Here is a 133,950-nt window from a genome sequence, read left to right on the forward strand (position 1 = left end):
ATTAAAATTTGCTAGAAGATCAAGTCTTATCAATCCATGCCCCCTTTGCATTTCCATTGTCACTCCTCTAGTTCACACCTTCATTACCTCTCACCTGGACCTTCACTCAGTAAGTGTTTATTAAATCATCTACTGTGCACAGGACATGGTGGAAAATACAAACATGAGTAACACCTCAAAATACTCAAAATACTTACAATCTGGTGGTGGGGTGGGGAAATAGACATTTAGACAGTTAACTAGACTGCAGGTTAAATGAAACAGGATAGAGCATATAGGAGGGTTTCACACATATGTGACTCAACAACAACAAAAATAAGATATATAAGAAAGTTTCACAGAGGCCTTGCCCCTTGAGTGAAACTTGAACAATGAATAAAAAAAGACAAAAAGACATGTCGGTCTAAGAAAACAGCATGAGCAAACGCAAGGAGAGAAAGATGTGTTGTACAGTGGGACTAGTTAACTGTCTGTCTAAGTTTTGTATTAATGGCAAATCTACACTGTACCTTTCCATTTGACTCATGCCAGATCTAGCTGCACTGTTATTACACATTGTAGCCATTTATCAGACAGGAGTGGTTCTGTTGCTTCAAACTATATATCTAATCTGATAGGTAGAGTCCTGTATCTCTAAGGTTAGCCAATGTTTTTATAGGACCTGTCCAACACTTAGGAAGCACCCACTGAATATTTTGTACGAATACCACTGGTTCATTCAACAAATTGTTGAATATTTTACAATCATTAAGAGCAGCAGAGTGGTATTATATAATCTCTACCTTCAAGGAATTTCTAGTCTATTAGAAAAGACATGAAAAGATAACTTATAATGGATCTTATCTAAAGCAATACATTTAATGTGCCAAATGAGCGGCATAAAATATAAATGACAATACCCTTGATTATTACTATTTTACCTGTGTTTCCCACTATGCTGAGTCCCCTGAGGATATATTATTTTGTAACCTTGGCATCTACTTTTCAAGAGGCATCTGATTTTTAACAAGTTTCTCAGGCAATCCTGATGTACAAAGAAGTTTAAGAATCACTACTGGAGACAACAGGAAGGGATTGAGGCCCAGAAAATGTCATGATAGAGATGTTTGATGAAGATTCATCTAGTAGAGTACAAGATGGAGCAGAACATGCAGAAACCGGAGATCAAGGGATACAGAACAAAACCTGCTGCATTTTTCCATGCATAAAACATTAAGAATAGCATGAAGGGAAAGGAAGGGGTGGGCATGGAAAACTGAGCAAGAGGAATCACCAAACTTGTTGACTGTTTGCTAGGGAAGAAGACGGTAAGTGAAAATAACTTCAATACTTCAAACTTAAGGAACTGGATCTTAAGAGCTAACGTGTATAATCACTTTGGCCTGGCTACCTCAACAACCATGCCCAACCCTCTTCTTTTTGCTCATTTTCCATTACCGAAGTTAGAAAACTGGACACTTTGTCAGCCTCTTTCACACACAAGGTTGGACAGGTGACTTAGTCTTGGCAATCAGATGTAGGGAGAATTCCTTTGAGAGGCTCTGGATGAAAGGGACAGCTGGTGCTGGCCCTGCTCATCTCCCTTTTTCCTGCCTTGAATGTGGATGTGATCCCTGGGGCTGCAATAGCCTGGTGACCATAATGTGATAGCCGTGAAGATGAAAAACAAACATGCTAAACATGGCAGAGGGGAAAGACAGAAAGAAATGGGGTCTCTGGTGGCACCACTGAACACTGCTTCACCAAATCTAGAACTACTCACTCCAGAATTTTAGTCATGTAAGATAATTACATGTGTTTACAGCCCACCTTACTGCTAACTGGTGTTCTGTTACTTGCAGACTAATACAACCAAACTGATAGGAACACTGACTACATGCCAGGCACTGGTCTAATCACTTTAACTCAATGCTTACAACAACTTGATGAGGGTGTGTTATTATCCCCATTATACAGATGAGGTAATTAAGGCACCAAACAGTCAAATAACTTCCCCAAGGCCACATACATAGTAAGTAGCACAGCAGAGATTTGAAACCAGGCAGTCAGCCTCCCAAGCCCTTGCTGTTTTGTTTTTTTTTAATCCTCACTCAAGGATATTTTTTCTATTGCTATTCAGAGTTGAAGGGGAAGAGAGAAACATCAACGTGAGAGAGACACATCTATTGGTTACCTCCCACACGTACCCTGACCAGGGCAGGGATCAAGCCTGCAACCGAGGTATATACCTTTGGCCAGAGTCAAACCCAGGACCCTTACAGTCCATGGGCCAGCTCTCTAACCACTGAGCCAAACCGGAGAGGGCCCAAGTCCTCACTCTCAACCACTACACATTCAGTCTCTGAATAACAGTGATGGTGATAGCAGAAACAGAAACAAGGAGGTCTGGAACAGATATTAATAGCTGGAAATCCAAGTGGAAATGTCCATCAGGCAGTTAGAAATGCCAAGTCTGAAGCTCAAGAATATAAAGGATATTATTTAGAACAAGGAGCCATCCGCATTGAAATAAGAGTTAAGCCCTGGTCCGTGCACCTAGTGGTTAGAGTGCGGGAGGCAACTAGTTTTTATGTCTCTCACATTGATGTTTCTCTCTCTCTCCCCCTCCCTTCCTCCTTCCCACTCTCTCTGAAAAGCAACGGAAAAATGTCCTCAGGGGAGGGAAGGAGGGAGGGAGGGAGGGAGGGAGGGAGGGAGGGAGGGAGGGAGGGAGGGAGGGAGGGAGGGAGGGAGGGAGGGAGGGGAAAGAAGAGTTGACTTAGAAACTATAAAAGTTCCAAATTATTCTCATCTATCAGGGTGAGCTGAACTGAAGTATTTATGTAGCAACCCCAGCTTGGCCTGAATACTACTACTTTGTTGACAGAATGCTTTGGACTATCCCAAAGCTGGCTCCCTTGTCAGTGCAGCATTTAAGTTCTGGCTATGAGTGCATCGTTTAAAGGAATGTTGTGAAGTGGGTGCAGGGCTGCTCTTCACTCCTTACTGCCAGGGAAGATTGTTGGCTCTGCATAGCAATTCCCGTGTAGGCCAGTGCAGAACATGACCTCAATCTTCCAGGCAGCTGCCAGTTTGCAAGGCTATGCTGATCCAGCAAAATTACCCAGAATCTGGCGTAAGGCTTCCAGGGCTTGCTGTGTCCTATAACCTTCAACATCAGGGCAGCCCGTCCTCAGAAAAGAGAATAAATGTTTACCTTAATACCACTGAGGTTCAGAGTAAAAGACGCTCATGAGGACCAAAGTGAGAGAAGGGTGAGATAGGTGTCATTCATTCCAAATAATAACAATAATGGTAATAAGACCATGCATTTATTGAGCACTGGCCCTGTGCTGAGTGCCTTTTAATGCTTTCACACATTATCTCACTTGAAGTCAGTTTCTGGTCTGCTTTTATTTGACCAAAATCTCAGTGTCTAAAAAAAAATTGTTAATCACTGAAGGTACCTTTGCACATGCCAATTTTTGTTTTGTTTTTGTTTTCCATCTTTTATCAAAGGCCTAACAAAGGTCAGCTGGAGCATTCTACTGATATCCATGACACTGCAACAATTCTCATGCAAGGCTGATAACCAGGACAATGGAGCAGAGCTGTAGAAAGCAGACTGGCCTGCCTGGGAGAATGGAGAGTGCACATATATGAAAAAGATGCATCTATGAACTTCCTGTCGCCAACTTTGAAAGGTTGGTATTTATATGGTCCTAAAAATTGGAGACAACCTAATTCTTACTGATCCAACATTAGATTATAAATGCTCTGCTGCATTGGAAAATGTCTATTATACAACCCAGGTATTGGTCAGAATGTTTCGTCTTTTCCCTGGTTATGAACTTCAGTTAACCCAGTTCTGATCTGGACATGCTACTCTCCATCACAACTCACAGATGACACTGGAACAATTTCACTGTCATTTAGTGCTCAAATGATGTCTACCATCCCTTAAGCAACTAGAGTACACATATTAACATCTTAATTTATAATCCTTTTGCCAAAGCACTTCTCTTAGAATTGAGTTTAATATTTCTCTAGTCTCACACTCCCAAGTTCAGTAATTACAGTTAATTCCAATCTCCCTAATCAAGGACGCATGTCTTTAGTCTCCCTAAAAGTAATGGGGATTGTAAATGGATGGATTTCATTACTGTTCATGATTGTGGTCAGCTGTTCTCTGGTCCTCAGTCTAGGACCATCTCCCTCTGGGAGGTATTTGAAAGCTAAACAACCCTACATTTAGCTGCTAACAACAACAAAAAAAGACAAGTACATACACACATCAGTCTTATTACAGATATAAGAACGAGACAGGCTGAATCACCACTGAAGGGGTTGGCAGGCCAAGACCACATGCCTCATGATTGGCAGCTGCAAGAGGGCCAGGGGTCAGAATATCTGCACGCTGCCTTGGAGAAGTGACTCACCCAGCACTAGTGGCTAAGCCCAACTGACTGGAATAACACCTGCAGGCAGGATCTGGTATATTTAAAAGAACACAGAGACAGGGAAGTAGCTAGTGAGTCCTCTCACAATTCTGTAAAAGTTGATTTTCTGTCCCAAAAGAGAATGAAAGAGGTGAATTCCCTCCTAGATCTCAAACTCCTTGAGAATACAAACCTAGTGGAGTACCTGGCATACAACAGATTATTTGTTGGAGCTGAAATTAACTGACATGTCCTATCATTGAATGTACATAACTACCTGACAAAGTAGATACTGCTGTTCCAGCCCTGGTAAACGCTGCTGTGACTTACTTGAAGGCGCACTGGCCCAATTTTGGCACTATTGTCAGAGTTGAGCTAGTTTCTCCAACCTTTGCTGAGGTCCCCAAAGCTATTCGAGCTGTAGTAAGTACTTGCTCAAACAAGTAGTTTCAAACAGCTCAGTTAAGTAAGCTGTGCTGGTTTGGTGGCCACTGAGGTGTGGATGTAGTTTTATATCTGCCAGATCAAAGGCAAGCACGGCATCATTGGCTATGTTTAAAAGGTAGTTTAAAAACCGGTCTTTTCAGAACTATAAATTGGCAGTTACAAAATAGTCACAGGGATGTAAAGTACAGCATAAATAATAGTCAATAATATTGTAATGTCTAGGTATGATGCCAGATGGATAGTGGAAATATCAGGGGGAGCATTTTATAAAGTATATAATTGTCTAACCACTGTGCTGCACACCTGAAATTAATAAAAAATAATATTGAATGTAAACTGTAATTGAAAAATAAAATTAAAAAAAAAACTCTCACACATTGCTCACGGGAATGTAAAACAATACTATCACTTTGGGAAACTGTTCAGGAGTTCCTTATAAAATTAAGCATACACCTATGATATGATCCTGACACTCTACTTGTTAAGTGTACAACCAAGGAAATGAAAGTGTATGTTAACACAAAACTTGTGACAAATGTTCAAGGCAGCTTTTAATAATAGCCAAAAACTGAAAACAATTCAAATATCCATCAACAGGCGAGTGAATAAAAAAATTGTGCACACCCACATAATGCACTACTACTCAGCAACAAAAAGATTGGAATATTGATATATGAATGGATACACAGCATGGATAAACCTCAAAATCATTATGCTGAGTAAAAGAAGTACACATTACACATTATACAAAGAGTATACATTATATCATGCCATTTATATAAAATGGAAGAGAATGCAATCTAATTTATAGTGACCAAAAAAAAGATTAATGATTGCCTAAGGCCAGGAGCAGGAAGGATAGGCTACAGCATGGCACAAGGAAATTGGGGGGGAGGGGAGGGGAGGGAGGTAATAATAGAAATGTTCTGTATCATGATTATGGTGGTGGTTTCACAGGTATACAGTGGGACAAAAGTAGGTGAAACAGAGTTTATTCTTGTTATTATTTAATTATTGTCTTATTTTCCATACAAACAAAAGTAAATCTACTTTTGCCCACCCTGTATATAACTATCAAAGGTGATGTCAGCATCTTGGCAGCATAAGTCATTCCTCTTCTCTCCCCTTTTTCTAACTAATTAAACATCCATAACCAAACAGAAGTGCTTCTGCACATTACACCAAGGTTTCCAGACCACTTGTATACCAGAAAACAAACAAAATAACTATCAGCCCACCTATACACCAGAAAATAAACAAGATAACTACCAAAGATCTCATCAAACTGTACCATTTAAATGAATGCATCTTGTTTTACATACATTATGCTTCAACAATTTTTTTTAAAGCTTATAGGAGCTTATGTCTTAAAAAATATACATGTCTATTACAGTAATTTCTTCCCTAATTTCTATATAAAGGAAATCTAGGTCACCAAATTGGTTTTAAACTTAATAATTTATTAAGAACAACAACTGCAGCTAAAATTGATAATACCGGTGGGCGTGCAAGTTAGCAGAGAAATTCATGAAACACTTCAATAAGCACCTATATCTTAAGCTGAGTTGGAAATATGAATGAATTTGGGAGTTAAGGGGATGAGCGAACATGGTCACTTTGAGCTTCAGTATGTATATTTCCCTAAGTGTTTAGGGGACTACAAATAATTTGGTCTGACTAAAATTTACTTATGTATTTATTTTAAATATGTTTTTATTGATTTTAGAGAGAGGGGATAGATAGAATCATTGATCAGCTGCCTCCTGCACGCCCCCTACTGGGGATCGAGCCCGAAACCCGGACATGTGCTCCAACCAGGAATCAAACCAGCGACCTCCTGAAGCACGGGAAGAAGCTCAACCACTGAGCCACTCCAGCTCGGCAGGTCTGACTAAAGTTTAGGGGCAGATTAGGTAAGAGGAGAATAATGGGGGAATATGAGGCTGAAAGGAACAGCGAAGACGGGATCACAAAAGACCTTACATACTATGAAGAGTTTGGACTTCACCCTTGTAAATAAGGGGACAGGAGAAGGTTGATGTTAAAGGTCAACAAAGAGAAAAATAGAAAAAAATGTAACCCTAAGATCATTCAAACAGAATTATGGGGAAAGGCTTGAGGGCAAAATAAGGCAACAACCAATTAGTAAACCTACTGGAATAATCCAGGCCAGAAAAGACCAGAGCCAGAATCAAAGCACCAATAAAGGATAAATTAATATGGTAAAGTATTATACCCAGTCTTTAGTGACTATGAAGAGAAAATAAGGTCTAATCCCAACTTTCAAGCACTACTCACAGAGATAGAGTACGATAGAAGAACTTAAAGAAGATAATGCCATCTCATTAAAATCTCTTGTAGTACAAGAATGGAAGTCTACAAAAGAGATTACCATTAGGGCATACATCAATGAAATCCATGTTGTTACTTGAACTCTGATTATCACCTTTCAAACAACAACAAAAGATTTTTAAAATATCTTTCTAATATGTCTATATCATATTTTTATATATGTATTTATCATACTTCTAGATACTTTTCTGTTTTAATTAAAGAAAAACACATCTTAATTTTATTATTTAAGTATTTGTTTAATGTTTTAAAATTCAAGACACTTAAAAAATTTTAAAGGCAAAGATTAATAAAATAACCTTACCATTCAAATGTGACTTTTTAACAGTAAAATGGAAAAGTGGTAAACAATCTCCCTTAAAAAAAAGTCAGCACTTCCAAAAACAAAACAAAACAAAACAAAACGAGAGAGGCTTACATATAGAGCTAATTGAGAAAGGGGATAATACCTTATTTTAATCCAAAAAAAATGAAATACTAGACGTTAATAATGAAATTTTCAATGTCAGTTAAAGTAATTCTTGAAAATAAGGTTTTTTAACCTTTAAATATATTCTCTGAAATGGTATCTTGTTATCATATTTGATTTAAATATATCAAACCTTTAAAATCAGCAAATAAAAACCAGCAAAACAATTTACATCCGAAAGCCTGACATACTGATTTACTAGTTTATGTTTTCCTAAGTATAATAATAAACAAATCTTTTGAGTAGTCAACATATTAGAACTACAACTACCTATTTAAAATAGTCATCTTTCAATATGACACATCAGTAAACAATACAATACCTTAGTAATCATCTTATATGGAGTAAGTGGAAAACAAATTTCTCAGTAACAGTGAGTCATCAAGTTCCTTCATCTAATAAAAAAAATTATTTAAAAAACAAACACGCAAACATGATTAAACACTTTTAAATTGGAATAGGCTATACAACTCCCTTTTTCCCTTTTACAAAGAGTTTCAAAAATAAAAGGACAAATATAATTCTAAATATTTCATTGTTTTCCAATATCATTTTAGTAAATTATTTATTCAATCGCTTCTTTAGGCTCTCAAGGTGTTCCACATTAACATCTTCTAATGCCAGCACCACTGCTTTAGACAAGGAGGGATTAAATGAAATGGTCATCAGACAGCACAAATCTATTAGATCTCGCTGACATTTCTGCAAACCTTCCAGGAACTTCTGGTATTGAAGAGGATCCTTTTTTAACTTTTTCATCTCTGGTACTGAAAACCCTATCAGACTAGTAAGTATTTCATCTACAAAGTCTACATCTAGATATGTAGTTCCATCAGAAATCTTTGCTGTTATACTCCAAATGCCACCAGAACTTGAGAGATTTCCAGTCAAGGTTACAATAAAGGCTTTGACTTTCACTGTTAAAACTTCCTTTGGTTTGGTGGCCATTAGAACAGACAAATAGATAAAGGGTGGAGAATACAAATCCATGATGACAGAAAGATTAGTGCTATTCTCTGATGATCTTAAAGAACAATCCTGCAAATGGTGATCATTTTCATTAGAAATTTGTGAAGTCCTTTTGGGTAAATAACTGACCAGTTCTCCATTTAGTACTTTATTATTTAAGGAATGTACATCTGAACTGATGGTTTGTTTCACTTTATTATCTGCCTCTAAGTTCTTATCTTTATTTGAAAAACCGTGGGGTAAGGGTACATTATGATGAACTGAAAAAACACTACTGTTGTGGTCTCTGGCAGATAGACAACTAAAGGATTTGTCTTCATTAGTCATTTGTTCACATAATTTTTTTTCATTATAATTATTTCCATTTTTGTGAATCAAAGAAAAATTATTTAGAGTATTAGGCTTCTGTGAAGATCTCGCTATATTTTCATCTGTGATTCTGTTCAAAGTCAATGGCTCCAATTCTTTAGTCTCCATTTGTTCTTTCTGGACAGCTTCTTCTAAAAGCAAGGCCTCCTCCAATGAAAAGTCATCTAGTTCCCCATCAGTGAAATGCACAGATTGATTTGGTGGTTTCTCCTTTGGTCTTGGAGAAATAACAAGTCCTGTTTCAAAGCTTGACTCTCTTGTGGGAATATTATTTAAGGAACTACCGGTGCTGAAACATCTTCTTTCCAATGAGGTGTCATTATTTGCTACAAGCTCATCATTTTCATCAAGACTTGCCAAGAGTTCTTCATCAGAAGGTCCTAACACAAGCTCTAGATCATCTGTATTTCTGGGGATGTTTTGGTTAGAATTACTTGGTATGACTGAAACTATGGGATCAAGTTCCCCAATTAATCTTCCAAGTACTTTTTCTTGGGCATATTCCTCTAAAAGAGCATCTACTTCTCCTCCCAACACCTTCACATTTTCTGGTTTCAATAAGAGAACACCAAGACGGAAAGAAATTATTCCATAAATTAAAATTTTTGTACCTGGAGGAAGGTGACTATGAAGAGCTGGAATAGGCTGATATTCCATTCCCTGCACTTGTACAATTCCGTCAGTTAGCTGTAGCATCAACATTCGTGAAGGCTTGGCTTCCCAAGGCTTTTGGGTTACTTGTGTTTCAGCTGTAATTAGCTCATTCATAGTATTTTTTCCTCTTAACTTTTGCATCTGGGAATATGCAGGCTGACTTACATCAACCAATGAATTAATCTGCAGAGCAAAAAACCCATTCAGTTCTCCTTTTGGAACTTCTAAAATGTCATCAGGTAGAAGAGGATGCTCCAAATCTTTCAGATCAGTAAGGAGCCATTGCTCAAAAACTTGTTTATTCATTTGTGCCTGACTCAAATGAACATTATCATTTTCTTCTTGGATCCAGTTAATACAAGCTTCCAGCCACACTAGAGGTACTTTAACATGCCATGTAGCTAAAAGCCAGGTTTCAACTCTTAATGCAATACTAGTTACACTCATTTCTTTTAAATAAAACAAATATTACACATCTGTTACCTAAAAACAAAAAAACAAAAGAATTATAATTCAGTACTCTTAAATGTTGTCTAATTCTGTACAATGCACAAACAGGCATAACCACACCCTTTTGATTTTTCTCACTTTCAGCATCTTAAAATTCTTTTACTTTCTACATATCCAAAATTCAAATACCACAAGTAATCAGATGGTATAATGAGAAAAGCAAAAGGTTCGAAAGCTAGCTCAGCCAAATTAGTTCTCTGACCTAATATAAATTTTTTAACTTTTCTAACCCAGTTTTTTCATCTGTAAAATATCAACCATCTATCTTACAGGGTTGTTGTGAAGATTACAGGTTTAACGTTTATAAAGCATAATGTCAGAACTATGAAAGACACAGTAAATAGTAATAATTATATTAATATAATAATCATATTTTAATAATTTGAATTTTAGTTAAACAATGTCTGAGTTTGGGTCTCAGAATATTCTAAACTCTAATAAAAGCAGCCTCCTAACTACTGAGGCAATAGAAAAAAAACACCAGTATTCACTAAGGTTATTTTCATAGCTTTAATTTACGCTCTATTAAAGCATACCACTGTGTTTGACCATATAGCACTTAAATATGTGGTCTAAGAATAAAGTTATAACAAATAACAATAAATTCTGAGCTGATATAAAGCATCTTATTTGTTTAGCTAAATAATTTCAATAGTCCTATTAGGTAAATATTCTTCTTCTAATTTTTCTCAGTATGATAAAACAGTATTAGCAAAACAGTAAAGACTAATGAACCCTGTGTTCAAAAAAGTACATTTTTTCCCCTTCTACAGATAAAGATATCCAAGAGTTAGAATTTATAAAAGTTTTAATACATCCATAAGAAAACTTACCATTTGGAACAGGAGCATAGCATTTGATGACAGGACTTAGAACTGGTTGTTCAGTGGAGTACTTGTAACCTCTGCCACTCAGAAATACTCCCTGGGAGCTAAGACAACAAGTAATAAGGGTTATAAGAGGAAACTGCAAAAAGAATCACTAGCCTGTTTTCGTGAGTACAAGAGTTTGATGGTATGGTTTTTCAGGTTCCTGTTATCAATCAGGGTAGAGGCAATAAAGAATTTTAAAAATGAAGTTTGGAGTGAGATGCACAAAAGCAAGTACCATGAGAAACTCACTCCAAGCTTGCTTCCTTGTCTATATAGTACTTACTTCATGGGCTACTATGAAAATTAAAGGAGATCGGAGCAGGCAGAGGGCAGAGTACTAACCAGCCTAGGCACAGATTCCCCCCAAAAATGAAAAATGGAACTACCATATAACCCAGCAATCCCACTTCTGGGTATATATCCAATAGAATTGAGAACAGAATCACCAAGAGATTCTGCACATCCATGTTCATTGCATTATTCACAATACACAACATTTGGGAGCAACAGATGAATGTATAAAGAAAATGTGCTCTCTATATATTTATATACATACATACATATATATATATATATATATATATATATATATATGAATATTAATTCAGCCTTAAAAATAAAAAAGGAAATCCTGTCATATGCTACAACAAGGATGAATCTTAAGGACATTATGCTAAGTGAAATACGCTAATTACAAAAAGACACTGCATGATTCCACTTACATGAGGTATCTAAGGTACTCAAACTCATAAAATATAAAGCAGAATTGTGGTTGCCAGAGGCTGAGAGGAGGAAGAAACGAGGAGTTATTGTTCAATGGATATAGAATTTTATTCATGCAAGATGAGTAAGTTCTAGAGATCTGTTGTACAATACCGTAATGTACACTTAAAAACTGCTAAGAAGGTAAATTTATGTTATTTGGTTGTTTTTACTACAATAAAAGAAGGGAAATCAAAAGGGAAGAGGGGAATAAAAAGGAAAAAATAAATCACCCCTATTTGCAGATGACAGGAATGTTTATGAAGAAAATGCCAATAAATCTACAAAAAAGCTCCATCACCTACTAAACGAGTTAGCCAGATCCAAGTGTTTACGTCGTGCTCTATTTAGTATCACATAGTTCACACTTTTGTGTTTTGTTTTGTTATTGTTTGTTTTTTATGATTTCACTGTTTCAAATGGCCCCTTAGCATAGTACTAAAGTGCTGTTTAGGGCCCTGATCAGGTGGCTCAGTTGGTAAGAGCGTCGTCCCAATGCACCAAGATTGCAGGTTCCATCCCCAGTCAGGGCACACACAGGAAGCAACTGATGCATGCATAGATGCATAGATAAGTAGAACAACAAATTGATGCTCCTCTCTCTCTCTAAAAATCAATAAATTAAACAAATTAAATAGTGCTGTTTAGTGTTCCTAAGTACAAGAGAGATGTGATGTATCATATGGAAAAACAACTGTGTTAGATTAAGCTTCATTTAGGCATGAGTTATAGTGCTGTGCTATTGATCATAAATTCAATGTTAATCAACATATATTGAATAAAGTATCTTTAAACAGAAATACACATAAAACAAGATTATGTACTCATCGGCTGATATAAATGTCATGACCAGAGGCTCATGTAACCTAACCCTATATTTCCCCTAGGATCAATGGTTCAGTATTTCCTAATTTATTGTTCACAGCAACTTTATAGAATATAACTATCACAAAAAACAAGGCTCAACTGTACTAGCAATCAATAAAACAGTGCATTTTACAATAGTACCAAAAATTTAAATCTAACAAAATACGTGGAGGAATGTATATAATGAAAACCACAAATTACTGATGAAAGAAATCAAAAAACAACCTAAACTAAGCAAGCAAAGAGGTATGTCTTTTTTTTTTTATAATTTTTTTTTAATATCTTTATTGATTTCAGAGAGAGGAAAGGAGAGGGAGAGAGAGAGATAGAAACATCAATGATGAGAGAGTCATTGATCAAGCCCACAACCTGGGCATGTGCCCTGACCAGGAATCAAAACCCGATCGTCTGGATCCCAGGTTGACGCTCAACCACTGAGCCACGCCTGGCAGGGCAAGAGATATCAGGTCTCCCCAAATTGATCTATAGATTCAATGCAATTCCACTCAAAATCCCAGCAGGTTTTTTAATAAAAAATAACAAGCTGATTCTAAAATTTATATGGAAAGGCAAAGAACCTGGAATAGCCAAGGTAATTTTGAAAAAGAAAAAACAAAATCAGAGGACTCATTCTATGAAGTCAAGATTTATTATAAAACTACAGTAATCAAGACAGTGAGGTATTAGCAAAAGGATTAACATATAAGTCAAGGGGAAGAGAAGACAGTCTAGAAAGAGACCCGCATATATGGTCAATTGATTTTCTACAAAGTTGCAAAGGCAATTCAATAAAAACAGGAGAGTCTTAAACAAATGGTGCTGAAACAATTGGACATTTATATGCAAAAATAGGAGCCTCAATCAATACCTCACACCATATATAAAAATTAACTCTTAGGGATCATAGACCTAAATATGAAAACTCAAACTATAGAAACATCTATAGGAAAAGTTAGGAGAAAAACCAAGCTCATACATACAGAGAATAGGTTGATAGCTGGCAGAGGTGGGAGTTGGGGGTGGTCAAAATGAGTAAAAAGGGTCAAAAAGGTACAAATTTCCAGTTATAGAAAGACATGGGGATGTAATATACAGCATGAAGGCTACAGTTAGTAATACTATACTGCATATTTGAAGTTGCTTAGAGAGTAGATCTTAAAAGTTCTCATCATAAGAAAAAAAATTTTTGTAACCATGAGTGATGATGGATGTTAACTAGATTTATTGTGGTGATCACTTCCCAATGTATACAAATAGCAAATCATTTTGTTCTATATCTGAAACAAATGTAATGTTATGTTAATTATAACTCATTTTTTAAAAATTAGGAGAAAAGTCTTTGTGTTTCTTAAAAGTTTTCTTAGATACAACACCAAAAGCATAATACATAAAAGAAAAAAACTAATAAATTGGACTTCAAAATTTTTAAATTCTGTTGTGTGAAAAGACATTGTCAAAAGTATAAAAACAAGCCAGACTGGGATAAACACATAATTGAAAAAGAAGACTTGTATCCAGAATACATACAGAATTCTAAAATTCAATAAAAACAAAACACCACACATATACACAAATTTTAAAATGAGTGAAATATTTGAATAGACATTTCACCAAAGGTATGCAGATGGCAAGTAAACACATTAAAAGATGCTCAATATGATTAGATATTAGAAAAATGAAAAATCCAAATCATAATGCAAACTACACATCTATTAGCATAGTTAAAATAAAAAATAACTGAAAATACCAAGTACTGGAATTCTCATATTTACTGGTGGGAATACAAAATGGCACAGCCACTTTGGAAAACAATTTAGCAGTTTCTTAGAAAAACAGATAGCATTTTCTTAGAAAGTTAAATATACACCTATACCATACAACCCAATAATTATATTACTAGGTATTTACTCAAGAGAAATAAAAACTTACACTCTATATTAAACACCTGTATTTGAATGTTTATAGCAGCTTTATTCATAATCACCAAACGAGGAAACAACCTATATGTCTTTCAACTGGTGAATGGATAAACAAATTGTGGTACAGAATTACAATGGAATACTATTCATAATTGAAATGAACTATGAATAGACACAATAGCATGGATGAATGTTGCTATAGACTGTGTTCCCCTCCAAAATTCAGGTTGAAATCCTAATGCCCAATGTGATGGTATTAAGAGGTAGGGCTTTTGGGGCATAATTAGGTCATGAGGATGCAGCCCTCATGAAAGAAATATAAACTCTCATAAAAAGAGAGAACCACCATCAACCCCTAACAGAACTACCTTGTCCTTTCCACCATGGGAGGTTACAGTAAAAATCCATGAACCAGAAAAAGTGTCCTCACCAGACACCTACCAAATCTGCCACTGCCTCAGTCTTGGACTTCCCAACCTCCAGAGAAACTTCCGTTGTTTATAAGCCACCCAGTTTATGGTATTTTGTTATAACAGCCCAAACAGACTAAGACAAATGTCAAATGTGGTATGCTAAGTGAAAGCAGCCAGACAAAGACTATATAATTCCATTTATATGACATTCTGAAAAAAGCAACACTATAGAAACAGAAAACAATTTGGTGATTGCCAAAGGCTTGGGATGTGAAGGAGTTGACTACAAGGAGCACAAGGAAATTATGGGGGTGATGAAACCACATATTCTATAAGATGATGTGGCGGTGGCCGTGACGGTGATGTGACAAACCTCATAAAACAGCCCTCGCTGGTGTGGCTCAATTGGTTGGAGCGTTGTCCCATACACCATCGATTCCCAGTCAGGGCAGATAGCCAGGTTTCAGATTTGATCCCCAGTTCATGCACATGAGGGAGGCAACCAATCAATGTTTCTCTCTCACATCAATGTTCTTTTCTTTCTCTCTTTGTCTGTCTCTCTCTCCCTTCCTCTCTCCAAAAAAAATTTAAAAAAACCCACAAACTCATAGAAAAAGACCATGAATTTTAATGAATATAAATTACGCCCAGTAAAAACTAAACATAAACACCAAAAAATAGAAATATAGTAACTACCTTTCAAACTTGCTAAGGAAAAGAGAGAATAAAGAAAACAATCCAAGAGAGGCACAATAAGAGCAGGCAAGCATGATATAGAGAAACTATAAATAAGATGGTAGGAATAAGTCTAAATATGTTAGCAATTATAATGAACATAGACTTACCTGTTAAAAGATATTCTCAAATTGAATAAACCAAATCCAGTTGTATCTTTAAAAGGCAGCCCTAAAACAAAATAAGATCAAAATATGAAATTAATTAAAATAAAGGCATGTTAAAACCTCCAAGAACGATTCTATGAAGCCACAGTCTTAGATTCCAAAGTGCTACTTTTTCTTTTTAACCTCAAAAATTATACCAGATCCATGGCTCTTAGGTGAGCTCATTCAGTAAGTTACCTATTTCCTCTAATATAATTTCCAAAGGTGTAGTAATGTAATGACAGTCAATAAGTAACCTGAAATGAAGACAAAGTGTACTTTAGTGGTTATATGTTGTTTAAGTGAATGACCAAGTATAAATGCCACAATAACAATTCAGTTGTTTGCAAAATGTTTTGTGCTATAACTTGGGTATTTATAGTATATGCCCCTAAATTATTACATGTAGCCAGATAACACCAATGCTATTTTCTACCTGAATCTGTTAAATACTAGGAGATAATAATGATACTTCTAGGAGGGAAGAAACAGTAAGAAAGGAAAAAAGACTGACTGGTTGTGAACTGAAAAGGTCAAGGCTAGACAGGAAATGAAATGAACAAGGATGAATTTCAAATATTAATCCTATAATCCCAGCAGGTACAGCTCTATAAACACAGAATTAAACACATGAATTTGCTGAAAATAAAAACTAAAACCTCTTATTCTTAAGATATTAAACTTTTTGCAAAATACTTTTACATCTGCAGTATTACCTAAATTTCAAAATAACTTATGGTAAGTAGGTATTGTCATCTATTTGAGAGAGCATGAAACTGAGGCATGAAGATAAGGGTAGGTATTGTCATCTACTTGAGAGAGAATGAAACTTGAGGCATGAAGATAAGGGTAGGTATTGTCATCTGTTTGAGAGAATGAAATTGAGGCATGAAGATTAAGATATAAAGATCATCCTAGTAGCAAATCTATAAATGGAACATAAATTCTGCTCATCTCCATTCTTATGCTTTTTGCTAGACCCTATTAACTTAAGTACATAGAAAATATAGTAGTTTAGCCAGTCCCTTTTTACGTATAAAACCCACTTACATATAAAACTTACTCATAAATGGCTATTCTATGAGAGCACTGCACTATTAAAAGAACAGACTTCTCAGATCTCATTTAAATAACAAGCTCACCTAGTGCATTCTAAATTATTTCATTTACAAAATCAAGTTAAAGAAGAACTCAACATCATCTATTGCATCTATCTTTATGACAGCTTCAAAATAACATTATGGTTCAGTAATTTTCCTTTGTTATATAACTCTACAAAAACACCACATAATTTTAAATTTTCAAAAATATAACACACTGATATTTTAAGGCTTATGTATGCATTTATTTTTTTAATTTTTTTTATTTCAAACATGCACTTGTTTGTGTTGTTGAACGTGACAAGTAACAAAACTTTCAAAAGACAGCTAGGGCAAATTCTGAGAAACACTGCTCAACTAAACCAAAACTAAATTGTTCTAATATGGGGCAGTACTAATTAATAATTCTCTCCAAGTACTAGCCTCTAGGATTTGAATCTCTACTTCTGGAACTGACATCCTATAATTTTATACTACTATCAAAGAAAAAATTCCAGTGACTAAAATCCCAAAAGATAACCAAGACCTTTTAAAACAAATGTGTTAAGAGATATTTAGCATTGTTCAACCAAATACAGCTAATATCAAATATTTCACCAAAAGGTCATGAACTGTGAGGGAAAAACTGCTAAATGCCCATTTGTTACACAGAATTCTTGATTTAACAGCAAAGAAAGTGGAAGGTATATCGATCTGAACATTGACATAGTCCCCACAACTGCGTGTTATAATAAATGTAATGAAAAAAATAATTCTACGTATAATAGGATTGTTTTTCCTACAGGTTACAAAGAAAAGTTTATTAAAATTTTTAATCAAATGAAAAAAGTATTATCATGTGGGATCGGTATTATAATGTTTAGACTGAATTTCAATAACCAAGCCCCTTAATAATTTAGTAAATCCTATTACTTGCATCTTCTCCAGAGAATTCCTAAGGTTTTCATTTCTCCCTTTTTCAAGAAATTGAGTAACCATAGTTACTACAGGTAGAAGCAGCTCAGAGGAAAGATGTTAGCTAGAGCAGTACAGCTTCCCATCTGCTCATATACAAAAAACTGCCCTTAATCTTCAAAGGTATATGTTTTTTAAATTGTACATTAAGAAATGTTCATACCATATAATCCACTTCTTTTACTTTCCAAAATTCATCTTAAGAAAACAATCAGGAATGAAGACAAAGATTTATGTGCCAGAGTGTGTATCCTTGTATTTTTGTAGTGTGAGGGGAAAAACCCCAGAAACAATCTATGAAATGGAAGGTAATACCATCTTTAAAAAACATTTTTAAGGACTATTTAATGACACGCTCATATTTTATTTTGTTAGGGAAAAGGCCAGATATAAAACTACATCTACCTTAATCCCCACTAATTTCATGATCATGAAAAATTGTTTAACAAATGGATTGATGTTTTATGCATGCTAAACTTGGCTGACCCCAATAATCTACATTCTAGATATTGACTGCAGGAACTGAGCAGAAAGAGAATAGCATAGGAAAATGCTATCATTCACCACTAATACCTAAGCATATTTGATTTATAAATTAATTTTCAGTTAGCTTCACATATTTCAATTTTTTAAAAGATAGAAAAAGAGGAGGAAGTACCTTCCTCCTCTGTATAGTACCTTGAGCACTGTATATGACATTCAACCAATAGCAGAAAGACTTAAAAGCAGTAACAAATATTTAAATTATAATCATTCAATGTTTCCCCTATCTTCATCTAAAAAAATAAAGGTAATCTGTGTTTTAACTCATTTGGGATGACATCAAAGTAATCCCAGAATTTTGAGAAGGTACTTTCTAAAAATTAGGGGGGAAAATTATGTAATGACTGAAATCAGAATCAGTGGGGCTACTTGTGGATCTTCCATAACCTAATGTAAGGAAAAAACAGAAAGCCAATAGGTTTAGCGGTTTGAATCCCAACTGTGCTATGTGACCTCAGACATGTTCTTTAACTTCTCTTAATTTCCTCATCCATAAAACAAAGATAACCACAACTTATCCACAGAACTGTAATAATCATTAAACTGCCAGCACAAGGTCTGGCACACAGTGGGGAATTCAGGAAATGTTAACTATAATATTTTAAATAATCATTCAGACTGTACAATTTCAATTAAATTAGCTTATCTAAAGTAAATCTGGTGTGGCTCAATTGGTCGAGCGTCAAACGGTGCACCAAAAGGTTGCTGGTGGGATTCCTGGTCCGAGCACAAACCCAGGTTGTGTGGGTGCAATCCTTAGTTGGGCATTAGCAGGAGGCAACCAAAATGTTTCTCTGTCTCTTTCTCTCTCTAAAATCAATAAAAACATATTTTTAAAAAAGAATAAAGTAAATCCCACACCTAAGTAATACTAGTTCTGATTTCAACTGGGAGTCCAAAATGATCATACAATTAATTATACAAAACAGGAGCCACTGAATGTATCAATTGATTTGGCAAGTCCCTGAATAAGCATAATATAGTTTGGCTGAAAAAAACAAGAGGATGCAAGGATAGTGAAACGGCAGAGAAATACCTGTAATTTAAAAGGTAAATCTAAAAAGTAAATTATAAGAGGTAAGAAAGAAAACAAGTGTAAAAAGGAAAAGAAAAAAATGCCATCTGATAATGGCATCTAGAAAAGTTAACAGCTTTCACCAATTAGGATCTAGTCAGAAGACAGTGAAATTGGGAGGAAGAAGTTCCTGGATAGGGCTGCTTTATTTTGCATTCCTGTTCATTACTCATCAGTACTTATCAAGGCAGAAAATGATGGCTACAACAAAAATAATAGTTTGAAAGAAAACATCATTAGTACAGTGTCCCTATATGTACCTATTAGTGTTAGTGAAATGTCCCAGATTTTAAATGACAGATTCAATTAAATGTTGCAAATCCTAACTGGCTGATTAAATGTCTGCAATTCCCAGCCCCCACATACACTCATCAATTCTTGAACACTTAATAAAAATCTGAACTATGTACCATAGAACCAAAATGTGAGTTAAGTTTTACCTGTCAACAACTTATAATACACTCTTCATGATGGGGACCATTAGAAAAACTATATTACCACTTTACGAGACCTTTTATAAACTCCACGACCCCAGAAACTATGCTCTAACGGTATTTGTTAACTATTTTCCGAGCCAATAAATGGTGCATCATGAAGTCCTCAGTTCCCTCTGAGTTTTCTTCCTAATTAGGCAAGTAAAAGAGAAAGGACAGACGAAATTAGAGCCATTTTAAAATAGATGCTGGTTACATCTGCTTTGCAAATTATTCAAGAGGGAATTCAAGTTACTATGTAATGAGTCAGCAGAAATTTATCATTACAAGCATATACATATATAAACATACTCCACTAATAGTGGATTTAGCTTCTATGTGTAAATTACACTTTTAAACTGTGAGTTCGGGGTTATGGAGGAGGGCTGGAGGGTTAAGGAGTCGTGATGCTAAAACTGGGTACTACCACGCCTGGCGACTTCCCGGGACCTCTCGGGTTTGTCCGGATAAGAAGCGACCTTAAGAGAGATCATTCAAAGCTTTGCGCTGGGCCTTAGATAAAGTAACCGGACACAAAGCAAGAACGTACTAGTGCAAACTGGATACACTCAACTGGTAACGTTGGAGGGCGAGTTTTTGTTTTGATCGCCGCCGAATACCCCGACACGCGGTAGGCTCCTGCGAACTGAACGCGGATGTCTAAACGTATTTGATGCTTGCATTCATTTCGGAGGAATGCAATACTACTTCCAGAAACTTTTCACACATAAAATGCAGCGACGACGTTACAAAAGACTCGCATCACAGGCCCCATTGACAAAAAGAAAAAAAGAGATAAAAGATGGAAAGAATGAAAGGTCGCTTCATGAAGGAGAGCCCTGTAGAGATGCCTGGACGTCCCCGGGCGTGCTGGATTAAGGTCGGAAACGAAGGGACAAGTTTTCCAAGATCCCGAGGCTCGCCGCCACAACCCCGCGAACCGCCCGCGTGGCCGGGATCCCGCCCGAGCTGGCCGCCCGGGGCGAACAGCCAGCTGCACCCCCACCCGGGCTTCGCCTGACGGGGAACTGCGGCCAGGTACAAACAGCGGGTTTCCGTGGCGAGGGCCGGCCGGCGGTCAGGCAGACTGCACTTACCGACCCGCAGCTCGCCCCGCAGCCGGGCAGCCCGAGCGGGAGGGAAAGTGCGGAGAGAGGGCGACGTGAGTGTGGGCTGTGGAAAGTGGCATTCGTCTGGGCCTACCACCGACCTGGGAGTCCCGCCTTCCCCTCGCGCAACAGCAGTTCCCGGGCCGCGCGACCCAGACAACACGAGCCGAAACGGCGCGCGCCCTAAACCCTATTTTGCCTCTTCCCGCCCGATTTGCAGCACGCTCACGCCCCTCCTCCAAACCCAAAAGATTTCTTCAGCCCGAAAACGCCCCCTCCCTATACTCGTGGACGAGGCAGCCTTTAGTTCTCGCGAGAAGTTCTTCCCCTCCCCCAGCTAGTGAGTGCGCGAACGAGAAAGGAGGAGGGTGCTCCAGGCGAAAGCTGCAGACGCCATTATCCTGTTTCTCTGCTGCACCAACCTCTACGTCTTGCTTACGTCCCTCTTGTTTACGGCCTATAGGTAATTGGGGTTATTGGGGCTTCGGTATTAAGGACTCAGCAGGGTATTGGCCTCCCTAAAGGCTGTGTTGAGTTTTTCCAAGTCCGGTTTTTCTCCGGCCCTTAGCGGCCTCACAGCCTGAAGGGAGGCGCCGGCGGGAGGCGGGGGTGTCGCGCCTTAATTGACGCGACCTTAGACCAATCGCTTCGCCCTGGCGCCACCGCCGAAGCCCCAGCAGCCAATCAGACACGGCGGCGGGGTAGGAGAGCGCGGGAGGCGGGGAGAGCGGCCGGGCCCTGCGTTCGTTTTCTGTCTAGCTGTGACCGGTTGAGGCGGCGCGGCGGCATAGGGACGACGGCCTCGCGCGGTGAGGAGCGGGGCTGGGCAAACGGCGCGTGAGGGCGAAAGTCGGAGACAAATTTTGCCGCTTGAGGGAGGCGTTTGGGTACCGCTTGGTGGTTGGCGGATTCTCAGCAAGGGAACGTTGCCCGATTCCCCTCCCCCCCTCCGCCATTTCCCTGAGCGTCTATCCGCAGTCCGCGTTGTGGTACTAGAGGCTTCGGGGCATTACGAGGCCTGTACCAACAGGATGAGCTGCAGTTTCGTAGTCTTGGGGACTAGTAGGCTTCTTGTTTGGCAAGAAGGGGCCGGCGGGCGGGACCCCAGGGCGATAGAGATCGCCGCTGTCTTTTGTGTGGGTCCCACCGCACTTAGGCTCTCCCGGCCTGGGCTTGGGGCTGGAGCCGGGAGGTCGAATGGTCAGGGTTGCCTCGGTTGCTTTGTCTCTCCCGCGGTGGGGGGAGGGTACGGGGGCTGAGATCTCGGGGCCGCGTGGTGGGTGGGGGAGGGGGGTCGGCGCTCGACTCCTCCTAGTAGCACGTAGTCGCCATTACAAGGGCGGCCATTTCCTGTCGGATCGGGGAGAGACGTGCGGCGCTTCTGCTCTCGCCTCTGGCTTTCTCAACTCCTGTTACTCGGCTCTTGCCGATCCCGGTATCGGGAGCTGGGAGGGGAGTGCATGTTTGCCTCGTCTGGTCACGCGCATACTTTGCGATTTTTGCCGCACGAGGAATGGTGATTGAAGGACCGCGTCAACGTCTTATTCTTATAGAAAGACCCTGCTGGTTGTCTTTAAACGCCTTCATCCAAGTCTTCCGTTACCTCTCAGTATTTAACTGATGGGCCCGAAGGAGAGTTTCAGTTATTCGTTACCAGAGTGATCGACAAATGTTGTGGAAGGCTTAAATATTGACTTTTTTTTTTTTTTTTGTAAGCACTAGGCTGCCTTTTTTTATTTTTAAAGAAGGACCACGTTGCCGTCTGCTTCCAGTTCCGAGGGGAGATAAAAGGCTTTTTGCAGTCTTCTCACCAGTCTGGTTGTAGAGGTGTAATTGTTAGGTTGTACCCTAACGTAGTGTAAAATACCTTGATAGTGTTCAAGGGCTCCGTTAACTCTGTTGAATAATCGAGTAGTACTGGCAGTTTGGAGCTGCTCTCAAGTTTTGAGATTTATTCCTCCAGTAGAAGGACCTGGAAATGGGTTGAATTTGCATTTATATTTGGAAACTAATTTCTGTGATGGGACTAGATCCGGTGGCTTTAGTATTATTTCCTTTGGGGGGGGAGGGGATCCGATATCATTGTTTTAGATTTTTAAGGCAATTATTTGCGGGTTTAAGACCCTAAAATGAAGAAACTAGCTTTAGAAATAGCTCTTTAGTTTGTTGAGATCAGTGTGTGTTCGTATCTAGTAATCAGCAACCAAAAGGCAAAACTGATTTGTGTTGGTTTTTGTAGGCTACTGAAGCACTAGGGTGTCAGTTGGTCCCGCCCAGAACACTTCAGTTCTGCTCTGCAAGGATATATAATAACTGGTACGTTCTAGAAGCAGAGTCATGTCTTTGCTTTTTAAAAATATTTAGCAATATGCACAGCTTACTTTTCAATAAGCCAAATATACTAATCTCTTTATTTTTTTAACAGATTGGTGTGTCTATATAATCCAAGAAAATGGAAACTGAACAGCCAGAGGAAACCTTCCCCAATACCGAAACCAATGGAGAATTTGGTGAGAGTACATTTTAATTGTAACAATTTTATAATTTTTTTCTTTTAATTTTGTCATTTCTTTATGATTGTTTAGTCTGAGTTAATCCTTATCGTATAGGTAACTAAACAAAGACACAAAGAAAGCCAATAAATACAAAAATGTTTTTTAATTGTATTCTTAAATTCCTGATCCTTTGAAATATTTTGTCACAGTATCTTATGTTTGGAAAAGGTTACTGAAAGGGAGAATGCTTTGATTCGTGTTTAAAAGTCAAAGAATATAAATGCCTTTGGCTTTTTTAAAACAAACTTGGAATTAGCAACAAATCTCTTACGGCAGAATGTAGTTGCTTTCTCTAACCATACCTGAGTTAAATAAATTAAAACATATATAATTAAAGATGCCTTCTTTCTTGAAGATGCTGTGCTTTCTTTGAAATTTGAACTGTTAATTTCTAGGTAAACGCCCTGCAGAAGATATGGAAGAGGAACAAGCTTTTAAAAGATCTAGGAACACCGATGAGATGGTTGAACTACGCATTCTGCTTCAGAGCAAGGTATTAATTTTACTCTTGAAAATTTGAAAATAGTTTTTACTCAAGTAGAAATTAGGTTAAGTTCTGGTTTGGCCCTATGGGAAACCTTCAAAGCCTTAAAGCTTGAAGAATATGAAAGACCTGTGATGCTATACAGGGACTTGTAAGCCCGTGGTGGCTTTTTTTTGCCTAACAATTAAAATTAAATCCCTTAATATATTGAGCCACTTAAAGATCAAACCAGGAAAAGGGTGTGGGTGATCCTAAAAGCATTAATGGATCGTGATTACATTGTGAAATTATTAGAAACAGTTTACTTGATATTATCAGGTCACAGTGTGAAGGTGTCTACTAGGGATGGGTACTATAAAATTAATCAGTGCTTAAGTTTTATGTTCAGTATATTGTGACATTCTGAATATTCCAAATCTCTGTCAGTGTTTAGACCCCCCAAAGTCACATAGACACTTGGTGGGGGGGGGAGGGTGTGTGTGTGTGTGTGTGTGTGTGTGTGTGTGTGTGTGTGTGTGTGTGTGTGTGTTGTTTTCCCTTGGTTAAAGCTTGAGAGCACAGGAAGGAAAGGGCAATTTTAATTTGTCTTTTTTCCTCCAGAATGCTGGGGCAGTGATTGGAAAAGGAGGCAAGAATATTAAGGCACTGCGTACAGACGTAAGTATTAAAGAGTTTAAACTACTACTCCAGCTTTGGTTTATATTTGTAGAAATTTAAAGAGTTACATCATAGAAATCACTTTTAATAGTTTAGATACAAGCCATTTGTAATTATCGATTGCATAGATAATTTCAAGGTTTACCATTCCTGAATTTAACGTGGATTCGGTGAGGAGGTCTATATTAAACCTCTTCACTTTCTAATAACTTTCCACCAAATTATTCACTTCGGGCAAGATAACATCTTAATTAGAAATAACGACAGTGTAAAAACCCTTAATTGCACCATTTCCCGTGTGTGAATCAATTAGTGTTACTGAAAACCATTGCAGGTGGCTGATTAAACTCAGAAATTTTATTCCCTTTTTTTTAATCGTCCATCTGTTCTTTAACAGCTTGCACATGGAGCACAAACAAATTAATGTTTAGCTTGCATGTCTTAAAAATGGGTGAAGAAGAGTAGGCATTTAATCATAAGATTGGGAAACCTTACGTCAATACCAGTGATTTGAGTCTTCATATTTTATAGTGGGTTGACTCTTGTGATTAGACACATTAAATCTTGGTATCACCAGAAGTGTATCTATAGGACTTGGCTACACCTAAATTCCTTTAAAATTTCTCATAGTGAACACGCTCTTTAATGTTTTCTTGCTAAAATTGAGGCAAATAACTTTGTGTTGAATACTTATTTGATAGAATTTCATTTCTCTCTTGGTCGCAGATCTTTGTATGTTCCTCTTAATTACTGTAAACTGAACTTGAAAATTTGTTTTAAAATTTTACCAACTTGCCTATTAGGATCTAGGAATGCATTTTAAACCTCCAGGAAACCAACTAGTCTTTTAAGAGTTTAGGGTTTTTGGTGGTGTGGGAATTTTTGTTTTGTCTTTTATAAACCTCTCTCCTCTTAATCCAGATATTCTGTATAATTATCTGGGTTATTAATTTCCCCGTTTCCTCAAGAACTTCAGTAAACTGAGTCATGACAGGTTTTGTGTCTACCCTCATGAGCCAGCCTGCTACTGAAACATCGTTTGTTGTTTTTTTTTTTTTTAAAAAAAAGGCTAGTACCTTCATTTAAGGTCCTTAAATGTTAAGCCACAGTCAGATATAGAGAAGGCCATTATTGTGTTAGTCTTCAGAACAACTTAAACTTGTTTCATTAATTGAGAGTATGAGTATAGTTTGTATTAAATTAAAATTTATTGCTTTTCCCCCTTTTCCCTCTCCTTGTTTTTTTGGCCATATATCTCCGTTGCCCATGTACTGGATCGACTTACCCCTGCGTTGCCCACCATGACGTTGGCCCATCCGCCCCTGAACGCCCATGTGAAAACCCTGGTTGGCTATGCCCAAAAATGTGCTCGTTGCCAAACGGGTACCATACTTGACAACTTCTGATTGAATGCCCATGCCCAATGCCAACATCCACGAACGCCAATGACCAATGCAGTACAATGCCAGTGTTTCAGTCCCAGACAGCAGTGGCCCCGAGCGGTATGTCCCAACAGTTTATGCCTCACTGCCTGATTAGAAAGAGAGAAATGTATTTTATTACCTGCCTTTTATATAATTAAATAGTATCCCCTTTAGACGGTGTATTGTTTTTCAAGTTTCTGTCTTATTTTCCCCATTAAGTCTTTTTGTCACTGAACTTTGACCGTGAGTTGCCCACCCAAACGATCCACTAATTTTATTTCAATGGAAGGAGCACAGCTTCAAGTGTTGCATATTTGCTGCATTGTAAATCAAATTGTTACCAAAATAGTCTCTCGCTCTGTCTTTGTGGCCCACCTTGCTTCCCAACATTGCCTGTTCATAATTTTTTCTGATGAAATGCTAACTCTGGTTCACTTTCCTTCACTTCTCATTTGTATTGTCTTTGTTTTGTCTCGCATTTGTATTTGTTTTCTTGCAGAGCCCATTAGTGATCTAATTTCTAACTGGTATCCATAACCTTACTCCAAATACAATGTTCACCACTTGCATATTCCCCCACTTTGCCTAAGAGAAGGTGTGCCAGTTTTACCAATGTAACAGCGAGGGTATCCTTAATTAACTTAGTGGTGGCGGGGAACATAAATATTCAACTCTGCTTCAGTTCTGGTCAGTTTATTGCCCACTTAATCTGAGCCCTTCCAAGAGCCCATTCTCTCTGTCTCTCTCCAAGTCTCCTAATATTGTTATCATGTCTGTATTGGGCATAAAACAAAAATGCATGTGTAAACCTATAAATAGGCTACTTTAAATGGGGAGTATTAAATAATTGTTACTTCTCTGTAAAAGTTTGTACGACTACTGGTGATAAACACAAAACTCATTTTTCTTTTCCACCTTTTTTGTACTATCTGGTATTTGTGATGTTTGACAGCATATTGAGTATCAGTGCTGATATTGAAACAATTGGAGAAATTCTGAAGAAAATCATCCCTACCTTGGAAGAGGTAGGCTCATTTTTTTATGTATTTGTCAATTGGGGGGGCGGAGCAGTTAAAGTGTGTTTTATTGGGGCAGTAGGGGAGGTATAGAGACAGTGGATATAACAGTTTGTAGCAGCTGCATCTTACAACCTGCTACATAGTATACAGTGTTACTGTGCTCACATTATTTGTTTTTGAATGTCTGGCCACTGCAGAGTAAATATGAACTATCTGGCCATGCAGTTTCATGGGTTTAGCATATATTTTATGGGCTTTAGTTTTAGAGGCGGTTGGGGGGGGGTGTTGAAATATTGTAGGACTGTGTTTGAAAAGTTTGAGGATTTTTAAATTCTGTAATTAACTGTACAGAGGAAAAACATTGTATATTAGTGTAGATTAGCAGTTTCTCATTATATAATGATATAGATGTGGTTGTAGTAGCTTTACCAATATATGCGACAATAGCCTGATCACACTAGACATTTAACCTATTACTCTTATTTTTCTACTTTCAGGGCCTGCAGTTGCCATCACCCACTGCAACCAGCCAGCTCCCGCTCGAATCTGATGCTGTGGAATGCTTAAATGTATGTCATAGTGCCACTGAACCCCACTGAAGTATGGAGCCTGGCCCATGGGATTAATTTTATTTTTAACATAGTGTGCTTTTCCCGTCTCTATAGAAAAAGGCTTAAAAACATGATAAATGAATGGTCTTACAACTCACTGTTGACCCTGCTCCATGCTGCAGTGGGAATTAACTACATTTGCAAAGTGCTTTGCAGTCATTTATATTATGGTGTTATTTGAATGTTAATAATAATACTGTAGTAACAGCGACATGCTAAATGGCTGCAGTGTGGGTATGGTGTTGCAGGACCTGAAAATAAAATAGTTTTTTAAGGTGGTGCAGAATGTCCTTTTTGGGCCTGGCTATTGAGGATAATAAGCACATAACTGGTAAAGTTATTGAAATATAAATTCAGGTTGCTCACTGCAACAGTATGTTGTTACGCTTGTAGCAAATAAGTGTGTATGATTGGGGAATCTTTAACCTGGAACTAAAATTCTGTAACTCTCCCTCTGCAGTACCAACACTATAAAGGAAGTGACTTTGACTGCGAATTGAGACTGTTGATTCATCAGAGTCTGGCAGGAGGAATTATTGGGGTCAAAGGTGCTAAAATCAAAGAACTTCGAGAGGTAAAGGCACTGTTTTTATTTTCTATTACTGGAAAATAGTTTTTCACATAGACTTAAGGTTCAGTGGGCTTTCTCTCACCCTTCTGAGTTTCTTCCCTGAGATTCCTCTCCACTTTTATATTTAGTTTACTGTTAAAGTACCACAATAAGGCCTGGCGACATTGTTTTGCTTAAAATTTTAAAAAAGTCCTATGGTTACTAATAAGATTTAGGGCGGGGAAGGGGGTGGATTTACTTAGAGCAAATGTAAGTTTATCTGAACCTTCCTAGGTTGCCTAGCTTCCTCTTTAGTTCGCTTCCTTTTTTTTTATTAATGCCTTTTTTTTTCTTTTTTTTTTTTCTTTTTTTAACTTGTTACAGAACACTCAGACAACAATCAAGCTTTTCCAGGAATGCTGTCCTCATTCCACTGACAGAGTCGTTCTTATTGGAGGAAAACCTGATAGGGTTGTAGAGTGCATAAAGATCATCCTTGATCTTATATCAGAGGTACCTTCAGAATACTTATCTTTACATCTAACTTCCTGAAACACAGATGTCAAAAGTAGTTTCAGAATGTTTAGGCAAATGTCTTTTACTTGTCCTTCCCTAGCAATTTTTTATTCTCTATCTTGAGCCGTCACTTTAATTTAGAAATAATTTGGGAGACTGGAGAATGGTCATTTGATTGCTAGTGAGATTTTTATAGCCTTTAGTCCTTCAAAGGAAGATTCTACAGTACTACATTGCACAGCTTCTGAATTAATGGCTTACCCAAGATACTGATCCCTTCATCCCTCTGAATGGTCTCAAGATCTTAGGGTAAAAATAGCCAGCTGCTAATTCTTCCCCCCACAAGCAGTAAAGCTTACTTTTTGTTAGGACTCACCAAAAATAACCACATTTTATCCAAACCTTTCCTTCCTACTGTATTTTTGCCTGTATTCCTACCCTGTCTAAAGTATCTCCCAGGAAAAAGGACTTTAGATATTTTGTTTGTAAAAAGAACAGTTGGTTATGAGCCAAGGCTGTTTCTCTTTGGTCTATAATATTACTGTGTTTTTGTTTTAGTCTCCCATCAAAGGACGTGCACAGCCTTATGATCCCAATTTTTACGATGAAACTTACGATTATGGTGGCTTTACAATGATGTTTGACGACCGCCGAGGCAGGCCCGTGGGATTTCCCATGCGGGGAAGAGGTGGTTTTGACAGAATGCCTCCTGGTCGGGGTGGGCGTCCAATGCCTCCATCTAGAAGAGATTATGATGATATGAGCCCTAGGCGAGGACCTCCTCCTCCTCCTCCTGGACGAGGTGGCCGGGGTGGTAGCAGAGCACGGAATCTTCCTCTTCCTCCACCACCACCACCTAGAGGAGGGTAAGTTTCTTTCAATTACATAGTAACATAAAAGAGGCTTCACTGTAGAGGAATAGTTAGGGTAGGGTTTTTATTTGATGTGTGTGGTATGTCAATAAGCTGAGATTACAACCAGTACTATTCTTGCAGAGATCTAATGGCCTATGACAGAAGAGGAAGACCTGGAGACCGTTATGATGGCATGGTAAGAATTTTCATTTATCATCAATGTATACTTCAGTATGTAAGAGATCTTAAAGTCAGGTGTAGTTAACATTTTTGTTTCCAAATACTGTTAATTGAGAAACTTGTTTTACAAATGGACGTCTTAGAAAGCCATTTACATCATTTTGGTTGTTTGCTGGCCTATTAAGACTTTATTGAGCCATCCTTTATCCCCAAAATATGTGATGTAGAATATAAATTGCCAGGTTTATGTTCATAGTTTTGTGTCTCAACACAGGTTGGTTTCAGTGCTGATGAAACTTGGGACTCTGCAATAGATACATGGAGCCCTTCGGAATGGCAGATGGCTTATGAACCACAGGTTGAGTATCCTCGGTGTTTGAACTTGTATCTTTAATAAGATGTTTGCCTCCTCACCAATAAGTGTCTTCCTGCCCCTTAATATTTTATTTACTTAAATGCTGTGTGCTTGAATGGTTTCTTGCCCTGAGCATTGTTTTCTGAAATACACTTACTAGGGAGGATATGGGAGGACTTTGGTTTCCTAAACTGAGGGGTTTTAGGAATATTAAAATATCTGAAGAACAGGCTTGAAGGCAAAATAATTCTCTGTTTTTTTCTTCCCATTTTTAGGGTGGCTCTGGATATGGTAAGTTTTCTCCTTTGTGAAATCAAACATTTTTTTATGCTTTCTAAATGAACTTAATGCTCATAATTTAAATCAGATTATTCCTATGCAGGGGGTCGTGGCTCATATGGTGATCTTGGTGGACCTATTATTACTACACAAGTAACTATTCCCAAAGATGTAAGTATCTTTATTGTATTACAAGGAACATTTAATGTATTATTTTAAGTCCCGTAACTTATAATAAAAGACTTTGACAAAAATACTCCATTTTAGGATTAAAAATGTGTTTTTAAGGCCTTTGTGGGGTGTCCTCCAGTTTGGGATTTGTCAAGTGATGTCCAGTACTATCAAAAGCTGTTGATGTTTGAGCCCTTGATTCATTCATTAAGGAAATGTTGATGTGTAAATCCAAATCTTGACTAGTTTTAGGGGCATTAAAAATTGGAATAATTAACTACAAATTTAATACTCTTAAAGGTCATTTAAAATACAGGTAACACAGTTTCCTTCAAAGTATATCATAAACACTTGTTTTTGCAAATCTTTTCAGTTGGCTGGATCTATTATTGGCAAAGGTGGTCAGAGGATTAAACAAATTCGTCATGAGTCAGGAGCTTCGATCAAAATTGATGAGCCTTTAGAAGGGTCCGAAGATCGAATCATTACCATTACAGGAACACAGGACCAGATACAGAATGCACAGTATTTGCTGCAGAACAGGTCAGTTTAAGTGTAGCTTTATGTTAAACCTATACATACTAAAACTTTAAAAAGCTTTTCTTCTCAATTGATTTTTCTTTTAGAAGCCATGGTGTCTCAACCTTTTGGGGACCTAACTTCTAAACAATCTAATAGTTTTGCTTTGATTTTCTTCTGCTTTCTTACTAAAAACGAAGACATTCAGTACTAATCTTGCTGGAAGAAGCCTTAACCAAGCAAACTTCTCATTTCTCTGGTGAAAACTGCTGCCAAAACCACTTGTTATAAATTATACAGAGCCTGTAGAAAAATGTAGAAGATTCAGTGGATGTTGGTCTAGTTCTGTGTGGAAGACTAGTGATTTTGTTGTTTTTAGATAACTAAATCGACAACAAATCACAGTCTGCCATATGGCACAGGCCATGCCTCTACAGGACAAATGATTGGTGCTGTAAAATGCAGCATTTCACACCTTTACTGGCATTTCTTGTCTTTTCTACCAAATATTAACAACTTTTTATTTCATTTTCTTAATTCTGCTCTACTAATGTCTGGTTCACTATTAATCATTTTTTCTTGAATTTTACATTGCTCTAATTTGTAATTGCTAATGTTTTAATTCTTATTTCTAATTATAATGGACATGCTTATCGTTTTAATTTAGCATTGAAATTGTCTTAATGTTGGTTAAGATGTTACGAACAAAAATTCTAATTCGTACTTTTTTTTCTTTTCTTTTATAGTGTGAAGCAGTATGCAGATGTTGAAGGATTCTAATGCAAGATATTTTTTCTTTTTTATAGTGTGAAGCAGTATTCTGGAAAGTTTTTCTAAGACTAGTGAAGAACTGAAGGAGTCCTGCATCTTTTTTTTTTTATCTGCTTCTGTTTAAAAAGCCAACATTCCTCTGCTTCATAGGTGTTCTGCATTTGAGGTGTAGTGAAATCTTTGCTGTTCACCAGATGTAATGTTTTAGTTCCTTACAAACAGGGTTGGGGGGGAGGGTGTGCAAAAACTAACATTGAAATTTTGAAACAGCAGCAGAGTGAGTGAATTTTAATTTTTGTTCATTGTTGTTGGTTAGAAAAGGAAATTCCCCCTATGTAATTATTGTGAACACTTTGCTTTGTGGTCACTGTAACATTTGGGGGTGGGTGGGACAGGGAGGAAGAGTAACAATAGTCCATATGTCCCTGGCATCTATTCAGAGCAGTGTGCAGAATGTAATGCTCTTTTGTAAGAAACGTTTTATGATTTTTAAAATAAATTTAGTGAACCTATTTTTGGTGGTCTTTTTTTTTTTTTTTTAAGATGGTCATTTTTCAAATGGCTGAATTCCCCCATCCCACCCCCAAACTAAACACTAAGTTTGATTTTCAGCTCCTTTGTTGAACTTGGACTTAGGCAAAAAATACCTTGGCAAATTCAGTTCTGGTGATTTCTGGATGGTTTGAATGTCCATTGCTTGGGAAGAAATTCCATCATACACATTCATGCTTATAATAAGCTGGGGGTTTTATTTGTTTGTTTTTGCAAATGCTTGCCCCTACTTTGCAACAGTTTTCTATGTTAGTAATTGTGAAGAACCAAGGTGGGGAAGCAGTACTAAAAATTAAGTGATGGTATAAGTGTATACCAGAAGCCTAATAGCAAGTTTTATTAATCGGAGTAATACTTGGTTATGGAAGTGACTGATGCTAAATAAATTCTGATTATTTTTATTAGGTAATTTCTCACCTATAAACTTAAACTGTCAGCCTGCCTAGTGTCTATTAGTTAAACTTTGTAAAATATATATATTCTTGTTTTTCCATTGTATGCAAATTAAAAGATGTACCATTTCTTTGTTGTATGTTGGATTATGTAGGAAATGTTTGTGAACAATTCAAAAAAAAAAAAAAAAGATGAAAAAAGTTCCTGTGGGTGTTTTGTGTAGTATCTTGACGTTTGTATTAATAGTTAAGTTCACTTCCAAATAAAACTCCGTAATGCTAGATTTGATGTGTGCCCAATTTGAACAAGGGTTGATTGACATCTGTTAAATTTGTTAAAACGTTCCTCTTGTAAGGAAATACAGTAATCTTAAATTACATATTTTTTGTGTGAAGTGTTTTTCTAGAAGTGCAATTGGGTAGGGGTGGTAAAGACGGTATCGGTAGTTGGGCTCTATGTTAAAGGGAGTGTAGCATAATGGGAGCTGAGTCGTACAATTTTACAACTCCTGTTCTCCCATTATGAGAGTTTTTTAGTTCTTTGGCTTCTAGCTCTAGTTTGATGTTTGAGAATATTAAAGTAACTAGTATATGGTTCCTGGTTTGTAAATTTCCTAAAGTGTACTGCCTGTTGACCTCCCAACTGTCCAGAAGGCACGAGAACTCAGTTACATGGAAAGGGATTCATGGGTGTGGTTCTGCTTAAGTTGAGGAAAGAGATAGAAAAATGTGAAATGGGCAGTTTTTCTTGAATACATAGACACATGCAAGTATTCTATTTAAGGCATTATTTCAGTAACACTCCCCTTTTAGGGGAGAGGAATTGAGTGTTCTCTTGATAGTAAAATACATGGTGTCATACCACTTCAAACTAGTGAACACTACCTGTGGTGGTAAGGTTTCTCCAAAGGTGAAATCAAGCTGAGTTGCCACATTGGTGTTACTTAGCCTTCTCCCTTCAGTATTTTAAGAAAGGGTGAGTTGGGGTTGCTTAGGGTATTGTACAACCTGCTAGTGTTGAAATGAGCCCTCTCCAGAGAAAAATCACCAGTGATGAGACAGCCAAGTTATTCCTATGAGGAAAGCATTCCTGGAGAGAAACTAGTTTTGGAGTCTTTAATTAGTCATTGAAAAATTATGTAAATAGATGGACTTAGCTGAAAGTTAATGTGTGTCTTCTATGAACAATTCACACTGAATACATGAACCTACTAAAGAATTGGAGAATACCTGGCAATAATTTGGGTATACAACTACGAGGGAGATGCCTTTTGCTGCATTGCCACTATTATTGGTAAATGGTGTTTGAACATGGGCTGGGAATTGAATTAGGTTGAGAAAATTTTGAAGTTTACAGTTCACTAAATGCAACATTGAATCAATTTTGTAGGAAGTGGTACATATTTTGGGTTTTATTGAAGCTTTAAAATTTTATGCAGCTCTGTCCAGGTAGCTCAATCATAGTGTACTGATTGGCCAAGGTTGTGGATTTGATCCCATGTCAGGGCACATACAAGAATCAACCAATAAATAATGTATAGATTTTAAAAATGTTTTTAGCTTAAGTTTTTGACAAGTTATTACCAAAATGCCAACACGTTGGAAATCAGGGTGCATTAAGGTTTTAAAAGAATGAAGAACTTGAAACCTTTTCCTACTATTCAAATTTTAGTAGTTTGCCTTTATGAGACTATAATGGAAAATATTTTCATTGTATTGAGTGATCCAGTAATTCCTAAATCTTTGATCATACCACTGGTATAGAGACTGAATCTTTTAGGAAAGTGAACTATCTAAAGCAATTTTTCTCAAAAATCAGTGGTTTGTCTTCCAATGTCTTGTTAGTACTCAAAATGGAATTTCTGTTCTACAAACATGACAGGTTGTGATTTGCTTAAGATTGCTGCTGAAGAGGCCTATGCTTTTTTATTTTTTTAATCCTTACCCAAGGACATGCTTTGAGAAAAAGGGAGAGAAACATCAATGTGAGAAACATCGATCTGCTGCTGTCCATACAGTCCCTGACAGGATCAAACCTGTAACCCAGGTATTGAACCTTTTGGTGCATGGGACGACTCAACTAACTCAGCCACTCCAGCCAGGCAAGGCCTAAATTTTATTTCCAGATCAATTAAAAACTGTCCATAAGGTTAGTTTGGTTTTTTTAAATGTTCAGTGCCATCAGGTTTTTAGAAAGGGATTTAATCTTGATGGTTAAATTAACCTTAAATACTATGTTTACATCTGTTTATTGTCAACATTTGCCCCTTGCTGGCAAGTTTGAAGTGAAACTGACCCAATTTCTTAATGGTGACACTGAACTTTTACAAAGCAATATCCATGTTTCTCAAACTTCCTGGGACCATCTTCAAAATGGCTAACTGCTGTTTAAACATGAAAATTTCTGGCCCATATCTCAGTTCTAATGAATCAATCACTATGGAGAGGTATCAAGAATCTGCACATAGATACACCAGGCAATCTACTACTGTCCCCCAGAAATAACTAGAAGGGCTGCTGCTGCTCTTCCCTGAATTTGAATTTCAGTTCTAGAAATTTCATCAGCCTGTCTGGGCAGTGCAACTACCCCTTGTTTGAATTCCAGGACCCATTCCACTGACAGCTCAGCTCCAGCTTGTAGCACCTTGAGCTAAAAAAGGTGATTGCCAAATCAGTATTTTGCTGTATATCTCGAAATGAAGAGTGAGTTCAGAATTGTTCAAAGAGATATTTGTAAAGCAGTGGTGTAAACCAAATTTGTATTGTGGTGAAGAGAATCTGTCAGGGACTAGTGATAACATTCAAATCACTTCTTCAATGACACTTAAGTCTTGTGCATAACCTGGTAAAGGAACATTATTAGAACTCAGCAAACCTCTCAAGTTATTCCAGAACTTTGTTGTGTTGCTCTTTTATTTTTTGTTTGCTTATCTTCACCCGAGGATATTTTTTCCACTGATTTTAGAGAGAGTGGAAGGCAGAGAGGGATGGGGGAAGAGAGCGAGAGAGATGTGAGAGAGAAACATTGACTGGTTGCCTCCTGCAACCCAGGTACGTGCCCTTGACAGAATTAAACCTGAGACCCTCCAGTGCATGCTCTAACCACTAAGCCACACCAGCCAGGGCTATTTTTGTTTTTTTTTAGATAGCAAAGAAAAAGACAGGGTTTGGCAAAAGTAGGTTTACAGTTATGAATACATGAAACAGCCTATACCTATGGGGTAGAGCTCTAGCAAAGGTTTTCAAAAGAAACATAACTTGCCTTGGCCAGTGTGGCTCAGTTGGTTGGAGCGTTATCCCATACACCAAAAGGTGGCATGTTCCATCCCTGGTCGAGACGTGCCGGCGGCAACCAATCGATGTTTCTCTCTCACACTGATGTTTCTCTCTCTCTCTCTCTCTCCCTATTTCTAAAAAAATAATCCTGAGGACACAATGCTTATAAAGGTAAAGTCATCTTACAACCATAAAGACAGAAGCAACATGTTAAGTATAGTGAGACATAAAGCAAGGAGCCTAGTTTTTAATAGCTTTACCAGCCCTGGAGTGCCTATTTCTAGACTTATTAAATGAGAAAAACAATCCCCTTTTGTTTAGTCACTATAGTCTCGTTTTCTGATGTGTGAAGTACAATCCTATCCAGACATTTGATCGTCTGCCTTCCCCACTAGATCATGTCAGATACCATGCTTATATTTACTACCTGTGTAAAAGAGAAAACCCAGCTCAAAACTGCTTTAAACTATAAGGAAGTTTATTAACTCACATAACTGGAGAGCCAGAAGTAGGACAGATGTAAGTTCATGTGATCCCATTACCCCAGTTCCATTTCTCTGCTATTATTTTGACCTCCCCTGTGTTGACTTCATATATTTGGGTTGCCATCAAAAGCACTGTAGCAGTTTCAAGCTCAACATGTCCAGTGGGAATGTGAATCACTTCTGGACATTCCCCTGGAAAAGCTTTTCTGCAAGCATCCTGAAAACCTATCCTTGCAACTCACTGAGGTGAAGTGGGGTACATGCATGATCCTAAACCAGTCCCTGGCAAGAGGGTGCTATTATCCTTAGACCAGTCCCAATCACCCCTGGAGCTGAGGAGGCTGAGCTACACCAACTGTAGGTAAGATGGAGGAATTCCTGAACAACCTTAGGGTTCTGTTGGAAAGGAAGGAGGGAAAGGACGTTGAGTAGGTAAACAGCTCGCTTTTTGTATTCCCAGCATCTTGTAGACATATTTAACAAAAAGCCAAAACAAAACACCCCCACATACAGTTTATGCTTTATCTCAACAGTTAAGTTTCTTGAGTGAAGTATGTTTTACCCTTTTTTATACTACTACTAGTGTTTAACTCAATCCTGAACATAGTAGGAATTCAAATTGTGTGGGTTTTTTGTCAATAAGCCTTAGTGAGAGAAAATGAATTATTTAGCTTCCTAGATCCTTTTGTAGATTGCTAGATTTTCTTGCTAATCAACTTCTTTGACTCCCAAGACTTATAGCTGCTGGGGTACACAGAAAAAATTCCAAGTCCACAGATTTACACTTATTCAACAACTGTACTGATGTACTAGTGACTTTTTCTGGCAAAGTAAATCATAGTGAAGTCCTTTAAGTTCCTTTCTCTTACCAAAATGAAGAAACCATATGGAGGATGTTCTGCTTCTCTAGAGGCAGTTGTCAAAAGTTCCAAATCATCTAAAATTTCCAAGATTCTTAACTGTCAATAACTAGAGATGACTACGGATTTTTTTAAAATACTTGATTTTCAAAGGTGTAAACATTTTATGTTATCCATGGAGATTTGTCTCCGAAGGAGAAAAAAGAATATGCCTCTATACTAAATTTTCATCACTAGGCAAATTTGGATCATCACTAAATTGACTCCTATACCTCTCTCCTCATCCTATTGTTTAAAAAGTTTGGGGCTGTACAGTAATACTTATTTCCGCTGTCTCCTCAGCAGGAGCATTGATAACGTCACTACTTGGCAGTACCAGTTCAAATTGATAAGCTTGGCATGCAGAAAGTGCCCTTGGCTTGGGGATCAGGCCCTTGCCGTGAATTGGGGCTAACCACGGAGCCACTCAGCTTCTTGCAAAACGGGATTACGGTCATTTTGTCCCGGCCAACACTAAGTAAGATTCAGTACTTAAGCACAATTCCAGGTAACTTAACAATTTAATACACTTGCTTCCTCAACCATTTCTCCAAAAGTTCCAACTGATTGATTACTCGGCCTCCAAAAGAGCCAGGAATTTAGTAAAAGAATGAAGAGGCCTGCCCGGGGACGGGGATAGGGAGGCCGTCGACCCGTGTCGCAGTCTTGGGGTGGCTCGGCCCTCCGCACCTCGACCGGAGGCCATAATGCTTGTCTGGGCCCCAGGATCCGGATGCCGGGCGTCCAGCCCAGACTTCGCCCTCCGGGAGAGAAGCGGAAGCCAAGCGAAGGAAACGCAGTACACAGGCTGGAGTCGTCGCGACTGCGGCCACGGAAGCGCACCGCAGTCCCCCCTCCACCCCCGGCCCGGAGGGCGGGAGCACGGACAAAATGGCGCAGCCGCACGGCTTTGGGTGGGCAACTCCCGGCTGGCGCGCGCCAGGCCTATCCAGGCGGTGTCCCCACCTGCGGAGTCGGAAATGGGCCGGGGGCGCGCGCCCGGGAGAGAGTGGGCGGGGCCACTTTCCCGGAAGTGCCTGCGGCTGCGGCGGGCCGCTCGAGGCCGCAGTGTCGGTAGTTGCTCAGCGGTGTGGGCGCGTAGGGAGGGGAGCGGGATCCCGCTGAGGTCTCCGTGCCGCGCTGTGCGTGCGCGCGTGCGTGCGTGTGCAGGGGGCGGGACCCAGTTAGGGCAGTGACCCCAAGGTGCGTCGGCACGGAGAGTCGCACGGCGGAGTTTGGCCGGTCCATCCGCAGAATTGTCTTTCCCCAGTCCCAAAAGAGAGGGGCGAGATGGACGGGCTCCTGACTCCCAGGGAGTCCGCAAAGTTCATTGCGGAGCACAGTCGAGATGTGTTCATTGAAGGCGGGGGCGTGCGGAGGGTTGCGGAGCTGCTGCTCGCCAAGGCCTCGGGACCCGAGCTGAGCCTGGGAGGCTGGAAGGCCCTTCACGACCTGAACCCCAAGGCGGCCGACGAGGCGGCGGTCAACTGGGTATTCGTTGCAGACACACTCAACTTCTCCTTCTGGTCGGAGCATGATGAGCGCAAATGTCTGGTGGGGTACAGAGGGAGACCGTACAGTGGGTACTGGTCCCTGTGCGCCGCCATCAACAGAGCCCTGGATGAAGGTTGGTGCCCCTTCGAGGTTTCAGTTTACTAGAGTGTCCCAAGGAGCGGATTGGCCCGGTCCCAAGGAGCACATGCCCGGTCCCCGGCTGCTAAGCGGATCGGTGATGACTCTCATCACTGATGTCTCTACCTCTCTCTCTCCCTCTCCCTTCCTCTCTCTGAAATCAAAGATGTATTTAAAAAATAAGGCGAACTTGAAGTTCTCCATTGCCAGCTCCTCAGCTGAAAATAGAAGTATGAGAGGCTTGTATTAAATCCTTAGTCAGTGGGAACTGATCCTAATATCATAATCACAGCTAAGTATAAAATCCAGCCTGATAAAATCTTAAGAACAAAGGGGACAGATGTATAACACATTTTACACAGTCAAAATACACCTGATGTAATATTACAGTTAGAAATGTATGCATAAGTACAGATGAACAAATAGAAAATGAGGGGCTTGCTGTGGTTTTTTATTATTCACCCACTTTTAGTTCATTCCTGTAACACTCATTTAGTTTTATATTAACTGTGTTGTAAAAGAAAAGGTCTGGTGAATATAGAAGTATGACATTGCTCCTCTTTGTTTTCTCATTTTCTCAAGGGATACCAATAACTAGTGCTTCCTACTATGCCACAGTGACCCTGGATCAGGTTCGGCATATACTCCGTTCTGACACGGACGTTCCCATGCCTTTGATAGAGGAGAGGCATCGGATTCTCAATGAAACTGGGAAAATTTTGCTTGAGAAGTTTGAAGGCTCTTTCCTTAATTGTGTCAAAAAAAGTGAAAAAAGTGCACAGAAGTTAATGCATCTGGTAGTTGAAAACTTTCCCTCTTACAGAGATGTGACTGAGTTTGAGGTGAGTTGCTTCTGTTGAGCATTTTAGAATTCTTGATTGTCTTTTCATTGCCAACTCTTTTAATTGTTCACACTTTTATTTCCAGAACTCCTTTTGAGAATAAAAACTTAAGTTTTGAAGTTTGTTCCTGTGGACAAAAAACAGTAACAAAATTAAGTAGTGTTTCAAAGACATTACTTCTCTAATGATTTCCAACCAGTAGTATATTCCCTTTAATTCTTTTGTCCTTTTATATATGTTTCAAACCTAAATAAGACACTGGGCCCTGAACACGATGTTGTCACTTAGGGATAAGGAGGTCCTTTAATACTTCAAAAAATTTACTTCATTGGATGAAAATCAGGATGTATACTAAATTCTCTCTAATAAAAAGTATTTTTTGTAGAGTACTAATGTATATATACTGGATGTTTTCCTTGTCCTGCACAGGGTACTATAACAGTATTATTTGCTTTATGGTACAAAATGTTTTAAAGAGATTTACTTTAAAAATGGTAAGCATTTTGTATACCCTCCCAGTGTACACCTGGATTTTGTTTTTGTAAAATTTTTAGAATCTGTTTTCACTGTGTATTTTAACTGACAAGAATTGAAAGCAACTTCAGCAGAATCACATAATATGAATCTGTTGAATTATTGCCTAAGTTAATGAATACTTACATCAAATTTAAATGTTAAACCTACCCTTTTGTAGTCACATTTCAACAACTAAAATTACCAGTAATATTGCTTAAATCACTCTTTATGATTTATAGGGTGTTTGCGCATATACTCTCACTTGATCCACAGAATGGCTCTGTGGGGCCTATGGACAAGGGACATATTGCCTCCTTTGCAGCAGGAACCAGTCAAAAAAGAAAGTTTAACTAGTTTATCTTAGGTCATTTAGTCAATAGCTAGCTGTAAAGTGAGAGATGGCCTGATTATGTATGTAAAGATTCTTTTAATTGCAAGTGACAGAAAACTAGAAAAAACTTAATCAAAAAGAATTTTTGGATGGTATTGAGAATAGGCACATCCAGGATCAAGGGATCCATGTCATCAGGATTCAGTCTCTTCTATTAGCTTCTGTAGACTACATTTTTCTCTTACTATTAACCATCTCTCTTCATGAAGTAGATAAGGTCCATGAACTTTGCATCTTACTGCTTCAGCACCAGAGAGAGAAAGAGAGAGACTTTCTCAGTTCCAAAGCTGGACTGGGCAAAGACTGATTGAACTGGCATGGATTGTGACCATTTAGGTGTGGCTTTCAGGGGTGTGTAGATCGGGCAGAGGCAGTTCCTGGAAAAGAATTCATAGGTCAGCTTTCTGTTAAACTTCATTCTGTTTTGACTAACCATTTTGCTAATGCACAGGTTACTTTGAGATTTATCTTTGTGTTCAAAGTACATCATTTCAGCCTTGTTTTTCAAGAAATTATGGATTCAGTTCCTGGGCCCATCTTTCAAGCCGTCTGAATCTACAGTGTGGGCAAAAGTAGGTTTATAGTTGTGGATATACAAAACACAGAGTTTATCCTTGTTGTATTATTTTCCATACAAACAACTGTAAACCTGCTTTTGCCCCATCCTGTGGGGCAAAAGTTCATGTGGCTAAATCCATGTATTCCAGAATCCACATGGTTGTAGAAGACAGGCTAAAATTAAATTTAACATGAATTCAGGAAACCATATTGTTTGTTTACTTTAAAATTGTCCTGAGTTTTTGTGGAAGAAAGGAGTGAATTTTTTTTTGTAGATTATAGTACTGATTTAGTGAGCATTTGCTGAGTTTCTATTTTATTTACAGCACAGTGCTTTTGATTTGCTTTGCTGAAAATATTTAAAAACTACATTAGGCTATAGATTAATTTTTCCAGTTTGCTCTATGAATCTTGTTAAAGAGTAATATTTTCTATCTATCCTAGTAAACATTATGATACAATAATTGTATTTGATACAAGTACACAGTTTTATTTCATAAATTAAGTTTTATGTCTTGCTGTTTAGTAACCTAGATTTGAATTAGAAACCTAGTTACTGCCCTGGCCAGGTGGCTCAGTCAGTTGGAGTGTGGTCTTGTACACCAAAAAAGGTTTGGGGCTCAATTCCCAGTCAGGGCACATATCTAGGTTGCAGGTTTGATCCCTGGTACAACAGGCAACGAATCGATGTTTCTCTGTCTTCCTTTATCTCCCTTTCTTTCTCTCAAAAAGAAAAAAAATCAATAAGCATATCCTCAAGTGAGGATTAAAAAAAAAGAAACCTAGTTAACATATATAAGTTATATATTGCCAGGTTGTCATATTTTGATAGCTTTGGGAATATAGCTTATTCCCAAATGATGCAGGGATACTTCTTAATGGTGATTTCTTCCACCAGCATTCAATTTAATTTGCAGAATTTACTCATTATCAAAAAATGAACAAATGTGTTTGCCCTGTAAAAGATACTGAATTTCTTAATGTTGGCCTTAGAAAATTTAATTTACTTGGTGAAAGTGGGTGTGGATTGATTGTAATAGGTATACCTTATGCTTAAGCAATATTAGGTTATCTCATTAGGACACAGTATCACTGGAGTTGTTTTTTTTTAATAAATAAAGGAATCTATATTGTCATCTAAAGGAATTTTTGTATAGCGCTTTTCCTTGAAGAATTTCATCTTATTTTTTATTATTTACATCATTTATTTATTAAAACATTCTTAAAGGTGGTCAAGATATATTTTGGGAGCCAGTAATACTGATTATTTCTACCTGTCGGACAAACAGTTACAAAAGATGATTTGGGGTTATTACCATTGGTATTAGGACTAGAAGTAGATTTTAATTATCTGTCCGTGTTTTTCCGTAGTCTATGCTGATGTACACTTGTAGTTTTGTAGAGAATTTTTGAGTTAAATTATAACCCACTATCTTACAATGCTGGGTTAAATGTTTTTCTTTCATGTATAAATATAATTGGTAGTTTATTTTTGTTAAATATTGACTTCGACCATTTCCAAAAGTGGTAGACAAATTCTGGCTGTTGATCAATTATGTCTTTACCCGTGAATAAGTTAATCATATTATCTGAAAGGAAACAGGTAAAAATGAATGTTGTGATTTTCTTCAGAGGTGAGTTTAGTGATGATTATTTTCTTCTTTATACTTAAGATTCTGTATTTTATACAGTTTATGTGAATTATGTTGCAATTAGAAAAACATATTTAAATTTAAAAAACTCTCTAAAGAAATATCTAGCTATTAGAAATAATAATTAGGAGGATTATGACACAGAAATATGTACATGAAGTAATACCATTGACAAGGAACACTAAATAGTACCGTGATTATATAAATTGCATTTTATGTGCCTTCAAAAATGTAGGAAGTAAATTTGGAGTGATAGAGATAATTTAATATTTATTACACCACTCCCCCTTTTTTTTTCTGTAAAAGGTCTCTAAATTCTTACCAACAGAATAAGATTATTCTTCCCTTGAAAAATATTTTCAACGTGTCTTTCTTTTTTAATAGCATTTCATAAAGCTTTGAGATACCCAAATAACATTTATATTTTCTTCATTCATCAGGGGAAAAGAATTTCTTTTTACAAACGGGCCCAAATCCTCGTGGCAGATACGTGGAGTGTGTTAGAGGGAAAGGGAGATGGCTGCTTTAAGGACATCTCCAGTATTACCATGTTTGCTGACTACAGATTACCTCAGGTTCTTGCTCACCTAGGAGCCCTGAAATACTCTAAAGAACTACTGGAGAAGCTCCTCAAAGGTTTGTCAGCTTAATTACGGCATTCTTTGTTATATTGTGAATTATTGTTGAATCTTTATCTAGTTTCTTTCACAAAAGTTCTCCTTTCCTTAGAAAAAAGCACTATTTGTTGCTAAAAACATAAGTAAAGGGAAAAAATGCAGGGACAATTAAAATATGGAGAAAATTGCTTTTTGTTGTTTACACTGTGGAATATGGATATTGTGGGAAATTGTGCTATTTAGACATCATAATTTCAGAACATCAAATAAAATAAAATCTAAATTTATGTTACATGAAGGTGTTCAATACTAAGACAGTTCATCAGGTGTAGTTTTTGAAGGGTGTTAATTAAGCCGAAGAGCACACTACGACATGAAATAAAAGGTCGCCTGAGAGGTGATATGTACTGGATTTCGAGTCTGGAGGCTCCTGGGTCTGCCACTGTGTTGTCTTCACAAGTCACTCAGCTTTCCTTTTCTTTTTTTTCTTTTGAATTTTTATGAGTTTATTTGTTTATTTGAGGCAAACTGATGGCATGCCGGGAAGCAGGATCTCAAATGCTCTAGTCACTCACTTTTCCAGGTTTATTTATTTACCATTGGATTCAATTATTGATTCTCAGGAGTGGACGCCTTATTTTATGAGTATAAATTGTGTTTGTGAGAAAACTAGGTTTTTTTTGAACATTTCTTTGTATCAGAAAAATAATTGTATAGTTTTAATGTTAATTTCTCTTTTGCATGCAGTATTTTCAGCTACTTTTTTCTTTATTTTTAAAAGAAAGTAGTTATGATTGCCTAATTTTCTCTTGTGAAATAGATTTCAATGACCCAAAATAAGAATAATACAGAATATAAAGGTATCATTATTCCTTTGGTTGCTTCTACCAGGCTTTTATACTGCCTTAGGCAATCCATTTTGTCCCTCTGTTTCCTTATTTGAAAAATAACAAGCTGTTTTATGTCGCAATGCTCATGTCCCAGGTCATTAATTGTTGGATACCTTTAAAAGGAAACAACTGTTAGTGGTAAGGGCTTCTTTTGCATACAGACATATTCAGCTGATCTTTTTTTTTAGACAATGTATATGCTGCTCATTCCTATGTCTAAACACTTTCTTGCCCGGTTTTCCTCACCCAGATTTTCCTTTTTTCAGTTTAAACTCTGCACATCAACAAAGGCCTAGCTCCAGTGCTACCTCTTCCACATAGGTTTTCTTTACTCTTCATGATTTGTCCATCTACTTCTCTTAATTTTTTTTTAAATATGTTTTTACTGATTTATAGAAAGAGAGGGAGAGGGAGAGAGAGAGAAACATTGAGAGAGAAACATTGACCAGCCTCCTACACACCCCTTAATGGGGGTTGAGCCTGCAACCCCGGCATGTGCCCTGACCAGGAATCGTACCAGTGACCTCCTGGTCCATGGGGCGACGCCCAACCAACTGAGCCACACTGGCCAGGCCTTCTCTTGAATTTTTATAGCACCCAGTTGTCTCTGCTACTGTGAGAAAAACTGGTGAGAAGGGTTTCACCCAGCATAGTTGAACACTTGTCTGAATTTTCTCCTGCCATCTGTTTCGTCTCCAGAAGCTCCATCTGCAGCTGTTACTGCCTCCCTTTTGTCCAGCTTCTACAAGCAGACTCTGCTATCCTTACTTTAGGCCTAATACGTTGGCCATGTTACCTTCCCTGACTTGACGTTTGTCAGTCCTCTCAAATGGTTTCATACTTTTTCTCTCTCAAAGTCCATGTCCCATTCCATACTATAAGTTGCTGTACCTGTTAACTATATTAGTTTCATGAGGCTGACGTAACAAATTACCACAAACTGGATGGCTTAAAACAGGGGTTGGGAACCTTTGTTCTGCCAAGGACCATTTGGATATTTATAACATCATTCATGGGCTATACAAAATTATCAACTTAAAAATTCGCTACGAAAAAAGCTCCTAGATTTATTGAATTTTGAGTCCCACCTGTGGGTGCCTTGGCAGGGCCAGGCCCAGTGATTTCATCAGCCGTATACAGCCTGCAGGCCGGACGCTCCCCACCCTGGTTTAAAACAGCAGAAATGTATTCTCTCATAGCTGTGGAGGCTAAAGTCTGATTCAGTATGTTGGCAGGGCCACGCTCCCCCTGAAGGCTCTTGGGAAGAATCCTTCCTTACCTCCATCTGGCTTTTGGTGGTTTCCAGCAATCCGTTCCATTCCTTGCCTTGTAGCTGTATCACTCTTGTGTCTCCTCTCTCTTTGTAGTCTCTCCTTTTCTTAGAGGGCACCAGTCATGGCATTTAAGCCCCGCCCTAATCCTGTATGAACTCATCTTAATATGATTACATCTGCAAAGACCCTCTTTACAGATAAGATCACATTCACAGATACCAGGAGTTAGGACTTGAATGTCTCTTTTTGGAGGACATAGTACAACCTACAGTTATTTATTGCTGGGTAACAAGTTATGCCAAAATTTAGTGACTTAAAACAAGACATTTATTATCTCATAGTGATCTCATCTAATGGCTCTACTTGGGTGGTGGTATCCTCCAGGATCACTGTTGTGGTTGAATTGAGAATTCTGGCACATTGATAATTAAGTTTGGAGGAATTGATTAACAGGAGAACTGAAGTGGAAGGATGGATCTGTCTGCTGACACCTGGAGCAAAGTAAGGAAATGGAAGGGCACAGATAGTATCTGTTCTTCCACCTGCCCCAGTGACCAGGGCCTAACCCTTGGGAGAGATGGGTAGAGGGGACATCAGTAACATTAATTAAGACCTCAGGTTACAGAGTAGAACCCAGTTGGGCTAGGGCATTTTTCACTGGATCACAGGGCCTGTTGGGTACTGTGAAACTCTGTGCAAGAGTACAGATTGGTGACTAGAAGCCAAATATAGCCTGGATATGTGTTTTGTTTGGCCTGAACAGTGTTTTAAGCAATTTTTAATTAGTTATCAACACTTGACAGGAGATTTCATATGAAAATCAAATTTTCTGACTCTTGTAAAAGTAGAGAAATATGGGAGCATTGGGTCTACCTTTAGACAGAACGGCACACCCTCTCTCGCTCACCACAGTGTACACCTGGCTGCTGCATTCACTTACTCTGTCTGCCTGACTCTTATAGGCAGTTGAGTTGATGAGCCCAGCTCTAGTGGTAGTGGCAAAGCACAGCCAGTGCCCACCCTGTAGAATCAGATATACCCTGGAGGCTGTGGATCCTGTGAGAGCCTCAGCTCTGTATTCAGGCAGAGCTGACTAAAGGATCCTGAATCCAAAGAATGATCATGGTTTTCCTTGCTCAGGTTAACCACTTTGATTTCCTAGGTTGTCCTTGATGCATCTAGGGTGTCTCCAAAACAATATTCAGTTCTCAAGTGGGGATGGGGTTGCTGTTTATTTGTTCCCCTAGGAGTCCTTAAAATTTTGCAGTATTTTTTCCACTGGCATTAAACCTAATTTTAAATCCTTTCTGTTCAACAATTTATAATCTTGATATCATGTTTTTAAATTTATGATTACCTTATATTCTTTTAGTAAGTATTTATTGGGGAGCTAGGATGTGCAAGGTGCCATCCTAGATTCTAGGAATATTGAGACAAACAAGCCAGACATCGTCCCTGTCCTTATGGAACTTAACTAGCAATTATGAATTAATGCCTGAGTTTAGAAATGATTTAAATTACCAAAAATAAAGTCTGAGATTTACAGTTTTAAACTGTGTTTTGTTCTACGGTACTTATCTGAGTAGATTTCATATCATTAACTATTAGTGCTTCTTGCTCTGTTTTTTTCCCCTTGCAGGAGAAATGCTCTCATATGGAAGTAGGCAAGAGGTGGAAATCAGAGGATGCTCACTTTGGTGTGTTGAGCTGATCCGGGATTGTCTTCTGGAGCTTATTGAAAAAAAGGGTGAAAAAACTAGTGGAGAGATCAATTCCATTCTTCTGGATTATTACTTATGGGACTATGCCCGTGATCACAGGGAAGATATGAAAGGAATTCCATTTCATCGAACACGTTGCATATATTACTGACCCAAAGTGTAAACTGATCCAAAGAAAACTGCTTGCATTTTTATATCACATAATCATATATACAATTTCACCTTGATATAAAGAGAAGGTGGTGGGGTTACAGAAACAAGAACACTGATTACCCAGTCTCACTTAAAAAATTTCTCCTGACGTATCACTCTGTATTCCCAAATTTATTCTTTATCTGCTTGTTTAGTTTTGACTCTATTTTCTCTTTTTGTGGAACATGACAGAAATAGTGAAGAAACTTTAATGCTTTAAATCTCATATTTCTTAAAATTAACCATGTCTTATAATTAATCTTCAGTGACTATTTCATCTATGCAATTGGTATCTTTTCTCAAGGTGTAATTTTCTGTATCCTTTAGTCATAGGATATGAGAGGGGGTTGGGTAGGGTCTTTGCTCTATAAATGCTGCTGCTCTTATAAGAAAATCAATCTTGATTTTTCAACTTTTTATTGGTAATGACAGTGGGTTTTATACATAATGATTTCAAATTACGATATCAGTCTGTCTAGTTTTTTGTTTTTCTTTAGGGTATGTAACTACATTGAAATTGAATAAACATTTTAAAAACTTTTCTTAAACCAGGAATGGATTATTTCATTAAAATAGAATTTACCAGATATAAATTTAAATGGTTTACAGTGAATTTGATTATTTAGTTTATGTTTCAGAACTCTCATTATCTACCACTCACTCATTTATCACTTTCACCCACACCTTCCTTCTAACATAATCTTGATTTTTGCTATCTACCTTGTCAGGTCCCTGTGACTGTGCGATTTAAAAAAGTATCCTTTCCCCAAGCACTTCACTGTCATCTGCTGGAAACTTGTTATAATAACTTTACAAAGGACAATGACTGAATATGAATGGCCCCCCCAGAGTTGTATACTGAACAACTTGCACCATCATAAGTAGTAGTTCCTGTATCTAGCCCTCCCCTATGTGACTCAGGGTAAGGTCATCCTGTCATAGTTCCACAGGTAGTCCCGAGTTAATATGAATGGTTTATGATCATGATAATTCTATTCTCTGCCTGTGACTGCTTTAGTAATGATGTAAAATCTAGTTCTGGCCAGTGACACTGGAGGGGAAGTCTGCAGGGAGGCTTCTGGGAAAAGGTTTCCCGACTTTCAAGAAAGAGACATATGACAAGGTCCTTCTTCCTCTGTTCAATATTTTGTATAAATATGATACCTAAAGCTGCAGTAGCCATTGTATGGATCCAGAGCCCATCCTAGTTATGGACTTCATGCCTGAGGTAGTAAACATATTATCTTAAAATTGCCATCATTTTGAATTATTTTTCTGTAATTTGCAGTAGAAAGTATCGTAACTAATAGTTTCCAAATTAACCTGCTCTCGAGTGTTAGGCAGACATAAGCAGAGCAAGGACGATGGGCTGGGTACAGAGACACCAGAGCAGAAAGCCCCGGATGCCTAGCAAGGGGCAAAACTGGGAAAACAAGAACCTTGTCCCCAGGGTAACCTATCCTCCCCCAGCATATGCTGGTTATGCAGTTTAGACCCCTTGAGGGTTTCTTCCCTAAAGATAACATCTAGGCCTCAGTTGTATTTCAGCTCTAGGCTCAGAAAAGCAGCAGAACCAGACAAGTGGCTCAGTGGCTGCCTCAGGACCAGTTACATTGACTAATGACCCCCTGCCCTGGCACTGACCAATCAGTGGAGACCATGACCCTGAAAGTGCACACCTGGAAAGCTGATGAATATTCTATTGAGACACTCCACCTGCAAGAAAGAGATAAATACTCTTAGGACAAAGCTCATGATCCCCACCAGGGGAGCATGCCAGCAGCATCTCCTTCCCCCTTCTCTCCTCCGAGGGAACCCCACGAGACTTCAACCAGGGGAGCAATGGGCAGCAGCAGCTCGTCCGGGCTTACCTCCTGAACCTGTCTCCAAGGCCCCCCCGCGTCTCTCTCTGAATTCTCAGTGAGCCAAAGCAGCCCAGCCTAGGTTCTCCCATTGCTGCTTCTATGCCCTTCCTTGTTTCACTGTCCCAAGCATATATTTGCTGCCATCATGGACTCAGTACCCTTTGGCTCAGTGCTGTGTAGCCCTTCCCTTTGGATATCCCCACCCCCATCACCTTTTCCTTTAATGACTTTAATTTTTCTTTATTCACCGTCTGAGAGAGCTAATTAGCCTGCCGTGCACCACCAACTGCAGCCTTTCATGGAGGTCCCGGCCAGCAGAAGCAAGAAGTTTTGGCCCAGGAGCCTCCCCTTCCTGTTGCTCTTCCTGCGCCTCACGCTCTCCTGCCTACCCCTGTACCTTTTCTCCCCCTTCCTCTCCTTTCCCTCTTCCCCCCTCCCCTTGTCCTCCTCCCACCTCTTTTTCTTCTCTCTCTCCTTCCTCCTCCAGGCTCAGCCAGCTTTGGGCTTCCAGCTTTCCCACAGTTCACTTCTTCACTGTGTAAAAAAGACAGGCAAGGCAGTGCAAGGCTGTCTGGTGCTCTTTGGTGTCCAAGACCCAGCTATCTTTTCTCTTGTGCCACTAAGCACAGCTTGGACTCATGATCCAAGATGTTTGCATTCTAATCTAGGCAGCAGATTGAAGAAGCGATGAACTTGAAGAGTGCAAGGGTTGACAGGAAGGCTCTAGCAGCTACCACATGCATTTTTGCTTTCATCTCACTGACCACAGCTTAGTCTTATGACCACAGCTAACTGCCAGGGAGGCCAGGAAAGTAGTCTCAATTTTGGGTGTTGGGTTCCAGCTAAACTATGTAAGGAATATGAATGGATATTGGGAAACAGTAAGTTTTCATCACCAAGCAATGATTTTGAAATTTTCATACCTGATATGGACTAAGAATTTAAATTAAATAACATTTCACCCTAATGGTTCTAATAGCCATTGATGATCATTTTCCAGATCTGTTATTTCATTAGTGATTACAAAATGGTAATGTTCTAATTCTAATAGTCTTGGTTTTAGGGGCCGTGTGCATGGATAACTTCTCCTTGGTGGGTTTCAGGGTAGTCTGGGAACATAATGAACATGGAGCCAGCTCCTGAAGTTCTGGAAGGTGAGAATGGAGAAATAGGATCTGCAGAGTTGTTTCAGTTGTGTTGATTCATTCCGCATACCCTCCTAAAAACAATTAATGAAAATGTGCTCATCTCCTGGGGCCCCCTGCTCACAGCCCTCCATTCAGAGAGGTCTTTTGATTACTATCGATAAACCAGTTCTAGCAGAGATTAAACATCAGTTCTAATTTCTTGGTGACTCAATTTCAACCGCTTTTGCTTTTGTTTATCCGATCATTTGCCTCCCTCTACAAACTCAAGTAATTTAGCCACAGTACCATGTCAATGCCCTCCAACCAAGGTACACTTGTTGCAGCATGGGGCCTCTCAGTAAGAGCATGATTTGGAGAAGGGCCTAAGGAAGCAGGGTTCACTCTAGATTAGATGCTGTCAGAAAACGGCAATTCTACCATTGGCTAGCTCAATAAATCTTATCTATAAAGAGGACAGGCTAGCACAAGGAAAAAGCTGAAAGTGGTAAGAAGCAGCAGTCATGCATTTTAGCCAAGATAGAAGGATGTTTGGTACTGCGTGTGTGGCACAGTGGCTTTGTTTTGGTTGTGCTTAGATAAAATTATCGAGTGGCCTTGTTTTGTCTCACTTTAGCATGGTGACCTCGTCTGATGTTGGTATTCTGTGAAATTATGTTCAACAGGATTCTAACATGGGATAGTTGTGAGTGCCAGGCCAGCTTTTGTCAAGGGGCTGCTTCTGTTTTTTTCTCAACCTTTAACTTCCCCCCTGATTAGCACTAAAGAAATTAATACATTTCATTTAATTCAATTCAGAAATCTTATTTGGAGCTCCTTCACTGTGTCCCTCCCATGAAGCTGAATGGGTACTGGTTTAATAATCGGGTGTGGAGGGATAAGTTAAATGAGCCGCAGTATAAGGCCTAGGAGTCAACTTTGAGGCAACTACGTCTTCCTTTTCCTTGTGAAGGCGATGTGAACCGTCTCTCTCTTAGTGGGCTTTAATCACTTTTTCCTTTCTTTCTTTTTTAACTTCGGTTTTTGATTCTCGGCCTTTTGGTGGATGCTATTGTCAAAAGCAAAACCTGAACAAGTAAGGAAAGTGATCTTGTTCAGTCTATTGTAATATGAAGAGCACCCCAAATCCAAAGTTAAAATCTGTGGTCAGGGTGGTGTCGCCCAGGTCCTTTATAGGAAGGAGTAGACAAGTGACAGGTTGGGGGATTTACAGGTGAGGTTGTTTTTAATCGGGAGAAGTCTCAGTCAGTTCACTGCACAGGAAATGTTTATCTCTGTGTCTAGTTAGTTTCAGGCCAACAGTTATACTTTCAGCTAATCATTCATGAGACAAAGAATGAATAATTGGAGAGTCTGTGTCTGGCCTTGTCAGCAAGGTGAGGCAAAAGGAGAAAGGTGTGTGTTTGGCCTTATCAAAGGTAAACAAGGGAGACATGAGGACTCAATAGTTAGTCTTACCTAAGTCACATAGAGAAAGGTGGTCTTTTAAGGTAAATCTATTCCCAGAACATAAAAGGTTGAGGGGATTTCTTAATGTCACTGTTTTTTTTTCTTTTTAAAAAAATATTTTTTTATTGATTTCAGAGAGAGGAAGGGAGAAGGAGAGAGAGATAGAAACACCAACAATGATGCCCTGCCGGGCGTGGCTCAGCGGTTGAGTATCGACCTAGGGTCCAGGTGATCGGGGTTCGATTCCCGGTCAGGGCACATGCCCAGGTTTGTGGGCTTGATCAATGACTCTATCATCATTGATGTTTCTATCTCTTTCTCTCCCTCTCCTTTCCTCTCTCTGAAATCAATAAAGATATATTAAAAAAAGAAAAAAAGAAAAAGAAACACCAACAATGAGAGCGAGCCAGGGATCGTCTGTCTCTTGCACGCCCCCTACTGGGGATGGAGCCCGCAACCTTGGGCATGTGCCCTGATCCGAAATCAAACAGTGACCTACTGGTTCATAGGTCTAGGTCGATGCCCAATCCCTAAACCACACCATCTGGGCACTGTTGTCTTTTTTAAAAATATGTTTTTATTGATTTTAGAGAGAGAGGAAGGGGGAGGGACAGAGAGATAGAAACATCCATCCCCTGCTTCCTGCACAACCCCTACTGGGGATTGAGCCTGCAACACAGACATGTGCCCTAACTGGAATCAAACTGGTGACCTCTTGGTTCATGAATCATTGACCAACCACTAAGCAACACCGCTGGGCAATGTCACTGTTTTCTGAAAGTATAGAGCTCAGATGAAGTTCATCATTGTCACCATCAACCCTTTCTGGTGCTCTTTCTTTGGTTGGAGACAAAGTAGGCTGCCATGGCCTAAGCAACATTTTTATTTGCTCATTTATTTTATTTGCTCCCAAACCATGGGAGGTAATGATTTTCAAAGTAAGGAAGTCCAGAATTGTAATTGTGAGTTCTCCACAGTGTAAAATATCCAGAGTCAAGAACCAAGGGTCTGGGCTTCCCTGAGGGAATTACTATATGCTCACTGCATTGGTTCTGGATAATCTGATGGAGGGAAAACTCTTCTCTATAGAATAACTTCAGCTAGTAAATGCAAAACGGAATATTAAAACTAGAAAATTACCATTTTGGAACTGCCTTTTGAGCCAGTGATCCCACTTCTAGGAATATATCCTAAGAAACCTGAAACACTTATAAGAAAGAACTTACGCACCCCTATGTTCATAGCAGAGCAACTTACAATAGCTAAGATACGGAAACAGCCCAAGTGCCCATCGGTAGATGAGTGGATAAAAAAGCTGTGGGACATTTACCATGGAATACTATGCAGCTATAAAGAAGAAGGATCTCTTACCCTTTGGGACAGCATGGATGGACCTGGGGAATATTATGCTTAGTGAAATAAGCCAGGCAGAGAAAGACAAATATCACATGATCTCATTTATATGTGGAATCTAAAGAACAAAATAAACTGATGAACAGAATAGATCCAGTGACATAAAATCATGGAACAGGTTGATGAATCTCAGAGGGAAGGCCGGCGTGGGGGAGTGGGTGGGGAGAGATTAACCAAAGAATTTATATGCATAAATGCATAACTCATGGACACAGACAATAGTGTGGTGAAGGCCTGGGGGTGGGGAGGGGAATCGGTCCAGGGTGGAGGGGATCAATGGGGAAAAAGAAGAGACATCTTTAATTCTTTCAACAATAAAGATAAATAAGGAAATAAAATAAAATTACCATTTTGGTATCCCTAATGAAATGATAGATCTGGAACATCACCACCAACGGCTGTTAAAACCATTAGGTAAAATGTTGATGGGGAACTTTTTTAATGGACGAATTAGGCTGAAAGCACCCAAACTCACTACTAATCTTAACATCACTAAAAGTAGGATATGCAGACATTATGTGCCTGCTGGTGTGCTGCAATAGAAAGTACACAGCCCTATTAGTGAATTAAGAGCGAGGGGAATGGGATCGGCTGCTAACTGGCGCGGGGAATTTTCTTTTGGGGTGGTGAAAATGTGTTGTAATCAGACAGGTGATAGTTCCAAAACGTTGTGAATGTCTAAAATGCCACCAAATAGCACACTTTAAAAAGGTTCATTTTATGTTTACTTCAATAAAAATTAACTGACTTGGTCGCTAAAAATATTGAAACGCAATGTGAATCTTTCTCACTTTCATTTTACAAATCCGTGGAGAGTTCATTTGGCTCAGCAGCCTGAGAGGGGGCGGTAGGCCTCCAGTGCCCCAAACAGTAAGGCAGGGAGGGGCGGGGGCGGGGCTTGACTGGGGGCGGGGCTTGGCGGGCGGGCGGGCGGGCGGGGGCGGGGTCCGGCGCGCGGCGTGACGCCCGGCCGGGAGGGGGCGCGTCGGCGTCGGGCTCCGCCGGTTGCCGGGAGAAGCCGTGACAACAAAAGGCGCGGACGGCGGCGGCTGCGGCGCGGTGGAAGGAAACCGAGGAGTTGTACGCTGCGCTCGCCGTCGGAGACCCGGGCTTTCTCTCGCCGGTCGGTGCGAGGCGGGCGGGTGCGGTGCGGCGCCCTGGGGTCTGCTCGCCTGCCACGGCCCAGGCCCGCCGTTGGGAGGAGGTGGCGCCGGCGGGGGGTCGCGCTCGGGGCCGCCGCTGGTGGACTCGCGGGGGGGGGGGGCGTTTGTGGCACTGCTGAGGCTGGTGACGGGGCCCGAGGGGTGCTGGGCCCCCCGCGGGCCGCCGGAGGAAGTTGGATCCCCCTGAAGAGGGGCAGAGGGGTCTATGGGAGCGCGGGACCCAGCTGCACCGAGTCGGAGCCCAGTGTGTTCCTCGCGTTCGTCCTTCCAGCGGCGGGATCTGGGAGGAGTGGAGGCCCCCGGCCTTGGGGGTGTGGTTTGTCGCCGGCCGCCTTTTCACCGTCGCGGATGTTGAAACTTGGTGTATTCTAAGTGCTGTGGAATCCGATAGCCCCCTCCCTCCGAGGTAGTTGATAACTGATAAAGAAAGGGTGCCCGAATTCTTTCTTTAAAACGCCTTTCAAGTAACACCGCCCTCTTCAAGTTTTTTAAATCTTTGATGATTTCCCCTCTTCTTCTCCATCTAGTTCTTTCTGTATTTGGGAGCCTGTATGCAATTTATTATCCATTTGCTGGAAAGTTTCTTAAGAACAGACTAACAAACCACAGTTTTTAGACAACCACTACTTCTGAAAAACCAAGGGCACAGGATGGCAACAGTATTTAAAAACACTTACTTCTGATGAATGACATGGCACCAGTGATCAAATATTTCTCTGGCCTTTGCCCAGATTTCAAACTGGTATTGAGTATGCCTAAATATTACCAGCCAGATTTCACCTTTCTTTACATTTAATGATGCCATAATGCATACACTTCTGATGACTGTAATCAGAATCTGAAGAAGTGTAAGTGCTGTGGGTTTTTAAACAAGTTCTTATATATTAACTTTTTGCAAGCCTTGTGTTTATGGGTCCTTGACTTTGTAGCCAAATTCCTATAAAAACCAAGAAAATGGAGCTTTTGAGATCTTGATTCCCGACGTGTGGCACGTTTGGTTCAAAGACACTCATAAAAATTCTCTACAGGTTTGCACATTTCTTAGGTCTACAGTCCTCTCTCCTGCTGCTCAGTGGGAATGAGAAGTGAAACTCCAAAAGACAGGATGGTTTAATAATATGTATTGTCTTTGTAAAGGAATGAAAAAACGGAGGAGGAGCATTTACATCTCTAACCACTTTGAAAAATATTAAAGTGTTGCTATCTAGAGTTGAGAAGTCAGAAGAAATTTTGGAAACAGTGCAAAGTTTAAGTATTATACAGGTTTTGGAAGGCAGTAGAAAGCTTGAAAATCTCATTGGTTTCTCCTATGGATCATGTTTCTTAAAGGGGGAAATGCAGAAAAGGAAAGAACTAATGACAAAAGTAACAAAACAAAAACTGTTTGAAAAGAAGAGAGAACTTTGTAACAAGTTAGAACTTCCTCATCATTGATTTAAATCAATATCCTGTGTGAAACACAAGTATGCTATTACAAGAAATAAAACAGTAAGACTATACCAGCCAGCCAAGAGGCTGACATTTGGGCACACTGATTAGAGCTGGTGACCGTGTTCAGCCATGTTCCTGCTGATTCTGCAGTGACTCAAGGCTGCTTTTCTCTGTTGACCTCCCCCTGAGTCTTTGTACACATTTGTTTTGAGAAAGAAATACTTGATTTTCACTTTGTCTAAACCTACTCCCTTTAACAGACTAAGAAACAAGTACTTTCTTGCATCAGCCTGTGGTTGTCCATGTCTAAAATCAGATTTTCTTTGTATGTATATGTGTTTGGCTTGCATCACTTTAAAATATGCCACCACTTAGTTTGCTTTAATGGCTGTCTTATGAAAGAAATGTATCCATTAGAAATATATGTTGATGGGGGGAAAAAAACAAAGAAAATAAAAATATCCCACTTATACTTAGCACTTTTTAATAGCAATTTTGTTGGAAGTAGTTAGACTTGGCTTAACACAGACCATGACTTGTTTTAATGTGATGGTATAAAATCCCCCTAATCTGTATGATGAAACTTCTAACGTGATTAAAGACATTTGGAAGAACCAATTTAGCACAGCATCTCTGCAATTTCTTTGATAAAGTTTCCAGTACCAGATGATTGTAGAGTCCTTTAGGATCCAAGAAAAGATTTACCATACATATGAGTATTTATTTTTTCAGTGCTGGATTTTAGTAGAATGAATAAAACTGACAAGGTTAGATGCATCTCTTTGGCCATTAAAAATAGATTGCTGACACTGTTTTGGGATTTTACAGCCCAAGGGAGCTGATATGTTTGTACTCTCAGTGGACTCTTAGTAGAGTGATGTAAATGTGTTTTGTTATTGTGATCCTTTTCAGACTACCACTCACAGAATTATAAATGCATAGTACTGCTGCAGAGATTTTTAAAGCCTAGTGAATATTAAGTATGTCTTAATTAACATTTCCATAGCAAGTAGTGCTGAAAATGTTGTTTTAATTCATTAGTCTACTAGGTTACTTGATATTGTTCAAGATTTGCCTTCTTGCCTGGCCTGGCGTGGTTCAGTGGTTGAGCGTCAACCTAGGATCCAGGCGATCGAGGTTCGATTCCCAGTCAGGGCACATGCCCAGGTTTCTGGCTCTGTCCCCAGTAGGGGGCGTGCAGGAGGCAGCTGATCAATGACTCTCTTTCATCATTGATGTTTCTCTCTCTCTCTCCCTCTCCCTCTCTCTCTCTGAAATCAATAAAATATATTAAAAAAAAAAAGAATTTTATAGTTTCAACCCTTACATTTAGGTATATGAACCATTTTGAATTAACTTTTGTATATTTGAGGTAGGAGTCCAATTTCATCCTTATGAGGGTAGATATCCAGTTGTCCCATGAGCATTTGTTGAAAAGACTATTTTTCCCCATTGAACTGTCTTGGCATGCTTGTTGAAAATTAATTGCCTATAAATGTGATGGTTTATATCTGGATTCTCAATTCTTTTCCAGTCATATTTAGTTCTGGCTTATGCCCGTACCACACTGTTGCTTGGTTTTAAAACTGGGAAAGTGTGTCCTCTAATTTTGTTCTTTTTCACTATTGTTTTTGCTATTCTGTGTCCCTTGAATTTCCATATGAAATTTAGGATCAGCTTGTCACTTTCTACAAAGAAGTCAGCTGGGATTCTGATAGGATTTGTGTTGAATCTTTAGATCAGTTTGGAAAGTATTGCCGTCTTAACAATGTCATCTTCCAGTCCATGGACATGAGGTGTTTTTCCATTTAGTTAGATCTTTCTTTTCTTTCGACAATATTTTGTAGTTTTCAAAGTATCAGTTTTACACATCTTTTAAAAAATTTATTCCTAAGTATTTTATTCTTTTGATGCTAATGTAAATGGAATTTTCTTAATTTGTTTTTCAGGTGGTTCATTGTAAGTGTAACTACCAATTTAATTTTTAATGTATTAATTCTACTAGAGATTTTCAGAAATAAGTATAACATAATTTAGCAGTAGAAAAAGCTTTTCTGTTAGTTTTGTTTATTTTTAAATAAAAATGACTTAAATTTATATTGACTTATGGAAATCCTTAAAATTATTTTCTGGATTTATCTATAATGTGGCAAAGAGGAGATTTTATTTTTCAATATTTAGCTATAAAATCTAGTACAAGGATTTGCTTTTAACACGTGTGTACAATTACCCAGTTATTTCCTTGTCTTAATTTTCTAACTCCCCAATTACTCAATACTTAGATTAATGAGCAGGGAAACATTATCATTATAGAAAGAAGGGCACAGTAGAATCCCATGTGCTTATCATTTAGTTTTATCATTTACCATCTCATGGCCTCCACCCCCTAGATTATTTTACAGTAAATCCAGACATCATATTATTTCAGTTATAAATTATAGATGTACTTTTATAAGACAGGTCTGCTCTTTGTAACTATCTTGTGTTGGAACAAAACCTGCTCTGATTGACTTTGCTTTAGACAATGATTTGTTTATTAGGATAGAGTCATCAATAATTAAATTTTGTTTTTATCTTGGTACACAGGAGTCCAGATCTATGTAAAATGGATGGTTCTCACACTAGACACTGAATATTAAGTAGAAAATCTATTTAGCAAAATCTAAGCTGCCATGGAAGAAATACCAGTAAAAGTTGCTGTAAGAATTAGACCTCTGCTGTATAAAGAAGTTCTTCATAATCATCAAGTTTGTGTGAGAGTTATTCCAAACACCCAGCAAATTATCATTGGGAGAGATAGAGTCTTTACTTTTGATTTTGTTTTTGGCAAAAATTCCACTCAAGATGAAATTTATAATACGTGCATAAAGCCACTAGTGTCGTCACTCATTGAAGGCTATAATGTAACTGTTTTTGCCTATGGACAAACTGGATCTGGGAAGACATATACCATTGGAGGAGGCCATGTTGGTAAGATTCTCCTACTCTGACTTTTGAAACACTTGAAAGAAGCTAAAACATGACAGTACCTGATGCATGTTAGGTGCTCAGCATATTGACTGAATGAAATAATGGCTAGGATAATCAGATGTGCTTATACGTCGTCTTTGATGCATTTGTTTTTACATATTGAAGTTTCATTAAACAGTTTAATTTACAATTATGTTTGAGGAAAGAAGTTTAAGACAATGTTCAGTGTTCAGCCCTTTGACATTTTTCCAGTTTTATTGAGATAAATTGATATCATATTAGTCCAAGGTATACAATATAAATAACGATGTGCTATATGTTTATATTGCAAAATGATTACCACAGTTCAGTTAACATGTCACTGCTCACAGTTCCAGATTTTTTTCTTGTGATGAGAACTCTTAGCAACTTTTAAATATACAATACAGTATTGTTAATTACAGTCACCATGCTGTACGTTATATGCCAGGACTTATTTATCTTATATTGGGAAGTTGTGGGTTTTGACCACCTTCACCCATTTCCCCCCCTCACCCCTTAATTTGCATCCCTTTCTCTTTTTTTTTGCATCTTTTAATAGTCTGCTTGTAAATATTAGAGACATGTAACCAGGACTTGGAGGAAAATAAGATAAATTTGCTTTGGAGTTTAAAGTGTCCTTTTTTTTTTCTTTTCCATTTTCTAGTCAGATTTCAATTTTTACAGTTTTTTGGAGGTATAGTTGACAGCATTGTAAGATATTTTAAGTGTACATTGTGATGATTTGATATATGTGTACATTGTGAAGGGATTCTTCCCTTCTAGTTAACACATTCATCAGTTCATACACACACACACACACACACACACACACAGATTTCTATTTTAAATACTGAATACTTTAGGATATAATTTCTCCTGCTTGTAATAGTTGGGAAAATGTAGTATCATAAGATTTCCTTTAGAGCTGGAAGGAACCTTGAAAATCATTTTTCTTCATTTATAAGTGAGGAGCTCCAGCCGTAGAACTCTGAAGGGCTTACTGAGTTAGTGATAGAGCTGGAATTGAAAGCCAAGTCCTCAATTGAGATTGTTTATTGTATTGGCATTTTTATACTAAAAGCCATCTTTTGAATGTTGTGCATATACATCATTGTTTAAAGTTATTAGTTTTTGCTATATGTGTAATGGCTTTCAATATTTTTTCTACTTTCATACCTCTCAAATATAGACTATGTGGCTTTCAGAAACATCTTATTAAGTGCAGGGATGTGGTGGGGGTTGGAGGGTGGTTGTGTGATTTGAGGAAGCCCTCATTTCAAAGATCAAATGGAGGAGCCTTAAGTGTCAAATGCCACTACCCTCCCTAATTTTTTAGAATCACTGTTATACAGGATTAGGAGATTTGAAAAACTAGATTATTTTAGGGTCTCACAATGAAATAAATTTTAGGTTTTCTACTATTGTAGCTTTTCTTGAAGATTGTAGGTTTTTTATTTTTGTTTATTTGTTTTTTGCTTTTTTGATTGGCCAATGTTTTATGACCCTAAAGACTTAGTATGTGCTTTATATTAATAGTAGTATAAAATGTTCAGATTTTGGTGACAGTTATAGCTATACTGTTTTTTATTAAAACACCACGAGTGTAATTTTAATTCTTTAAGGAAAGAAGTTATCTATTGTCCTAAAATACTTTTAACTGCTCTAAGGTACTCTTTACCAGAAGAAATAGACCACCGTTAGAAATTTTAGATGGTGTTTGTTTTTCTTGTTTCAAATACATTAATGTTCATTGTAAAAACAATTGACAAGTGATGCTTAAAAAATTAACCAAATGAAAGCTCATTTCATTTCCAGGAAATAACAGTTTGGTGTATACCATCCTAGAGCCCTGTAGACATTTTTCTAGGCACATTACAAATACATGTTGCTTTTGTTCCTTTTTTGTTTTGTTTGTTTAAAGAAAGAGCATACCTGTACTTCTGTAACTTTCCTTTTGCATTTAACAATATAAATATCATTTTATTTCTTCCCATTTGGGGCATAGAATTTCACCTCGTTTTTTTGGTTGTATAATTTAAATATTTTATAGTTTGAATGGGTCATGGTTCATCCATTCCAGTATTAATGGACATTTAGGTTTCTGATTTTTACTTATGAAAGAAGTTGCAGTACATACCTTTGTACATATCACTTTGCATCCATGTATTCGTATTTCTATAGAATAGATTCCTAGAAGTGGATTTGGTGAATCAAAGGGTATGTACATTTTAAATGTTGATAGATACTGACAGATCACCCTCCAAAAAGGCCTGCACCAGTTTTACATATTCCCACCACCAATATATGAAAGCCGTTTGTTCATGGCCTTCTCACTTACTGGGTATTATAAATCCAAAGTATTTTTTTTTTTTTTTACCATCTGGTAAGTGAAAAATTGTACTATGATGTTCAAAGTTACACTTCTTGGTGTATTAGTGAAACAGTGAGCATTTTCAATTGTCTCCTGTTTGTTTATTGGCCATGAAAATAATGTTGTTTTTTTCCCCCCCAATAAATAATTTGTTGAGCATTTGCAGTGTCTATGGTACCATGCTAGGCACTATGGCAGAATGAAAATTTCTTAGTTTTGAATATGATACTTATTTAAACTAATACTCATTTTCCAACTTTTCAGAACCTTGGATGTACTGACTTTTACCAGGTCTAATCTCTAAAAACTTTTATTTTTGTACTCTTTAAATAGCATATAATAAATGGCTAATGATGACTATTGAGGTATAAAACTTTATAAATTATCTCTCTGAAATAGTTTATTTCAGGAATATTGGCCTGACATTGAAATGTGGTTTGTAGGTTACCAAAATACTTACTGAAGGTTTATTATAAATATTACCTGAAATTGAGCTTTTTGATAAGTCTTTTGAATTTTTGTGCTTTTTTGTTACCTTTTGAAGTGGAGAATGATCAGCTGTATCTACTGGCTAATCCGGAATGCTTATATATACTGTAGTTTATAGATACTGCTATTGGCTTGTTCCTGGAAGCTGTCAAAAAGGAATGTTCACTTTCCCCCTTGTATTGGAAAACCTACAGCTCCCTCTACTTGCCACACGATGGCAGTATTGCATCTTAAATTAGGTGAATGGCAGTTCAACTTAATAGAGGTTCAGATTTTCAGGATGACTGTTGCCAAAAATCTAAACATTGGTAAACTTCAACTTGGAAACAAATTGGTTTTAAGGTTCATTTGTAAGTCAGTATTTTGTAGCTTGTAATATGTTTTCCATGAAACAGTGCTGAAAATGGTAGGCAGGTTTGTTTCTAAATTGGCCTATAGAAACTTATTTAACCTTAAGTCCCAATTTATTCTTTCATTTACTTTAAATTTTATCTTGTACGTTTTTTTGTTACTATTTAAAAATTTGTGGTAAATATATATAACATAAAATTTACTATTTTAAAAAAATATGGTTTTATTGATTTTAGAGAGAAAGGAAGGGAGAGGGAGAGAGACATATCGATGAGAGAAACATTGATCGGCTGCCTCCTGCATGCCCCCTACTGGGGATCAAGCCTGAAACCTGGGCATGTGCCCTGACCAGGAATTGAACCAGTGACCTCTTGGTGCATGGGATGACAATCCATTGAGCCACACCTGCCATGTTAAAATTTACTATTTTAACCATTTTGAGAATATAGTTCTCTGACCGTAAATTCACAGTGTTTTGTGACCATCACCGTCCAATGCTCTCTTCTCACACAAAATAAAACCCAGAGTCTACTGTGGTCTACACGGACTTGTATGTTCTGGCTTCTGTTCCCTCTCTCACCTCATCCCCTGTCACTCTCCCCTTGCTCTCTCTGCTTCAACCACACCGGCCGCCTTGTTTATGGATCACATACCAGTTTAGCGTCTTTGTATTGGCTGTTCTCGCTGCCTGGGTCACTCTTTCCGCAAATACCCACATGGTTCCTCCACCACCTCAAGTCTTTGCTCAAATGTCACCTCAATGATGCCCATCATGACTTTCCTACTTAAAGTTGCAAACACCTCCCACCTAAATGCACTCACACTTCTATTCCCCCTTACCCTACCCTGTTTGTTTTTTTAAATCATACCTATCAGTTTTAATATACCATTTAATTCACTTATCAGTTACTCCTTTTTGCTGTTGTCTGTTTTTCCTCAGTACAGTCCCACAAAGGCAGGGATTTTTTTCTTCTGTTTTGTTCACTAATGGTTCTCAGGGTCCTAGACTAATTCCTGGCACGTAGAAGGTACTAAATCAGTATTTGTTGAATGAATGCATGAGTGAATTTTGAATAGGGCATGCATGCGAAAACTTTTAACTATGAATTTTGTAGTTTTGGTTTAAAAGATTAATAATACAGAGAATTGTAAGAAAATATTGTCAATTTTATGTTGTAGTTTTTCTTATTTTAAGTTTCAGATGTGCTTTCTTTTTCTAAATTTTCAGCTTCAGTTGTGGAGGGTCAAAAGGGTATCATTCCTCGAGCTATCCAAGAAATATTTCAAAACATCTCTGAAAATCCTAGCACTGACTTTAAATTGAAAGTGTCTTATATAGAAGTATATAAGGAAGACCTAAGAGATCTTCTAGAATTGGAGACATCTATGAAGGATCTTCATATCCGAGAAGATGAAAAAGGAAACACAGGTAAAGTAGCCTACTTACTTGATAGCCTTCTTTAGCAAACAGATATGATTTAATTCAGTTCCTGGATACATTCCAAAGAAACTTTAAAAACACATAGAAGCAAAATGAATTTGTTTCTACTTTAAAACTGAGTAGCTTATTCATTAACAATATCAGTTAAATCACCCAGGTGAAATGTAGAAGTTCAGTTGGGCAAGATGAAGTTATTAAGTTGTAATTCAAGATAGTACTTATTTCCTATAATTGTCCCCCCCTCCCTGACTTTAAGTGAGACTGAGAAATAGTCTAAATTAATTTTTGTACTTTTTTTCTCTCAGTTTCCCCAAGATTGAGGATGGCTTCTCCCTTTGGTGTTCGGCCAAGTTGACCCAGAACTCTTCTTTCTTCTTTGATTTTTGTCCCAGCACACCTATTGCTTCCTAATTTGTTTTTAGGGTGGAGAGTTTATGTGTTTGCTTCTCCATATGGACATATACCTGTTTTTTGTTGAGCTTCTCAAGGTCTGAGTTTCTTTGCTTAGCACTCATTTAATCTCATTAAATATCCATTTGTTTTGGAAATGGGAAAAGGTTAGAAGGAGAGGGTTAAAATGCAAGTATTTTAAAGAATAATACTTTCTGCTTTCCTGTAACATGTTCAGCATAGAACATTTTGAAAACATAAAAAAGTATAAGGAAGAAAATAAAAGATCATTTTTTATCCTAGAACCCAGAAATAGCATCTTCTCTTTTTGGTGTGTTTCCTTCCAGATTTCTTTTTCTATAATTTCTAAAAAAATTATAATTTTTTTTAATGTACTTGTGACCCCCACATATAGTATTGCATCTTATTTTTTCACTTTCAACCTTGTGACTCTTTGTGGTCATTTGGTAATTTGTCTTCTGAACGTATTATAATAATTTCTTTACTGTTCCATTGTTGGACATTTAGGTTGTTTCAAAATTTTCACTATTGTTAATAACAAACGTCTGTTCTTGGATGTCTTCCTTTCCTAGAAAACACATTTAGTAGAAGCTTCCAGGAGATAAAGGGTAAAGGGTCCTGTCTGAGGAGTGGCTCCTGCTAGTGGGGGGGTGCGGGGTGCAGCTCGGATTTCTTTGCAGCTAGGAAAGTAAGATGGCTATTGTCATTCAAACTGGAGCCTGCAGGGGGCAGTAAAGCTTGCCTCCTTAGGGACCCTGCCCCGACAGCCCTGGCATTCCTGGATGTTTGAAGAAATTGATTTTTGTTTTGTTTTTTAGTAAGTATACATAGTAGTTTATGAAGTTATTAAATAAGTCAATATAGTTTGTTTTTTCTGGGTAGAATTTAGACTGGTGTTTTGAGCTTCTGTGTCTTATAAAATATGATTATTGAATGTTTTTATCTTTTATTAAAAATTTAAAAAATAATTTATTTTAAAATATTCTCCAAATACAGAGGTATACACTATCACTCCTGATAAACTTAATGATCTAAATATTCCATGAGTGATATCCTGCAAAAATTTTGGAAGGATGTAATAAATTGTCTTAAGACAAATTGCTATATGTCATATAATCCCCTACTCACAACCAAATACATTTATTTGACATTTTTATTTAGTTCCTTTGTGTGAAGCAGTGGTTAGTATCCAACCTGGATGTTGCACAGTTAGTATCACCTCTGAAGCTTTTAAAAAAATACTGGTTTCTCAGCCTCACTTTTCAGAGATTCTGGTGAATGTCTGGGATGGGGTCTGGGCATTGGTACTTTCTTTTTTTACAAAGCTCCCTCCCAGGTGATTTGTAGCTGGACTTGAGAACCATAGATAGTACTAAGCTATACCCTAACATTAGAAATATTTTCTAAAATTTATGCTATGATTTATACTTACATTGTCATATTTTATAATTGCTGATATTTTAGTACTGCCCATAGTACAGGTACACTAGAACTTTAAATGGACCAGTTTGTTCAAAAAGGTGTCATGATGGAAATAATGTAAGCAAATTGATTATTTTTCAAAGAAACAGTGACATAACAGGATCTGATTAAAAAGGAAGTACAACACTCTACTTTGAACTCAGAATTAGGACCTTTACTGCTTTGATTCAAATCTGAAGTCTGTCTACTCCTTTTTGAAATATTTTTGCATATAAACAAATAATGTGGGTAATAGTAAGCTTAGGTTATATTTTGGTTCTTATTCTGCTGTTGAAATGTAAATTTTCTGCTTGTTTTGAATTGCCATCTCATTTGTTTACCTTGTACTCTGATATTATGTAGGGCATACCTGCTTTTAAAATGAATAACTTTATTTATACTGAAAATTTCATCAATCATTGGTCATGACTCCACAATATCAAAAATCCTTAAACCTAAGGAGAGCTTGAATAGTAACAAAACTCAAGAGAAACTAGTTTTAAAAAATGAATGTATTACTGATTAATTCTTTTGAGTTATGTCTTTAATTAATCTATTATATTTTAATTAACCCATTAGACTCCACAAATCAAATACGAGACTAAAGAGTTTTTCTTTTGTCAGCTATTTTAAAGAATTGAGCATGATGTGTAACTACAGAGAAACTAGATTGTTAAAAAATATATACAGTTCTTTTAGAACTTAAACATCAAAGTGTTCTCTGTAAAATGTTCCTTTGGGAGATTATCTAAAATTATTTAATGTTTCTGCTTATTACTATTGTTTGAAATACTATTGATTTTTTAAAGGGACTGTCTTAACTGGGCAGTCTAGCAAATGATAACTGTTGTGTGATTAATTGAACTATACCGGATTTTGATTAAAACTTGATTTAAAAACTTGCTGTTTTAAGTGATTGTTGGGGCCAAGGAGTGCCAGGTGGAGAGTGCAGATGAAGTGATGAGCCTCCTGGAGATGGGGAATGCAGCCAGGCGCACCGGTACCACCCAAATGAACGAGCACTCCAGCAGATCACATGCAATTTTTACAATCAGCATTTGTCAAGTTGAAAAAAATACAGAGGCAACTGCAGGTGGATTGTGGTCTTCCCGTCGGCATATTGTCTCAAAGTTCCACTTTGTGGATTTGGCTGGATCAGAAAGAGTAACGAAAACAGGGAATACTGGCGAACGGTTCAAGGAATCCATTCAGATCAACAGTGGGCTGCTGGCGTTAGGAAATGTAATAAGTGCTCTTGGGGACCCACGCAGGAAGAGTTCACATATTCCATATAGGGATGCTAAGATTACCCGGCTTCTGAAAGACTCACTGGGAGGCAGTGCCAAGACGGTCATGATCACTTGTGTTAGCCCATCTTCCTTGAATTTTGACGAATCCTTAAATTCTCTCAAATACGCCAACAGAGCACGCAACATCAGAAACAAACCCACCTTAAACTTCAGCCCTGAGTCAGACCGGATGGATGAAATGGAATTTGAGATTAAGTTGCTTCGAGAAGCTTTGCAAAGCCAGCAGGCCAGTAGTATCAGCCAAACCAGCCAGATCCATCGAGAGGAGACTCCCGATAACAGGATCATTTCTCTTGAGGAGCAAGTAGCTCAGCTCCAAGGAGAATGTCTGAGTTACCAACATTGTATAGAGGAAGCCTTCACCCTCCTGGTGGAGTTAAAAGATGCTGTCAGTCTAAACCCAAAGCAGCAACAGAAGCTGCAGGAGTGGTTTAACATGATCCAGGAGGTCAGGAAGGAGATTCTCACCTCATTCAGAGGAAGCCTAGGCATTGGAAACCTGGAAGGACCACAGCATGTTACAGTTATCCAACTGAAGCAGGAGCTGAAGAAATACCAGGTACTTAGACATTGCTTTTATAAGTAACTTATTTAAGGGCTAAATTTATTTGAGGCAAGTAAGAGTCATTATAGAACTTCAGAAAAATTTTAAAAGAATTATATGTAAAATCATTTGCCTTTGCTCTGTTTCTCCCTTTTCCTGTTCTTTCTCCTCATAATTCATACCTTTCTTGGCTCCTCCTTTTTTATCCTGTAAAATGTATTGTAATTTGTTATACTTATTAAGTACAGTCTTGTAGACCTGGTCATTAAACTTAGAGGATGAAAAGAAACACAGTTTTAGAAACAGATTTAAGCTATACTTGATGGAGTTTTATCCCTCTGTGGGTCAGTGGTTCTTGAAAGAAAAAAAATACTTCATCCCTTGAGTTTGGAATACTGATTTTTTTAAAAAAAACAAAATCATCATATTGATGATATTTAAGAAATGTAGGTTTGTACATGTGTATGTTATACATTCCCCCACTTTTCATTAAAAAAAACACTTATTGAGTGAAGATTATGTGTCATGAGAGAAGTCATAGAGAGCAAGACATACCTAGTTCTGTTTATGTGGAGTTTGCAATTTGGTGCGCAAATAGCTGTTCTGCCAGTTTTTTAAAATAGGAAAACATAATTAAAAATAGAAAAATAGTTAAAAACATAGCTGTCCAGTTAGAAATCTTTCCTCAATACCTTTTTATATGTATTAGAAAAAATCCAGTTGTATTATTCTTTTTTATGGCAGTTATTGAAATTTTTGGTCACAGGTTTCTTAAAATCAAATTCCCCCATTGTATATATTGATATTTACCATATTAGACATAAAATAAAAATTTAAAATTTAAACTATTAATTTATTCAAAACTAACAATAATCCAACTATATGCTAATATTCTGAACAATTTTTTCATGAACAATATTTTCAGAAACAAAAAAATTAATGAGTGAAATTATTTTACATTTTTGCACATCTCTTTAATATCTGGCTTAACAGAAGGTAGATTAGATTTTCATATCTGCTTCAGCATTCAATTTGTTGCAGTATGTTGTTTTAGTTGAAATATATGAGAAAATCCAGCCTCATATACAGGATGTCCCAAAAGAATATATACACACTAACAGCTGAAAGCTCAGTTTTGAAAGTGAAATGTATTTTAATAAACACTGCCTTTATAATTATTCAAAAATGTGTGTATACATTTTTGGGGACATCCTATATATTTGTAGTTGTAAGGGGAGAATATTTAATGCCTTTTAATGCCTTTTTTAGATAATTGTGGATATTCTTCTTTGAAATTACACCAAAACTCAACAAGTAGAAATTTCCTAAAGGTTACTTGCAATGTTGGATTTGAAACTATTTTGTTACATTAAGATCTATAACATTAAAATTCATTGTTCCCTATCTTGTACTTTAAATGGGTCTTTTATCCGCACCTGATTTTGACTCATCATGCATTAGTCATTTGGAAAATATTTGTGTACTAAGTTATGCAGACCTTCTAGGTGTTGACATATTTCATTATACAGTATCAAAAAATCACACTCATTACTATTACCACTGATCTCACCAGCAGTCTTTAAGTATTAGAAGCTGTCCTCATGTTCACAGTAACAGAAATGTTTTCCAAAATTCTAATTTTTGCGTGAAACTCAAGTTTTATCATTTGCAACAAATACTGATAGTTGTTTTCCTTGAAAATGATGGTTCTCATTTTTGAGAAAATATCTGTCATATACCCAAGTGTGAATAATGACAGCTTGTTTGTCATTTTTAGAGTAAAAACAGTACCCTATGAAAAAAGTGGCAAGTTTAGCTTGCAACTCAAACAATTGCACAAGATTGTCTTCCACAACTACTGCCCTTTGGTACGCAGCAGCACTGCTTTATGCATACTTCCCATTTTGTCATGTAGAATACTAAAAATACACAAAAAAAATACACAAGGGTTGAGATTTCATAAAATAATTTTATTGCTTCATCAAGATATTCTTAAGGAAAACTGTTATATGTTTGTATTGTGAGCACATGGCAGTGAAGGATGCAGTTACTACTAGTATATTTTGGTGACACTTCCTTTATTTGTGCTAGGAGCCAACAGTTTTCACCACTGTTGCTTTTTTTGGTTTTGTTTTGTTAATCCTCACTGAGGATATTTTTCCATTGATTCTTAGAGAGAATGAAGGGGGAGAGAGGGAGAGAGAGAGGGAGAGAGATAGATAGAGAGAGAGAGAGAGAGAAAGAGAAACAATGATGGGAAGGAGACACATTGATTGATTTCCTCCTGTATGTGCTCCGACCGGGGCCAAGGATTGAACCTGCAACCCAGGTACATGCCCTTGATCAGGAATCAAACCCACCAGCGTTTTATGCACGGGCTGATGCTCTAACCGCTGAGCTACCCTGGCCAGGGCATCCACCATTGCTTTTGTACCATCACAGCAAATGTCAACATGGTGAAAAGGCAAATATCATCTTAGTATTATTAGGAAAATAGTTTTGACTTCATGGACACCCTGAAAGGATCTAAGTGACATGCTGAAAGGGACTCTACTCCATATACTATGAGAACTGCTCTATTACAAAATTTTGATATTTAACTATATACATTTAAAGCGATACTTTTAAAACCATGGATTTTTTATTTAATTAATTTATTTAAAAATATATCTTTATTGATTTCAGAGAGGAAGGAGAGGGGGAGAGAGAGATAGAAACATCAATGATGAGAGAGTCATTGATTGGCTGCCTCCTGCAGGCCTCCAACTGGGGACTGAGCCCGCAACCCGGACATGCGCCCTGACCAGGAATCAAACCTTGATCTCCTGGATACTAGGTCGATGCTTAACCGTTGAGCCATACCCAGCCGGGTGGATTTTTTTTTAAAGACAGTATTCTGCCCTTTTTCCTAGATAAAGCAGCCTGACTCTCATTGGTATGAGAAACTGGTATACAGGTAATTAGAAGCTCAAATTTTGGGACACATAAGAGTTGGTGATAGGAAGTGTTTTTCCTTCATGTTTCAGTGGTGACTGAAATTGGAAGTCCATAAAAACCCATGTTTGGGGATGGGGTGGGTAGTACTTATGCTCTTCATCTGTTGGAAACGAAATTTAAATTTGCTCTAGATTATGTACTCTAGATTATGGTTTCCTAGATACATTAACAATCTTAAAGGAAAAGGGTACCACAATCACATTGTTTTGGGGACTGCTAGATTGCAAAAGCAAACAAGTTTCTTAATCCTAGGACTTCTCAGAACTTTGAGAGTGCTAATATATACTATGGATCTCAAAGTGAAAGACATAGCATTCAGTGTTTCCCACTTTTAAAAAACGGATTCCTTTTTTGGGTCTGTAGTCTTGCGAGACTAGTAATCATTGGAGACCACTAAACAGTACTAGGGAAATGATAGGTGTCATTCCTCACCCTGTGATATCTTCTTAAAAATTGTTTTTACAGTTCCATTTCTGTTTTTGTTTTCTGTGAGAGGCAGAATAACATAGTTAAGAAAATGGTGGACTCCTGGCTTCTCTGCTTACTAGCTCTGTGACCTTGGGTAAATATTGACATCTCTGTGCTTCAGCTTCTCCATCTGTAAAATGGAAACAACAATAATAAGGTGGTTGTGAAGATTTTTAAAGCATTACATTCCCATAAAGTGATGAGAAGGATGACTGGCCTGTAATAAGGCTTCATGAAGTTTATCTCCTCTCATTTAAATCTCTTTCACCTGCCTGTGCCTAGGTTATATACATCAGTGGCAGCTAAGGGATTTGGACTCAGTAGTCATGTAGTACCACATGCTAGGGGTTACTATGAAGGCATCTTGATGAACTTATCTCCTTAGGGAGATAGTAGGTCAATGGGGAAAGAGGCACAGATACTCTCTTTGCTCAGCCTGCTTCCTTGAGCCTGTTAGGCAAGTAGATAAGTACTTTTAAAAAAATTCCTAGCCAAGATGAGATTGTGGGTCTTCTCACAGATGGAATAATAGCCGGATTTGCTAGGGAAGTGGCATTTTTAAGTTACTGTCTCCTTGTTAGAAGCTGTCAGCTAATGTAACCTTGATTTTTGCCTTTATTTACCTAGAATACTGCATCCCCGCGTAAGTACTTCTTAAGGGACTTTGTTTCTTTTTTATTCCAAATGTTGAATACAAGAACTACTGAATATGAATGTCCTCCACCAACAGTTAAACACTAGAATTGTAAAATTTTAAATTTATTAAAATATAATATAATCTATAATAAACATATAATAAATAATAAAATTGTAGTTTTAAAGCATATGTAAAAGCATTTGCAGCACTTGGAGAGCAATTATAAGCTTCTCAAATAGACAGTTAATTGCCCAAGGAGATGATATTAACTAATGAGAATTACAGTTATATGTCATTTTACACAAGAGAGAAGTCACAGAGGTTATACAAACATAGAGAGAGGGTTATAAGGATCATCAGGGTCATGAGTTCCCTCCTCATTTGGTTATTTGAGGATCCCAAGCAGGGAAAAGAAGGGACTTGCCTAAAACCGTATGGTGAGCCCATGGCAAGATCAAGACTGGCCTCAGTCCGTGGGTTCTTAGGGCAGAGGCCCACCCACCTCCATGCCACTGCTTGAGGAGTCACGTACATACAGCAGTACCTCGGTTTTCGAACATGCTCCATTCCGGGAGACCGTTCCAGCTCTGAAACGTTTGAAAACCGAGGGCTCCACAGCTGACAGCTGGGCCTCGGGGTCTTGCCCTCAGTGGAAGCCCTGGGGTGTGTTCCACTTCTGAAGCGTGTTTGAAAACCGAAGCATTTCCTTCCGGGTTTACGGCGTTCATAAACCAAAATGTTTGCCAATGGAGACATTCGAAAACCGAGGTACCACTGTATTCTGGGTTTTTTTGTGAGTTAAATCTTATTTGCAAAGTGAACACTGTTTTTGTAAACCAACTGCTTGTTCCATCTTTTCCTGTAGCTTAGGCTTTGGATCCAGATAGGCTCTAGGGTTGAATGTCAGGAGTTTGGTTTATCCACTGAGTCATTTGGGCAGAGGTTTTAATCTCACCGAGCTTTAGTTTCTTCATGAAAAAGGAAACAGGTCTCTCACTGAGATATTTTTAAAATGCCTAGTCACTATCTAGCATAAAGTAGACCCTTGAGACAAGTATTAATTTTGTTTATTTAAAACTTGTTTTAAAAGTATTACTTGCATATCCCAATTTATTTGAAAATAGGCATAATTCACTAGAAACTAAGAAAACTGTTTAACCATATTTTCAAACATCTTCAAAATCTCTTCATAGTGAAAGTTTACAAAATTAGCAATTGTTATTTATTTAAATATCCAAATGCATTCTATACTCTATAAGTCAGTTTGGAAAATGTGACCTTTGATTTTTAAAAACCCACATTAAAGTCTCATGCAGATTCCAGCAAACTTGTAAAAATCTTATTGAATGTTCTGTAGAACCTGAATAACTTGTTTTCATTTTAAAAGGCAGGAAATAAAAATCAGGAGAATTTTCTAATCTTTATGATAATTCTTATGTGATAGCAATGATAGGTCCTCTCACCAGTTTCTGCCTTTCTTAGAAAGAAACCAGAAAATAAGTTGAAAATGAATAGGGTATGAAAAATTTGAAGACATTGTCAAACTGTCATGAACTCACTGCTTTTGTGGTATTATGTGGGCTCTCTTGAGCATTTTCCATGGTGAATCTCTCTTGCTTTCTTTCCCTCCTCTCAGTGTGCTCTGGCTGCTGATGAAGTAGCATTTAATCAGAAGGAACTGGAGGTGAAGGAACTAAAGACTCAAGTGCAAATGATGGTGCAGGAAAACAAAGGACATGTTTTATCTTTGAAAGAAGCACAAAAAGTGAATAGATTGCAGGTAGAATTTCTTAATGCATCTAGCTCTGTAGATTTAGTTTGACTAGTGCCTAACTAAATAGAGAAGCATTTAAATGATAAGTGGAAATGTTTACAAAAATCGGTTTCAGTTGAAGAGTTCTGAACACAGGCACCTGAAAGAGTTATTACAGTTTTCCCCCTAAATCGGTATAAAGGGAAAACATTTTTATTGATAGCTTAACTTATATTGTTATCTTCATACTTTTCCTTTCTATTACTTGCCAAGGTAATAGGCAATGTGATATTGTTAAGAGTTGGATGGTAGGTAGGTAGTGATGAAAATAATACAGAACTTTTGTGGCCCTGTCATTGGAATGAACCCACTTTTAAGTCCCTTAAGGACCAGATGGCAAGTCTGGTTGCCAACAGCTGCAGAAATTCCAGTTCTATGTCATTTGCTGGCAGGAAGTGTATCTTAAATTTGGGGGAACAGAATATGTGGTCTTTGGTGCAGCGTTATTTCTACACTCGTTGGAAATGCCATGTTTGTCATCTACAGAATCACAGTAACTATTGGGAAGTATCAACTGGGCCAATTTATAATTCCAACAGTCCCTCTGCTCTGATGGACTTCTGTTGTCTTCATATGTAATGCTGACATTTAAAATAAAAGTCATTTTTACTAAAAAAAAAAGTTGGACAGTAAACACATAATTTAAGCTTTCAAATTTATTAGATTATCCTTTTATATTCCATCAGTGATTTACTCTTTAACTGGTTAAATTTTTCAAAATTTCTGTCTTTGCTTTCCTATTATTAACATGGATATGTCTGCAGTGGTATGTCCCTAAATATACTTTCTGGCTGTGATGCCCCTAGAAGTAATCTGACCCAGCAAAAATTAGATTTTGATTTTGACATTGTCTTTTTTCTTCTTTAACCCTTCTAATTCTGTAATAATTTTAAAAACATAAGGCATATACAAAATGAACTATGTTGTTCAGTGATTTATCACAAAGAGAACAGCTGAGTGACCAGTCAAGAAATAGCAAACTGTCAGCCCTCAGAAGTCCTTCATCCCTCCTTCTTAGAGGGAGCCACTCTTCGTAACTTTCATAGTAGTCATCTCCTTGCTTTGCTTGGTGGTCTTACTATGAATCCCTGAACAATACAGTTTGGTTTTTGGAATTTTCATAAATGTAATCATTTTGTATACTTTAATATCTGGTTGCTTTTATTGAACATTTTGTTTGTTTTGAGTTATCCATGTTGTGTGTAACTGTAGCTTTAGTTTTATAGCTCTATAGAATTCAATGTATGAATATACCACAGTTATTTTTTCTGTCGGTGGACATTTTTTTCCTTGAATATTATTATACATATCTCTTGGTGCACACATGCTCACACACACACATATTTCTTTTGAGTTTGTGCCTAGGTTATAGGCTAGGTGAATCTCCAATTTAAGTAAATAATACCAAACTGTTTTCTAATTTACACTGGCACCAGCCCTTTATAAGTATTCCTGCTGCTCCACATGCTTACCAATGTTTTGTTACTGTTTTTTTAAATTATTTTTTTAAAAAATTTTCAATTACAGTTGACATACAATATTACATTAGTTTCAGGTGTACAACATAGTGACTAGACATTATATAATTTATGAAGTGATCACCATTTATTATTGTTGATTTTTAAACCTTAGATAATCTGGTTAGGTGTGTAGTATTATTTTCTTGTGGCTTTAATTTGCATTTGCCGGATGACTGTTGAAGGTGAGCACTTTTTTGTGTTTTCTGGCTATTTGGTGAAATACTCATTCTTTTTGTGTGAAATACTCATTAAAGTCTCTTGCTTGTGTTTCTGTTGGACTCCGTCTTTTAATTTAATTTGCAGAAATTTGTTATAGTATATTCTGGGTATGAGTTCTTTGTCAGTTATATGGTTCCAAATATTTTTCTCTTTCTGTGATTTATTACTCTTTAAGACATTGTAGTCAAATTCAGCAGTCTTTTTCTTTATGGTTAATGATATTTGTGCTCTAACAAGCCTTTCCTTGGAGGATATTTTCTATATTACCTTATAGGAGCTTTACTATTTTGCCTTTAACATTTCGCTCTACAATACTTCTGTAATTGATTTTTGTGCTTGGGGTGAACATCAATTTTTTCCCTCATATAGATATCCATTTGTCCTATCACTGTTTATTTTTTAATTTTTATTTTTAAAAAATATATCTTTATTGATTTCAGAGAGAGGAAGGGAAAGGGAGAGAGAGAGATAGAAACATCAATGATGAGAGAATCATTGTTCGGCTGCCTCCTGCACGCCCCACTGGGGATGGAACCCACAGTGATCTCCTGGATCCTAGATCGATGCTCAACTGTTGAGCCACACCCGGCCTGGGCCTATCCCCATTTATTAAAAAGACCATCCTGCCCGGCCGGGTGTGGCTCAGCGGTTGAGTGTCAACCTAGGATCCAGGCGATCGGGGTTCGATTCCTGGTCAGGGCACATGCCCGGGTTGCGGGCTCACAGCCCATCAATGACTCTCTCATCATTGATGTTTCTGTCTCTGTCTCTCCCTCTCCTTTCCTCTTTCTGAAATCAATAAAGATATATTTAAAAAACAAAAAAACCATCCTTTCACCACTGTTCTGAGTGTTATCTTTGTCATAAATCAAGGTTAATTCATGTCTGAATTTATTGTAAATTTCTAGAACTTCTGTTGTATCCTCGGTTTGTTTATCCTTGAGGCAGTATCACATTTCCTATTTATTGTGGATTCATAAGTCTAAATATTCAGTAGAACAAGTCCTTCTGCTTTGTTTCCCTAACCTCTAAGAATGTCTTGGTTTTTCCATATAAATTTTAGAATCAGCTGACAAGGGCCACAGAAAAACAAAAACAAAACACATTTTGTGATTTTGGTTGGGATTGTGTTAAATCTGTAGATCCATTTGGAAAAAATTGACATCTTTTGATTGTGAGTCTTTTAATCCATGAACATGGTAGTTTCCTTCATTTATTTAGGTTTCCTTTGGTTTTTCTCAGTAATGGTTGTGTGTGTGTGTGTGTACAAATATTGCACACTTTTGTTAGACTTATTCCTAGGCTCTTAATTTTTTATGTGACTAAATGGAATCTTCTTAAAATTTCATTTTCTTAATTGTTTGTTGGTATGTGTAAATGTATTGATTTCTGTACATTGATATACCCAGCAACCTAAATTCACTATTTATTTCTAATATCTATGCAGATTATTTTGGATTTTTATTTACAATTGTGTCATCTGCAAATGACAGTTTTATTTCTTCCTTTATAATCCTTATACCTTTTATTTCTTTTTCTTACCTTTCTTCATTGGCTGGGATCTTCAATTCACTGTTGAACACAAGTAGTGATAGCAAGCATCCTTGTATTATTTCCATTCATAGAGGACAAGTTTTCACTATTAAGGACCATGTTAGCTGTGGGTATTTTTTAGTTACCTTTTATCAAACCAAAGGAAATTTCTTTGCTGAGAATTTTTATTATGATTGGATATTGAATTTTATCAAATGATTTTTCTTTATCATGGACTTTTTCTTTTATTCTGTTAATGTGGTGAATTATTAGAATAAATTGATTATTCTAATTTTAAACCAGTCTTGCATTCCTGGAATAAACTTTTTTTTGGTCATGATGTATTATTATGTCCAGGGTCCCCAAGACCACCCTCATGTTGGATGATGCACTAAGGGGATTCAGCATATAGTCATGCTCTTGGTTAAAGTTTATTAAAGTGAAAGTAGGACAATGATCAGCAAAGGAAAGAAAAGGTGAATAGAGCAGAGTCTGGAGGAAACCAGGCACAGACTCCCAAGAGTCATCTCCCAATGGAATCACACGGATATGCTCAATTCCCTAGCAATGACTGTGACAACACATGTGAAATGTTGTTTACCAGGACAAGTCAGAAGACACTCGGTGCCTGCATTTTTTATTGAAGGCTAGTCATGAAGGCATTCTCCACCCAGCATGTACCAAAATTCCAGACTACCAGAAGGAAGGCAGGTGTTCAACGTAGACCACATTGTCTGCACAAACTGTATGAGCACACTGAGCCAGTCTTATCTAATCTTGTCTCTACCTGCATTCCACATTCAGCTCAAAATACTTCCTGATTTTTATTGTGACAATTTTCTTTGACCTATGGGTTATCTAGTTATTTTATTCCAACACATGGAGGATTTTTAAAAATTAATTTTTAGCTTAATTGCATTGTGGTCCCTATTATTTCAGTCCTTTGAATGGGTTGAAACTTGCTTTATGACTCAGTTTGAGACCAATTTTTGTAGATATTACAGATGTGCTTGAAAAGAATGTGTGTTCTGTAGTCATTTGGTGCTATTAATTCTGTTAATCCTGTTATTCAAATCTATATTTTTACTCATTTGTTGGGGTATCTTTTTGTTATGTTAGTAATTTAGAATGATGTTAAAATCTCCCACTGATTTTGGATTTGTCTTCTCCATGAAGTACTGCATTATATATTGAAGCTGTGTTATTAAGTACATAGGAATGTAGAATTGTTACAACATCCTATAGAAGAGTTGACCTTTTTAAAAAAACCATTTTCACCTCTTTTTATCTCTTGTCGTGGTTTTTGCCTTACAGTCCACTTTGATATGAATATAGCTATTCCAGCTTTCTTTTGGTTAATATTTACATGGTATCTCTGTTTTCATCTTACTTTTAATCTTTCTGTGTCTATTTTAGTTCTGTTTCTTGTAAGAAGCAGCTTAGATCATTTTACATTTCTTTCTGACAGTCTTTACCTTATAATTGGATTACTTAGTTCATTAATGAATTTAACAGTTACTATTATATTTGGTCATAATCCCACTGTTGTACTTTTTAGTTATCTTATCTGCTCTGTGTTTCCTTTTCTCTCCTTTCTTACCTTCTTTTGGATTGTGTATTTTTAATTTTTTCTTCATTAGCTTAGAAGTTGTACTTTTACTGTTTTTTATTGGTTATCCTAGAGAGAATACCATGCCTTGCCTTAATACCCTTGCCTTAATAAAGTCTAATATTAATTGGTATTTTTACCCTTTTCTCAGACAATGTAAGGACTCCATTTAACACCCACCCTCAGCTTATGTTGCATTTTGTTGTATATTTTAATTATCTGTATGCATGACTTTTAATAAGGTTGCATTTTTATAGCTCAGCATTAATACGATGAAACCTTAGGGTTTTTTTTTTCTTTTTAAACATTCTGTATAGTGAAATGTTAAGCGGAATGACAATTTATTGTTTACATAATTTTGTGCTTCTAAAACAAAGATTGATGTTAGAGCTTCTGGATTGGATGTACTTTAAATTTAAAAGAGGCTACATAAAAAACTAACGACTCCCCACAGACTCCCCTCTTTCCCTCACCCCCGTATACAATCCGATTTCCAAGTTCTCCTTTCTCCTAGGACTATTAATTGCCTGTCTTTTATCTCTTTGTTCTTTGGGCTTTCTTTTTCACTGAGTAAAGGCTTTAATTTCACTGCACCTGTTTCCATTCTCCGTCTTCTTTGCTGCCACCTCTGCTATTTGCAGCTTTCTCCACTTTTCAACTTTCCTGTCTCTTGTTACTTCTTGGATTTCACTCATAAAGTCCAAACTTTTATAAAGATCAGCTAATCAGAATGCTTCAGGTTGGCAAACCAACCAATCGCAGTGTATGGAGCCTTTTTTTTTTTTGAGTATTTAACTATATGCTGTATTTGTCACTGCTTACTATTCAGATGTGTTTACTAAAAATAGTCCTTGATGCTTGTGAACACCAGAAGGCTAGTCTTTGGATAAATGAGGTTTTACTGTACTGTTAAGGTAGTTGTGTTTTGTAGTTGTGATTTTGGTTATTGTATAATTCATTTTTTATCATTATCTACACATGTATTGAGGATCTCGATTTTTAAAATTCTCATCTCTCTTCTACAAAGAATGAAAAAATAATAGAACAACAACTTCTTCTGGATCAACTGAGTGAAGAACTGACTTCTTCAACTAAGGAAATTTGTGGAGATGGGCCAGATGCCAGGATACCTCAAAAGAGACCATATACTGTACCGTTTGATACTCGTTTGGGGCATTATATTTATATCCCAGCAAGATCAGATGCCAGGAAGGTAAAGTCTAAACATTAATCTCTTATTTTGAGATCTTAAAAATATATGTAATAAAATATCACAGTATATTTGTACAGTCTCAGCATATACTGTTTAGTTTTATGGACTTTTGTGTGTTCTCTTTCTTTTAATCATATCATGCATTTTAATAAAAGATCAGTAGGAGAATGTATAGTTATATTTGGAAGGAATAGTTGAAGATAGTGTCTACATTCATCAAGGAGGAAAAACTATATTTTCAGACATGACTAATAAGTCTGATATTTTCATGATTTTTTTTTCTTTAACTGCACCAAGTTGAGATGAGATTGGAGGGTATTTATTTTGACTTATTTGGTTTGTCCTATTATTTTCAAAATGAGATTTATGTATTAGTCAGTCTTGCCAAGCTGACACTTCGAGATTGTTTTCCTCCTTTTTTGTAAAGAAGACCCTTTAACATTTCATATGATACTGTTTGGTGGTGATGAATCCTTTAGCTTTTTCTTGTCTGGGAAGCTCTTTATCTGTCCTTCGATTCTACGTGATAACTTTGCTGGGTAGGTCCTTGCTTTTCATCACTTTGAATATTTCTTGCCAATCCCTTTTGGCCTGCAAAGTTACTGTTGAAAAATCAGCTGACAGTCTTATGGGAACTCCATTGTAGATAACTAACTGCTTTTCTCTTGCTGCTTTTAATATTTTATCTGTCTTTAACCTTTTGCATTTTAATTATGACGTGTCTTGGTGTGGGCCTCTTTGGGACTCTCTGTGCTTTAGTCTTGTTTGGGACTCTCTGTTTGGCACTTTCTGCACTTTCTGGACTTACATGTCTCTTTCCTTCACCAGGTTAGGGAATTTTTCCTTCATTATTTTTTTATATAGGCTTTCAATTCCTTGCACACCATCTTCTCTTTCTGGCATTCCCATGATGCGAATGTTGGTACGTTTGAAGTTGTCCCAGAGGCTCCGTAATTACACTATCCTCATTTTTTTGGTTCTTTTTTCTTTTTGCTGTTCTGCTTGCATGTTTTTGTTTCCTTATCCTCCAAATATCTGATTTGATCCTCTGTTTCATCTACTTCACTGTTGATTCCCTGTAATGTATTCTTCATTTCTGACTGGTTCTTTTTTTATGGTTTCTTGTTCTACTTTTATGTTTTTTACCTCTTTTTTGAAGTTTTCACTAAGTTCATCTACTCCTCCCCTAAGTTAATTGAGCTTCCTTATAATCAGTGTTTTGAACTCTTCATCTGGTAGATTGCTTGTCTCCATTTTGTTTAGTTCTTTTTCTGGAGTTTTGTTCTGTTCTTTAATTTGGTACATATTTCTTTGTCCCCTCATTTTTGCAGCCTCCCTATGTTTGTTTCTATAAGGTACAGCTGCTACGTCTCCCTGGCTTCATAGAATGGCCTAATGTACTAGGTGTTCTGTAGGGTCAGTGGCACAGCCTCCCCAGTTACTCAAGCTGGGCACTTCAGGTGTGCCCCACCTTGTGGGTTGTGCATATCCTCTTGTAATTGAGCCTTGATTGCTGTTGGCAGGTCAATGGGAGGGATTTACTGCCAGGCCAAAGAGCTACAAGGACTGGTTGTGACCACTGACTTCTGATCACCATGGAGGATCAGCTGTGCAGGGGCTCACCCCACAGAGCAAAACTTACTTTAGCAGGACTCTGTTGCCTGCTGAGTCTGCCCCTTGAATGTGTTACTTGTAGAGGTAGTTGGGTGGTTGTGCTTTGATGTGGTCTAAAGCTGTCAGCTGGGTGTGCTGGCTCTGGGGCCTCCTGGGAGGTGCAGATCAAGGTCAGCTGCCACCTGTGTTCTGCCAGGGGCCACTTGGCATTGGCTACAAAGTGATCTGCAGATGGCTGCTTGTTGGACTTGGAGGTGCCCAGGCAAGGCCATGCTGTGAACCAAGGCTGGCTGCTGCTAGTGCTGCGCCTGGAGTCACTAAGCAAGAGGTATGGGGCTTGCTGAGGCCAGATGCTGCTTGTTTGAGAGATTTTAGGAAAGTCTGAAGCATAAGCCAAAACAGGCCATTTATATGGAAAAGCCACTGTAAACAGCTTGGGTGCGTCTAAAAGTTGGGTGGTCCTGGCCTCAGAGATGATCAGGGCAGGGCAAACAGTGTGAGCCAGGTTGATAGAGTCTCAAATATGTTACCCAACTATGGGCTTTGTAGGGGGAGGGCTCATCAGAAGAAGAATGACCTCTGCCAGCACCTCTGTCTGGGAGAAAGCCACCCCGCAGCTCTCACTCTGATGCTGGACAATTAAATTCCTCCCTGTGTGTCTCTGGTGCCTTTTAAGCTGCTGCCCCAGTGCTGGAGCTCAGAGGGAATGAGTATGAGTGAGTTTGTATGCAGGCCCTTTTTTTTTAATATTTCTTTATTGATTTCAGAGAGAGAAAGGGAGAGGGAGAGAGAGAGAAACATCAATGATGAGATGTTTCCTGCACGCCCCCAGCCGGGGATTGAGCCCGCAACCCAGACATGTGCCCTGACTGGGAATCAAACCATGATCTCCTGGATCCTAGGTCGATGCTCAACTGCTGAGAGGAACTTCCTGGGACTCCAGCAGTCCTCTGTCTCGCTTAGCCTCAATCCCTGCTGCTTTTACAGCTAGAAGTTATGGGGACTTCTCTTCCTGGCATGGAACCCTGGGGTGGAGGGACTGGGACCCCTTCCTTCTCAGGGGAGACCTCTGTAGCCCGAGACATCCCTCCCAGTTTTTATCCACCATAAATGGGTTGGGACTAGCCCTTCTGCATCTCTGCTTCTCCTACCAGTCTTGATGTGACTTCTTGTTTAATTTTCTAGGTGTAGGACTTCCATTCAGTCAGATTTCAGGTGGTTCTGAATGATGGTTGTTCTGTAGTTTAGTTGTAATTTTGATGTGGTTGTGGGAGGAGGTGAGTACCGTGTTTCCATACACTGCCATCTTGACTGTAACTCTCATAATATTAGCTTATAATAACTTATATTAATAAATTGAATGTCTCCTCTAAGATTTTATTATTTACTTTTTTTGAGAAATTATCCTGAGATTTGGTTCAGAGAGGTGGTGAAAAGAAATATTTGGTAATAGAAACTAGAATAAAAGTATAAAGGCAATTTCTAATTCATTATTGTTGTTTTCCAAGTTCATTTTTTGATTAATTAAGGTACATTGCCAATAGAAGCACGTTATAATATAAAAAGTTCTCAGGCTGGCTCATGAACATACAATTATCCTATGATACATATTAAGTATGTCACTTAGAGTATTAATTCAGCTATGCCTAACTACCATATGTAAATTGTGGGTAAATACATTTGGATTTCCAAATTGAGAACATTTTGCCTTAGCAGAGGGAGTGGCAATGGCTCTGAATTTCTTCATTTGGTAGATTTGGATTGGAGGGGGTTGCAGAGCAGCAACACCATAACTTTCCAAGTGTTCAGAACTGGGATGATTGTTGGGGTGCAAAACAGTTGCCTCCTGTTGCACCATGTATGGGCTTTGTATTCAGTGGGGAGTGCCTGTGCTGTTTAAGAGCTGTGCTGTTTTCACTTGTCTCTCTCTTTGGTTTCATAAAAATGAATCCAAATAGTATTCAAGAGAATACTATTTTTCATGAAGCTGTAGTTGAAAATAGAAGAGCTTTTTAGAAGAGGAAGAGCTGTGTAGATTCTGAAAGAAGTATGTTTCCATGAGGCACAATAGTATTGTGAAATGAATTTTGACATATTGAGGGGGGCAATGCATATTTTCAGTGATTGGATATTTTAAGAGTACTGATTTAATAACCTCTTAAAAATTTTTGAGTAATAAGATAAAGTAGACATTTTAAAAATCACTTTTTGTTGTTGTTGGGTGGGGGAATTACTTGTAAGGTCTACACAAGTCCTTCTGTGTACTCTCTGGATCGAGTAGTTGCTGGATTTCGAACACGAAGTCAGATGCTGCTGGGTCACATAGAAGAACAAGACGAAGTCCTCCACTGCCAATTTTCTGATAACAGTGATGATGAAGAATCAGAAGTACAAGAGAAATCTGAAATTAGGTATGTTAAATATAGACTGATTTAATAAACATAATTTTATGATGCAATAAATATATACTGGTAGAGTTTTTTTCCCATTAAAGTTTATCTTTTCCATTTAAATAACAGTAGGTAGTTTTTGGCAAATATGCTGTCAACTAATGTATTGTTAAACCAGTGTTCATAGTCATCAGTCATACAATTAAAAAATAATTTTGCTTTTAGAGCTTATTGGATTTATACTTGTTGGATTTAATTTTCAAAGACAATGTTTTTGGGTTTTTTGATTCTGCTGCCACAGTGGCAGCAAACAATGAATTTCCCACTGGGCCCAACATGGGTAGGAATATTAGTAAAATTCTGTTTATTTTCATAATTAATATTTCTTTTAACATTACTGTCGCTTTGGGGGGAAACTAATTTGAGGGAAGATTAGCAAACACTAAAAGACAAGTTACCTTTGGTCTTGATTTTTTTTTTTTTTTTTTTTTAGACATAGAAGTCACTCATGGATTCAAAAGCCAGGCTCTGTTTGTTCTCTTGTTGAACTGAATGGTAGTCATGATCAAGCACAAAAGTCAGGTTTGGGGAATGAAGGTACACAGACTTTCTTGCGTAATTTACATCTAATGTTTATAAATCACTTCTCTTTTTCTTCAGTCAGTAATTTAAGAAACACATAGGAGTTCTCAATGATGGGAAATTGGTAGGAGTGTTTTCCTGGTTGGTAGAACTTCCCTTATGTTCTCTGCTCTACTTCTAATTTTTCATTCATTTTTCCTCCTTAATAAAAACTTTTTCCACTAATCAATTCTGGCTGGAGTTATAGGCTAAATCTCTCAAAATGGGGGTTTTACATTCAAACCTTAGTTGGTATGCTTTGTACTCCTGACTACTTTAAAGTACATCTTATGTAATTTACTAGGTATCTGCTTTCCTGCTTCACGGCACACATGCCTCCTATCAGTGATGTACCCTTGGCATTGGAGCCAAATTAGTTTATAGGTGCTCATAATATTCAAGTACACATTATTTGATGCATAACAACATAAAATATTTATGTTCCAAAAACTATAGTAGGAAATTTAATTCATTTATCTTGGCCCATGAGTGGTAAAAGCACAAAAAGTAAGAGTATAGAGAATATAAATAACATTATAAACAAGTCCTATATCATGAAAATAGCCTTTTTAAAGAGCCTATGCATGTAATATTTAACAAAAACCTATATGCCACAAATAAAACTGAAATAAATTTAAAAATGTATAAGTAATATAGATATGGCTGGTCAAATGCCATTCTTGAACTGTTTGTTACTGGTCTGCAACCAGGTAAGAAACATGCCAGAATGCACACCTGTGGCACTAGCCCATTCACTGAGGAAGTGTCCCTATGAAAAAAAAGATCAGCCGAACTAAACAGTGACGTAGTTGATTTATGTTCTAGTGTAAGATAATAAGAAACAGTGATGGCCCACACTTAGTCTGGTGTAAACTACATTCTTTAATTACAGTAAGACTAGAAGTTAATAGGAAAAAAATCCAACCCTCTACCTACCTGGAGATTTTACACCTTATTTAAATAACTCAAGTTAAAAACTCAGATCACAAAATATCTAAGGGTATTTTTTCCTTTCTTTCCTTTCCCATCTCTGTTTGTCCCTTCCTCTGCTACCTCTAGACTACTTCTGTGTTCACTTTTCTTTTTTAGCTCTACTTCTGTTGAATATTTTATAAGCAAATAGTTTTATTTCTCAACTTTGTTTCTTTTCAAGATTTAAAGATTGAATGTCTCCAGGAGAGTCAAGAGTTGAATTTGCAAAAATTAAGGCATTCAGAACTCATACTTACTGAAGCTAAACAAAAAATAAGAGAGCTTACAATTAACATCAATATGAAGGAGGATCTGATTAAAGAATTAATGAAGACAGGTAATGGTACCCTATGAACCAGCTTATATAAGAAAGAAAAGCTTCTAAAATTGTTTCTGATGTGTAATATTCTCTTTAGTTTTTGATGCTCAGGACTATCCACTATCGCTTGGCATTTGGTATAACAGAGTGTGTTCTAGAGCCAGTATGTGGAGGTTAGTTGTTAAAAGAACTTCGTTATTTTGGGATTCATCTATGAATTGTTCTAACCAGTGTGCATTCTGTGCTGTGTTGAAACTGTTGCACTTAACTATTTTTGCCACTTTTAAAGAAACATTATATAGGCATTTGAGAATATATCTGAGATGTTTCTCTAACTCACTTGAATTATTTATTTTAAATTATTAATCTCTTTTTGGATAGTTCATTTTTAACAGTAATCATAAACTTTATATTTTAAATGTAGTTAATTTTTATTTCTCTAAAGATGTAAGGATTTATTCTTGAGAGCTGTTCTCTTGAGTGAGCCAAGCTTTTAGCTCTTCCCCTTAGTCTCAAATTTCAACCAGGTTGGGTGTATGTACCAAACTTTCTCTTCACCCTCTGCTACATTAAGCTTGCCCTAAAAAGCACGTCTCAAGGTTTTTGCCCCAAATATATTTTTGTCCCCCAAATATACTCAAAGTATGAGCCTTGACTACTTTGAAATTCAGTTAAGAATTGAAGGAATAGTCCTAGCCAGTTTGGTTCGATTCTAGCCAAGGGCATGTACCTTGGTTGCAGGCTTGATCCCTGGCCCCAGTCGGGGTGCATGCAGGAGGCAACCAATCAATGTGTGTCTGTCACATTGATGTTTCTCTCTCTCTCTCTCTCTCCCTCTCCACCCTCTCTGAAAAGCAATGGAAAAAATATCCTCTGATGAGGATTAAAAAAAAGAATTGAAGGAATAAATACACTAGAATTTCTTTTCCCCAATTCCAATAAAAAACAGCTCTGCCATTTGACCCAGTGATCCCAATTCTAGGAATATATCCTAAGAAGCCTGAAACACCAATCAGAAAGAATATGTGCACCTCTGTGTTCATGGCAGCGTTATTTACAATAGCTAAGATCTGGAAACAGCCCAGGTGCCCATCAGTAGATGAGTGGATAAAAGAACAGTGGTATATTTACACCATGGAATACTATGCAGCTGTCACAAAGAAGGAAACCTTATACTTTGGGACAGCATGGAGGGACCTGGAGAGTATTATGCTAAGTGAAATAAGCCAGGGAGAGAAAGACAAATATCACATGATCTCACTTTCATGTGGAATCTAATGAACAAAATAAACTGTTGAACAAAACGGACCCAGTGGCATTGGAGCATGCAACAGACTGATGTATAGCAGAGGGAGGGTGGGGTGGCGGGAAGAGATTAACCAAAGAACTTATATGCATATATGCATAACCTATGGACACAGACAATAGTGTGGTGAAAGCATGGGGAGGGGAGGGGGGTCAGTGAGGTGGGGAGAGGGGGACATCTGTAAAACTTTCAACAATAAAGATAAAAAAACAACTCTGGTCACATTTAGGGGAATGGAAGAAAATATTATCTTCCTTTTCTTCAAGCCCAGGGCTATAATCACACTCAAACTACATGAATTATGGTGGATCCCAGTCTTCTGCCAGCAAGGGTAAATCTGTCTGCCTAATTCCCGGCTCTTTCCTGCAAACTTGCTTTCTCCTTGATGCTCTTCCTTCCTTAACCGCCTCTCCCTGGTTGCTGTCTCAAAGCCTTTTCCTTCCTCATTCCCAGTGACATATGTTCTGTGCATCATCCCAGCTCCAGTAACCCCGACGTCTGAGTTTGACTATGCTCCTTCCTCACAGGCAGGATCAATGCCTGTAAAACTCTTTTAGAAATAGCCAGGAACTGATTTAGGAGTTTAAATAGCTTCTCCGTCCCCAAGATTTCAGGGTACTACCTGGGGAAATTGAGGATGTTTACCCTCCTGGTTATCCCACCATGGGGTATCTCATCTTGGTTGCCTTAATATAGAGGATACCTGAATTTATACAGAGAAAGTCCTCTTCTTATCCATTAGAACCAAGGACAGTCTGGAGCTTTCCTAAGGACCCTAGGAGATGGTGACTAGCAAAAGGGTCAATGTGTGCTTACTTTTCAAAGGTGGCTCAATGAAGATTTCTCCCAAATAGCAACTACTTCAGCCAACAATAACAGTGACTATACTGTATTTCATCAATTCTAATACACATTTGTTACATATTAGTATCTCTAAAATCAGAATGTATCTTCCAATCAGTGGCATCTTAGCATTTTGTCATGTCAGTGGTTAATTGGCACTATATCTTTTTTCTTAGTTGTTCATAAAATATTGGTATGTGGAGCACTGTGTGGGGTCTTAGATTCATTAAAATATAGTAGTCGTATGTATTTTAAAGTTTTTCAAATTATCATAGAGAGCCTGTGCGTTTAGTTCAGTAACTCCTTATTAAAAAATTTAAAAAGATTTACAGTATAACAGTGTGAGAAACTGTCCCAGGTGATAATTCATCCCATGACCTCTTGACTCATTTCCCACTGCTGTGAGTTTGCTAGTCTAGTTCAGGGACAGTTGACTATTCAAAACCAATCAAAACCAAGTTTTGAGGTTCAGTAGCTAGGGTTAGAATGAAAAGAGATACAGAAATATCTTATTCTGTTTTTCTCTGTGTTCTAAATATTCATAAGAAAAGCATTGAAAAACAATTCATCTTTAACAAGTTCAGTGGAATGAAAAAAGAGGGGGCCAGCTCTAGCTTAAAAGATTCTTAAGAGACAAAACAGTCAGATGTATCATGGACCTTGTTTGGGTCATGATTAAAATAAACCAATTATAAAAGACATTTTGAAACACTTGGGGAAGTCTGAATAGGAACTGGTGGCTATTAATGTTAGTGTGATAATGACTTTTAGGCTATATCTATATTTTGTATAGATGCTCATTGAAGTATGTATAGGTTAGATATGACGTGGGATTGCTTTACAATTTTTAAGCAAATTTAGACAAAAGAAAAACATAAAAACAACTGTGGCAAAATCTTGGTAACTCTTGAATCTGAGTGATGGAGATTTGTTATATTATTTCCCTACTTTTGATATGTTGAAAATTTTTTATAATAGTAAAAAAAATTCAGAGAGACAGATTATGGGTGGCAGGAAGCTGAAGTGTAGTAAGAGGCCGAAGAGTCACCCCAAATATCTGTCTTAACTAGAGTTTGATGCCAGTAATGTCACACTAAAACACAAAAAAGAACCAGTGTGAAGATTAAATGGTACCAGATGGAAACAGTCATTAAGGAACTAATTATTAAGAGGCCAGGTTGCAAGTTGTGTTTGATGGGGATGTGTGGGTCAGCTGGGTTTTTAATGTGATGCCTTAAATCGGGTGGGGAACCTTTTTTCTGCCAAGAGTCATTTGGATATTTATAGCATCATTTGTGGGCCATACAAAATATCAACTTAAAAATTAGCTATGAAAAAAGCTCCTAGATTTATTGAATTTAGAGTCACACCGGTGGTTGCCTTGGCAGGGCGACACCAAATGATTTTACGGGCCGTGTATGGCCCGAGGGCCGTATGTTCCCCACCCCTGCCTTAAGTAGTTACACTGCCCAGCTAGATTTTTAAGAGTAGAGCATTTTTATATTTTACTTAGTTTTAAAAAATATAATCTATAATTATTATTACTACTATTATTTTGATGAAGGTAATGATGCCAAGTCTGTAAGCAAACAGTATTCTGTGAAAGTAACAAAACTTGCGCACGAAGCAGAACAGGCGAAAGTGGAATTAATTGAGACAGAAAAGCAGCTACGGGAACTGGAAAACAAAGATCTTTCTGATGTTGCTTTGAAAGTAAAATTACAGAGGGAGTTCCGTAAAAAGATGGACGCTGCAAAGCTGAAAGTCCAGGTAATTTTTAGATGTAATTGAGAAAACCTGTTTAAAGCTTTCTGCTTTTGAGGATTCTTATACCTAGTTAGGAAAGAAGTAGGATTCAGTTTTTACCAGTAAGACAAATTGGAATGCAGCTTTTCTTTTTCAGAGTGCTGGTAGGTTTACATAATTTTGATCTGGGTAATATATTTCTGCATTCAATAAGTACATTATTTTAATCTTTTTATAAATACCATAAGGTAGGAAATAAAGATACACAGAAATAATGTCCCTTTCTGAAGGACAAAAGATTAATGATTAAATAATACATATAAAATATCTGGTACATGTATATGGCACTTTGTAGACACTCAACAAACAATAACTATTTCAGTTTTCTCAAATCATAACTGATTGGTTGAAGAAAGGTTAATAACTTTGAGTAGTGTATCTTATTCTTAATATGCTAGTGTTGGATTTAGATATAACCTCAGAAATAACTACAGTTAAAAATTCTCTTCTATGAGAAATATTTCATTACAGGGAGATCTGTGTAATGCAACCATTTTCAGATGCTTTTGGTATGGTCAGAGCACTTTGTTAGTCTGATTATAATGAATTTGCTGCAATGTCTTTTCCATTTTTCCTTCATAATTTATTGCTTTCATATCATTTCCACTGTAGGTAGAATGGAGTTGTAGGTAACCTATTCGGAGTGTTGTTTATTTCTTTTTGAAACTGTTCCACAGTTCTTTCTTTCAACTAGGTAAGTGTTCACTGCACACCTCATGTGTGTCAGGTCCTATTCTAGGCGGGAATGCAGAGGTGAGCAGCCCCCTCAAATCCCTTCTCCTGCCTAGGGTTTTGTAATGACACCTCAAATGTCTAGACATCACCACTAAAATTTTTTACCTAAGTAGCCTCAATTCAACACCCAGTTTGAACTGAGTCAAAGAAGATGTGGTAATTGTATATGTCACACCTTCCACTTTCCTTCAGAATACTTATTTTCACAGCAGCTCACCGCAGTCTTGGGATCAATTTTTCTTTATTGCTTGACTCTTTAAATTAAGGCTGTGATGTCTAACACAGTACTCATTTTAACAAAACTGGTAGGACAAAACAATTAAGATTTTTTTCCTTTGTGTTTATTACAAATTTTTATTTATAATTTCAGTTTTATATCATAGCTTCAATTCTGATTATAATTTTATACTCAATAAGTAATAACCAGAATTACCAGTTTTTTTCCAAGAAGGTTATTGTATTTATCCTATACATCTGTTTAAGCCTTGTTTATGGACTTAGTAAAGGTTATTTTTATATGTTTTAAATCTCACACAACTAAAATGGTTGAGATTAAAAGATTAAATGAAAGATTGTTAGCACTGGCTGGGTAGCTCAGTTGGTTAGAGCATTGTATCAATACACCAAGGTTGTGGGTTCAGTCTCTGGTCAGGGCACATACAAGAAGCATAAGTAAGTGGAATAACAAATTGATGTTTCTCTCTCTCAAAATCAATCAATAAAAATAAATGAATTATTAATAGGGTTTGTGAATTACCATGTTCCTTTTGTTTTCCAAGTTTCTTGTTGCATATCTTTTTCTCCTAAGGGTACTGATAAGGAAAGAAAAGAAGACACAGAACTTAAGTTCAAAAGAAACATCTCATATAGCAAAGGAATGAAACAAGATTCCCGTGCAGTTTTAGTAATTTCGGTGCCTTTGACATACCCATGCAGAGCTGTTGGGGGAGGAGATGATGAAGATGATGAGGATGGTGGTGGGGGTGAGGAGGTGGATGATAGTTATCAGTTGCTAAGTGTCTACAAAATGCCATATACATGCCAGGTAAAGTTTTGTGTGCATTACTTAATCATTATTTAATCCATTGAAGTGGGTATTTTTACCCTATTTTATAAGTGAGCAAGCTAAGATTTAGAAAGGTAAAATAACTATTTCACGGTCATATAATTGTAATGACAATACCAGCTTTCAGTATTTTAACATATACCATTTTAAATATTGAAATTCTAGGGTTTTTTGTTTTTGGTATAATGAAGCTATTTCAGTTTATAAAACATTTGTAAATTAAATCTGAAATCTGTATACCTTATATGTGGTTATATGCTGTATTAATATTTTAATGCTAACTAGTACACTTTTGAGCACCTGTGTAATAAGTGCAAAAGATAGTGACAACCTATCTCACTTTTAAATAAGATTTCAGTACTTCCAGTGGTGTGGAAAGGACACTAAAGTGCTAGTATCATCATTTTGCTCTAGTATTGCAATTACTGTGAAAATTAAATATAAGTTCAGTTTTTGTTTTATTTTAATTTTTACCTTATACATATAGTATTTTTTAGTTACAATACTCATTAATAAAAAGCAGAGAGATTAATTTTGTTCTCTTTGGCTGTCAGCATCAGGAAATCTCATCATTCGTTATATCTAATGAAAATTATGGTGGTTTCCCAATTGTAAAAGTAGAAATGTAGAAAACAATTGTGAACCTATCAAAAATTAAAAAAGTAAATTAAAACCTAGGCAAAATGCCTCTCCTTGCCATTGATTGAAAAGTTTAAGTTCACTTGAAGTTTATTAGCGATGCAGTTTTTCATTTTGAAATATCCCATATGATCCCAGGTCTTACAGAAGAAGCAACAAAATAGTAAGAAGTTGGCATCACTTTCCATCCAAAACGAGAAACGTGCTAATGAATTAGAACAGAGTGTAGATCACATGAAATATCAAAAGGTACAGCTGCAAAAGAGACTTCGAGAAGAAAATGAAAAAAGGAAGCAACTGGATACAGACATTAAGCGGGATCAACAAAAAATCAAAGTAATATTGTCATACTTTCCTGCTAAATATGAAATGTTAAATGGCTCAGAGCTGAGGAAGCCAAGGTCTTGATTTGACTTGTGAGGTATCATCTAACCTTGGCCTCTCCTTGGCTCCTGTCCTCATTCTCTTTAAAGCTTTGTTCATCTACATAGTAAAACCTATTTATTGAATTCTGAGTACTGTCTCAAAGGCTTTGACTTCACAAAAGAAAGTTCAGTGATATAATTTCTCAAACTTTATTTAATTTTCTCAAAGTTAAAGGGCCTTAACTTTAGTTGCGGCTGTCAAAAACATATAAAGCCAACTTTCTAAATAACATCTGACATTTGAATAGGATTTGCCATTTTCAAAGTACTTTGAAATACATTGTGTATGTGGCGGCATGGAAAGAAGTGCAAGATAAAATGGTACCATGTCATTCATAATCTGCAGAAGAGTGATCAGACCTGTATGTCCAGCAGTTCTATAGAATGGATTGGGATGGGGAGGAACTAGTGGTGTCAGCCTGGGCTCTGGAGCCAATCTAGTATGGATTCACATCCCTGTTCTCTTGCCCTGGCTAGTGTTGCTCAGTGGTTAGAGCATCAGCCCATGCACTGGACGGTCGCGGGTTTGATTCCCGGTCAAGAGCACATACCTTGGTTTCAGGTTCACTCCCTGCCCGCAGTCGGGGCAAGTGTGGGAGGCAACCAGTTGATGTGTCTCTCACATTGATGTTTCTCTTTCTCTCTGTTTTTCCCCTCCCTCCCTCCCTTCCACTGTCTAAAAATCAGTGGAAAAAATATCCTTGGGTGAGGATTAACAAAAGAAAAAATATCCCAGCTCTCAGTTCCTCGCTGGATCATTTACTGAGGAAATCACTGACCCTTCCTGAGTCTGTTTATTCATATCTATAATGGCCTTAAGCGCACTTGCCTCACAGGACTCTTGAAGAAAGAGGAGGGGGATCATGATCACACTAACAACAGGAACAAACACTCATCTAGCACCACATACCAGTCTCTTTTATCGAAATGTAAGCCAAACCCAAAGCTTGCAACATAATGGCAGATTTCCTAGATATTTAATTTTGGAATATAATCTATTCTCAGACTTTAAAAAAAAAAAATCACAGAATGTAGTGATAGAAGTGAACTTAAAAAGCATTTAAGCCAAGTTACTGATTCTTTTTTGAACAGCTTTATTGAGATATACTTCACATACCATACAATTCACCCATGTAAAGTATACAGCTCAATGGGTTTTGGTATATTACAATTAATTTTTATAAGCTGTGGTAAAATATAACATGAAATATATAATTTAAACCTTGTTCAATTGTACAGTTCAATGGCGTTGATTACATTCACAATATTGTGCAACCATCACCATCTATTTCCAAAACTTTTTCATCACCCTAAACAGACACTCTGGAACCATTAATAACTCCATATCCCCTCCTTTCCCCAGCCCCTGGTATCCTCTAATCTACTTATATCTCTGAATTTGCCTATTCTAGATATTTCATAAAAGTGGAATCATACAATATATTTGTCCTGTGTCTGGCTTATTTCACTTAGCATAATATTTTCAAGGTTCATCCACATGGTAGCATATAGCAGAACCTCATTCCTTTTTATGGCTGAGTAATATTCCATTGTATGCATATACTGCATTTTGTTCATTCATTCATTTGTTGATAGACATTGGGTTGTGTTCACCTTTGGCTATTGTGAACAGTGCTGCTATAAACATTGGCATAAAAGTAATTGTTTAAGTCCCTGCTTTCAATTCCTTGGAAATACCTAGGAGTAGAATTGCTGATTCATATGGTAATTCCATATTTAGATTTTTTGAGGAAGCACTGTTTTCAATAGAAGCAGCATCATTTTACATTCTCACCAGAAATGTATGAGGGTTCCAATTTCTCCACACTTTCACCAACACTTGTTGTTTTCTGGTTTTTGTCTACTTTTTTTGGTTCCTATTCCAACCTGTTTTTATTTATTTTTTAATTTTAATTTTTAAATTGAATTTATTGGGGTGACATTGGTTAATAAAATTAGGGTGAAAGGTGAAGGGATTAAGCAAAAAACCCCTCATAGACACAGACAACAGCATGGCGATTGCAAGAAGGGAAGAGGGACCAGAGAGGAGATAGAACAGGGTAAAGGGGGGATAAATGGTGATGGAAGGAGACTGTGTCTACTTTTTAATTGGATTGTTTGTCTTTTGTTGTTGAGTTATAGGAATTCTTTATATATTCTAGACATTAAACTCTATCAGATACATGACTTCCAATATTTATCCCATTCTGTAAGTTGTCTTTAAACTTTCTTGATAATATTCTTCAATGCATCAAAGTTTTTAATTTTTATGAAGTCCAATTTTTTCTTTTGTAACTTGTGCTTTTGGTGTCATGTCTAAGAACCCATTACTAAACCTAAGATCATAAAGACCCCTGTGGGATTTTTAAGGAATTTGATGGCTTTAGCTCTTATATTTAATAGATTGTTGATCTATATTTAGTTAATTTTTGTATATGGTGTGAAATAGACGTCTAACTTCATTCTTTTGCATGTGGAAATACAGTTGTCCTAGCACCATCTGTTGAAGAGACTATTCTTTCCCATTGAATGGACTTGATACCCTGATAAAAATCAATTGGCTATAGATTTATGGATTTATTTCTAAATTCTTAATTCTATTTCATTTGTATATATGTCTGTCCTTATGCCAGTGCTACACTGTTTTGATTACTGTGGCTTTGTAGTAAGTTTTGGAATTGGGTAGTAAGTTATTTTCTTTGTTCTTTCTTTTCAAGATGGTTTTGGCTATTTAAGGCCCCTTGCAATTCTGTATGAATTTAAGGATCAACTTCTCCATTTCTGCAAAAAAGCCATTGGAATTTAGATATGGATTGAATCTATAGATCTCTTAGTGTAGTATTGACATCATGACAATATAACGTCTTCCTACCCATGAGCATTTATTTAGGTCTAATTTCTTTCAGCAATGTTTTATAATTTCCAATGTAGTAGTCTTTTACTTCCTTGGTTAAATTTATTCCCAGATATTTTGTTCTTTTAGATGTTACTGTTAGTGGAATTTCTTTCTTAATTGCCTTGTTACTCATTCTATGACGGTAGTTACATTTATTGTGTACCCTCAGTTAATACTATGCTAAGCACTTCTGTATTTTCAACTTTTCTTCTAGAATCCTTCTTTAAACATCTTAGATTTTTTTTCTTATCCTAAAATTATACTCCTTCAGCCTTGTACTACTCTCTCTGTCTTCCCTTCATAATCAAACTTTTTGGACAAGTTTACTGCATTTGTTTCTGTTTTCTCTGCTTCCATTCATTCTCTTATATTCTCCAGTCTGGCTTCTGGCTCCCAGCTCTACCACCCATTTCAGAGCTCTGAGAAGTTCACTAGTGCTCTCTCCGTCACTACAGTCCTTGTCTTAACACCTCATTTGTATCTAGCACAGTTCACTACTCCCTCCATCTTGAAATATTTCCCCCTTTGCCTTTGTGAAATTCTTCTCTCCTAGCTTTCTCTTTCTGATTGATTGCTTGTTCTGTGTCTTTAGTGTCTCATTCTACACTCTCATTCTTTTACATACGGGAATTCCTCAAGGCCCGAGCCTGTGCCTTCTTCACTTCTATTCTTTGTGCTGGGTGGCCTCATTTTTTCTATGGCTGCAGTTAAACTCTAACAACTCCCAAATTTAATCCTTAATCCCAGATTTCCTCTTTGAGCCCTTGATTCATATCTAACTATTGGTAGCTTCATTTGGTTATCCTATAAATGAATTTATGATCTTCCTTAAAATCTCCCTACTGTCCCCACTCCCTGCTTCCTTCACGGGGGAGAAAATACAGTTTCCCAATGTGCTTCACATGATATTTCAGTCTGTTAGTTGGATAAGCTAGAAATTTGGCAGTCATCCTGGACCTTGTCCTCTCCCTCATCACCTGTATCCGGTGAACCACTGAGTCCCATAGATTATATCTTCTAAGTATCTTGAATCTGTGCCATTCTCACTCCAGCAACCTTGCCTCTCTGTTACAGTCCTTTCTCCAGTGTGAGGGCCAGGCCTGCCTGTCAGTCGGATGGTCTCAGGTCTCAGCTTCTCATCCCTCATGGCCATGGCTTAAACCAGCAAGACATAGAACTCTCTAAATCTATGCTTAGGGAAAAGAAAAAACTCTTTTGGTCAGAATGCACAGAATGCTGAAATGCAATTCTGCCTGTAACTTACACTTTTTTATGTTGTTATGTAGGACAGTTTTGTTCTTTAGCTGTATTTCACATTTTAGGGAAATAACCCATTTAAGGGGGAGAATGAGTATCCTAGAAAAAGGAACAGGCTGCCCCAAAGAAATATTGAAGTTTTACTACTTCATGCACAAACAGAAAACCTGCTCACAGTCCTAAAGGTCATCTTGCCCTCTGGAGCTAACTGACACTCCTTTTTGTTCATTTTCCACTCAGCTAAGCCACTTCCAGAGAATACTCTGACTTCTGCATAGGTTCTCCTTCGAGCAGCAGTTTCTAATTGAAGTCCATGGATGAGCTATAAAGAAAAGGCATGGCAACCCCTGGAATTGTGGGCCATAGTGTGATCTTGGGCTTTTTACTTCTTTAAGCACCAATTTCCTCATCTATAAAATGTAGTTAATAGCAGTCCCTGGCAATAGGATTACTGTGAGGAGTAAGTGGGGTAATTAATAGATGTAAAAAGGCACAGTGCCTGGCAGACAGTTATTTTAATATTGTAACAGGGGTTACAATATAAAATAAAGGCAATAATGTCTACTGCAATTGGTAGAAGAGTGAATTAGACCCACTGCAGTATTCTTTTAAAGCATATGTGGAAGAACAGGCATAGTAGAGTTAGCTTCAAGTATAAGGTGCCTTTATTTAAGCATCCTGAAGTTACTATAACTGTGACAGGGGCCAAACTATAACTATGAACTAGATCTATGGAAGCACGAAAAATTGATGGGCAGTAAATATAAAAATATAACAGGGTCCAAATTCACTCATAATGCAGAGAACATTTATTTAGTCTGTAGCAGACCAGTATTCTTTATGACACCTGTCCCCCCCAACCTAATTCATGTCATGATAATTGCTGGAAACTAACCAAATGTCCAGTCTGTTTAAACATTTTCTGATAATTTAAATATTTCCTTTAAATAATTCTCAGCTCTCTTGAATAAGAATATTCAGTCTCTTAGCTTCTTCCACCCTGTGCTTCTCTCCCTAAGATGGAATCCGGTGTATGTGGTAGTTGGGTGTGTAGCTTTTTATTGCATCCTATGGAGTTGAGGGGGAAGTGGCTCCCTGAGTTTCAGTTGGTCCTTGGATGTGACTGGCTGGAATTTGCTCTCCCTTGTCCACCTTTCCTTGCTGGCCCCTGATGATGAAACCTGAGGCTGGTATGACTCATAGTCTGCTTTTGCTTTCAGCTTAGAGCATGGAGGTGCTTTGACTTCATCTCCTTTCCTAATGGCATCATAAATCCCTGTTGAGCCTACTAGGTCTTCCACCTAGCTTGCTAACCTTGTGGTCCATCCTCACCTTCATTTTGGGGGTCAATTCTCCATGATAACTGACGCTCATTGGCTTTCAACTCAGAGTCCACGCCACCTGAGGTCAAGAGGTCCAATTAGTCTCTTTCCTGACTGCACTTTGCTCTTTCAGCAAGACTGGGCAATTCCACATGGGTGTGGGGCCTCTGCACTGCAGTCTGCATTCTCTCCCTCTGCCCTTAAGGATACCTTTACTTATCACCCCCTTTCTGAGCCAAAAATTGAGAGGAAAATTGGGACACACAACTTTCTTACTGTCTCTTTTTCCCTTTCCGCTGTCCCCAGGGCTGGAACATGGTAGAATTCCTTTTTACTTCCTTTATATCAGTACTTCTGAAATTACCTGTGGAAAAGGTACAATTTTAATTTTTTTACTAATTTATCACAGCCCAATACTTTTTAAAAACATGAACTAGTAGAAAAATGAAATAAAAAATTAAAATATATAAGTCCATCTTTTAATTATTAGATTCAACAGACATAAAATTATTCTGTCAAGTTGCTATAAAAATTTCTAAACACACTCAATTTCTGTACTTATCATGGACCAGTAAGAGAGAGTATGCAGACTGGCCCACTTTAATTCATGGCCTCCTTCTTGATTCCTGCTAAGCTGTAGTGACAGTGTCATCTTTAAACCTGGGGAGAGCACTATGAGCAATGGGCCTCTCTTGAAGTGACTCTTAAGATGTGGATGGAAACTAAAGGAATTTGGAATATACTCTTCACAGGACCATGATCTGTCCTGCAAAGCTATTCTCATGCTACAAAAACTGATTTTTGAATGCCAGAAAAGGATTAATACTTTTCTTCTTACATTTCTATTGTCATAAATCCTAATATCCCTATGGCAGATGGGTGCCTTGGGTGGACTAACAGGGTAATGAGTTCAGAAAGGCACAAGAAAAAAGCACGTTTATAATTTTCATACTCATCCATGTTACCCTAATTTGTAACACTGGGAAAGAATGAAAAACAAAAGAAAACCCTTAGTTTTGTTAGTAAAACCCGATTTTTGCTGTGAGATTTTCTTGCTCCCGTGAGGGGGCTGATGTTATATTCTTCTCAAATAACCCCAACCTCATCTACTCATTTTCTTTCTTTTTGCAACTAAGAAAGCAAAAGTTAAGAAAATGATTATTTCATAAATATTTAATGATGGCCACAGTAAAAGCCATAAGGTGTTTTTGATTTCTGTTTTCTGCAGGAACTAAAGGTAAAAACAGAAATGGAAGAAAGTCGGAAACTGAAAGCTGAAGACCTTGATGCGTTTCAGATGGAAAGGAGGAAAGGTTCATTTGGAAATATAGACCAACTCCAGGTTTGTCAATTCTATTTAGTGGTTTTTGGTTTTTCTTCTATTTGATGATTGTCTAAATAGAGGTAAAAAGTGGTGAACTCTGAATAAAATCTTCAAACACTAGATTTTGCCACTTGAGAGTAAAATTTCTAATATTTCTTCTGAAACTTTTCTGTTATTAAAAAAATTATTTTCTCATCCAGAAATGTGCTGTATTCTTATTTCAGTAGAAATGGGTTTGTTTGAATGCTGTAGAATGTAAACATGAAATCCATGTTCACCTGATTGTATTTATTCCCATGTCCAAACTAGTTTATTCCCATGGAAAGATAGATTTCTAAAAATCAGAGTGCTCCATTCATTTTATATGCACCATATATAATATCTTAAAAAGCTATTTTAGTGCCGTATTTAAAAAATGAAATTCATAAACTAATATTAAAGTTCAAAAAAACAATTTTATGTAAATTCAAAATGGCAGTTCTAGAACTCTTACAGAAAAATACTGCATTTAAAATTGTAATTACACTCAAATGTATATACATCACCTTGATTATGAAAAATTTATTCTCTCTTCCTAAAATTTATACTTTAATAGTAAAATTTAGTTCATGAATATACAGCAGGTCCTTGAATAATGCCATTTCATTCAACATTGTTTCATTATAATGTTGATGAGATACCTTAGGAACTTTTGTTTATATCAATTAGCTTATGGTAAAATTTGTTTCATTATATATGTAGTTTTGCTTAAAATTGCAGAACCTACCAATTTTTTTTTTTTTTTTAAATATATCTTTATTGATTTCAGAGAGAGGAAAGGAGAGGGAGGGAGAGAGACAGAAACATCAATGATGAGAGAGTCATTGATCAAGCCCACAACCGGGGCATGTGCCCTGACCGGGAATCGAACCCCGATCGCCTGGATCCTAGGTCGACAATCAACTGCTGAGCCACGCCCGGCCGGGCAGAACCTACCAATTTTACTAGTGTATTTTAGAAATTGGTTAAAGAGCATTTCTGGGTGGAAAGGGTATTGGGGGGAGTAAGAGAGGCAGGAATGCACCTGTTTAGTGAGACCAGTTTTTCAAAATGTGAAGGATCTAAATTTTAAACAAATACAGTAATAAAAAGATTCCTGTCCCTTGCACTGACTGTGTTGGGTTAAAAAAAAATAAAACTTTATGTTTTTTAATGTTGTAAAACAAAGACCCATTTTCCAGAATTTGACTCTAAACAAGGACAAAATTATAAGTTAATATGAGTATCCAGAGAGCTTATAATAGGACAGTGATTTGATATGAAATTCCTTTATAAGAAGTATTTAAAATTGGAACTGTATGGTAGGAACTTTTGCTATAAAGAGAGAAAAGGCAAATCAAGAAATTTTCAGAAAACTAAGATACATGAATTACACAAACCATAACCTTTATTATATCAAATGCAAAAAAAATCCATTTATTATTGTTTCTCTAAATAAACCTGTATTATGTTAGACTCCTACCCATTCTTCAAAGCACAGCTAAAACATTACCCACTCTGTAGGGCTGGCATTGGCATTTCTTCCATTTCCAGACAAAACCAGTTCCTCTCTTCATTTCTGCTTACATGATACCTAGGAGTTAGCATTTATTTTATTTTATTTCATTTAAAAAATATATCTTTATTGATTTCCGAGAGAGGAAAAGAGGGAGAGGGAGATAGAAACATCAATGATGAGAGAGCCGTCATTGATCGGCTGCCTCCTGCACGCCCTGGACTAGGGATTGAGCCCGCAACCCAGGCATGTGCCCTGACCAGGAATCAAGAACCTCGATCTCCTGGATCATAGGTCAATGTTCAACCGCTGAGCCACGCCCGGCCGGGCAAGTTAGCATTTATTATCAACAATAATACTTTGGTTTCTCTCCTGTTGGAATGGAGCTTACAAAAGCTCTATTGTTCATCTTTCAAACCCCATTCATAGTAAAGAAATGTTTGTAGAATATGTTTAATTGCTAGACTTCAGAGTCTCATATATGGACTTTCTAAGGTATAGCTAGATATAACAAAGATAAAGTATTTCTGTAGTTGCTCTGGGGTATCCTTTCTGTTTCTGAAAGTTGTGGAGCTATTTTAGGCTTCAGTGTATTTTGGATGTGATAGTGCTATAGGACTGTACTCCCCAGGTGTGGACGGAAGACTGACTGACTGTCAGCTCTGAACCAACTTTGCTATGGCTACTTTAGTTTGTTTTCTCATGAATATTTTCTGTCTCATTTTCTTAATGTAGATTTCTAGGAACCATTTTATAAATCAGGTTTGAGAAGAATTGCCAAATAGTACTATACTGATTTGTTATCTATTATTTTAGTTGGCATTGCTTCATTACAGTGAACACACAGTGCAAATGCGTGCTTAGTAGAGTTCATCTTGAACAGTCATATTCCCTTCATATTTTTGTTTCTTCTTGCTTCTGGGTATCCTTAATTCAAGAGAGTATTAAGATACTTGTTTGGAAATCTTTCTGACTGTATTTTATTGTATAATTATTTCATGTTGACAGGATACAGTGCAGAGTGGATTTCCATATTCTATCATCAATGTTTTCCACTGTGTGCATTCATTTATTCACTTAATTGATTGAATTAGGCATTCATTCATTCATTTAACATTTTATTCAAGGCCAATCATGGGCCAGGTTTTGGGGAGATAAAGGTGAAACATACAGCCCCACAATCAATCAAGGATCTCAAGTTGGCGAGAGAGACTCTAGAGCAACCAGCAGTGGAAGTGCTGTGATGGAGGTATGTACCTCTACGACAGAGAAAAAGATTACCAGCCTGTTCTCACAACTAACTCTTTTTTTTTTTAAATTAAATATATCTTTTTTGATTTCAGAGAGAGGAAGGGAGAGGGAGAGAGAGATAGAAACATCAATGATGAGAGGGTCATTGATCGGCTGCCTCCTGCACGCCCCCCACTGGGGATCGAGCCCACAACCCAGGCATGTGCTCCAACCAGGAATCGAACCATGATCTCCTAGATCATAGGCTGATGCCTTTCTTGGTCAGCCTAAAAAATCCCGGACTCAAACATATTTGGGGAGTAAATTTTAATTCCTTACTAAACAACACAGCAAGATGCTAACTGGAACGACGTGCTTCTAGACAGTTTTAGATAGGAACACTATTTTGTTATTTTCACTAGTAATTTTCAAATGTTCATTTAAGTTGTTTCAGCCAATCTGAAATTATATTATCATATAAATTTTGTGGCAGAAGGAAAACAAATAACATTTCTTTGGAATTTTAATGTAGAAATTGGATGAGCAAAAGAAATGGTTAGATGAAGAAGTAGAGAAAGTTCTAAACCAACGCCAAGAATTAGAGGAGCTGGAAGAAGACCTAAAGAAGCGGGAGGCCATAGTTTCTAAGAAGGAAGCCCTGTTACAGGAGAAGAGCCACCTGGAACATAAGAAGTTGAGATCTAGTCAGGTATTCTATTTAATATGCTGTTTCATTCTGGTTGTTAGTCATATAAAGTAGGAGTTTTTCTCTAAGAAGTAAATCATTGTGAAGTCAGAAATCAGAAAAAAACTCTGGTTTTCAGCGTATTTTGCTTATTACTGCTTATTTAATGACCATCACTAAAATCTATTGCAATTTTGAAGTAAAATGTTCAGTGTTCTGCAGTATGATTTATTTACTACTAACTTTTCTGGTATTTTAAAAATTGTGGTAAAATATACATAACATACAATTTACCATTTTGACCATTTTTAAATGTATAACTCAGTGGCATTAATTACATTTACCATGTTGTACAACCATCATTACTATCTGTTTCTAAAACTTTTTATTACCCCAAACAGAAACTCTGTAACCATTAAGCAATAACTCTCTATTTCCCCTGGAAACCACTATTATTAACTTTAGTGGATATTTTCAAAATAAATTGTATTATTTGATGCTGTATACTGAACATTGGTAATCTGAAATAGACTTGAAAATGATCTAGCTATCACTACTATCCAAAATTAGAGGTTTGCAGGGTTTCTATAAAAGAAGATTTTATGTAATGAAGATTTATTTTTCAAATTTTAGACTTGGAAACCTTTACAAAAATTTTTGCTGGAGGACTTGGATTTTATGAACCAATCAGAGAAGTAGTTTTATGAAGAAGTTTGGCTCAATTTCAAGTTTTGAAAAAAGAATGATTGTGAAGGGAGTAGAAGGACCATGAGATACATTTTTTTGATGTATCTTTGATCAACATTAGCAACAGCAACAACAAAATCTAAAAATGAAGCTGGCTTGCCCCAGACTTGAAAAGAACTTTCTACCCAAACCTTTGCCTCCAGCAGACCTTGAGTCCAAGGTCAATCTATTTATTGAATCAAGGAACAGAGAGGATCAGTAACCTGCCTCTTTATTAGGTCTGCCGTTCAGTAAACCTAGATCAGTAAGATCTGAGTTGACAGTGGTGTGCTCTTAATCTCTCCACCTCAATATAGCAGGTAGACAGGGATGGGGACCTGTACTTACTCTGCTCTGTCCTCTGTTCCCCAAATATGTTGCAATAGCTATTAGCTATAGGCTGCTGGACATAGGGGTAGGGGCGCCCCCTCCAACCACTCTGGTTGCAGAGCTATATCCAGATGGCATGTCACACTGGCTGTCAGTGTGAAGTTTTAAAACCTGCCCCTCAAAACATTAAACAAGAGCTAAGGGGATTACCAAATTAAAATATCAAGAGTAAATAGAAGAAAATAAACTGGGACCTTTATGATATGCTCTGTGTCACAAAGGAAGAAGGGGAAAAAAAGGAATAAGAAAAATCTTTTTCTGGAAATAAGTTTACTCCATGATACAGAAAAAAAAACCCCGCAGATAGTTTTAACAAGATATAATATTTAGGAGCAAGAACATCCTGAGATAAGTAGAGAGTACAAATAAATGAAACCCATAGTAGATCAAAGCAAAATTGATTATTTGAAGGCTGTGTTAATGAAACAGAAGGAAAACTTGAGACACTTATACTACTGGGTGCTTTTCTGAAAAAAAAAAGCATAAAAAGATTATATCTTTTTTCATTGTTTAAGAAATACTTATAAGAGCCCTGGCTGGGTAGTTCAGTTGGTTAGAGCATCATCCCAATAATGCCATGATTGCAGGTTTGATCTCTGGTCAGGGCACATACAAGAACCAAACAATGAATGCATAAATAAGTGGAACAAATGTTTCTGTTTCTCTCTCTCTCTTCCCCCTCTCTCTCCCTCTTTCCTCTCCCCTCAAAAATTATTCTGATCAGAATGAAATGAATAGAAACAATTATGTGTTTAAACAACAACAAACCAAATCTCAAACTCTTGGAAATTTTAATGTAATTAATTCCTCTGTGTAACTAGGCCAAAGAAGAAAAGTTCAATTTAGAAAATAATAAAAAAGAAAAATACTACCTCTTAAAACCTATGCTATGTGGTCTGGTGTGCCCAAGCAATACTTGGTAGTAAATTCATTGTTTGAATTTTCATTTTCTTAAAAAAGGCATTCAACTTAAGATTTTAGAAAATGAAGTTCCCCTACTGCTCCCCCCCCCCCAAAAAAAAATCCATCGGAGAAAGCAATAATGTAGAAGCTAAAAAAATATTCCTTTAGTCATTTTCTCTATGTTTTTCCTAATTATACGCACTCTGGATTTCTAGTAACTTTTTTGGGTGTCTTGTTGATTGTATCTTTCTAGGCCTTAAGCACAGATAGTTTGAAAATATCAACTCGCCTGAACTTGTTGGACCAAGAGTTGTCTGAAAAGAATGTGCAGCTTCAGAACAGCACAGCTGAGGAGAAAATTAAGATTTCAGAGCAAGTTCAAGCCCTCCAGAAAGAAAAAGACCAGCTACAGAGACGAAGAAACAGTGTGGACGAGAAACTTAAAAATGGTAGCGTGTTATCACCTGAAGTAAGTCAGTATTCTTTGAAACTGGAAGTGCTGTATGATGGACCACTTGGATGATTTCCTCCCTCTGTCACTTAAACATAAAAATGACACATCTGGTGAACTTTGTTTCCTTGAGACTTTGTCAGATGTAATGAGTTTACCTAGCACCACAAACCATGCTTGACTAACGACTCCCATGACCTTAGGTCCATGAACGTGGCCCCTTCCTGGATTGCCAGGGGTTTGGGAAACTAACACTTTCCTTTGAGTCTGGCCTTTCTCTGCGGGGTTTCTCATGTGAACTCACAAAACAGACAATGATTTGAAGGGCCTCTTTCTCTCATTTCTTCTAAAAGGCACACCTTCCTCTTCTCTGCATCTTTCTTGAATGATAGTAGGTAATACATTACATACAATGGATGCCTAGGGCATTAAGGGTTAATTCTTTTTGCTACCTTGGTTGAGAAAGACCCAGTGTTCAGGAGCATGTCCCTTCCAGGTAGATTCATAAAATTTAAATCCCAATAAAAATACTGTTTAGAGTTTTCGTTTAAGGGACCATATAGCTCCTCTCACCTTTATTTTTTTAACTATGTAAAAGATATTTTATTTATTGGCTATCAAATTGCCCCAGACTTTGTCTTTTTTCAGAATTTTACCTCAGTTGGCAATGGTACCTGTACCTTACTTGATCAGACAGAGATGAATTTTTGAGCCAGAATTTTCTCTGAGAATATTTGTTGATGTCCTGTCATTACCAAAGCAAGAGAAAATTGCTAAGAGAAAGTGAGTAGCTGGGAAACATGCACCTTGCTGAATCTTGTAGTGTTTCAGATTGGAGCAAGTATGAGAGGAAGTTAAGGGGGTGGTTAAGAAGGAGCAGGAGAAAGGATTTCATGATACTAGGTTATTGCTCATTGCGTTGACGAAAGGTTTTGAAGACTAAGTCAATTGGGAGCTGTGTGGCATTATAAGCCTCTACTGCCATTTTATAACTCAACTTAGGTAGCCATGCAGAGGATCAGAGATTCAGGCTGTCTTCTCAAGACTGTTTAAATTGGAGCCCAAGCTTGTAAATGTGAAGGTATGAAAGCCTAAGATACAGCAAAATACGTATTTAGTGACTTCTTGCCTGCCCAAGACTGTTATTGGGCCCGATGGAAGAAACAAAAAAAAGCAAAAAGCATTATACTTCTCTTGAGAAATTCATACTCTGGAGAAAAGAGAAGGGTAAGAAAACTCTAAACCCTGAAGAACATAAAAAAGCAAGTTACAGACAATATAACAAAGCCATACTTATTACATTATTTATACAAAGCAATGCAGAGACCATTTGGAGGAAGATTTTAAGGCAGCCTTGGTGGATTGGAATCTTGAGCTGGATTATGAAAAACATAATATACTATATGGGCCAATACAGAAAAGGCCATTGTAAATAGAACACTGTTAAATATGGCATGGACATGGGAATGAGCAAATTATGTTTGTAGTAGGTTAAAGGGTCCATTATTGTCATCAAGAAACATTTAGTTTCTTTTTCATGTGGAATTCTGTAAGTAAAGATGTAGGGTTTTGTGATGAAAATAGAGGAGTGTGCATGCTACCTATTTAGCAGCCACTCCAGGTTGGTGTAAGGGAGTGATGAGCCTCCTGCAGTTGGTGGGGTTCCATTTAGTTGTTAGAGCTTCTCTGCACTCTTCTTGCACATGGTTAGTTCTTCTTAGTGTGGCTCTGGAGTGGGCTCTGCTCTCTCACTGTTTTCAATCTGAGATTAATATTACCAGATCTGCCAGTAGCAGATGGTGGAGAACATGAGATGCCGATGTGACACAAGACAATAAATCTAGGTGGAATGGTTTGCTCTTCTGATGTCTTTAAATTTGCTTGGAATTATTTTTTCTTTCCACATTAAATCAAAAGTTTTCTAATTGTATTACTTATGGAAAATTGATAGGTTTTAGATCACTATACAATTTAAATAAACAAATCACCTCCTTTGGTAAAATCCAGAAACTAGATTTTAAAAAAATAAACTCTGTTTTTCTAATAATGCAGAGCAGTTGCCTAGTAATTGAGGTATAGAAGAAAATATATCTATGTTTATTTCATATTTTGTTTTATTTTTATTTTTATAATCCCTTTATTTCATATTTTAAACTTCCAATTTCATGTTTTAGGATTGGAAGATACATATAACTTGTTGAAAAATATTCACTTTTGAGTGCTTACTCAAAAGTTTTTGTTAGTTTTTTTTTCTTTTTTTACTGCCTGGGATGTGTGATCTAAAAGGTTTGGAGACCACTGCTTTAGATCCTTGTTACTCTCAGATTGCTGATCTCTGGACCAGCAGCATCAGGATCACCAGGGAGCCTGTTAGAAATGCAGAGCCTCAGGCCCCACCCAGACCTGCTGAATTAGAAGACTGCATTTTAACAAGCTCTTTGGTGCGCAGTCAAGTTTTTCAGAGTGCTCTATGATAGATAGTCAATTCTTGGTAATCTATGGTTTGAGTTGTGGCAAATTTTCATCCTAGGACAGTTTCCCATTGCCACTCATCTTGCCAACCTATACCTATTGCTGGGTTAGGGGGAACCACAAATATTTACATGCTGACGCCTCACTGGAGCAGGCTAGTCTCAGGGTTCTACATTTTACTCTCTTGGTGCTTCCTTAACTTAGATCCAAAACTGTAGGAACTAAATTTGTACCAAATTGTTCCCAGCCATATATAAAGCAAACTCTTTCCACATTTGTTTTTGGTAAAAATATAATCACGCTATGCATTCATAAGTCAAATATGTTCTTTGGATAATTTACTTTTATTTTCTGCTTCCTCATTCATTCACCTGAGTACCTTTCAGAATTTATTTTTCTTTAAAAGGTAAATACTATTTTCTTTCTTATAGAGTGATTTTCAAATCATGACTCTTGATGGTTAGTGATTGCACAGAGAAACAAAATGGCTGTGGGACATATCTTTCAGGATATTTTATAAAATAGCTTTTAAAAATAAGTATTATTTGAACTTCCACTGGATGGGTTATTACTTACCATTTCCCTGAATTTCAGAAAAGGAGTTCTGGAAGTCACTCTGTTCTTTTGGTAGATTAGAAATACAGACATCATTTTCCTTGAAATGCAGGGGAGAGGAGTGGAAGGAAATGCTTGGGTCATATAACCAAGACGTAATGAAAATATTTTTTTCTCTTCCTCCTTCATCAACTCATTCCGTAGACACCGAGTTTAAACTGTGTGCTAGGTACTGTGCTAGGCAATCAGGACATGAGGGCAGACAAGACGCTCTGCCCTCAAGGAACTTAGAGTGGATGGAGGTGACCCCCACCACATACGCAGGTATACAGATATATATATCCAGGTCTCAGCCAGTCCGGAATAATTTCTTACCAGAGATTGGATCCCTCTCCCCAAATAACATGTTACTTGGATTGTTCAGAGAACCACTAGATTTTCTGACAGGTATTCATCATATTTTTTTCCTACAAAGGAAATTTCCTCTGGCATATGAAAAAAATGTTATGCTGCCACCGTTTTTAATGCCTATATTTTTCCTCCACTAATGTCTCATAAAAATCTGATGAAATGTTTCATGTCCTTAAATTCTCACTTTTTTAATGCTATACTGTGTTTTCCCCTAGCGACTAGACTCTGATGAATGGTTCTTAATTTATTCTGAATCTATTTCTTCTTTCCTTCCCAGCAATATATTGTTTTAATAGATCCTGGAAGAAACATCAGGGGGTCTCCAGATCTCACGACACAATATACACTTTAGGAGCTAGGGAGGGAGATATATGACAAAATTGCTAATCCTGTGGGCTGAGGCTTTGAGTGTACTCCTTGGTGGTCAGCATTTGCTGTATGACCTCAGGATGTTTCATAACTCACCTGAGCTTCTGCCTCTTCCATTTTACTGCACAGGTTTATTGCAGGAATTCATTGATTATAATGTTATATATGTGTATACAAACGTAATTGCACTGTAGCATAGCAAGCACTCAATAAACTTTTTTTTCTTAAAGTGTTGTAGAAGAAAGCTAATGTCCATTAGACTCAAATACAGCAGGTACTTGAGTAACGTCATTTCGTTCGAAGTCATTTCATTACGTTGATGAGGGAAAAAAATCGATTGCAGGCTGGGGCCACTATCTGTTGGAATTTGCACATTGTCCCCCCGTCTGCGAGGGTTCCCTCCCACGTCCCACAGCTGTGTACATCAGGTGAATACATGTGTCTAAGTTGTCCCAGTCTGCGTGAGTGTGCCCTGCAGTGGAAGGATGTCCTGTCTAGAGTGGGTTCAGACCTTGCACCCTGAGCAGCAGGTACAGGCTCTGGACAGGACATAACACTGAACTGGAATCAGTGGGTTAGAAAATCATCTTATTTGCTTTTATTAATCTTTCTTAAATTTATGTATAACACATTTATTTCAATGTTTAACATTAGCAGTGTTTTGGGTTTTTATTTAGAGACTTGGTGATGTTTTTGTGGCCAGATACATGCCGTAGGAACTTCACTCTTGTTTATATCAGTTAGCATATGGTAAAATTAGTTTTGTTATGTATGTTGTTTTGCTTAAAGTCACAGTTTCCAAGAACCTATTGACAACATTACGTGAGGACTTAATGTAGCATAGTAAGATTTTAGTATATAACAAGGTCCAAGTTATACTGTTTCACTTAAAATGAGTGATTTCTGTTGTATTATGTCTAGGAAGAACATGTTCTTTTCCAACTTGAAGAAGGGATTGAAGCTTTGGAAGCTGCAATTGAATACAAGAATGAACGTATCCAAAGTCGCCAGAACTCACTCAGAGCTTCATTTCAAAACCTCTATCAAAGTGAAGCAAATGTCTTGGAAAAACTAATTGGCCTGAATCCTACTGAGATTAGAGCTATCCTCTTCAGATATTTCAATAAGGTTAGTTTTTGAGGGATAGAGGATTTTCTTCTAAAGAGGGGTCAAGATGCTTACGTCTCTCATTTATTTAGAATTTTTAAGGAAATTGAAAGTCTTAAAGATTTGATGGTGTAACTCCAGATTTCTCTTTATAGTACTGCATGTTATCATCTGAAAGCTTTGTGATTTTCCAAGTATATAGGCCAAACTCTGTGTGGTTCTTAAAGTTGAAGGGCCTTTTGAAAGAGGAGCTTTTTGAAATAATTTTTTAAATAAAAGAATTTAAGCTATATTCCTCAGTCACTGCTTCTCGATGTTTCCTAGATTGGGATGTTGCTAATCAGCACTCAGGAAAAATCAAGGGCCTCCAAGTTTGGGCTCCCTTTCCTTCATTGCTGTCGGATACATTTACGTTTTCATCATAACCTGTGAATTGATAGGGAGATGAAGTGCATCACTGGCAAAGACAGTAATAGATTTTAGCATTTACCTGAATATGCTTAATATTAATTAAAATATTTTATATGTATTTGACAATTTACTGATCCAGAAATGTTACATACTATGGAGAACTATATCCATCTTTTTTTCTCTAATGTATTCTTTTGAAAGATATGTATTATGAGATGTTAAACAAGTAGATCACTTTTTTCTCTGAAAAGTATATGCAATTTAAGGGAATATCAGACAATGAATAAAACACTGAAGTTTAAAAATAAAGCTCTAATTCTGTTAGACAAGCGAAAATGTTGTGCACAGCCCTCTTCTTGGACAATTAGTGTCAGTAGTAAGCTACTGTTATTGATGAGAGTGCATCCATTGCCGGGTGTACAGAGGGCAAAAAAATGGAGTTCTGTCCGAGGTTTTGACACAGGTAACCCTTTTGTGGTGCTCTTAGATCAAGTGTTTTTAACCCACAGCATTCAGGCCAAGGTCAGTGGGTTTTCTGATCCTGAGAACCACTGGTAGAAATGAGTATTTTCCTTAAAAGATCATTATGTTATTAACAAGCTCTGTGACACAGACATTTTTACTTTATATAAATACAGAGAAGACGCCGATGGACTACATGCACAATCTAAAACCAAACTCTCAGAGAGAGAGAGTTTAAAAAAATTTTGTCATTTATAACATCTATTTTGGACTTCACACGGGATTATCTAGCTATTATAAGAGTCTTTAGCTTCTTAATATCTTCTAAGACTAGAGAAATAGAATTATAGGATTATAAATGTAAACTATAGGATTATAAATGTCTAAGAAATGTTGGAGGGGTAATTAATAGAGCAACATTATACTTAAATAAAATTACTACCAATTCAGAATTCCAACAAATTCAAAAGGCTGTTAGGTTATTTTGTGGGTATGTTACAAAGCATTTGCCCAATTATACCACAGTGATTAAGGAAGTTCATCTTACATAGCCTAATAGAAGTAGATTAATCTATTGTATCAGGCAATGTAAGACAGACTTAAAAGGTCAAAAAATGTATTTGCTAGGTGGTTAATTTGCGAGAAGCTGAGAGAAGACTACAATTACAGAATAAAGAAATTAAAATGAAGATCCTGGAACGGGATAATATGGTTCGTGAGTTGGAATCTGCTTTGGAACATCTGAAATTGCAGTGTGACCGGAGACTGACCCTCCAGCAAAAGGAACATGAGCAAAAAATGCAGTTGCTGTTACATCATTTCCAAGGTACCTGCCATGTTGTTAGTTCTCTATAGGTGATGTGTAGGAGGGGGATTTGGGAAGGAAGATAGGACAGCATTTGATCACTTAAAAGTCCAACATGTATGTTTTTCTGCTTTCCATGTTTTGGCTAGCACATGTTGGGATAGCTGCCTTTGATGCAGGGCTATTAATGCTTGAAATGCTACCCCTTGTGCTTGTCCCTAGCACCTCACAAAAGAATTGCTGCAATCCCGTTAGTTTGTTGTTGGTGTAGTTTTTACGTAGAGATGTGGGATGACTTCTGGCTTTGTGGTGTAGTTTTGAAAACTTTCTATCTCCTAAGGATATAGTAATTGATATTTAAGTTACTTTTCTTTCAGAAAATTAAAGTGATAGGCTCTGTCAGATTTCTAGTTTTACAGGGTGTCCCAAAAAAGTGTCCCCCAAAAATGTATAAACACTGTAACAGCTGATAGCTCAATTTTGAAAATGAAATGTATTTTAATAAACACCGCCTTTATAATTATTCACAGTGTGTGTATACATTTTTGAGGGGCCACCCTATATTTCTTGTTATAATTTTCAGCTGATTATAACTTTCATGCATTAAGATTATATCTTAGATAAAAATTAGTCTGCCATTGATGGGCACATAATGTTATCAGTGCACAATAGTTCATCCATCAACTCTGGTATGGAAAGAACTGTCGTAGCAGTCAGTCCTCACATTACCTGGGCATATGAATGGTACACAAACAGTTGCTATGGCAACAGAATCACTCCCGGGCGCAATACTGGTAATGCTTCAATCCAGGCTGCTTAGATGCTTAGTCTTGATTCTTATGAATCTATAGCTGGAAATGAGTTTACAGGGATCTGGAAGAAGCAACCTGAGGAAGCAGAAAATTGGAAAATATATGAATTTGAGTGCTGAGGCAATTCGCCTCTAAGTTAATTCTATAACCAGTTCATTGGCATCCAATAGCCTGATGACAGGATTTTCTTGACAGGATCCCATAGGTCATATCATTCAAACATGCTTTACTTACCTTATTTTAGTTCTGTCTTAAGGCTCTGAAAGTGATATCTTAATAGAACTTTGAATGTACTGGGTGGGGCAAAAGTAGATTTACAGTTGTTCATATGGAAAATAATATAATAATTAATAAATAAACTGTTTTGTGTACTCACAACTATAAACATACTTTTGCCCCACCCTGTAAATTCTAGTTTATGCTACAATATAACTTAAATCTTCTAATTAATATTTATGAATGTCTAAAACTGTCCCCATTGGGTTATGTTCTAAAACCAGTAGAACTCAGTAACCTTCAGAAAATACAGACTATCAGATCTATTCTTTCCTCTTGGTAAATTTATAAAATGGTCCTACTGGTTTGTAATTTTCTTTGTTATAATTGGCTGTTTGTAGAGTTTGATCTAAATATATTTGTATATTTACAGGGTGGGACAAAAGGTTTACAGTAGTTCGTATGGAAAATAATACAATAAACCCTATGTTTTGAGTACTCACAACTGTAAACCTACTTTTGCCCCACCCTCATATTATTCTGTTTCCCCTTATCTTGAGGTGTTTTCCTTTGTAAGTTAATCTTTCTAGCTTCTTTTGACAGGCTTTTGTTTTATTGTGAGTTTTTTTCCTTGTATACTTTCTGGGCCTATAAACCTTAGGCTTGTACTCTTCATATACCCATTGTTCCTGATATAAACGTGAAGATATTGATGCAGCTGATGGACAGAGTTCCAAATGTGAACTTTTTATAGAAAAAAACTTTCTGTTGTTCTAAGGATAAATCTAGCTAGAAAAGTGTTTATGAATCATAAAAATGTGATAGGGGAGGGTAGAGAAGGTGACTAAGGCATCAGTCCTATTTTAAAAAATTTTACAGGCAGAAGAATCCAAATTGTAGATGTAAACAAACACACTCAGGTAACAGATACATTGTAACATACATCTGACCCTTTAAATATGAAAATACAATAATTTTTGATCATTTATTTTAAGCTGATTTTAAATGTAAATTTCTGTTTTCTAGAGCAAGATAGGGAAGGCATTATGGAAACTTTAAAAACATATGAAGATAAAATCCAACAGCTGGAAAAAGATCTTTATTTCTATAAGAAAAGCAGCAGAGATCTTAAGAAGAAACTTAAGGAACTGTTAGGAGAAGCAGTTCGGAGGCCACTGGTACCATCTGAACGTAAGACATTTAGTGCTGCTTGTCATGCTAACACTGTTTCTCTAGCATTTGGTGAAAGTGGTCTGCTTTGTAGTTTAGCTTTTCCCAGTTGATTTGGTTATTTAGGATTAGATATTTAACTTCTGTTTGATTCTGTAAACTAAAATAGTTCTCTAGTCTATGTATAAGACAACCATAGGAAAAGTGAATGAATGAATAAATGTGTATGTGTGAAGGAAATTAAATATATTGAAAATATTTGCCTGCCATGGGCCATGAGCTTCTATATTCCCAAACTTAAAATAGCCCTATAATCTAAGAGCTATTTTCCTATTTTATAGTAAATTAAGCCTCCTGATTATCACTCAAAAATGTGAAATAGAGAATAATAAAAGTAAAGGTAAAATAATATGCATTTTTAAGATCAATCAAGTCTTTTTCATTGTTGAGACAAAAGATATTTTCTTGCCTAATTATACGTAGAGATATAGAAGTAGCACCTTCCTATATGAAATGCTAAAACATGACAAAATACTTTACAAAAGTAAAATGTGCCATGAATGTACCCTCTTTGAGCCTGCCAATTACAGAGGAATTAATATTTCTAAAAGAATATATTCTACATTTTATAAACAAATTAGCCTTCCTTTAGAGAAAATATTCTTCTAATACTTTAAGTATGGCTTATGAAATTTGACTTCACAATCTTTAGAACATACCTATTTTGTATCTAGAGAGAAGCCTGCTTAAAGATGGGTACAACAAAAGACCAGTGAAAGATTACATGTATGCATAGTGAGAAGTTACATGTTGAGCCCTGGCCAGTGGCTCAGTTGGTTGGGTGTCATCCCATGCATGGAAAGGTGGCTGGTTTGATTCCCCATCAGGGCACATGCCTGGATTGTGGGCTTTATCTCCAGTAGGTGGCATGCAGAAGGCAAGCTGATTGATGTTTCTCTCATTGATCTTTCTCTCTCCTTCCTTCCTTCCTTCCTTCCTTCCTTCCTTCCTTCCTTCCTTCCTTCCTTCCTTCCTTCCTTCCTCCCTCCCTCCCTCCCTCCCTCCCTCCCTCCCTCCCTCCCTCCCTCCCTCTCTCCCTCTCTTTCTCTCTCTCTCTCCCTCTCCCCTTCTCCCTTTCTCTCTCTCTAAAAAAAAAAATCAATAAAAAATAAGAAAAGTTGTATGTTGAATATGTAATGTAAGCAGAATTAACATAGTTTTAAAATTTAAAACAGTAATATTTTAGAAAAAGTAGTTCTAATGCTGCCTTATATTTATATTTTATAATTTACACATATTTTCACAAGTAGTTCCATTTACTCCTCAAACTCAAGGTAGGCCAGTGTCTCCTAACCCTATATTTATTTATTTATTTATTTATTTATTTATTTAGATTGATTTTAGAAAGAGGGGAAGTGAGAAGGGGAGAGAGAAAGAAACATCGATGTGAGAGAGAAACATCAGTCAGTTGCCTCCCTCACGTGCCCCAACCGGGAATTAAACCCATAACCTGGTTATGTGCCCTGACCAGAAATCAAACCCATGACTCTTTGGTGCATGGGGTGATGCTGCAACCAACTGAGCCACACCAGCCAGGGCTAACCCCATTTTTAGATGAAGGAATTGAAACTTACAGAGGTCAAGTGACCTGTGAACAGAACAGTAATAAGAATATGGCCTTAGGTTCTTCATCTTCTGACTCCTGGTCCAGTATTCTAGGAAGAAGTTGTCTTAGGATAGAGAAGTGGCACACAAACACACAAATCCAGCCAAGGAGACTAAACTTTCTGATTTTCAATGCAGAGGTAATGTAATGAAAACATTTACTTGAAATACTGCCTGCAATATATAGCTGAACCTTTTATTTGAAACACTACTTGTAAAAAATTAAAACATAAACAGTTGTTAAGTAGGAAACAGAATAATCAGCATAAGGTCATTTTAGCTTAAACCCACTTTCAAATTTGAGATATCTGACATTAGATATCTAGTGTTTAAATGCCCCATGCTTATACTCTGTGTCCACTAAACATCTCTTAAAATAACCGTGTGGTGAGGTGGTAGGTAGGTTTAAGAAACCTGAATCCTCATCCTGCTCTTTAAGGAAACAAACACAAAAGGCTCTAAGAATGTTAAATAATCTTGGAGGCATGTAAAGTGATAATTATACCCGTCTGACCAACTTTCTTGGGAGGGCTAGTCTTGCTAATAATGTTGAAGATATTATTTCAGTTAACTTACTGCTCTACCTTGAAACATCTTAAATACTTTTATTTTTGGCTTAAAGTGATATATAGTCATTATAGAAAAATTTGAAAATATAGGGAAAAAATCATCTATAATTCTTTCCAGAACTATTAACATTTAGTATAATTCTTGTCAGTATTTTCTTCATGCTTTAAAAAAATTACAGTTGGAATTATATTGGGGATATAGCTTGTAATATGTCCTATCTCAAAATGTTACTCTAATATAATGATATTAAATAAGATTTGTTTGAATTATAAAATATTAGCAATTTAAATATATTAAATTCTGAGTTACCTAAAAAGTACTATATGCTTAATTGTCAGTATCCTAATTAATACATAACTGTCTCAGTATTCAGTTCATTGGTTTTTGATAGTTGTCTTTTCATTGTCTGCCTACCAGGCTTGTATTTATCTTCTTACAGTATTTTTAGCATTTTCAAATGCATAAATTTAATCTTTTGACCCAAATATTGTGGTCACTTCTTGGTCATGCCTCTGTGCAGTGCATCTGTTTTCTAACATATTTTGTGAGGATAAAGTCAGTTTATATGGACACACAGTCTATGCACTTGTTTAAGTATTTAAATCTCTACCCTTGTATCAATTTATATCATTGTAAAGCTCTGTGTGAGGATACTAGAGTCAGAAGATCTGGGTTGGAATCCTAACTTCTTATGTCACTAGCTGTGTGACCTTGGGTGAATTTCTCTGATTTGTTCCCAGTGGTAAAATTCTGGAAGAGGGAAACGTTCTATTGTGAAGAATCAAAGTGGGCTTGGGAGTGGGCTTCGGCAGTGAGCCCATTTGTGCCCTTCCACATGTGCCACTGTGACCTGGGCATCAGGATTTTAAAAAGTTTCCTATTGACTCTAATGTGAAGCAAACCTTGGGAGCACTATCTGTGATCAGCTTTGTGAGGATCTGCTAGTTCTGTGTGAGGATCTATGTCATTTGCTTGTTCATGTGTTTTTTTGAGAGACTTTTTAAAACTTCTGATTTACATTTTAAATCAGAAGTCACATGCCTGCAGGAGCCAGGGAAGCCAAAGTGAGCAGAGGGGGCTGCAGCCATTGTGTAAGTGGGCAGGGGCCACTCTGCTCCAGTTGCTGCTCAGAAATTGTCATTTCTTTTTTTTTCTTCTAGAAATGTTGGAAATTCATATTTTTATATGAAACTTTCCAATTTTTAAATTTTGGGTCATATATTGTTTTATAGGCTATGTAAAACCTGCATGTCGGGCAGATTTGGCTTGGGAGCTGCCATTGTGCAACTTACATTTTTAAACTTGGTGTTCATGGGTAATTGTGTCAACATATGTTAAAGTTGGCATTTTTCATTATATGAGGTCCAGTACCTATGTGGACTTCCCTTAAGCAAGTTTTTGTCTTTGCTATTTGATGGTTCTGTGATTTGAGGACCTCAAGCTTTGTTCCAGCAGGGTGTCCCCCACTGAGGTGCTATGCTCCCATCTCTGTTTTGATAGTAGAACTCCCAATATATTCAGAGAGCAGAACCCACCTATATGCTAGGAGTGCTAACCAAGACTACATTTTCACACATATAATGTCAAGTCCCAGAAGAGTCACTGGAGATATGGGGCAAAGACAATATTCTCCAGTGCTGGCTTCACTTAGCCAGGATTTGGAATGTGATCCCCAGTGGTGATCCCAGTGGAGGGTAGGGTGGAAGGGCACCAGAGAGGCCCAGTGAACTCCTGTGTTCCAGGGAGTACCAAAATCAGTAGCAGACTGCTTCTCAGCTGTGTTCCAGGAATGAAAAGTTCTGTTATTCACATGCATGATGCCTTGAAGTAAAATAAGAATAGTTCATATTCACACTTCTATTTGTCTAAGAAATCATTTAACAAAAAAAGCTGAAAGACAGTTCATATTTAGTGATAATGTAATTAGTATGCCTGAAACCTATGTAATTTTATTAACCAATGTCAGGCCAATAAACTCAATAAAAAAGAAAAACACTAATGTAATTATGTTAGGATAGCCTGACTAAAATACCTGCTTTTGAGGAAATCTCTAATTTTCTTTGCTTTTTGGATTATTTTTAGATCATGATGCTGGAGATGGAGTCCTAAACCCAGAAGAAGCAGGCATGGTTTCAGAAGAATTAAAGTGGGCATCTAGAACTGAAAGTCTGAAATTAAGTGGAAGGGAAAAAGAATTAGACAGTTCAGCAAGCAGCTCAAGAACACAACCAAACCCTCTGAGGCCCTGGGAAGACGGCCCAGAATCACCTCCAGTTTCTAGCTCTTTAGCACCCACCAGTGGGCGTTTGTTAAGCGATGAGGATAAAACAGAAATAGATGAAAATCAATTTACACAACCTTACAGTCAACCAGCACCCCAAGTTCAGCCAGTGGGAAATGGGGGACAGCTTCATGGTGTCGTGCCTGTGAAGTTGTGTCGCAAAGAATTACGTCAGATTTCGGCCTTGGAGCTGTCATTACGACGGTCCAGTCTTGGAGTTGGGGCTGCATCTATGACGGCTGATTCCATTGAAGTAGCTAGGAAACCAAGTGGCTTAAAAACTTAGGTAGTTACTAATAGAACTTCTAATTTGCTTTTCCATAATAACCAAACACACATTTTCCAATATTATCAAGTAATGGAATATTTAAATATTTCCACCTGTAAATTTGTCTAAAATTCTTTTCCAGGCATATTGAAGAACAAGACTAAGAGAATAATAAACTATACTATCCATCAAATGTATATTATTATGTAATAGAAAAGTATATTATTATGTAAGTATGTTATAATGCAATGATTATATGTTTATGTTACTGTTATTTTCAAATACAAATATGGTTTTTGTTATTTAAAAAGATCCAGTTAAATATTGCTGATGTCAGAGGGAGAGTCACCTGCTGCATATGTATGGGCACAGCTGAAAAATCTGTGTCAAAGTGTAGTCTGTGGGCTAAGGCAACTGGCTGGGTTTGTGGATTAAGCTTAATTTATGGGCCTTAGAACTCACAGAAGTTGAGTGATCAGTCTTGATTTTTAAACATGATCTCTGTTCTTTTTCTGCAGTTGATTTTAGAATGATACATTATTGGTTTGCTAATATTATGGAATATAAGCTTTCATTTCTCTCCTGCCCTATCCAACATATTTCTCCTTATGCTACTAAAAATGGGAGAAATAGGTGCAGTTCTATGGAAGAGGGAAACAATAATGGAATAACACTAACACATTCTAGCATTTTAAGGAAAAGCTATCTGGTCACCTCTAAAGCTTGAAGTCTAGCCAGAGGATCTTTAGCTAATAATATGAAGGGCTTAGTCTGAGATTTTTCTTTACAACTTGCTCAGTCAGGCTTTGCACATAGACAGGCCAGACTACACTAGGGCTGTAAATATGTAAATGAAATATTTTCTTCAAAAATTTTTTGGTCTAAACCTTATTATATAATAGAAACTTCATTTAGAATTAAGAACCAAACATTGATTTGCTCAACATAATACAGTTTGTACTTTTGCACCATATTTTTCAATCACAGAAAACATCCCGTTATAATGACCAGAGAGGAATTTTGTTAATTTTTAAATTTATGTATTTTTAATACTTTTCTAAACTTTCACTTGTAAATAAAGTTGTTTGTTAAATTAATTAATGTTTGGGTGGGACAGGAGCAAAAACACCCTTACTTATAGTACAGATGCCTGCTTAATTAGTCACCCACTTCCTTGCTGACTCCATTTTTTCCGTCTGATGCTGCTGCTAATTTTTTATTTTGCCCTTTTCTCTGTTGCTTTGCTCCTGGCATCTTTCCTAGGACCCAGACTGTCATCCTGTGCTCCGACCTAATGGATCCTTTTCTAGTTCCTAGCCCCTAGGGAGTAGGCTTCCTTGGTCCCATAGCTAAAAACCAGTTCCTATAGGAAAAGAAAACCAAACCAATACAAACTTCTAAATTGGTGCATAGTTTCTATATCTCTTAAGCATGGTAGTAAAATTCATTTAAATTATGGGTTAAATAGACTTCTGTGGACTTACCTGGGAACTGAACTAATTTATAACATCAGGCCAATGAGAAACTGCTTCAAACAGTGAGTTTACAAACTGCCGTGGAAATTTTATTTTTAATGGACTATTTGAAGTCACATTCTGGTTTTAAGTGAGTCTTCTCTTTTTGCTTTGGGTTTGTATAATATATATTTTATGTATATCATACATAATGTGTATATAAATATATAATGGCAAAAGGCCAGTGCCTTAACAAAGCACAACAATTATATATTAATAAATACATATTTATTAATGAAGGCCCCAATTGTAAATAATTTAGACATAATTCATATAAGAATGTATTCTGACACTGGAATCCTGCTTGCCCAAGAAGTTGACACATATTTGTTTCACCTGTGGGAATATAAACATTTTTTCTGAAAGCCAACTCACAAAACAAGAAAATTTACATCCAACCAACAATGATTAGATTTGATAATGCAAATGTGAACTGACTTCTAAATAGCAGAGGTATAGTTTTTTCCTTTCTTCCAGTTAAACATATATCCTTTATATAGTATGATAGAGTTCATATAAACATACAAACACACACACATAAATAATATCCTGAGTAATATATTCTGGAAGTGAACCTCGTGTTGTTCTAGTTTAGTCAGTGCCCTCACAAAGGAAAGAATAATTAAAGCATCTGCCCAAGGCAAGTAAAATTATTTTTTTACATATACTACTAACTAAATTTTACTTTTTATTTCACATACTTTCTTTAGTCTAGACATTTTGTCGTGGTTTGCCTTTTTGCATATATATATATATATATATACACACAGACATACATATATATGTAAAATGTTTATGGTTTTCTTATTTTTGTTCATTATGGGGTTTTCCCCCCACCTGTGCCACCAGAGCCTTTGAAAGAAAACATGTTTGCATCCAAAAAGTACAAGTTCTTTCCCTAACTCCAGAGTGTTATAGGTAACAGTATTGAGAATTCTGTAAGTGTGGATAACTGTGGGCAGTAAGAACATCAGTGAAGGTGCTTTTTGTGTTTTAATGTTTATTTTCTTTCGTTTATGTTTTTTATTCTCTTTTTTTTGGTTCCATAATTGGTATCTTCGTGAACTCAGGGTCCAAGGAGTCAGCAAAATACAGTCTTCAATAATGTGGACCTGATTGCCACTGGCAATTGGCTTGTTTGTATCAGTCCAGGTCAATAAAGTGATAAATCCTTATTTAAGAATGGGTGTCTTTTTATTTAAAAAAAAAAATACAGGTCTTATACTAAGTCTTAGAATGAATTGCTAAGCAATCAAATCTTTAGTGGTTCTATAGTTAACACAAATTCTCATGCATTAAATGCAAGTGTAACATATTTTGCTCTTTCAGTTATTTTCTTAAGCACATACCTGTGACTTTTTAAATCACCAGATGATCAAGTTATTATAGGCCTGGCCGAGTAGTTCAGTTGGTTAGAGTGTTGTCCCGATACGCCAAGGTTAGAGGTTTGAGCCCTGGTAAAGGCACATACAAGAAGCAACAAATGAATGCATAAATAAGTGAAACAACAAGTCGATCTCTCTCTCCCTCAAATCAACAAAAAAACTTTTTATAAAGTTATTGCACATTCTTCTACATTTATACTTTCAAAAATTGAAAATAAAGGTGGGAATGAGATCCTACGATAAATATCACAAATGCATTGGTTATGTTTATTTGAGTTCATATGGGCAGTAGTGCTCAAAGGGTGGGGTAGTGGGAGACTGCCCAACGGGGAGGAATATTTTATCACTGTCATTGTTTACCTTGATCCTGAAAATAAAAAGCAGATGACTTTTCATAAGTTTTATTGTTTTAAATTCTCTACAAACAATGTACCCCTTATTGCATGTACGAACAGTGACTGCTTCCATTCCTTGCTTTTGGAATGCAGTGCATATATGACACCACATACTGGAATGGTGTTTGATTTTTATAATGACCTTTCTGTTGACCCCAAGAATACCCCAACATGGAAATAATTAGAACAAGATAAATTATAGAAAGCTCAGAAAAACTTGATGTTATAATACTGGCTCTTGATATTCTGCATAGTTCTTACTTGTTTCTTTTTATATTTTTTCTAGAATTTCCACAGTGAATTAAGAGAATTGCCACTATTTGAAATGCTAGCAGTGTCATTTATTTAAACTCAAATATATTGACCTAGACTTAGGTACTAGGTGTTTCTGGTAAATTATTACACACAACTTGACTTAGTTACCTCTATAATATTTTAAAAGAAAAATACAGCAATTTCACATTATTATAATGAGCAAGATCTTTATATTCCCAAGAAACAAAACCATTCACAACAAAAGAGTAGAAAACTAAACATTAAATCAATTATATTTATGACTGTTGGAAATTTAAAGCTATTTGTTAGTAAATACTTGTGTAATTAAAGTAAACAAAAGAAATATTTTGAAATCGTATTCATATACTGTATTGTGTCTTTAAGCTTATTACAGTATACACAAAGTATACTTTTTCAAGTCCAAAGTGGTAAATAGTAGTTAATCTGAAGGGTCTTTTAAAAGATCCACTTCTTTTATTCTCCAATTACCAACAACAAATTATAGGCAAATTATAGCTTTACTTACCTCTTACTCCCCACACTATTCCAGGATTCAAATAGCTATGATAAGAACAGGAGACAGACTTATTTTAAAGCATTTCAAAGATCCCAGCAAAGAATTTTTAAAAATATTTTGAGCAAATATATTTTATTTCTCTGGCAACAGCCTAAAACAACTTCAATCTTTGACTATCTCTTAAACCCTAAATAATGCTCCTAGGTAGTAGTATTGATTTTGCCATTTGAAATAATACATCCTGGTTTTTATACTGGTTCCTCTTCCTGTGATTACTATTAATTCAGGATTACATGGAAAGAAGCTGCTTTAGGCATAATCTGAAGGTAAATTGTGGAGCCATTCAATAGAGTATTATAAGAAACAGTTTTGGATAAATTCCAACAGCCATAACATAGACCAAAGAAAATAGGACTTCAGTGATTTTACCATTGAAGAACCACAAGTAGCGTGCCAAAACAAACACTGTAGGCATTAATTGTCAGGATTTATCTTTATAAAACAATACTTAACCATTTTGCTTAATTATGCTCTCTGCTAGAGTATCCCTGATTTTTTTCTAAGACTTCCATTCATGAAGTCACAAACCAGCAGCTACTGGCCTGCCTCGAGAGGCTGAATCGATGTTATTCATTTTTGTTTGTGGTCGGCAGTGGTATTTCACTATCCACCCTGAAAAAGAGTGAGGAGTTAATCTGAATTCAACTGATTCATAATTCTGATAATTTATAAGTGTAAAAACTACCAAAGTTTTGCTGTTTCTTTCTAGCATGATTTCTTTTTTCTAGACGGGAAGAGTGGGAACAAGGCAAGGTATTTTTATACTGAGGTGCCAATTGCCTTTTGAAATTCCCCTTACCTGGGGGTTGGGCAGCATCTGAATTGTTCCATTTGAAGCCTGGAACTAAGCCTATTCTGTTGCATGGGACCATTTCCCAGCTAGCACCACGTGTCACCAGGTAACTAGAACATGACCAGAATGACCCAGGTTATAATCTTACTAATGGAATACATTAACGACATTTTCTAAAATACCAGACCTTTCTTTAAAAAAAAAAGTTATGAATAACTTTCTTGCATTTAAAATCAAAATCTTATTTTTAAAATGCAACTCCAAGTATTTAATTAATTAATTGGGAAGGAAACTGCTATTTTTACTAGTAAATAGCCTTTTGCTTTGTCAAATAAATACATGAAAGCACTTTGAAAAGAAGTATCACATATATTTATAATGGAATTATAAGTAGGTTTTCTATAGAGTTGGATGTCAAAATGAAATCACTTTTCAGCACATATGTGATTGCTTATTTTATATATATCACAAAACTTTTAAACAAATTCTCAGTATTTTAGTTCTATATGTCAGCAACAGTAGAAATAAGTTTTCTCTGGGAAGTTTTATGTGAATTCTATTCTCACAAGAAAATATTTCAAAGACTTGGCTGAGTATTTTCACAGCCATAAGAAGTGCTTCCTGACTATGTCTTCGATATATGAATAAAAGAATATGGTTTTAGTGGGTTTTTAACCACCAGTTTTTGGCTATTTGTTACTTATTTCCTTAGTAATTACTACATTTGTGAACCAAGAAGAATGGTTTCCATGAGGTGATCACAAAGATATTGAAAACTCTATTTTTCCCTTCAAGAAAACTGTAAAACAGTAAGTTGATTTTTGTTTTTTGGTATATGTATAGTTATGCATCAAATTAACAGCAAAGTCAGTCTTTGGCATTTGGTTCTCTTATCTACTATATACAAGAAGTATATTAGAATTAAATCTGACATTACCTTGGTGGTCTCTTTCTTACAAGCATCCTCAGACAAGTTCATTCCCCTTAGTCTGCAAGTATCTGCCAATGTTAAGGAATAATTTGTCTATAGATCAAAGCACCCACGACCTGTACAGCCAAGTAATCAGAGAGAAGACCAAGACTTTAAGAATAATGGAACCTACAGTCATAAGTATTCTACTGGATTGTGAACAAATAAATAAGAATACTAACAACAGTTTTCCTGGAGGAAGTTACCTTCAGTTGTACTGAGGTCCTCTTAGTAAGGTTTATAACAAAGTTCACTATCTCTCATAACAAGGGAGATTATGTGTAAAGACCTGATTATGCCAGTTTAATTGGCCAGGTCAAAGTTGTCTCTTCTAATACAAGTTCCTTATCAGATATATGATTTGCAAATCTGTTCTCCCATTCTATAGGTTGTCTTTTCACTTTTTTGATGGTGTCCTTTGCATTGCAAAAATTTTTATACTTGATGAAATCTAATTTATTTTTTCTTTTGATTGTTTGTGCTTTAGTTGTCATATCTAAGAAACCTTTACTTAATTCAAGATCATGCAGACTTATATCTATGTTTTCTTCTAAGAGTTTTATAATTTTAGCTCATCTTTATGTCTTGGGTACATTTGGAATTAATTTTTATATATGGAGTGAGGTAGGGGGTCTAACTTCATTTTTTTGCATGTGCACATCCAGTTGTTATGGCACTATTTGTATGGGGGGGGGGGAAATACCTTTTCCTTATTGTTTTGGCACCATCGTTGAAAACTAGTTGACCACAGATGTTTGGGTTTGTTTCTGGACTCTTGCTTCTATTCCATTGCCTCACATCTGTCTTATGCCAGTACCACACTTGATTACTGTAGCTTTGTAGTAAATTTTGAAGTTGAGAAGTGTTAGACTACCAGCTTTGTTCTCCCTTGAGTTTTCATATGAATTTTAGGAATAGCTTATCCATTTCTGGAAAAGAGCAGGTTGGAATTTTTTCCCTCCAACAAGTTTATTTATTTTGTAAAGGAATGGATTTTGAGGAGGAAAAACATAGAGCAGAGAGGTATGGAATAGAAAATAAATACAAATGTAAGCTGTTTTGCTAAATGTTTTGTAATCATAACGAGCGCAGAAAATGCCATTTACAAAACAACACAACAAAGGTTCAAGATCAAGGTGTTCCTTTAGGCAAGGCTGAAGAGTGCAGTCTTTGGTATTTGGAATCTAGGCTGCAGTCCTTGTTTTTGGATGGATCACTGCGTGTGTGGCACAGTTCATGCTTTAACCAGATTTGAACAGAAGAATGGCCACTTGGCCTAGGTAGTAGTAGGTGAAGTATTTGGTTTCATGTGTCACCTAACTACCAGAGTTCCTCCGCACAATGCAGTGCCAGGTGGGGTTGTACTTCTTGTCAGATTCCTTCATATGGGCCACAATGTTCTTCTTTATATTATATTTCTCCAACGCCTGAGTAGCACACTCCACCAAGTCCTGTTGCATCACCTCTGACATATCATCGGTATTTTTGATCACTGCCTTTTAGCTGCACATGGTAACAGTGGAGCAGGGGCTGGCCGATTGCAACAGTCTCCTGGGGGAGGGGCTGGTGAACCTTAGCCTGGCAGGAGATGCTATCTCAAGCCTGTTGGAATTTTGATAGGAATTGCATTGAATCTGTAACTCTTATTTGGAGTCTACTGCCATCTAAACAATAATAAGTCTTTCAATCCAGGAACATGGCCTATCTTTCCATTTATTTAGAACATCTTTAATTTCTTTAAACCATGATTTTTAGTTTCTGGTGTACAAGTCTTAATGCTTCTTTGATCAAATTTATTCCTAAATATTTTATTTCTTTTGATGCTATTGTAAGTGGACTTGTTTTTGTACTTTTAGTTTCAGATTCTTCATTGCTAGTTTATAGAAATACAACTAATTTTTGTGTATTGACCATAGTTTGGTTTTAGTGGATAATAGATTTGGGTTAGAAACATACCACACTGTGAATCAAGGAACTTAGATAATGTTTACCCATAAAAACTTACCTAATAAGCAGAAATTCCAATTTTTCGTTGTTGTTGATAAATTTTTAGCTGGTTATTTTAAGATTGTTCACGTAAGAATTATTTCTGCTTATTTCTAGATTAAGGGTGGTAAGGGCAGAGAGCACAGCTACATAATTTGGCATTTGTAGTCTATATTCTTGAGTCTTCCACATGAATTTTTTCCTATTTGTGAAATACAAAAGGAACAATCCTGAGCACCCCATCTCTCTGTAATATGAGGATACTTTCTCTATATTTCTCAAAGCTATATATTTTAAAAATTAATGGTAATGAAGAGAAAACTAATTTATTCAACAAACTTCTGTGTGCTAAACTTATGCTAAGTGCTAAATGCTAAAGGAAAGAGTTTAATAAATTACCCATTCACCAAGGAACATACAGTATGTTGAGGAAAGATAAATAATAACATTTTGACCATTTGAATGTATACAGTGAGCTTAGCACTGAAGTGACATACCAGTGAGTAAAACAGGCCAGGTTTCTGGGGCTCAATGTATAAAGGAGAATAAAATTACTCTGGTAAAAAATATAGAAGGTACTATAGGAATATGGAGGGACTTTTGACTTTTAGGGGTAAGGGAAGGCTTGCTTCCCCAAGATGGTGCCCCTTGTATCTTAATGGACAAGTTGGCTTTCAGAAGGCATAGAAATAAGAGGAATAGCATTGTAGATCAAGAAACCTCATTGCCAAGGCTAAGAAATGGCAGACAATGTCATATACTCAGGGAACTGCGAGCAATTTAGTAATAGGCTTAGTACATTGTAGACTCCAAATAAGTATCTGCTGAATGAATGAATTAGTGCTGGGTGGCTGGAGGTGAGGATAGGAAGGCAGCTCAGATGGCAGAGGGGACATGCTAAAGAACTGAAAGGCTACAGAGAGTCTGCTGCATTTACTCTATACAATTTATATAGCAATTGGACTGGTTTACTTTTACTTTTTCTTTAAACACAATAGTACAAATGATGTATAAGATACCACAAGAGAGTGAAAAACCCATTAAGTAGAACTATTTGCAAATAATTTATAGGTGTTATCTATATCTATATACACATCTATTTATCTATATATAACATTAATTTTGAAGGCTACTGAGGAAAATACGGGTGGGGATTTTTTTTTTGGTCTAATTATTTTGGAAAGTATAAAATAGCCTTTCATAACAATTCCATATTCATGTAGGTCATTTTCAAATTCACGTTAGTGACACTTGACTTCGTATAAATAGTATACTATAAATAACATCACAGTAAGGGCAAGGGAAGGAGGTAGCTGAGTCAAAATACTATAAAAGCAACATTAACATTCCTATTTTACAGCGGACAGTGTGAAAGCAGAATGAAAAGTTTACCTTTGCCCTGGCCAATGTGGCTCAGTTGGCTGAGCGCTGTCCCATACACTGAGAGGCTGCCGGTTTGGGGGCATGCAGGAGGCAGCAGATCAATGTTTGCCTCTATCGATGTTTCTCTCCCTCTTCCTTCCTATCTCTAAAATCAATAAAAACATATTTTTGGGGAAAAAAGTTTAGTTTTGATTTATTTGGTTTTCTTAAAAAAGGTATTTTAAAAGTACTAATAAAGAATTAGCCTGGATGGCATGGCTCAGCGGTTGAGCATTGACCTAGGATCCAGGAGATTGTGGTTCGATTCCCAGTCAGGGCACATGCCCAGGTTGCTGGCTTGATCCCCAGTGGGGGGCGTGCAGGAGGCAGCAATGACTCTCTCATCATTGATGTTTCTATGTTTCTCTCTCCCTCTCCTTTCCTCTCTCTGAAATCAATAAAGATACATTAAAAAAAAAAAATTAGTTCTACTTCTTAGTATTACTGTGGAATGCTTGATGGTCAGTCTATTAAATTGGCTGAATTAAAAACAATACTACAACTTTCCCTCCTCTCACCATTACTTTTTTTTAAAAGACTTGAAATTTTAATTTTTTTCAAGGTGACAATGTATATGGTTTCCGAGTCAAATAATTATAAGACTCATGATAAACAGAAGGCCCTGCTCCATCTGTAATCACTGATGTCTGCTTCCCAAAGGAAAATTGATGTTCCGCTACTTAATTCCACATTTCTAAAGCACACATTTCTACTGCCATGTCTCAGTGTTTCAGTTATTTTATGCCATTTATTAATTTCTCAACATGTTTATATGGCGTTATTCAGAATTTATTGTGTATATTTTAATGTCTATTATGTATTGTCCACAGCATCCCATGTTATTGTATCAGTCAGGAAAGGTTAATTATGCCACATTAACAAATGACCACAAAACCCTCAGCAGCCTACAACAATAAAGATTAACTTCTCATTCACGCTGCATGTCCAGTGGCAGGTCAGCTTGTAGTTCTGCTCTATGGAGTCTTCACTCAGGACTCAGATCACCAGAGGCAGCCTCTATCTGAACAGTGCTCATCTTGTGGAGGGGCAGAGACATGGCTCCTAAAAGCTTCTGCCTGGAAGTGACATTCACTTGTTCCCCTATTTCATTGGCCACCGTAATTCACACTGCCAGGTCTAACATCAATAGGGCAGGGAAGTATAAGTCTCCTCCAGAGAGGTAACATCAAATATCCTTAAACAATCATACAGTCCACCACAAATACTTTGTTCCCCTGGAGTTTATAATCCCCTCTTTCTTGGGTTGCTTAGTTTCCTCTATACCTATCATCATTTCACCTTTATATGTTCTAAGGTTCAAACACATTAGTCACTTACCAGTTCTGATTTTTTTCCTTTGGAGACATCCTCTCTGGAGCCCTCCAATCCTCTATCAGAACGACTGGTTGCTCTGCAGACCTGCTTCACAGCTGTCATCCTGGAACTTCCCTTTACCTTCATCCCAGTTCTTTCTGTTTTCTCCTTTGTCAGAGCTGCTGTTTACCAGGCCCGTGTGTTTCTGTTTCTTGGTTTACACTTATTTTGGTGGAATACCTCCCTCCAGTAGCTTCATTAGCATATGTGAGTTAAAACTTTTGAGAATTTCTTTCATTTTGACATCTTTTTCTGCTCTCTGCATTGACTCTATTTCCTTGGTTTCCTTTCTTTCTTTCAGTTTTGTCTCTGCCCCCCCTCTCCTGTTTGTTCATTTGAGGCTCTTTCATGTAAGAGGGTTTCTTCAAATATCTGGAGATCTTTGACTAGACACCCACATTTAAGAATGAGATAACTTCACTGTCACTTCAGTGAGGGAAGAACGTGTGTTCAATACACCATGATTAACCAGAAGTCTCCTTCTTATTGGGTCTTAACATGTATAGATGTAATGGACATATTTTCTAAGTAGGAAAAGTCCAAGTACTGTATACTTATAGGTAATTCCATAAGAATTAGATATAATTACAATAGTAGAATAACTATAGCTAACTCTATTGAATGCTTATGTGTGCTAAGCAGTCTTAAATACTTATATGTATTATATATATATATATATATATATATATTATATATTTTATCTTCACCATAACCCCATGAGATAGGTGCTTTGATTCAACTCCTAGCAGTCTGACACTAGAGCCCCTATACTATAAAACATGGTACATCATTTTCTAAACTACAGGTAATCTTGTTATTTTTAATGTCAGGTGTCTAGGCAATCCCTGTTTATTAAGTTATACCTGAAGTTTTTCATGTAGATTTTGAACATTTACCACACATTATCTGATGTGGCAAAGAGAGCATCATTTAAAAAGTATATATGTTTTTATTGATTTCAGAGAGAGAAAGGGAGAGGGAGAGAGAGAGAAACATCAATGATGAGAGAGAATCATTGATCGGCTGCCTCCTGCACACCTCCTACTGAGGATCAAGCCCGAAAGTCAGGAATGTGTTCTGGCTGCAAATCGAACTGTGAGCTCCTGATTCATGGGTCAACACTCAACCACTGAGCCAAGCCAGCTGGGCTAGCATCACTTTTGACACATTGATTTAAAGGTAGTTGTTGGAGGTAGAACAGAGTAGTCTATGACACATTTTAAAGCACAGTCATTTAAACTGGGAAGCCTGGCATGTGCTTATTTTATAATACAGACATATGGGTATTTCCTCTTAAAGAAAGCAGTTACCATCTATAACCTGAGAGGTCAAAAAGAAGGAATTAGAAACCCCACACTAGTACAATAAAACTTTAAAGTGCCTGCTTAAGTGAAAACTCTTATCTGCAAGAGCACAACATATTAAATCACTGATGGCTTTGAATGCCCTAATTCAGATCATTCAACCCCTCATTCTTTGAAGATTTTTCTCCCAGACTCATTGTCAGTCTCTCCAAGGCTATTCACCATTCCAATGCTACTATCACTACCGCTCTTCAGATGATGTGTTCCCTCTGCTATTACAGCTCCCCACTTTCATCATTCCTTACACCTGGACATTACTGATAACTGCAGCCCTTCTTCTAATTTTAATTTCAAGCCTCCTGCTCTCCAACCCATTTCTTAAGTTTTCAGGTCATTCTCTATAGTAGCTAAACTCCAACAATTCTTCAACCTGATCAGAATCACCAATCTATTCACCCTACTATCTTTTCACAGACCCTTACTTCTTACTGCATCTGAAATAGATAATGACTCCTTTGCTTCTGCCCCCAACTACTTTAGCAACTGAAGATGGCTGGAGAAAAATGTACAATTATATTGACCAGTCTAACTATAAATTCATGACCTCTCACTCAGGTGGGCACTTAGTAGTGCCTGGAAACCTTACTATGTTTCCCTACTCAGTTTCCTTTCCCACACTCATAGACTACTATTTCAACTCTCTTCTTTTCTCCTCCCTCCTCTCAAATTTCTCCCTCCTTATTTTAATGACTACTTTAGTTAGAGCAGGCTATACTGCTATAACAAATAGACCTCCAAATGTTATGGCTCCAGCTCAATAGAAATTTATGTTTTGCTCACATAATAATCCAGAGTGGGTGTTTCAGGTCAGAGGGCAGCTCTCCTTCATCCAGGCACCTTCTTTCTTGTGGCTTTGTCAATCTTGGAGGTTTGTAGTCACCTGCATAATCCAGCTGGCAGAAAGGAAAAATGCATGAAGGAGGCACACTGGCCTGGCAATGGCAGGACATCATTTCTGTCCATATTCCACTAGCAACAACTTAATGCTTGACTATGCCTAACTGAAAGACAGGCTAAAAAAACAACAACAACAACAAAAGAACTGTCTGTGTGCCTAGGAAGAAGAGGAGAATAAATTGTGATGGACAATTAGCAACCTACCAAAATGATCTTGCTTCCTATTTCACAGAGAAAATAGAATTAGAAAAGAACTTCTACTTTCCCTTCTATCAAGTCTACAAGCCTACTTCAATATGTCCTGGGGGTGGGTGGGGAGGCTGTTCCTGGTCACAAAGAGGCAGTTTCCAAGCTTTCAATTAGAACACGGTCCTAATGACCACACACCGAATCACTAAATTCAAACATACCTGTCTTCCTTGCGCTTTTCAACCTCTGTGGTTTGGAATATTGTTGATCAACACTCCTTCCTGCCCCTGCTTTTGTGAATCGCCAATTTACCTTGACTTGGAGATTTTGCATCATGGTTCTCCTTCCACTTCCCCCTCCTGCTTTCTTTGCTGGCTTCTCTCATCTAGATTAGGTTCCCCCTACTTCTTTTTTAAAAATTTTACTTAGCGCGGCTGGGCATGGCTCAGTGGTTGAGCATTGACCTAGGATCCAGGCGATCGGGGTTCAATTCCCAGGTCAGGGCACATGCCCGGGTTGCGGGCAAGGCAGCCGATCAATGACTCTCTCATCATTGATGTTTCTATCTCTCTCTCTCCCCCTCCTTTCCTCTCTCTGAAATCAATAAAGATATGTTTAAAAATAAATAAATAAATAAATAAAAAATTTTAATTATTGTTGACACTGACTCCTCTCATCTAGGTCAGAGCTCAAGCTTTAATGTGATACAGATCACTTGGGGTTCTTGTTAAACTGAAGATGCTGATTCAGCAGGTCTGGGGCGGGGAAGGCTGAGGTTCCACCTTTCTAACAAACTCCCGGGCGATGCCTCTGGGCTATTGACTACACTTTTGAGTAGCAAGGTTCTAAAGAGGATGTTCTCCAAGATTCTGCCCTTTGTTTTTTTCTTGTTTTTTCTTTCTTTCACAGCAATATCACTGCTAGGCTGATAACTTCCCAATTTATTTTTTAGTTCAATCCTCTTTCTCATATTTCAAAACCTTTATATCTAACTTCTTAGTGTTCCACCTCTATCTGGCTGGCTTGACAACCTTTCAGAACTTTAAAATGGCCAAATCTAAAGAGATCTCTTATAAAGCAGCTTCTCCTATCTTTGTCTTTTCTATAATTATCTACAAAGTCAAAACCTCTTTACTCTCTTTGATTTTTCTCTCCCTCCTTCATATATGGTCTCATGCCACCCCCTCTTGGTGTAAATCCACTTAATCCAATTGCCAAATCCTGTAGCTTCTGCTTCCACATCATCTTTAAATCATGCCCTTTTAAATTCCTCCTGCCCTGCCTTTAGTTCAGACTCATCATTACTTTCCCCCTGGCCTACCACAGGTCTAGCTGGCAGTTTTCCCACCTCTCATTTCACAGATCAAAGAAAAGCTGAACCTTTCTTCCCCAAAACTTTTAAACCACAAAAACTAAAAATACTGAATTAAATACAAATTCTTCTACTTGTCATCCCAGGCCCCATTCTCCTTCGTCTCTGCCACTTCTCAACATGCCCCGGAGTCTCACCATTTGCTTTTTTCTGAACACGTTCATTCCGTCACCTTCGCATGTTCTCAAGCTGTCCCTTCTCGCTGTAAAGCTTTCCTCCTCCCCTCCTCGTCGGCCCCAAAGGCCTTTCTTTCCTAATCCCCTGTAGACAGATAGGAGCAGTTCTTTGATCTTCTGCAGTGCTCTTTGCATTTTTTTTCACATGGCACCTAACACGGTTTGTCTTTTATTATGTGCTTTATCTTTGTTTTATGCCTTACTCTCTGAAAGAAAGGATGACATCTTCAACTTCCCGCCGCCCCCCTGCAGCACCTTACCTAGAAGGGTGTGTGTCTCCTGTAGGCTGAATCAAAGTGATTCAGGGAGATACTGTGATGCAGCGTTGAGCAGCACAGAATGTGAAGCAAGCACGGTTGGATTCCTGCTCTGCCATGCATTAGTGTGAGGCTTTGGGT

At 37.2% G+C, this 133,950-nt stretch overlaps 4 protein-coding genes and 1 pseudogene across 26 annotated transcripts; 3 read left to right on the forward strand and 2 right to left on the reverse strand.

Moving 5' to 3' along the window:
• Positions 1-7,446: 7,446 nt before the first annotated feature.
• On the reverse strand, positions 7,447-21,468 carry RMI1 (RecQ mediated genome instability 1). Of its 3 annotated transcripts, XM_081151041.1 has the most exons (5): positions 21,258-21,468; positions 20,015-20,197; positions 15,867-15,927; positions 11,022-11,119; positions 7,447-10,161 (listed from the first exon to the last, which is right to left on the reverse strand). In XM_081151041.1, the coding sequence occupies exon 5, from the start codon at positions 10,123-10,125 to the stop codon at positions 8,248-8,250; it is 1,878 nt and encodes a 625-aa protein (XP_081007167.1). In that variant the 5' UTR covers positions 10,126-10,161; positions 11,022-11,119; positions 15,867-15,927; positions 20,015-20,197; positions 21,258-21,468; the 3' UTR covers positions 7,447-8,247. The 3 variants fall into 3 exon arrangements, with proteins under 3 accessions (XP_081007167.1, XP_081007168.1, XP_081007169.1); XM_081151042.1 differs by lacking the exon at positions 20,015-20,197 and having other exon boundaries at positions 21,145-21,468; XM_081151043.1 differs by lacking the exon at positions 20,015-20,197 and having other exon boundaries at positions 21,258-21,426.
• Positions 21,469-21,486: 18 nt separating this feature from the next.
• Positions 21,487-33,425, forward strand: HNRNPK (heterogeneous nuclear ribonucleoprotein K). 16 transcript variants are annotated; one of them, XM_081151044.1, is made up of 17 exons: positions 21,496-21,619; positions 23,396-23,472; positions 23,582-23,666; positions 24,107-24,204; positions 24,796-24,852; positions 26,311-26,354; positions 27,229-27,301; positions 27,793-27,864; positions 28,367-28,480; positions 28,841-28,969; positions 29,531-29,838; positions 29,968-30,022; positions 30,281-30,364; positions 30,637-30,652; positions 30,729-30,811; positions 31,185-31,354; positions 32,077-33,425. In XM_081151044.1, the coding sequence occupies exons 3-17, from the start codon at positions 23,609-23,611 to the stop codon at positions 32,108-32,110; spliced, it is 1,395 nt and encodes a 464-aa protein (XP_081007170.1). In that variant the 5' UTR covers positions 21,496-21,619; positions 23,396-23,472; positions 23,582-23,608; the 3' UTR covers positions 32,111-33,425. The 16 variants fall into 16 exon arrangements, 8 of the variants coding, with proteins under 8 accessions (XP_081007170.1, XP_081007175.1, XP_081007176.1 ...); XM_081151049.1 differs by having other exon boundaries at positions 32,137-33,425; XM_081151045.1 differs by lacking the exon at positions 21,496-21,619 and adding an exon at positions 21,876-21,965.
• A 5,063-nt stretch (positions 33,426-38,488) lies between these two features.
• QNG1 (Q-nucleotide N-glycosylase 1) lies at positions 38,489-48,586 on the forward strand. The gene is made up of 4 exons (XM_081152040.1): positions 38,489-39,332; positions 39,920-40,179; positions 43,737-43,932; positions 47,717-48,586. Exons 1-4 carry the CDS (start codon positions 38,996-38,998, stop codon positions 47,947-47,949), a joined length of 1,026 nt encoding a protein of 341 aa, XP_081008166.1. The 5' UTR covers positions 38,489-38,995; the 3' UTR covers positions 47,950-48,586.
• A 10,457-nt stretch (positions 48,587-59,043) lies between these two features.
• Positions 59,044-121,551, forward strand: KIF27 (kinesin family member 27). 5 transcript variants are annotated; one of them, XM_081151689.1, is made up of 17 exons: positions 59,044-59,426; positions 63,887-64,087; positions 66,885-67,840; positions 73,564-73,707; positions 79,649-79,834; positions 83,690-83,859; positions 84,332-84,435; positions 85,613-85,768; positions 89,464-89,669; positions 92,284-92,481; positions 99,274-99,387; positions 102,666-102,842; positions 105,091-105,306; positions 110,017-110,223; positions 111,703-111,901; positions 113,935-114,099; positions 118,396-121,551. In XM_081151689.1, exons 1-17 carry the CDS (start codon positions 59,129-59,131, stop codon positions 118,878-118,880), a joined length of 4,182 nt encoding a protein of 1,393 aa, XP_081007815.1. In that variant the 5' UTR covers positions 59,044-59,128; the 3' UTR covers positions 118,881-121,551. The 5 variants fall into 5 exon arrangements, with proteins under 5 accessions (XP_081007815.1, XP_081007817.1, XP_081007816.1 ...); XM_081151691.1 differs by lacking the exon at positions 85,613-85,768; XM_081151690.1 differs by lacking the exon at positions 73,564-73,707.
• Positions 121,552-126,013: 4,462 nt separating this feature from the next.
• Positions 126,014-126,265, reverse strand: LOC308563536 (dynein light chain 1, cytoplasmic pseudogene; annotated as a pseudogene). Its single transcript has one exon. The product of its transcript is annotated as a dynein light chain 1, cytoplasmic pseudogene (transcript).
• Between the last annotated feature and the right edge of the window lie 7,685 nt (positions 126,266-133,950).

Source organism: Miniopterus schreibersii (genome assembly GCF_964146895.1).
Source record: "Miniopterus schreibersii genome assembly, chromosome: 11".
NCBI classification, from domain to species: Eukaryota; Metazoa; Chordata; class Mammalia; order Chiroptera; family Miniopteridae; genus Miniopterus; species Miniopterus schreibersii.

Bases quoted from the DNA above. Each gene is read 5' to 3' on its own strand.
- RMI1 (XM_081151041.1), bottom strand. From the start codon at position 10,125: ATGAGTGTAACTAGTATTGCATTAAGAGTTGAAACCTGGCTTTTAGCT.
- HNRNPK (XM_081151044.1), top strand. From the start codon at position 23,609: ATGGAAACTGAACAGCCAGAGGAAACCTTCCCCAATACCGAAACCAAT. The intron at 27,302-27,792 runs GTAGGCTCATTT...TTCTACTTTCAG, and splicing joins TCATCCCTACCTTGGAAGAG to GGCCTGCAGTTGCCATCACC. The intron at 29,839-29,967 runs GTAAGTTTCTTT...CTATTCTTGCAG, and splicing joins CCACCACCACCTAGAGGAGG to AGATCTAATGGCCTATGACA.
- QNG1 (XM_081152040.1), top strand. From the start codon at position 38,996: ATGGACGGGCTCCTGACTCCCAGGGAGTCCGCAAAGTTCATTGCGGAG. The intron at 39,333-39,919 runs GTTGGTGCCCCT...CATTTTCTCAAG, and splicing joins CAACAGAGCCCTGGATGAAG to GGATACCAATAACTAGTGCT. The intron at 43,933-47,716 runs GTTTGTCAGCTT...TTCCCCTTGCAG, and splicing joins ACTGGAGAAGCTCCTCAAAG to GAGAAATGCTCTCATATGGA.
- KIF27 (XM_081151689.1), top strand. From the start codon at position 59,129: ATGGAAGAAATACCAGTAAAAGTTGCTGTAAGAATTAGACCTCTGCTG. The intron at 89,670-92,283 runs GTAATTTTTAGA...ATATGATCCCAG, and splicing joins CTGCAAAGCTGAAAGTCCAG to GTCTTACAGAAGAAGCAACA. The intron at 114,100-118,395 runs GTAAGACATTTA...GATTATTTTTAG, and splicing joins GCCACTGGTACCATCTGAAC to ATCATGATGCTGGAGATGGA.